At 44.4% G+C, this 142,729-nt stretch overlaps 7 protein-coding genes and 1 long non-coding RNA gene across 10 annotated transcripts in view; 1 reads left to right on the forward strand and 7 right to left on the reverse strand.

Annotated features, from left to right (window-relative positions):
• Positions 1-5,554, reverse strand: part of myorg (myogenesis regulating glycosidase) — a 12,142-nt gene extending 6,588 nt beyond the window's left edge. Inside the window, exons 1-2 of the mRNA XM_079582538.1 lie at positions 5,277-5,554; positions 4,053-4,366 (exon numbers count right to left, since the gene is read on the reverse strand). Of these exons, the coding sequence (XP_079438664.1) occupies positions 4,053-4,366; positions 5,277-5,539 (577 nt within the window). The 5' untranslated portion in view covers positions 5,540-5,554. The remainder of the gene's footprint in view (positions 1-4,052; positions 4,367-5,276) is intronic.
• Positions 5,555-36,863: 31,309 nt separating this feature from the next.
• Positions 36,864-63,741, reverse strand: LOC306982483 (BOS complex subunit ncln; the record flags this gene model as incomplete). Its single annotated transcript, XM_079582419.1, has 20 exons — positions 36,864-36,928; positions 37,013-37,091; positions 37,880-37,933; positions 39,647-39,819; positions 39,903-39,941; positions 41,772-41,859; positions 42,836-43,014; positions 43,273-43,412; positions 47,329-47,417; positions 47,960-48,063; positions 48,920-48,997; positions 49,598-49,695; positions 49,923-50,067; positions 50,428-50,682; positions 51,443-51,518; positions 51,622-51,655; positions 51,843-51,981; positions 62,242-62,429; positions 63,499-63,600; positions 63,717-63,741. The coding sequence occupies 20 exons, from the start codon at positions 63,739-63,741 to the stop codon at positions 36,872-36,874; spliced, it is 2,142 nt and encodes a 713-aa protein (XP_079438545.1). The 3' UTR covers positions 36,864-36,871.
• A 1,190-nt stretch (positions 63,742-64,931) lies between these two features.
• LOC306982257 (protein FAM219A-like) lies at positions 64,932-83,833 on the reverse strand. Of its 3 annotated transcripts, none has more exons than XM_079582119.1 (6): positions 83,593-83,833; positions 76,404-76,500; positions 68,915-69,008; positions 66,761-66,841; positions 66,633-66,687; positions 64,932-65,398 (listed from the first exon to the last, which is right to left on the reverse strand). In XM_079582119.1, the coding sequence occupies exons 1-6, from the start codon at positions 83,644-83,646 to the stop codon at positions 65,243-65,245; spliced, it is 537 nt and encodes a 178-aa protein (XP_079438245.1). In that variant the 5' UTR covers positions 83,647-83,833; the 3' UTR covers positions 64,932-65,242. The 3 variants fall into 3 exon arrangements, with proteins under 3 accessions (XP_079438245.1, XP_079438244.1, XP_079438243.1); XM_079582118.1 differs by having other exon boundaries at positions 64,932-65,401; XM_079582117.1 differs by having other exon boundaries at positions 64,932-65,401; positions 66,612-66,687.
• LOC306982365 (uncharacterized protein) lies at positions 72,119-73,291 on the reverse strand. The gene is made up of 5 exons (XM_079582280.1): positions 73,208-73,291; positions 72,887-73,135; positions 72,578-72,749; positions 72,365-72,513; positions 72,119-72,296 (listed from the first exon to the last, which is right to left on the reverse strand). The coding sequence occupies exons 1-5, from the start codon at positions 73,215-73,217 to the stop codon at positions 72,166-72,168; spliced, it is 711 nt and encodes a 236-aa protein (XP_079438406.1). The 5' UTR covers positions 73,218-73,291; the 3' UTR covers positions 72,119-72,165.
• On the reverse strand, positions 73,228-73,986 carry LOC306982439 (uncharacterized protein; the record flags this gene model as incomplete). The annotated part of the gene is made up of 5 exons (XM_079582374.1): positions 73,877-73,986; positions 73,624-73,801; positions 73,480-73,556; positions 73,299-73,394; positions 73,228-73,239 (listed from the first exon to the last, which is right to left on the reverse strand). Exons 1-5 carry the CDS (start codon positions 73,958-73,960, stop codon positions 73,228-73,230), a joined length of 447 nt encoding a protein of 148 aa, XP_079438500.1. The 5' UTR covers positions 73,961-73,986.
• On the reverse strand, positions 74,333-75,507 carry LOC306982368. Its single transcript, XR_013794193.1, has 3 exons — positions 75,432-75,507; positions 74,541-74,634; positions 74,333-74,421 (listed from the first exon to the last, which is right to left on the reverse strand). It is a non-coding gene; the product is annotated as an uncharacterized lncRNA (long non-coding RNA).
• A 1,550-nt stretch (positions 83,834-85,383) lies between the features above and the next one.
• On the forward strand, positions 85,384-106,622 carry dnai1.2 (dynein, axonemal, intermediate chain 1, paralog 2). Its single transcript, XM_079582488.1, has 20 exons — positions 85,384-85,546; positions 85,686-85,727; positions 86,141-86,227; positions 88,945-89,025; positions 89,728-89,848; positions 95,782-95,828; positions 95,900-96,046; positions 96,122-96,181; positions 97,953-98,072; positions 98,582-98,666; positions 98,808-98,922; positions 100,288-100,331; positions 100,869-101,119; positions 101,946-102,035; positions 102,101-102,167; positions 102,682-102,761; positions 102,890-103,038; positions 103,758-103,857; positions 106,038-106,217; positions 106,447-106,622. The coding sequence occupies exons 1-20, from the start codon at positions 85,505-85,507 to the stop codon at positions 106,549-106,551; spliced, it is 2,013 nt and encodes a 670-aa protein (XP_079438614.1). The 5' UTR covers positions 85,384-85,504; the 3' UTR covers positions 106,552-106,622.
• A 26,120-nt stretch (positions 106,623-132,742) lies between these two features.
• aggf1 (angiogenic factor with G patch and FHA domains 1) overlaps positions 132,743-142,729 on the reverse strand; it is a gene marked incomplete at its 3' end in the record, with an annotated part of 13,618 nt that continues 3,631 nt past the window's right edge. The window contains exons 4-15 of the mRNA XM_079582420.1: positions 142,634-142,729; positions 140,700-140,947; positions 140,211-140,339; positions 138,901-139,107; positions 136,597-136,966; positions 135,468-135,567; positions 135,206-135,257; positions 134,653-134,754; positions 134,038-134,292; positions 133,842-133,963; positions 133,661-133,760; positions 132,743-132,973 (exon numbers count right to left, since the gene is read on the reverse strand). The exon at positions 142,634-142,729 is cut by the window's right edge and continues 4 nt beyond it. Of these exons, the coding sequence (XP_079438546.1) occupies positions 132,743-132,973; positions 133,661-133,760; positions 133,842-133,963; positions 134,038-134,292; positions 134,653-134,754; positions 135,206-135,257; positions 135,468-135,567; positions 136,597-136,966; positions 138,901-139,107; positions 140,211-140,339; positions 140,700-140,947; positions 142,634-142,729 (2,012 nt within the window). The remainder of the gene's footprint in view (positions 132,974-133,660; positions 133,761-133,841; positions 133,964-134,037; positions 134,293-134,652; positions 134,755-135,205; positions 135,258-135,467; positions 135,568-136,596; positions 136,967-138,900; positions 139,108-140,210; positions 140,340-140,699; positions 140,948-142,633) is intronic.

Below are 142,729 nucleotides of genomic sequence, written 5' to 3' on the forward strand. Positions count from 1 at the left end.
TGTTTTCCAGAGGAGTAGATTAGAAAGACGTACCTCCAAAGTTCTCTCGGTTTTAGTAGGTTAGAAATAAGTACTTTAAAAATGTTAAATGTAAGTATTTTCCTTCCCCTACATGTTCCAGCCATGTCCTAATGTGTAGAATCAGCCCAGACCTGTTCACCACAACTGCCTCTAAAATCCTGAACTGTCACTCAAATGAATAGAGAACCTGCAGTTACGCGTAAGACCTGAAGTGGCAGTAGTGAGTTTAAAAATGACCAACTTGCATCTAGCACCTTTAAGGCCCGGTGGCAGACCAAGAAAACTCTCAGATAAGCCGAGGCGCAGGTTGGTGAGAACAGTCACAGTCAGACCAGCTCCAAAGACCTACAACATCATCTCACAGTCAACCCACAGACCAGCTCCAAAGACCTACAACATCATCTCACTGTCAGCCACAGACCAGCTCCAAAGACCTACAACATCATCTCACAGTCAACCCACAGACCAGCTCCAAAGACCTACAACATCATCTCACTGTCAGCCACAGACCAGCTCCAAAGACCTACAACATCATCTCACAGTCAACCCACAGACCAGCTCCAAAGACCTACAACATCATCTCACAGTCAACCCACAGACCAGCTCCAAAGACCTACAACATCATCTCACAGTCAACCCACAGACCAGCTCCAAAGACCTACAACATCATCTCACAGTCAACCCACAGACCAGCTCCAAAGACCTACAACATCATCTCACTGTCAACCCACAGACCAGCTCCAAAGACCTACAACATCATCTCACAGTCAACCACAGACCAGCTCCAAAGACCTACAACATCATCTCACAGTCAACCACAGACCAGCTCCAAAGACCTACAACATCATCTCACAGTCAACCCACAGACCAGCTCCAAAGACTTACAACATCATCTTACTGTCGACCACAGACCAGCTCCAAAGACCTACAACATCATCTCACTGTCAACCCACAGACCAGCTCCAAAGACCTACAACATCATCTCACAGTCAACCCACAGACCAGCTCCAAAGACCTACATCATCATCTCACAGTCAACCACAGACCAGCTCCAAAGACCTACAACATCATCTCACAGTCAACCCACAGACCAGCTCCAAAGACCTACAACATCATCTCACTGTCAACCCACAGACCAGCTCCAAAGACCTACAACATCATCTCACTGTCAACCCACAGACCAGCTCCAAAGACCTACAACATCATCTCACAGTCAACCACAGACCAGCTCCAAAGACCTACAACATCATCTCAGAGTCAACCACAGACCAGCTCCAAAGACCTACAACATCATCTCACAGTCAACCCACAGACCAGCTCCAAAGACCTACAACATCATCTCAGAGTCAACCACAGACCAGCTCCAAAGACCTACAACATCATCTCAGAGTCAACCACAGACCAGCTCCAAAGACCTACAACACCATCTCACAGTCAACCCACAGACCAGCTCCAAAGACCTACATCATCATCTCACAGTCAACCCACAGACCAGCTCCAAAGACCTACAACATCATCTCAGAGTCAACCACAGACCAGCTCCAAAGACCTACAACACCATCTCACAGTCAACCCACAGACCAGCTCCAAAGACCTACAACATCATCTCAGAGTCAACCACAGACCAGCTCCAAAGACTTACAACATCATCTCACTGTCAACCCACAGACCAGCTCCAAAGACCTACAACATCATCTCACAGTCAACCACAGACCAGCTCCAAAGACTTACAACATCATCTCACAGACCAGCTCCAAAGACCTACAACATCATCTCACAGTCGACCACAGACCAGCTCCAAAGACCTACAACATCATCTCACAGTCAGCCACAGACCAGCTCCAAAGACCTACAACATCATCTCACAGTCGACCACAGACCAGCTCCAAAGACCTACAACATCATCTCACAGTCAACCACAGACCAGCTCCAAAGACCTACAACATCATCTCACAGTCAACCACAGACCAGCTCCAAAGACTTACAACATCATCTCACTGTCAACCACAGACCAGCTCCAAAGACCTACAACATCATCTCACAGTCGACCACAGACCAGCTCCAAAGACCTACAACATCATCTCACAGTCAACCACAGACCAGCTCCAAAGACCTACAACATCATCTCACAGTCGGCCACAGACCAGCTCCAAAGATCTACATCATCTCACAGTCAACCACAGACCAGCTCCAAAGACCTACAACATCATCTCACAGTCAACCACAGACCAGCTCCAAAGACTTACAACATCATCTCACAGTCAACCACAGACCAGCTCCAAAGACTTACAACATCATCTCACAGTCAACCCACAGACCAGCTCCAAAGACCTACAACATCATCTCACAGTCAACCCACAGACCAGCCCCAAAGACCTACAACATCATCTCACAGTCGACCACAGACCAGCTCCAAAGACCTACAACATCATCTCACAGACCAGCTCCAAAGACCTACAACATCATCTCACAGTCAGCCACAGACCAGCTCCAAAGACCTACAACATCATCTCACAGTCAACCACAGACCACAGTTTGTCTCCTATATGATATATTTAACTGAAATTTTTTATCCAGACAACCAAACGTTGTCTGCCCAAATGTTTGCATCCCTCTGTATTGATCCAGGGGGTGTACTTACTTATTCCACGCTCTCCTGTGAATGTTTACATGTTATGGCCAATAAAAACATGATAAATGTAAATGTTTGGGTGGTATTAGTTTAAGCAGACACTTTTAATCATTCCTGTGATTTTAATGAAGATCAGACCACATTTAGTGACTAATTTAGGCAGAAATGTGAGAAATTCCAGACGGTGTACTTACTTTTTCTCGCCACTGTATGTCTCTTAAGTTCCTTCTTTAAGGGGGCTAGATGCAAGTTGGCCATTTTATACTCACTACTGCTACCTCAGGTCATACGTGTAACTGCAGCTTCTATATTAAAGAGGGGGGGTATTATGCAAAATTGACTTTTTCAAGCTTTCCATCATGTTATTATGTCATTCCCTCATTAAAACATGGCTGAAGTGTTGCCTTGGCACATTCACGTATTTTTGAGTAATCTGTAAAAACTCTGATGGCGGCCATTTTAGGGATAGGTTTGCCTGAGTCCTCCTAGGAACGCCCCCACCTCCTGGAGACTAGGGCTGCAACTAACAATTATTTTGTAATCGATTAATCTATCGATATTTTTTACGATTAATCGATTAATCGCTTGGCTGTGAATGGTGTAGTAAAATTTTATTTTTTCAATTTTTTTATCACTTTATAGCTTAAGTCGCGCTGTTTAAGGAAGTGCTGATGGAGTAAACTAAAGGGAAATGTTTTTTGAAGGCTCTATTCATGAAATTTACATTGTACAAAACACTACAGACCCTAAATATAAAATCAAAGTAGGCTTTCATCAAAAATACTACATTTTTTTTTGTCATTTTTGCTCCATTTTAGTCTGTGTGAGCCAGAAAACGATTAATCGATTACTAAAATAGTTGTCGACTTTCAATAATCGATTAGTCGTCGATTAATCGTTTCAGCCCTCCTGGAGACGCCTCCGAGCTTTGGTCACCAGCCGAGTAACCAACCACTGCTCCTCAGCAGAACCCCCTCCCCACTGATGCCACAGACAGCGTGTGGAGGGGGCGTGTCTAAAGGCTCAGAGGTTCTTAAAGAGACAGAGGCCTATTTCAAGACATTCACTACAGCCATTTTGAGAGAGACGTTTTACTGCATGTACAGACAAACAGAAGGTTTGGTTATCATTGTAGTGTGATATAGACTGGTGCTTTAAGCTCGTGCATGACGGCACTTCAGAACTGAAGTAACACCTTTCTGAGTGACAGTGCAGGATTTTAGAGGCAGTTGTGGTGAACAGGTCTGAGCTCATTCTACACATTAGGACATGGCTGGAACATGTAGGGGGAGGAAAATACATCATTTAAACATTTTTAAACTCTGTACTGTCCCTTTAAGCTGCCTCCATTGTTTGCCATGTAAATATCAAGCTAGCGTAGTAGATTTTAAAGACGTACCTCCGAAGTTCTCGCGGTTGGAGTACACGTCGCTGGTGACAAAGGGCTTGGGCGGCTGTTGCCCGGAGATGGAGATGGGCCAGTGCTGGGTAGCGGACAGCGCTCCTCCGTACCAGTGGGCGAACTTGTAGGTCATGGCATGCTCCACGGACACGTGTGCCTCCAGCTCCTCCCAGCGCACGCGGTAACACTGCACCGTGTCTTTGGGCCGCACCGTCTCGATGAAGAAGAACAGCGGCCTGTGGTCAGTGGTGCGGCTGCAGCTGAGGATCTCGCCTTCCTTTGTGCAGGAGTCCAGGTCGAGGGTCCCGGATCTGAGGAGAAACACATTAACATCTAGTATCTTGTATTGATGATGGGAGAGTGTGACCACTGTGCAAAGGCATCTCCAGCACATCGCAAAGATTCTCAATGGATCTGGACTCTGTGGTGGCCAAACCATCTCATGCTTCTTGAACAACGTTTTCACAATGTGAGCCTCATGAGCCTCTGGTGTCATCCTCCCATGCCATCAGGGAAGAAGAAACCCACTGATGGAATAACCTGGTCATTCAGGTTGCTCAGGTCATCGGCTGATCTCATTCTTTGGGCACATAGTGTTGCTGAACCTTGACCTGACCAACTGCAGCAGATCTGAACAGTTGTCCACACAAGTCTAGAGTCCCAGATCAGTTTATACAACAATCTATCGAGTAAGTACACAAAACTAATGATTCTAGAGTGAAGACGTGAAAAAGTCAAATGCCAGATTTTGACTTGCAGATCGGTTTTGAATTCATCACAGCTGCACATTTTCATTGTTTTTAACGGTTTCAATATTCCACATCAACTGGTTTAATTTATTGTGCATTTCTAATCAAACTTGCAGCCTGGAGTTGTTGTAAATGACCACCTGTCAGACTGTCAGACAGACCGTATCCACTGGTTCTCTCGCTCTCCGCCTTTGTTTACTTTGCACATGGATGAATGCGGAAGCACCATGAGCTGCGCTGTCGTCTCTTCTCAGTGCTCGATCAGTTAATGGAGACGTGCTCATGGATCTGATACGTTTTGGGCTTAGATGTCGCTGTACAAAAGAAAAAGGAAACAGTCCCTAATATCCTGCCACTCTCTTGATTGATCGTTGAATCAAGATTGTCTAAAATGTTTGTGTTAAGAGCAAAGACAGCAAAGAATTTACGTAATAAGTCAATTAAACCAAAGTTCCATAACTGGTGTCTCTACCTGAACTCCATGCGGAACACGATGGCGCCCCCCTGGTTGCGGATGATGTAGCCGTCCTTGTTGAGGTCGAGGAGCTGTGTTTTCAGGAGCTCCGCTTTTCGCAGAGACGTGATGTAGTAGCACCAGGCCGTTACCGCGGCGATGACCAGGAACAGCCCGATGACCCCGGCGCCCACCAGGGGCCGCGTGTCCCGGTGGTGCTTCTGCTTCGGGAGGGCATCCAGGTCAGTGCCCCCCGCCCCGCCCGGCACCACCTGGTACATGGCTGGTCTCTGGACTCAGTGTTCACTTCCCAAACCAAACCTGAAGGACGGATAAACGGACGGATTTATTTTGTGACGCATTAGTGACAAACATTTGCTCATCTGGATTGTGCTTGGTCATTGAATAAACTAGGACAAAATCAGTACAAAAATGTACATTTCTCCAGGCAGGAATAAGATACTGAATAATCCGTGTGAAATAATCATCTAAACGATTGGTGCATTATGTAACTTTGTGCTTAGTTGAGCTTTGCAGCTGCAGTTCCACATAACACGCTTGTGCCCGCACACCTCGGTCTAAATACTCGCCTCGTCACGCAGCTCCTCTACCCAGTACACGCCAAGGTTTCCACTACACACAAGGACTATGGTCCCACAGGACAGCGCATGATGTTGTGAAATACAGTGGGAACCAGATGTTTACATACACTTTACAAAAAGACACATTTGCATTTTTTTCTTGCCGTCTGACATGAAACCAGAATTAACCTTTACTTTTTTCGGTCAATTAGAATTTTCTAAATTATTTATATTTGTTAAATGCCAGAAGAATGAGAGATAGAACACGTTTGACGTTTTGGATATTCCACAAGTCAACACCGGCCGCCACATATTGCGTTTCGTTATGATTATTATTATATTTTTTAACGCTATTTAAAACATGGTCTGGAAGCGCCTTGTGTTAAGCTGCCGGCCGACCCCCACACGTCGCCTTCTAACCTGTGGGAAACCATTCCTCCAAACAGAACTGGTGTAACTGAGCCACATTTGCAGCCACCTTGCGTGCCTATGCCTTTTCAGCTCTGCCCAAACATTTTCAACTGGACTGAGATCAGGCCTGATGTGATGACCACTTCAAAACATTGACTTTGTGATCCTTAAGCCACTTTATATCCAGCACTTTGGCCACAGCCAAGTCGGTCCATGTATGCCCTGGCCCGGCCTGGCCTGGCCTGGCCCGGCCTGCCAGTGGAAACACCCCATTTGTGACCCAATGGCTTTGTGTTTGGTTCTTTTGATCACTGAGGCCTCTATGACGCTCCTGGATAAACCAGGGAACAGAAGAACCTAAAATCCATTGATCCTGGTCGTCATGGAGGCTGTTGTGATGGAAAGTAAAGTCATGCACTAATACTTTATATATTTGTATTTTGACTTTTCCACATATTATAAGTTCAATATCAACTCCAGAAACAAAGATATTTGTGTGTATTTTTCAGTGATCCAGCGGCTGCATGGGTGGTGAGCAGGGTGCCGTTCTCTTTTCAGGTTTTCTGGTAGGTTTTCCATGACAAGGCAAGTTTATTTGTGGAGCACAATTCACACACAAGGCAATTCAAAGTGCTTCACAGTTGCATAAATACAAGGAAACAGATCAAATCAATAAAAACATCAACATAAAATGATCAACTACAGTAAAAGGCAGGAGTGCAGATAAAATACTTTCAGTCATATGCTCGGGCAAAAAGAACTGTTTTCAGCCTGGATTTGAACATTGTCAGAGTTGAGGCCTGTCTCACATCGTCATGAAGACTGTTCCAGATTTTAGCTTCAGCCTCACCGTGTTTATTATTGACTCTGGAACCACCAGGAGGCCCCTCCCTGAAGTTCTCAGGGCCCGAGATGGTTCATACGGCTCTAACATGACAGAGATGGACTTTGGCGCTAAACCATGAAAAGACTTGACTTAAATTCTATTCTCTGAGTGACTGGAAGCCAGTGCAGAGACCGGAGCACTGGACTAATATGGTCGTATTTCCTGGTTCTGGATGTACTGCAGCTCTGACAGTGAGCAGCCGTTACAGTCGTCTAACCTGCTGGAGACAAACACATGGATCAGTCTCTCTAAGTCTGGTTTTTCCTCTGATCTTAGTGATGTTTTTCAGATGTTCTTGCTTTGATGTGACTGTTTAAGTTCAGGTCTGAGTCCATGATTACTCCTAGATTTCTAACCTGATTTTTTGGGGTTTCAGAGAGAGAGACTCAAATTGACACTTTGTCTTTGTGCCTGTGGGCCTAAAACAATGATCTCAGTTTAGTCTGAGTTTAGTCAGGGAAAGTTTTGCTTCCACAAACTGATCTGTTGGATGCAGTGACAGTGACACCATGGTTACGCACACATTCCATCCAGAAAACCTATCAGAAACCATAAAAACAATAGATCGTAGAGCGTCCTACATAGGTCATTGTAATGCACAACTAGAAACGTTGCTATAATCGATGGCATTGTGCTTAAATGACTGAAAAAACATAAATTGACAATGTGTCCTTGAACATGTCCTTGCCGGGATTTGGACTCAGGCCCTCATGAAACGGAGCCCACACAACCTGGACACGGCACCAGATAAGCAGCAACACAAGATAAATGAAGAACGGAGGAATCAGTCGATGCTGAACTGACTTAAAACCATTGAAATCGCAGAAATTGTTGAAAACCATATTTTTGCGGAAGCCCCGTTATATTTATAATTAGTTATTAATTAATGTTGTGACATATTACTTGAGTAAACGCTGCACCTTTGGAGGCTGTGAAACGTGCAGAAAAATGTGCCATGATAAAAATATGAACCCGGCACATGGCCACCGTGTTTACATACTGAGATATGTTCTTACCTGAGCTTTGACGAGTTCTTTAGGACCTGTCTGATCTGCCTTCAGTCACGTAAACACAGCGCAGACGGTGTTAGCATTTAGCGTTTTCCCTATTTAAATATGGTTACGTGAAGTCTTCCACTACAAAGTATAATTACACAATAATAATACCAGGAGTAGTTTGAAATCCTCGCAGTAATCTTCACTTTACTGTGCGGATGCCAAATTACTCCTGATATTATTACGCCTTACAATATAGTTCCCCCTTTTATCCGCTTAGAAAATCCACATTGTTTAATTTTGTGTAATTATACTTTGTAGTGGAACACTTCACGTAACCATATTTAAATAGGGAAAACGTGGAAGAGCTTGGTAGCTTCTATCTTGACCTGTTTTGGAGCTATAGAGGAGAGAGGGAGAGGATAAATGCTAACGCCGTCTGCGCTGTGTTTACGTGACTGAAGATCAGACAGGTCCTAAAGAACTCGTCACAGCTCAGGTAAGAACATATCTCAGTATGTAAAAACGGTGGCCTATTCCTTTAAAGCCTCTGGACTCAAAGGCAACAGTATTTTTGCTCTCGTCTTTAAGTCGTCTTGTGTCGTTGTGTCTTGATCATGTTTGTCGTACTTTTCTGTCGCGTTTTCCCCCATTGTGTTATTTTTCAGTCACGTTTTTGTCACGTCGTCGTCGCTTTTTTGTCGGGTTTTAGCCCCATGTCGTTTTTACGTGTGACATAACTGTGATCGAGCCACAAAAATGTGACCAAAACATGGCACAAAAAGCAACACAACCAAAAAGGACGAAAACCGCGACGATCACGACGAGGGAGAAGCTTCGATTAGATTTGAAGTTCTTGGCTTTCAAATGAGGTCTTACTCTGTAATGCTCAACTGGAGGAAATGCACTGGGTTAAGAGGTTAAAGAACAACCAAGTATTGACAACACAATCAATAAACGCACCAAGCTAACCCTCCATACAGCCACCGGGTCACTGAGAGGTCAAACACGCACCAATATCAACTTTGTACAGCAGAAAATGTGACATGATGCACCTTTAAGTGGGAGATGTGTGAATATGCCACTAATATATTACTTTATAGAACTGTAGTGGAGTCATTTATCTTTTAGACCTAGTGGAGTAAAAGTAATAAGTTGAAAGAAAATCCTACTCCTAAAGCACAGATCCTCAAAGCCTCTACTGAAGTACTTTTACTTTGCTGACCTCTGATGACGTCAGAGTAAAAGTGCATAACACAGTCATGGGGGCAGGTTAGTGCTCCTTCAGCTGATCCTCATCTAGTGTGTGGGACACTGATAAACGCTGCTGACGCCAGGGAAAAATCCATACGTTTGACCCAATCTGGGGCTGGCTCGTGTGCGCATGCGTCCGGAGGGGCACGCGCCTTGTTTACTGTTAGAACTTTCACTGAACAAACTTCCCGGTGCCTTTTAGCGCAAACTTGAGAGGAAACATGTGCAGAAGCGGCGCAGAAGCCCCCGCGTGTGCACGTTTCGGACTCACCGTTCTCTCCGCCGCCGCGCGCGCAGCTCCTCTGAGGCTGACGGGCCACGGACACAGACCAGCCTCACCGTGAGGGGGTGAAGTTTCCAAACCGCAGCCCGCACGAGGCTCAGGCAGGTCGCTGCAGTTGTTGGGCAGCTGTTGTTTACGAGGACGAGCAGACTTGGAGCGGCGCGTCGCGGGTCCGTTTTCACACAGAGGGAGAGAGAGAGGAGTCACCGCCCAGGAGCATCATGGGAAGTGGAGTTCAGGGGTCCAGGGGAGGGGGCGTGAACAGCACTGTCCCGAGCAGAAGGAGGAGGCGTGTGTGAGTAATGTTGGGACATATGTGGGAAAAGTGACAGGAACAAAGTGCAGCCGTGCAGCAGTGTGGCCTCGGAAGAGACTTTGTTGTAAGACTTTTTTAATCTAACAGTGGAGAAAGTCACTTGTTGCATCTGGATCATGTGCAAACAAGTAAAAGGAGGTGAACCTATCCTATACCCAATGAATAAAAAAACTTTAACAAGGCAAATACACACCCACTCGTGCCATAGGGGCCACCGCCAAGTAGCCTATTCTGCTGCAAAGGGTTCTTTCTGGCAGTGCACGGGTCACATGTACATGTAGTGCACGTGTTGCCTGCAGCCAGGCCAGTAGAAACGTCCCCGAAGGCGATGGAGAGTCTTGGAGATCCCAAAGTGTCCTGATCATAGACTGATCCAGTCAGGGCAGTTCCCAAACTCCAGCTACTTCTTGATAAGGGCCAGTTGCATCAGACTCCTGCAGATGTTGCAATTGCTGTTTTGAACGGAGAAAACATTGAATTGGAAGACGATTTGGCTGGATAGTAAGGTTTTTTTCTAACAGACTGACAAATGCTTGGCAATTTATACAGCAGGAACCATATTATGTTTGCATACACGTCAATAAAAGTCTCAGTGTCTTACATGAAACCAGGTCAATTAGAATTTAAAAAAATATATTTCTATTTGTCAAATTCCAGAAGAAAGTAGGGTTGTGCCGATGGTGATGGATCAGACGATGGAGAGCCACCATCGTGATGCCACGCCCCCTCCTGTCTCTCTCTCTCTCTCTCTCTCTCTCTCTCTCTCTCTCTCTCTCTCTCTCTCTCTCTGCAGCTCAGAGTTTAACAGCGCGTGGTTTTGCTTTGCTTCGTACGGAAACTTAAACCGTTTTAAAATGACGAGTTGGCTCTCACATCAGAGCTAGCTGAGCGCGCATGGGTTTGGATTATTCTCACGAAGGACCGAGAGAGGAGGTTACGAGCTCACGGACCGGGCGGCGCGTGGAGCGGCTTCAAAAACGTGGCTATGACGCAAACTTCTAAATATTGTCCCGTTCACCCACTGTTTCTTAAACATTACATTAAAGTTGAGCAAATGCAAATAATAAGCTCCGATTTACATCTGTATTAGTGTGATAAGAGTCTTGATATTGAGGAGGAGCTGACGCTCTGAATAAGTCGTTCTCCTCTCAGACTTTACACACAAGTTTTAACACATTTCTGTTGCAAAATTCGTCTTCCATGACTCTGGTCTGTCTTTAAAAAAATGCTTATAATGAGAAATGGACGATATCATCGTCCATCACGATGGTTCACTGTAAACGTCGTCAACGGCCAATTAGAGGGAGGGGGATTTTGGCCTTGTCATGCTAGCTCCATTGGAAATGAATTGAAGAGGAGCAACATCGCCTCCCATGTGTCGAGCCCATCAGCCGTTAAAGCGAACGCACCGACGCTTTGAAACTAATTTTCACCACATACCTGAAATGTGCGCTGCGGAGGAAAACACAGGCTCTTTACCCTTCTGCAGTGACACAGACGACTCTGTGGCCTGTGGCAGACAGATGTAAACTCTGTTGGGAGGGACGAGAGCTGCAGCGGAAAAAGAGAAACCATTATCAGAACTTGACTCTGGGAAGGTAAACTCCTGTCAAGCACCAACTCGCTATTAACCTGCTAAAAAGAAACCATTGTTTGCTCTCTCTTTTACAACATGGACTTACATGTTTTATTTCATTTTTGATAAATGGATAAATCATGTGTTTTAAGCGATGTACGGTTTGAGAACAGCCTTTGAATGGCCGTTCTGCACCGTCACAGAGTGGCAGTGCCGGACTGTCTCGTTCACTTCGCGTCTGAGTTCAGCGAGGTCCACGGAGCGCTCCCTCTCTAAAGTCGGACAGAGGCTGCTCACTTCCCCAGAGCAGGGCCTGAGCTCAGGGTCTTGCTGAGCTTGGTTCCTCTGGCCACGTGTGGGCCGGCCAACTTCGTGCACTGCAGGTCCAGTTTTTTTTAAGTTTCATCAAGTGAAACAGGCCCATTATAATTTTACATCAGTTTCAGTTGTCTTATCGTGCTGATGTGTCCGAGTCCAACCCCAGCCCCAACATAAGTTCTGAATAATTGGCCAAGTCTGGGGTTCAGGTCGCTTCAGTGCAGATGTTGCTCTGAGCAGGTGAGCCGGCCTGCCCCCAAACAGGGACAGTGCGTCCTGTTGCTGTGAATCCCCCTTAAATGATCAGCTGAAATCTCCTTGTTTTCTCTGTTGTCTCTGTTTAGGGCTGAAGCGGTCGCAGAGTGGGAGGAGGAACTGTGTCGCTCCGAAGAGGAGAACAAGAGGACACAGCAATACTGAGCCCAAGAGTCGTACTGGTCAGAGCGGGGGTCCAGACGCCCCCAACGAGGATTAAAAAGGGGCCAGAGGAGGAAGAGCAGCTGCCAGTGTAGGCTCCAACACTTTCAAAATACAACTTACACTGAACACACACTACACCAGGTTTTTTTTGCACAATTTTGCTGTAATTGTCAGTCGCTGTGAGTCTTCCCAAGTCTGGACTAGTTGAAGTCGCAGAGAGTCATATCTCGCTGTGTGGACAGTAAATGACTGGACACAGGAAATCAAACATGTTTGAATTTTAAGGCTGATTTTGGATGCACAGGACTCGCGAGGGGGACTTAACCGTCCTTAAAGTGAACACAGGGAAAGCAGTGGTCAATAACAGAGTGGAATACACTCAGAAAAATACCATAGCTTCCTCCCTTTTCTTTTAAATGAAAAAAAAAATGTCACATTTATAAGTGCCTTTCTGCCTGCTTTAGGCACTCAAAGCACTTTACATCATGGAACCAGTCACCCATTCACACTCTCATTCATACACCAATGTACGCAGACATTCTCCGATCACAAGTCGACCCGCTCTACTCTCGCATTGAGTTTCCTTGTGTACGAAATGCGCGGTATAAATAAAGTTGCCTTGAATTGCCTTGCCTACTCTCTGCACCGCTGTTATATATAATATATATTTTAAAGTAGTTGTTTTTTCTCAGGGTGATAATATACAGTATTAACAGAAAACAAGTCAAAGTTTGAATGTTTGTTTTCTCATTAATTTATTGATCTATTTGTTTGTTTATTTTGGCCAGGACAGTGCACGTTTATGGGACTCATGCATGTAAACACGCCACGCCGGATAACTTCCACCCATTGTTCCACATTTGCACTAAACCTACTATGACATAGGGAGAACATGCAAACTCTACACAGAAAGGTCCCACCCGAGATCAAACCCAAGACTTTCTTACTGTGAAGCACCATCAAAAATCCCCTTTTTGTAACATATAGCAACTCAATAAGACTATTCATTTAAACATGTGACAATTTGAGCTTTTCATAAAAGGCTTTATTTTTATTTCTGAAAAGGTGTTGACTGACTGGGTGCTTGCATGGAAAAATGCTAACTTTAAGTGTCTGTAATCAGGTAAAAGTTTTACAACTCAAAATCTTGCATCGTGTGCTTATCTCCCCTTCCCAACGTCATACATTTAATTCAGACCTTACTCCGCAGTGCCTAAAATGTAAAACCGAAGTGGCTAGTCTTACTCATTACCACCGGTCCTGCTGAACAGTACAGTATGTTTGGCATATTGTAAAATGTGAATTCAGTCAAATATTCTCAATTTCTACTACTAGAGAGCGCAATCCATAGATCATGTTGCTCGGAGTAACAGATGTCACTTATCACGGGGAAGTATGAGAGGCAACTTCACAGGATGCTTACATTCTGCACAAGGATTATCTAACCAGCAAAGTGCACTGTCGAGACAAAATAGAATAGATTAGAATAGAATGGAGAAATTCATCTTTAGCTCACAGATGCACACACACACACACACACACACACAAAAAACACAAGACTAGGGACAATACAAACATTCCCAGTAGAAAAAAAAATACATAGAAAAATTAAACAGAAAAAGCATTACAGAACAGCTCAGTCCAATTCTGTGGCAATTATTATTTCAGATTTTTAGCCAGTGGAACTATATCTGTATATTGTATAGAGTTCAGTCAGAGGCAATAGCTCGAGCTTTGGTCAGTGTCTTGTCCTATGTGAGACCCTTTAATTGGTATGGGCACATCATCTATACTTCACAGAGGCATAATCTGAACTCTATATGTTTGATATAGAGATCCATTGAATCCACTTTTTATTAAATGTAATTTTCTAAAATTTGAGGATATAGTCGACTATAATATCCTCCAGGTTTTGTATAAAGCAAATAGAAAAATATTGCCAGTGAACATCCAAGAAATGTTTGAGAAAAGAGAAAGTCAGTATAACCTGAAAGGAACATCTTTAACAAGCCCAGGTTCAATTCTAAAGCGATGGAACGAACTGTTACAGTGACAGGAATCAGTTTATGGAATAAACTCCAGAAAGAAGTGAAAAAGTCAGAAACTCTCCTGGAGTTTAAAATACACATAAAAGCCACAATGTTAAAAAAGTATGAAGTACTTGGACATGAATAATGTGGGATATTTGATTTGAACAAACATGAATACGACGGTTTGTTTCTTTTTGACCATTTGTAAACATTCAACAATACGAAGGTTCTGTATTTTATATATTGAAAAACTGAATATAGAATATAAAAACATCTGTTAATACTGTAAATATACATATGTATATACATAAGACTGTAAATATATGTATGTAGACATACCACAACAATGTGAAGTGTAAAGTGTGAAGTAACAAAAGGGGCAGATATTATAAGACTTGTTCTTCTCCTCTGCTCCGTTTCATTCATACTGTGTTGGCTTGGCGGTTTTATTGTGATTGTGAACATCACTTTTGAATGAAATAAATAAATAAAATGAAAAATGAAATCAAATGAAAAATGAACTCGTATGGCATTGTGATTGCGTGATTCTGACTGACTCTGAGCTTTCCACTTGTCTTTGAATTGAGCCAGAATGTTCTGTTCTACCATACCATACCATACCAACTTTATTTATAAAGCAAAGAACTGTACAGTTGGCCAAAGTGCCGCACACAGAAACAGATACAAATATTTACAGTAAAAAAATATGAGGTAAATAGTACAACAACAGCAGCAATCTCAATTTGTGTTAAACGCCAGAGAAAAAAGGTGCGTTTTTAGGAGAGATTTAAAAACAGGGACTGGGCCGGTCTAATCTCTAATGGAGCTGGTTCCACAGCCGCGGGCCGGCAACAGAGAAGGCCCGATCTCCCCGAAGTTTGCGCTTGGTTTTTGGGACAACCAGTTGCAGCTGATCCGCTGACCTGAGAGCACGAGAGGGGGCGTAAGGCTGAATCCGGTCAGACAGATAAGAGGGGGCGAGGCCATTCAGACTTTTAAAAGTAAAGAGAAGAATTTTGAAATCGACTCTAAATCTGACTGGGAGCCAATGGAGAGAAGCTAAAACCGGTGAGATCTGGTCATGTTTCCGTGTCCCTGTTAAAAGCAGAGCTGCAGCGTTCTGAACGAGAGCGCCCCCTGGCTCACACCGGCATAAAGGCCGTTACAGTAATCCAACCTGGTCGTTACAAAGGCATGTATTACAGTTTCAAAATGCTGCCTTGATAAAATGGACTTCAATTTCGCCAGTTTTCTCAAGTGGAAAAAACTGGACTTAACGACTGCGTTGATTTGTTTCTCAAATTTGAGTTCGGGATCCACTCTTACGCCCAAATTGGAAACAACCGGCTTGACGAAATCAGACAAAAAGCCAAGGTCAGGAGGGGTGAAATTAGGGGTGAAACAGAATTAGCTGTTCTGTTTTGATTTTGATTTTGTTATGCCTTACATTAACGAAAATCCAATAAATATATATGAAAAAAAGAAAGAAAGAAAAGAAAAGGTGTTGGCTGGAGTTGGTTTAGCGTCGGGGCCATCTGTTGAGTGGCTTCGACTTTGGCACCTCAACTTTTCTGTTCGAGTTTTTGTTCGAGTTCACAGGTGTGTCCAGAGCAGTCTTTGCGAAGACTTTCTCACTGTCAGTTTCATGGATTTTACAGGCGGTTTCTTCTGCTTGAACTCCCCCCACGCTCTTTCTGGTGGTGGTGGTGTTGTCTGGTGGATTGGAGCGACAGGTCTCTTGGTTGACAGTCTTTGAGCCCTGTCCGTTGAGTTGGGGTGTCGGTCTTTTGTCGCCTGAAATTTGGTTCTTAATCCATGCCCTCAATTTAGCGATTAGAGCGTTTGCGTCGTCGAGCTGCTTTTGTTTGGCCTTTTGTTCCTTCTCTTGGTTTTTAACCTCTGCTCTCAGCTCCTCATTTTCCCGAACTTTCTTCTCAATGTACTTTTCTTTTGTCTGGAGCGATTCTTTTGCCTGCTTCAGCTGGGCGGACTGGTCTTTGGAACGTTTTTCCTGAGCTTTCAGACTTTTGTCGAGAGTCTCGTTCTTTTTGATCTGCATTTCTAGTTTGTCTGCTAGCTCCTTGCTAGACATTACCTGCTTGTATATATAGTTCTCTTTCTTTTGGAGAAGGGTCGTAGCCTGTTCCAGCTGGATGGATTTGTTCTCGGTCATTCTTTTCTGGTTGTTTAGAGCTTGTTCAAGTGCTTTATTTTTGAGAACTTCTTTGTCTAGATCTGACCTCACCCGCTTAAGCTCCTCCTGAAGCTCTTGTATCTGTCGCACAGACGATGGTGTCGTCTGGTTTGAGGCAGGATTTGGAGACGCCAGCCGGGTCTCCTCCTCCTCCTCAGCGCCCCCTGGTGTAATGGGGGCCTCAGACGATGGTGTAGTCTGGTTTGAGGCAGGATTTGGAGACGCCAGCCGGGTCTCCTCCTCCTCCTCAGCGCCCCCTGGTGTAATGGGGGCCTCAGACGATGGTGTAGTCTGGTTTGAGGCCGGATTTGGAGACGCCAGCCGGGTCTCCTCCTCCTCCTCAGCGCCCCCTGGTGTAATGGGGGCCTCAGACGATGGTGTAGTCTGGTTTGAGGCCGGATTTGGAGACGCCAGCCGGGTCTCCTCCTCCTCCTCAGCCTCAGACGATGGTGTCGTCTGGTTTGAGGCAGGATTTGGAGACGCCAGCCGGGTCTCCTCCTCCTCCTCAGCGCCCCCTGGTGTAGTGGGGTCCTCAGACGATGGTGTAGTCTGGTTTGAGGCAGGATTTGGAGACGCCAGCCGGGTCTCCTCCTCCTCCTCAGCGCCCTCTGGTATAGTGGGGGCCTCAGACGATGGTATAGTCTGGACCGGGGCATGATTCGGAGACGCCAGCCGGGTCTCCTCCTCATCTACACTCCCTGTTGGTGTTGGGGGGTAGAGTATTGCCTCCAGGTCAAATGCCGGGTCATAGACACGGACATTGTCCTCCTCCGTATACTCATCCCAGGGTTTCATTTTGAAAGATTTGCTCAGTACCATTTTGTGTGCGATCAGCTCGACGGAAGATGCAGAATGACAAAGTTTCTGGAAGCGCTAACACAAAACTCTGACATATGCGTCTACGATGTCATCTATGGAATGTCGGACGGCAAAGTTACCGATTCTGACAGTGTAACCATCGGTTACGTTCACGTTCTAGAATGTGATGTCATTATCTGAGCTAAAGCAGGGGCTAATAGTTCAGGATCGTGATGTCATACCGCTATGCATTTTGGGATTTGCAGCAATAATAAACCAATGGAGATTTAACCTTTATCTATATTATCTATTATGTATATTAATGGATTTATTCCATGGCTACCTTTTTTTGTCTTGATGGATTTATTATTAGTGACAAGTGACAGAGTAAAGGACAGTATATTTTTCAAAAATGCAACCACTTTGATCTTAAAGTGTACAAATGTTTATGCTTTTTTGGGCACCGGTGTCGCCCCTGTCATAACTGAATGAAGTTCAAATCCCCTATAACTGTGTGATTTTTAATAAGTTAAATAAGCTTCCATTCCATAACAGCGGCACAAACAACTAATGAATGGTCACAGCAAGCCCCACAAACAGCTTCAGTTGTCGTTTCACAGACTCTAAATGGTCCAAAATGTGGCTGCATGCCTGCTCACATCACTCCTGCTCTGCTCTGATATCAATTTCAAAATGTTATTGCTTGTTTTTGAATCCATCCATGGACTGGCGCCCCCTTATTTGTGTTTCTTTTTTTCTTTATTTGAATTGGGACAGTGCACATTAATCAACATGTGTTTTTTTTCAACATGTAAATGTACCGGAGGCTAATTTTCATTCGTAGTCCCATGGCAGGTTGTCAAGACAGATAGAATAGGAATGCACAACATGAATATCAACATATAGTTAAATATGTAGCTGGTTTTGTTTAATGAAAACCATTGTGTATTGTACTGTCTGCCCTGTACCTGTACAGCACTTTGGGGCACTGATGACTGTTTTGTAAATGTGCTTTATAAACAAACCTGTGAGAAACATTTGCCCGTAAGTTTGTTCTAGATTTACATCTCTCTACAATCAAGAAGAATAGAAGAACACACAGAGGGGAGAGACCTTACAGCTGTCAGGTCTGTAAGATGACATTTACACATCTCTCTACCCTCAAGAGGAATAGAAGAACACACAGAGGGGAGAGAAGATGAGATCTACACATCTGTCTACCCTTAGAGGAATAGAAGAACACACAGAGGGGAGAGAAGATGAGATCTACACATCTGTCTACCCTCAAGAGGAATAGAAGAACACACAGAGGGGAGAGAAGATGAGATGTACACATCTGTCTACCCTTAAGAGGAATAGAAGAACACACAGAGGAGAGAGACCTTACAGCTGTCAGGTATGTAAGATGCGATTTACACATCTGTCTACCCTCAAGAGGAATAGAAGAACACACAGAGGGGAGAGAAGATGAGATCTACACATCTGTCTACCCTTAGAGGAATAAAGAACACACAGAGGGGAGAGAAGATGAGATCTACACATCTGTCTACCCTTAAGAGGAATAGAAGAACACACAGAGGGGAGAGAAGATGAGATCTACACATCTGTCTACCCTCAAGAGGAATAGAAGAACACACAGAGGGGAGAGAAGATGAGATCTACACACCTGTCTATCCTTAGAGGAATAGAAGAACACACAGAGGGGAGAGAAGATGAGATCTACACATCTGTCTACCCTCAAGAGGAATAGAAGAACACACAGAGGGGAGAGAAGATGAGATCTACACATCTGTCTACCCTTAAGAGGAATAGAAGAACACACAGAGGAAAGAGACCTTGCAGCTGTCAAGTCTGTAAGTTGTGATTTACACATCTGTCTACCCTCAAGAAGCACGGAAAAGTGCAGTCTAGAGTCACACAGAAGAACACGCACACAGTCATTCTGTTTGTGAGAAAAAATTGCCAGAAAATACTGCCTCACCAAACACATAAGCACTCACAGAATTTGAAGTACAACATCCACAAATGTAAACAACATGACTGTTTGTATAAATATTGAATCCTCATTTGATCAGCTTTTACTGTTTAATGTTATTCAGTTCTGACTTTCAAGGTTGTAATTCATTTTTGTCCAAATTCATATGAGCAAGGTCCTTTTTTATTGCCGTGTGAAGCAGTGATTTGTATTGTTTAAATCGACTTAATGCTGAAAATCGTTTTTAAATCCTGCTTTTACACACTTTCAAATAAAATGTTTTTCCTCTTAAAAACATGTTTGTTGCTTTAAAAAAGAATGTGAATTTGTTTAACACATTATGCTGTGCATGTTTTCGAGCTAATCCAAAATGTTGTTGATGTTGAATAAATGTATTGTAGTGTCTCGTTCCATGTTGTTTCGTTTTTTTTTTCCTTTTGTGAATAAAACAATGTAATAAAAACTCATCTTTTAAGTCTGTCTTGTTTCACATCAAAACTACATCACAAGAGTCAGATCTTTCCATTGTCGAGCCAAATAAACCAAGATGGTGACTTAACCCTCGCTCAACAAAGTAGTAGTTGGAGTAGGAGGGAGTATCTCAGACAAAGCAGTATTTATGTCATATTTTATTGATATTGGCAGAAGCAGAACACACAGTGACATCGTCGTCTGACCCTGAGGGAGATCTGTCATCATCACATTTTAGATCAGTGTCACAAAATCAGCATTTTTAGACAAACAGCGCTCTCTACTGTGTTTCGCACAGAACTACATGTGCCAGTGTCTACAGCAGCAGCAACACAAATATGTCATTTTAATGCACTATATTGTTGATCACACAAACAAAACAAATCTGTACACCGTTTATTTGTTAACGTTTCATCAAACAGAGGAATTTCAATATTCAGAGGAAAATCAGACACAAGGGGAAACCTTTGAGCAGCTGAAAGAGAGATGATTCTGTAAATGGCGTTTAAGGCTGTTGAACAGAGTCTTTTAAAGATATCAATTTGAAACTTTTTATAGATAACTGGCATAAATATGAGGGGGAAAATAGCATTGCATGTGTTCTGTCATTTTGTTTTCATATAAAAATCAAGCCTTTTATGCCTAAAAATGCCCCAAATTTTAAGCAATGAAATCTATATAATGGACAGAGCCAGGCTTGAATTGAAGGTTTTATTTTGCGTTATGTTAGATACAAAGACTTTTTCAGAGGCGAATCTGTTTAGTTTTAAATTAGGCTGTTTATTAGTCTAAAAATCGGTCCAGATTGAAGGTTCAGGGTCTTTATTTGTCATTATATAACAACTGTATGTGTGCATTTGACCCATCCCTCGATGCCATGATCTCTGATGAGAAAAGAGGCTGCGGAGCGTCAGGGCCACATGTTTCTGGTCAAACAGAAGTCAGTTCCAATCATCTGTCAGTCCACCCGTCATTTCCCATCATCCCTTTGGCCTCTGTGGTTCAGACGGCCAAGCCAGGCAGTGAAAAGAAAGTTGACCCACCTGGCCCAGGCACTGCAGCCGCCTCGCTCTCAGAGACCGGCACACTAACTAACTACATAACTACATTGCGAAACATTCAATCAGTGAATAATAAAAGATTAGGCTTTTTTTTTTGTTCCCAGGTGAAAGTTCATATGTTAGAGACCAATTTGGCCCAAAACCTGAAAATGAAAATGATAATAATATTAATTTACCTGTAGTGTCTCCTCTTAAACATAAAAAATGCCTTTGCAGTTTGAACATTTCAGGAAAGTCCCATTTTGATTCTTCTTCCATCCAGGCCGTGAGTGTGGGCGTGACCCCTGACGGCTGGATCTGGTTGTTAATAGATCATTTCGGACACAAACTCCGGGTGGATGGTGTAGTGTCCGCTTTGGAACGGTTTGACTCGATGGAAGCAGCTGCAGCAGCCACTGGACACAGAGGGAAAGATGTAAATGATTCAACACCTCTTCATGACGGTCAGCAGGGAAACACATCAGGGATATTAATAATATGAACGTGAAAAAGAAAACTCCTACAGTCTTTTGTTTTAAAGTGGGCTTGCCAGATGAACCAGTGTTTCATGAAACAGTAGATCATGTGACTGAAGCCTCAGTTTATGGAAATAATGTATCAGTGGGTTTTGGGGGTTTTTCAAGCCTAAAACCTTGCTCTTATACCTCAAAACATGTACACATATTATATTTCAAGTTAGGCACCGGAATAAAGGAAAATAAACATACTTTATTCATTGTAATACATTAAAATCAGCAGCAGCACCATTGGTTGACAGAGGAGGCCGAAAAGCCTCATTGGGAGAGAGGGATGAAGAGATGAAGAAATGAAGAAGGGAGGGAGGGAGGGAGGGACAAAAGAAAGAAAGAAAGAAAGAAAAAAGTGGCTTAATAACGGACTGTGACAGTTGCACTGTTCCAGGCCTAAAGGGTTTAACTGTAAATAACTTTTTCTATGTTTTGTGTTTTATATATACCGTGCTCACAGCTCCGCACAAATACAGGTGGACATTAAATGGTCTGCAACATAATATTGAAATTGTTCTTTGGAAGATCTACAAACTCAAAATATATTGAGTTTATCTTTAATGTCAATAAACCAAGAAAAAAGTTGGTTTCTGTGGTGCTTTTCACTTTTTGATTCCAGCGTGCAGAACATTCCAGTGCGAGGCTCTGAACCCGTGACTGTTTTTGATGGCTATAATGGAGCCAGTACCTGGAGTCCAGAGATCCCAGGGAGAGCGTCCTCTGTCGGGGGAGTGTGGTGTGAGGTCTGGCCTGGAGAACCGCGTCCGACAAACTCCTGCAGCAACGACACGTGAAGGTCATGTTAGTCTGATCATACAGCCAGATCCTCAAATACAGAGAGATCCATGTGAGACTCTGCTGTGGACGAACATGAGGGGAATGTATTGTACGCTCTCTGTCTTAATGTTTTCATAGGGGGAAAAAGGCCCTTTAGGAGAAAAAAAGGATAGAATTGCTGATATTTTCAGTGACAAAATCCAAATAATGGACAGAGCCAGGTTTACATTATTGGTTTGATTTTGTGACATATTAGTTCCACAGATTTGCTCAGAGGGATTATGGATCTTGTTTTTGAGTAAACTAAATATTAGGGGAAAATGTTCCTGTTGTTTGGGTCAAAGCTCAGACAGGAATTAGAAATGCAAAAATCCCTGTGAATAAACCTTCCAAAAGTGGTTCAGTCCAAGACAGCAAAGTTTGGAGTCTGACCTTATTTGGATTCTAGCGTCCTCCCGGTCCTTTTGTTCTACACATGGATATCAAACATGTCAGTATTTGTGCGAGTGAACTCATGCTTCTCTGATCACACGTATTGGCATCTTTCTATATATTCCATCAATAAAACTTTTCAAACATATGTTTAGAACGTAAAGAAGAGCCTTCAGTGTCGGCGAGATTTGTCAAAAGTGAGGTTTGGGTTTGTCTATAACCACACGAGAGGTCAGTGTCTGTAGTAGTAGTAGTGTACCTTGCAGCAGTAGCAGCAGCAGTAGTAGCAGTAGTAGTAGTAGTAGTAGTAGTGTACCTTGCAGCAGTAGCAGCAGCAGCAGTAGCAGTAGTAGTAGTAGTAGTAGTAGTAGTGTACCTTGCAGCAGTAGCAGCAGCAGCAGCGGCAGTAGTAGTAGTAGTAGTAGTAGTGTACCTTGCAGCAGTAGCAGCAGCAGTAGTAGTAGTAGTAGTAGTAGTGTACCTTGCAGCAGTAGCAGCAGCAGTAGTAGTAGTAGTAGTAGTAGTGTACCTTGCAGCAGTAGCAGCAGCAGTAGTAGTAGTAGTAGTAGTGTGCAGTACTCCGGGGCCGGGGGGCGGTGCTCTGATTGGGGGCATGTTGAGCTGTGTGGCCTTCTCCTCCGTGGGCTGGACTCCAGGGCCGTTGTTGAGCCCAGGACTGTGAGGGGGCCCGAGGGGGGGCCCGATTGGAGGGAGGGACGTCCGGCTGCGCTCCAACTGCAGGGGGCGCTGCTTCGGTCTGGACCTCAGGCTCAGAGGGAACAGGAAGTCCTGAAGGAGGGACAGGCCACACATTTGACTGTGGATCACATGACTTAAAGGGGGGGTATTATGCCAAATCGACTTTTTCAAGCTTTACATCATGTTATTAAGTCATTCCCTCATTAAAACCATGCCTGAAGTGTTGCCTTGGCACATTCACGTATTTTCGAGTAATCTGTAGAAACTCTGATGGCGGCCATTTTAGGGATAAAACGCCTGATTCCTTCAGGGAACGCCTCGAACCTCCAGGATACGCCTCCGACCTTTCGTCACCAGCCGAGTAACCAACCACTGCCCCTCAGCAGAACCCCCTCCCCGCAGTGTCTAGCCCTAAGATGTAAACAGAGTCATCATGGAGGATTAGCTTCATGTGTTGTGAACCGGAGCCACAGCAGACTTTTACAAAGACACACATCAGTGTTTCTGTTACCGAAACACCCAGGATTAAAACCGGTGACAAGAACACTTATTTCAGTGTCTGGTTCTGAGCTGGGAATGTCTTAGGGCCTTGATGATGCACAGAGCCTCCGGAGAAAGCTAATGCTAAGCTAAACCTCGAGTCATCACGTGAAAACGAGAAATATGCACAAATAAAGTCAATAAAACCACCACACACATAAAGAACCGTTTAACAATGATCACACGCGGAGCCTGACGTGTTCATTTGGAAGTTTATTGCTCACATTTCATCTACAATGGGTCATAGCCGAGTGGTTTTCTCCCGGAGCTAACAAGCTAGCCGCGACAAGCTAACGGGAAAATTCACTGAATACAAGCAGCATATTATGCATTGAAAACGTCACTAAAACAGGCAACTACTTGAAGCAGCCTTTACGATGATCACACAATGAGCCTGGCTTTACACATTTGTGGTTTATTGCAGACTTTTCATCAACAATGAGCTGTAGTCGATTATAACAAGCTAACGGGTAACCTCGAAAAACCATTGTCCACCTGCGGAGATAATGTCCGTCTTTGAATCGTATGGGCTCCTGCAGATCCTGGTGTCGTCCATGGGGGTATAGTTAGAGATCCATAGGGCATGGCAGATGCAAAGAGATAGCCTCCAAACAGCAGTTATTTTTCAGGCAAGAGCCCCTTCCAAGCGTCCGGTGTGGAAGGTTCGTTTCCAAATAATATCCTGTATGGCCATTGTTCACAAAGTGATAAACAGTAGCTCCTTTCCAACAATAACAATTAAAATGCACCGATCGTAGTTTCAATACTGTGGAGACAACGAGCGCAGTGTTGTTGTGATGCCACAGACAGCGTGTGGAGGGGGCGTGTCGGAAAGGGTCAGAGGTTCTTAAAGAGACAGAGGCCTATTTCAAGCCATTTGCTACGGCCATTTTGAAAGAGTAATTTTATACAAGGCAGTTATTCTAATTTACTGCATTGACAGACCAACAGAAGGTTTCGTCATCATTGTAGTGTGCTATAGACTGGTGCTATGTGGCTGAAAAAAGCATAATACCCCCTCTTTAAACATGAGGACAGCGCAGTACAGATGACTGTCCACCGTCAATCTTCCCATTCACTGCAATGATCCCGAGTGGTCTGTGAAACGAGTCTCCTCTTACCAAGCCTGTTGGGGCGGGTGGAGCCCCATGGAGCGCTTTGAGTCCAAGGCCAAATACAGACGTGCTAACACTGGCTACGTTTACGTGGAGACCAGATCTGATCATAATCTGGTTTCTGGAGTGCTCAGATTATTGATGTGGCATGTAAACTGCATAATCTGATATTCATGTAATCTGACTCCTGTCTGATCTTTCACACTTGTGCATCAGATAACCAGTAAATACAGCAAAGAGGCCAAACTAACATCACAAACGATTAAAGATTCTGAAAAGACAAAGCAGACGTTACGTTTTCATCCCACTCTTCAACAACGTCTCCACTTTAGTCGCTCCACATGACTCCACACCGTACAGGCTCCACGCAAATACATTTGAAGGTTTTTTCTACATCTTTCTTCAGACCGATTTATTGAGCTTTGAACCAAGATGAAATTTGAATTTTTGGACATATTTTCACTAATAACTGATTTACTTAAAAACAAGATCCATAATCCCTCTGAGCAAATTTTTCTCACTAATATGCCCCAAAATAAAAACACATTTAAACCTGGCTCTGAGCATTACTTAGATTCAATCACAGGAAAACAAAGCTGTTTTGGGCCATTTTTTGCACATAAAATAAAACGCCCTGTGACAGAAAGCTTTCAGTACATTTTTCCCTCATATACTTCCATCATTAGAGAGAGCAAGAGTTTCAAATGTCCATCTCTTTTCCTATTCACTGTGCACTTATTCATTTTGGCCCTCAGAGACAAAAGGTTTGGGCACCCCTGATCTAGGTCTTTTAGGTCTTTTCTTCAGTAGAGACACTCGGAGTCTGTGGGAGGGCATGAAGACCAACACAGACTACAGGGCCCCCCCACAAACCTGTGTCAGTAACACTGCTCTGCTGAACGCTCTAAATGAATTCTTTGCTCGCTTGGAGGCACTCAACAGAACCCCGGCACAAGAGTCAACACCCCCTCCAGAAGACCAGGTGCTGAAGCTGTGTCCAGAGAGTGTGAGAAGATCTCTGAGCAGGATCGACGCACACAAAGCACCGGGTCCAGACAACATACTATGCTGTGGTCCCAACATGCCTCAAAGCAATGACCTTCATTCTGGTGCCAAAGAAGTCCCCACCCTCCTGCTTTAAGACTACCGCCCAGTAGCACTCACTCCAATTATGAAGTGCTTCGAGCGGCTCGTCGTGGACCACATCAAGTCTGTTCTCCCTCCCACCCTGGACCCATACGTTTGCTCCCCTGAAGATGCCATCTCCACTGGGCTTCATACAGCCCTCACTCACCTGGAAACAAAGGACTCCTACGTTAGAATGTGTTTTTAGACTTTAGCTCAGCATTCAGCACTATAATCCCACAGCAGTGAATACACAAACTGCTCCACCTGGGGGTCAACACATCACTGTGAAACTGGCAAGTCCTCCAGAACCATCACACTGAACACGGGGGCTCCCCAAGGCTGTGTGCTGAGCCCCCTCCTGTTCACGCTGCTGACCCATGACTGAGCTCCAAAGTACGACTCAAACCTCTTCATCAAGTTTGCAGACGACACAACAGTGGTGGGCTTCATCAGCAACAGAGACGAGTCAGACTACAGGAGTGAGTGAGCAGTCTGGCCATGTGGTGCACACAGAACAATCTCTCTCTAAATGTGGAGAAGACACAAGAGATTGTTGTGGTCTTTCGAAGAGCGACGGTCCAACTCCTCTAACAATCAACAGTGCTGCAGTGGAGAGGGTGACCAGCACTAAGTTCCTGGGGGTGCACATCACAGAGAAGCTCCCCTGGACCATGCACACTACATCACTGGTCAAGAAAAGTAATCAGCGTCTCTACTTTGTTGAGAAGAGCCAGAGTCCCAGTCTCTGTTATGTGCAACTTCTACAGAGGGACTATAGAGAGCATCCTGACCAGCTCCATCACTGTGTGGTTCTTCTACAGAGGGACTATAGAGAGCATCCTGACCAGCTCCATCACTGTGAGGTTCTTCTACAGAGGGACTATAGAGAGCATCCTGACCAGCTCCATCACTGTGTGGTTCTTCTACAGAGGGACTATAGAGAGCATCCTGACCAGCTCCATCACTGTGTGGTTCTTCTACAGAGGGACTATAGAGAGCACCCTGACCAGCTCCATCACTGTGTGGTTCTTCTACAGAGGGACTATAGAGAGCATCCTGACCAGCTCCATCACTGTGTGGTTCTTCTACAGAGGGACTATAGAGAGCATCCTGACCAGCTCCATCACTGTGTGGTTCTTCTACAGAGGGACTATAGAGAGCATCCTGACCAGCTCCATCACTGTGTGGTTCTTCTACAGAGGGACTATAGAGAGCATCCTGACCAGCTCCATCACTGTGTGGTTCTTCTACAGAGGGACTATAGAGAGCATCCTGACCAGCTCCATCACTGTGTGGTTCTTCTACAGAGGGACTATAGAGAGCATCCTGACCAGCTCCATCACTGTGTGGTTCTTCTACAGAGGGACTATAGAGAGCATCCTGACCAGCTCCATCACTGTGGTTCTTCTACAGAGGGGACTATAGAGAGCATCCTGACCAGCTCCATCACTGTGTGGTTCTTCTACAGAGGGACTATAGAGAGCATCCTGACCAGCTCCATCACTGTGTGGCACGGGGCGCCAGCACTGCCTCCTGCTGAAGGAGCCTCCAGCGCATCATGAGCAGTGGAGAACATCTGTGGAGCCCCTCTCCCCTCTAGTAAGGAGATGTACTCCACCCGTCTCACCTGCAAAACCGTCAAAATCACCAGGGACCCTTCGCACCATCACAGTCTCTTCAAGGTTATGCCTTCAGGGAGGAGACTGCGGCATCTACGGGTCAGGTCCAGTCGACTGAAGAACAGTTTCATACACAGAGCCATCGGGAAGCTGAACTCCCTCCCACCCCTCTTCCCTCTCCCCCCGCTCCACAATCAAGGATGAGTGTCATGGTCTGCTTTCTGTTGCCCTGTTTCAGGTTGTTTTCTTGTGTTTATGTCCTTGGTGTTTTATTTTGACATGTCTTTTTGGTCTGTTGTGAGTTTGACTTCCCTCTCGTTATTGCCCTCATGTGTCTCACCTGTGCCCCGTTTCCTCAGGTATTTCTACCCCTGTAGTTCACTTGTTCTTTGTCAGTTCATTGTCTTCATGTCCGAGTCTGTGAGATGCACATACACACGTATGTGCATGAAGCACACATATATGTGTATGAAGCACACATATATGTGTATGAAGCACACATATATGTGTATGAAGCACACATATATGTGTATGAAGCACACACGTATGTGCATGAAGCACACACGTATGTGCATGAAGCACACACGTATGTGCATGAAGCACACACGTATGTGTATGAAGCACACATATATGTGTATGAAGCACACACGTATGTGCATGAAGCGTCTCCCTCAGTGTCACACACAGAAGTGAATGGGATTAAAAATACATGTGGAGCTTTCACTGCAGCTCCGTAAACACAGACGTCAGCGTGGGCTAAACCCACCCACGGCCGGGTGTCCAGTTCTCTCCTTTGTTAACTCTGACCTCATTAGCTGCAGTACACAGTAGTACAGTATACAGTACATGATACTTATCTGCGAGCAGGTCCTCTTTCAACGCAGGTTTATGGCTCTGACCTGCTTCCAACACATTACTGAACATGTCAGTCAGCACTGGGACATAACAGAGTCTGTATGTTCTCACCGTGTCCAGAAGTATTCAGAAGTAAAAGTATGCAATGCAGGCACAGAAGAAAATATTCAATCGTTAGATCCAAGTTTTGATGCTGCTGGTCACTAACCTGGCTAACACCAGACTGCTGTGTGCGCTCCAATCATCTGGAACTGCACAGCCTGGGGACCATGGCCCACATTTTCACATGGATTTGGGACCAATCACAGAACGAGGAGGGACGGCAAGACGATGACGAGCTATTCGATATACGGAAGCTTGTAGTTTATTTACGGATTAAAAAGAAAAACTTTATTTACGGATCCAACATGACAGCAGCAGATGCAATGGTATTTTTCCATCAAGCTTTAGGCCGTGTTTTAAATAGTTTAGCTCGAAAGTTTACAGCGGGTACGTCAGACGTCATCGGATACGATGATACGATTGGCTGTGGCCTCGTGCAGATGCAGGATAAACCACACCTCTCCTACCAGAAAATGAATTGGTGTCCCCAGACTAAATATCACTTGTGATTTTAGTCTGGCGTTAGCCAGGCTAGCTGGTCACCAAAACTGAGGGAAAAATGGGGGTGGGAGGATGACAACATTCAAAAGAAAAAAAAGTGAAACATAAGGTGAAAAAATACAGAAAAGCGAGAATATTTTTGGGAAAAAAGTGAAAATTGGGAGGAAGAGTGGAAAAAATTGGGGAAATTTGGGGAGATTTGAGAGGGAAAAAAATGCTATTGTAGTTAAAGGAAGTTTCTTGGAAACTCAATGCAAGGAAAAGGAATACATTAACATTATTAAGCTGTTTTATGGTTCTAGAGGACAAATGTTTTTGCTTGGGAATACAAAAAAGGATTGTTGAAGAATCTATATCGAAGGCCCAGTTTCGTCAAAGTTCTGAATCTGAAAATGTAATAATACCCAGCCCTAGTGTCTGTGAAAGCCACTTTACAAATAAAGTCCTTTCCTTTTCCTTTGATTCCACCTGTACAGATATCCTCTGTTTACGCACAGCCTTCCATTCACTCCTCAACTGTTTGTGCTGCGTTAGATCCCAGTATGGCATAGGATGTTTGAAATGTTTTGGACTCAGTTGGTCCCTGTGTTTTAGAACTGCTTAATCGGTCACTCCTAGAGGGGCGTGTCCCAAACTCTATCAAACAGACCATAGTACAGCCTCTCCTAAAGAAGCCTCATTTGGATCCATCTGTCTTGTCCAATTACAGATGACCTTCTTATCAAATGAATAAGTGGTCTATGAGAGATAGATTGCACCTGAATTCAAATTAAGTCTGGCTTTAAGTCCTTGCACAGCACAGAAAGATAAGATAAGATAAGATAAGATAAGATAAGATAAGCTTTATTGATCTCACAATGGAGAAATTCACTTGCTACGTCAGCTCTTAACACTCAGGGTGTGCAAAATAAACAGGAAATGTGCAAATGAAATACTAAATAGATATGTACAATGAGTAAGCTTTAAGGGCCAAAAGTATGAATAATAAAAAATGTACATTTAAATCTCTCCGTGATCGCGCTCCTTCTTATGTAAATCATCGAGAAGCTAAATTGACACGGTGGTGCAGCAGTTTGTGCTTGTGCTTCACAGCTAGAAGGTCCCGGGTTCGATTCCCACCTGGATGGGGCCTTTCTGTGTGGAGTTTGCACGTTCCCCCCGTGTCTGCGTAGGTTTCCCCTACCACTAAAAACATGTACAATAGATTCCTTTCTGGCGCCAGGACTCCCCTGAAAAAGAGATTCTTGACCTCAGTGGGACTATCCTGGTTAAATAAAGGTCAATAAATAAATACAATCATCGACTTTAACTGTTCTAAACTTCTTCTTCTTCTTTGGGACTAGAAGCGAAACCAGTCGATGATTTAGCTTTTCTTCGATGGATACTCCCAGGACGAATGAGAGCCATCACAAACATTGTTATTGAAGTGAACTGTTGAATTTGCACACTCCGGTCAGAACATTGAGGTCTTCTGATACAGCGCTCACTCACTCTACGCTTACTTTGCCACATAGAACACCAAAACGGGACAGTCTGCTGAAGTGGATGAGCAGTGTGGGTGATAGTTTAGAGCTGTGGTGTGTGTGGGTGATAGTTTAGAGCTGTGGTGTGTGTGGGTGATGGTTTACAGCTGTGGTGTGTGTGGGTGATTGTTTAGAGCTGTGGTGTGTGTGGGTGATAGTTTAGAGCTGTGGTGTGTGTGGGTGATAGTTTACAGCTGTGGTGTGTGTGGGTGATGGTTTAGAGCTGTGGTGTGTGTGGGTGATGGTTTACAGCTGTGGTGTGTGTGGGTGATAGTTTACAGCTGTGGTGTGTGTGGGTGATGGTTTAGAGCTGTGGTGTGTGTGGGTGATAGTTTACAGCTGTGGTGTGTGTGGGTGATAGTTTAGAGCTGTGGTGTGTGTGGGTGAGAGTTTACAGCTGTGGTGTGTGTGGGTGATAGTTTAGAGCTGTGGTGTGTGTGGGTGATGGTTTAGAGCTGTGGTGTGTGTGGGTGAGAGTTTACAGCTGTGGTGTGTGTGGGTGATGGTTTAGAGCTGTGGTGTGTGTGGGTGATGGTTTAGAGCTGTGGTGTGTGTGGGTGATAGTTTAGAGCTGTGGTGTGTGTGGGTGATGGTTTAGAGCTGTGGTGTGTGTGGGTGATGGTTTAGAGCTGTGGTGTGTGTGGGTGATAGTTTAGAGCTGTGGTGTGTGTGGGTGATAGTTTAGAGCTGTGGTGTGTGTGGGTGATGGTTTAGAGCTGTGGTGTGTGTGGGTGATGGTTTAGAGCTGTGGTGTGTGTGGGTGATAGTTTACAGCTGTGGTGTGTGTGGGTGATGGTTTAGAGCTGTGGTGTGTGTGGGTGATAGTTTAGAGCTGTGGTGTGTGTGGGTGATAGTTTAGAGCTGTGGTGTGTGTGGGTGATAGTTTAGAGCTGTGGTGTGTGTGGGTGATAGTTTAGAGCTGTGGTGTGTGTGGGTGATAGTTTACAGCTGTGGTGTGTGTGGGCGATGGTTTAGAGCTGTGGTGTGTGTGGGTGATAGTTTAGAGCTGTGGTGTGTGTGGGTGATAGTTTAGAGCTGTGGTGTGTGTGGGTGATAGTTTAGAGCTGTGGTGTGTGTGGGTGATAGTTTAGAGCTGTGGTGTGTGTGGGTGATAGTTTACAGCTGTGGTGTGTGTGGGTGATGGTTTAGAGCTGTGGTGTGTGTGGGTGATAGTTTAGAGCTGTGGTGTGTGTGGGTGATAGTTTAGAGCTGTGGTGTGTGTGGGTGATAGTTTAGAGCTGTGGTGTGTGTGGGTGATAGTTTAGAGCTGTGGTGTGTGTGGGTGATGGTTTAGAGCTGTGGTGTGTGTGGGTGATAGTTTACAGCTGTGGTGTGTGTGGGTGATGGTTTAGAGCTGTGGTGTGTGTGGGTGATGGTTTAGAGCTGTGGTGTGTGTGGGCGATGGTTTAGAGCTGTGGTGTGTGTGGGTGATGGTTTAGAGCTGTGGTGTGTGTGGGTGATGGTTTAGAGCTGTGGTGGTGTGTGGGTGATAGTTTAGAGCTGTGGTGTGTGTGGGTGATGGTTTAGAGCTGTGGTGGTGTGTGTGGGCGATGGTTTAGAGCTGTGGTGTGTGTGGGTGATGGTTTAGAGCTGTGGTGTGTGTGGGTGAGAGTTTACAGCTGTGGTGTGTGTGGGTGATAGTTTACAGCTGTGGTGTGTGTGGGTGATGGTTTAGAGCTGTGGTGTGTGTGGGTGATGGTTTACAGCTGTGGTGTGTGTGGGTGATAGTTTACAGCTGTGGTGTGTGGGATAGTTTAGAGCTGTGGTGTGTGTGGGTGATAGTTTAGAGCTGTGGTGTGTGTGGGTGATAGTTTACAGCTGTGGTGTGTGTGGGTGATGGTTTACAGCTGTGGTGTGTGTGGGTGATGGTTTACAGCTGTGGTGTGTGTGGGTGATGGTTTACAGCTGTGGTGTGTGTGGGTGATGGTTTACAGCTGTGGTGTGTGTGGGTGATGGTTTACAGCTGTGGTGTGTGTGGGTGATGGTTTACAGCTGTGGTGTGTGTGGGTGATAGTTTACAGCTGTGGTGTGTGTGGGTGATGGTTTACAGCTGTGGTGTGTGTGGGTGATGGTTTAGAGCTGTGGTGTGTGTGGGTGATGGTTTAGAGCTGTGGTGTGTGTGGGTGATGGTTTAGAGCTGTGGTGTGTGTGGGTGATAGTTTACAGCTGTGGTGTGTGTGGGTGATAGTTTACAGCTGTGGTGTGTGTGGGTGATAGTTTACAGCTGTGGTGTGTGTGGGTGATGGTTTACAGCTGTGGTGTGTGTGGGTGAGAGTTTACAGCTGTGGTGTGTGTGGGTGATAGTTTAGAGCTGTGGTGTGTGTGGGTGATGGTTTACAGCTGTGGTGTGTGTGGGTGATAGTTTAGAGCTGTGGTGTGTGTGGGTGATGGTTTACAGCTGTGGTGTGTGTGGGTGATGGTTTACAGCTGTGGTGTGTGTGGGTGATAGTTTAGAGCTGTGGTGTGTGTGGGTGATGGTTTAGAGCTGTGGTGTGTGTGGGTGATGGTTTACAGCTGTGGTGTGTGTGGGTGATAGTTTAGAGCTGTGGTGTGTGTGGGTGATGGTTTACAGCTGTGGTGTGTGTGGGTGAGAGTTTAGAGCTGTGGTGTGTGTGGGTGATGGTTTACAGCTGTGGTGGTGTGTGTGGGTGATAGTTTACAGCTGTGGTGTGTGTGGGTGATGGTTTAGAGCTGTGGTGGGTGTGGGCGATGGTTTAGAGCTGTGGTGTGTGTGGGTGATAGTTTACAGCTGTGGTGTGTGTGGGTGATAGTTTACAGCTGTGGTGTGTGTGGGTGATAGTTTACAGCTGTGGTGTGTGTGGGTGATAGTTTACAGCTGTGGTGTGTGTGGGTGATAGTTTAAAGCTGTGGTGTGTGTGGGGGATGGTTTAGAGCTGTGGTGGTGGGTGTGGGTGATGGTTTACAGCTGTGGTGTGTGTGGGTGATAGTTTACAGCTGTGGTGTGTGTGGGTGATAGTTTAAAGCTGTGGTGTGTGTGGGGGATGGTTTAGAGCTGTGGTGGTGTGTGTGGGTGATGGTTTACAGCTGTGGTGTGTGTGGGTGATGGTTTAGAGCTGTGGTGTGTGTGGGTGATGGTTTAGAGCTGTGGTGTGTGTGGGTGATGGTTTACAGCTGTGGTGTGTGTGGGTGATGGTTTAGAGCTGTGGTGTGTGTGGGTGATGGTTTACAGCTGTGGTGTGTGTGGGTGATGGTTTACAGCTGTGGTGGTGTGTGTGGGTGATGGTTTACAGCTGTGGTGTGTGTGGGTGATGGTTTAGAGCTGTGGTGTGTGTGGGTGATGGTTTACAGCTGTGGTGTGTGTGGGTGATGGTTTACAGCTGTGGTGGTGTGTGTGGGTGATGGTTTACAGCTGTGGTGTGTGTGGGTGATGGTTTACAGCTGTGGTGGTGTGTGTGGGTGATGGTTTACAGCTGTGGTGTGTGTGGGTGATGGTTTAGAGCTGTGGTGTGTGTGGGTGATGGTTTAGAGCTGTGGTGTGTGTGGGTACAGCTGTGGTGGTGGGTGTGGGTGTTACTCACGGACTTGGGCTGGGGGTTGTTCCTGCGATGCGCCGAGGTGGGTCTGAGCTCTGCCCTCTTGGCTCGCCCCGGAGGTGAGAACTGCTCCTGGTACACGGAGCAGTACACCAGCTGCCCCTGCCGCTGTGAGTGGGGCATCCTGACTGTGAGGCTCCGCACACACTCTCTGACTCCTGCAGTCTGAGCTGGAGCGGAGTGTGAGCCGCTGTGAACGGGGTCATCCCACAACTGCACTCTCGCTCATCTCCCCCTCTGGCTCCTCCCCCTCATCTCTGGCTGCGCCCCCTGTCCTGGAGCAGGATGTGATCTGCCACAGTGGGGGACAGACCAGTGGCAGGTTGTCACACTTTCTTTTCTTTTCTTTTCCCACAGGACTGAAAAGCTTTACACCCACGACTTGAAGTACTGGGCACTTCCTATTTTAAAGGTGCATTATTCAACTGTGTATGCAGCTGAATATCAGAGTGTGTTTGACTGTCAGTGTCCCAGCAGCTGCATGGGTCATTTTCATCCCGGATGTTGTATCTTCTGCAGTACTCTATAGTATTTTTATTGTCATTTTGTCTAATGTGAACTGTTGTCAGGATGATGTGTGGTGGAAACGAGTCCAAGACAAATTTCTCTCAGGGGACAATAAAGTTGATTCTTATCTTATCTCTCCACTGAGTGTCCTTGAATGTCATCAGCCCGGTGTAAACCCTGTGTAAACCCGGTGTAAACCCGGTGTAAACCCGGTGTAAACCCAGTGTAAACCCGCACACATGCACTTGCTGATAAATGTTGTGTCCAGTTGCCGAGCGCCTGAGCCTCCGTGTGCTGTGACCCACATGACACACAGAGCGAGCAGTGAACTAGAACCCCTGCTACCTGAGCCGCACGCACTAACGCTCATAATCCCCCGTCCTGACCCCCTGCTGAGAGGCCCCCACCACGTCCACGTGACCCCCACGGGCCACGGCACCCAACACCAAACAGGAAGCAGTGAAGCACTAAACTGAAGAAATGTCATCATCAGTTATCATCTGGACCGAGCCACATTTTCATCGAAATGCTACAACTTAAACTATATTTCCCTGTTTTTTGTGTTTTGTATTGTTTGTTTTGTAATGATTATTATTATTAAGGGTTTTATGTAGCTGTAAAGTGCGTATTTGACCTTTCCCTGGTGGGTTAGCATATTCGTTTTTATTAGGGTTTCTGGTAGGTTTTTCCTCTGCCGATGGAACCATCGTGGTTACACATACAGTCCATTCAGAAAACCTACCACAAACCCCCAAAATAACAAATCCTGTAGGCCACTATAATGGAAAATAAAGGCAGTATGCAAACCACCCATACAACCACTGGGTCAATGAGGGCTCACATACACACTCTAATGTCAACTTTATTTTGCATAAAAAGTAACTTCCTATGGGGAAAAAAGTTGATATTCGTGTGTATGTGACCTTTAGTGACCCAGAGCTGTGTGAGTGCCCAGCATGCCCCTGGACTTTCCATCCCGAGAGTCTGACCTTCAAATAAAAGAAAAGCAGAGACGCTTGTACCAGACTGTGGGCTCGTTTCTTTACTTCAGTCACAGGTCCTCTGTAAGCCGTTATGGAGTTATAGCTTCCTGGACTTACAAGCACATGTTTGTGTCGAAGGACCCACCACATTACGTATTGTGTTTGAAATGTTGAGTCTGAACTCAAATTCATTTATTTCATCAAAACATTTAGCTAAATTAATGTCCAATTAACCATTGGCTGAGACATAAACAGTGCCCACATGACCTCGGGCTGGACACCGTTAAATGCAAAAAGTTTAGGTATTTATTTATTTGGTCGGGACAGTGCATTTTAATGAACACACATGGGATACATGCATGTAAACGTGCCACGCTGGACTGTAAGGCTACTTTGCATCTGTTGCCCCACACTCTCAAACACACTTTCATTCATCCTGGCATATTGTACATGTTTTTAGTGGTGTGGAAACCGCAGTACCCGGAGGAAACCTACACAGACACAGGGAGAACATGCAAACTCCACACAGATGGCCCCATCCAGGTGGGAATCGAACAGTGCTAACCACTGCTGTGGCGCCCAGAGCCTACGGATATCGAAAGATGACAGGAAAAACAGAAAAGAAAAAAATCTATCTTTAGATGTTTTGATGCTGTTGGTCCAGAGACAGCATTAAAGGAAGTGACTTTCAGCTAAACTCGGAAAAAAAAGAAGGGTTGGCCCCATTTCCTCTAGTTTGTTTTGCATATTTTTCCCCATTTTTCTCATTTTTATAAAAAAAAAAAAGTCCCATTTCCCCCATATTATTCCCCATTTTTCACACATTCCTCTTGACACTGGAGATGAACCCCATATTGTAAATGTACAGATCTTCAAACATTATTGTTGATTTTTGCAGTGGATGACAAATATTTGAGTATAGGTATCGTAAAAAATATCATTAAAGCACTGGTATCTGGAAAAAAAACGTGACAACCAACACTATGGAGACCATAAACAAACCCCACCGTCTCCCAGACACAGCCGACCTCCTGCAGAGAGAGGCCGGGGGGGACACCAGGACTGTTGTCATGTTTGTGTATGGGACGGGCGCCCATGAGGGACAAAAGAATAAGATCAATGAAAAGTCTTTAATTCAGTTTGATGAATAATAAGTTACAGCTCTGTGTTTGTTTTATCTCAAAATCACGATCACGAGCCTCGTCACTGGGATTTAGTCTTCACCGCTGCCTTCAGCCTGCAGTACAGCCAGCCCGCGTTCTGCACACAACATGTACAACGGGGGCATTAGAGGAGGACACATAGTAATAATAGTAGTAGTAGTAGTAGTAGTAGTACACTGACCTGTACAGCAGAGTAGACCAGTCCCAAATACACAGCGATGCATCCTCCCAGGAACAGATCAAAGGCGGCCGGCTTCACTCTGACACACAGTACTTCAAATTACTGCACTGATAAATAATGAAATACCTCAAATCACTTCATCACAAAACAACAAAGTCCTTTGAATTACTTAAATGAATAATGAAATATGTCAAGTTACCACATTGTCAATAAACAGAATACTTGAAATAATGTGATCAACAATAAACAGCTCAGTACTTTTAAGGATCAAAGTGATGTCTGTAATTAAGTCCCTGTCCCTGTTTCAGAGCGTGGTGTCCTGCACTGGTCAGCTCCTCCTCTTTCCTCTTTCTCTTACAGCTCCGGCCACTCCACAACAGTCTTTCACCATCTTCTGAGGAGAGTTTAGCAGTTCCTCTGTTTCATTCTCCAGTGAATGTCCAGCAACCAGAACAATTACCTCTTCGTTGGTCCCTTTTTCGTTTCCTGTAGCGCCTCTTGTGACACCTCCACTGTGCTGCTGCTGTGGGGGGTCTCGGTGCCTCTCGGTGTTTCAGAAGAAGACATTTGTAGGTCTTGAATGTCTTGAGCTGTTTGTTTACTTTTAAATAGCTGCTTTAAGGACTCCTTAAGTTGAAATGTTTCACAAATGTAATAGATTAGGTGTAGTTGATACCTGGGTCTGCAATTTGATCGAACTGTGAGCCTGACTCAGTTGTTTACTTTTGAAATATATCTCTCTCCTCATTTTAAAGACTATTGACCACTGCGTAAAGAACCCATGTTTTCACCTCCGTGTATATTACATAATTAACATTTACTTACTTAATGTACTTACTTAATCCACAAAAACGTAAGAGTACTGACCTGTACATGACGACCTGCTGCTTCATCTGATCAAAGAAGGTGATCTCCGGCTCTCTGAAAAACAAATACATAAATACTATAACTCGCCACAGTTCCTCCTCTGTCGCAGCTTCAATCTCTGTCAGAGGAAATAAGGAACATCTTTTCCCCAATATTTCATTATTTGGACATGTGTGTCGTATAAAGCGTGGCCTTTCTTCAGGGTCAAATCTAATACTTTTTAATTCCATTCTAACACCCAAATGCTGTACTGCATTTCTAATTGTCAAAGGTTCAGGTGACTTTATCAGTCGCCTGAGGTAGATTTGTTGTGAAGCATTAGACGAGTTTACAAATTAAGTCAAATTCAACGTTTGTGCGCCTTTGGGCCTTGGTTTTAATTATTTTATTTTATTTGACCTTTATTCAATCAGGAAGATTTAGAATGTATTTTTCAAGGGAGTCCTGGCCCAAGAGGGGAACCTATTGTACATGTTTTAGTGGTAGGGGAAACTAGGGTACCCTGAGGAACCCTACTCAGACACGGGGAGAACATGCAAGCTCCAGACAGAAAGGCCCCGTCCAGGTGGGAATTGAACCCGGGACTTTCTTGCTGTAAAGCACAAGCACTAAACATTGCATCACCGTGCTGCACGGTTCCAAGGGCGAAGGTTTTGGCACAGCTCTAAGGCCTTTGCTTTGGTACAGTTCTGAGGCCTTAGTTTTGGTACAGTTCTGAGGCCTTGGTTTTGGTACAGTTCTGAGGCCTTGGTTTTGGTATAGTTCTGAGGCCTTGGTTTTGGTATAGTTCTAAGGCCTTGGTTTTGGTACAGTTCTGAGGCCTTGGTTTTGGTACAGTTCTGAGGCCTTGGTTTTGGCACAGTTCTGAGGCCTTGGTTTTGGCACAGTTCTGAGGCCTTGGTTTTGGCACAGTTATGAGGCCTTGGTTTTGGAACAGTTCTGAGGCCTTGGTTTTGGCACAGCTCTAAGGCCTTTGTTTTGGTACAGTTCTGAGGCCTTGGTTTTGGAACAGTTCTGAGGCCTTGGTTTTGGTACAGTTCTGAGGCCTTGGTTTTGGTATAGTTCTGAGGCCTTGGTTTTGGTACAGTTATGAGGCCTTGGTTTTGGAACAGTTCTGAGGCCTTGGTTTTGGCACAGCTCTAAGGCCTTTGTTTTGGTACAGTTCTGAGGCCTTGGTTTTGGAACAGTTCTGAGGCCTTGGTTTTGGTACAGTTCTGAGGCCTTGGTTTTGGTACAGTTCTGAGGCCTTGGTTTTGGTATAGTTCTGAGGCCTTGGTTTTGGCACAGTTATGAGGCCATGGTTTTGGTACAGTTCTGAGGCCTTGGTTTTGGCACAGCTCTAAGGCCTTTGTTTTGGTACAGTTCTGAGGCCTTGGTTTTGGAACAGTTCTGAGGCCTTGGTTTTGGCACAGCTCTAAGGCCTTTGTTTTGGTACAGTTCTGAGGCCTTGGTTTTGGTACAGTGCTGAGGCCTTGGTTTTGGTACAGTTCTGAGGCCTTGGTTTTGTTAAAGTTCTGAGGCCTTGGTTTTGGCACAGCTCTAAAGCCTTTGTTTTGGTACAGTTCTGAGGCCTTGGTTTTGGAACAGTTCTGAGGCCTTGGTTTTGGCACAGCTCTAAAGCCTTTGTTTTGGTATAGTTCTGAGGCCTTGGTTTTGGCACAGCTCTAAGGTCTTTGTGTTGGTGCAGCTCTAAGGCCTTGGTTTTGGTACATTTCTAAGGCCTTGGTTTTGGTACATTGATTTGGCATGGTTCTGTTACTGACTCACCTGCGGTCCATCCTGAAGCTGTATCGCTGCACGTGTTGGAGGAAGTGTCTGAACTCCTGCTCTAGAGAGTCCAGGAGCAGGGCCTGGGCCGGGTCCTGCTCCAGGAGCTGAGCGGCTCTGGGTACCGAGCTGAGAGCAGTCATAAGGCTGGACAATCGAGACTCCTGCAGGTCCTGAACACCCCACACATAAGAGACGATTGAAAACCTGGTTATGGCACTGCAGCAAAGACCCAGGAGAGGGCAGTGTTTCTCACCATGTGGCCCGTGAACAGCTGCACGTCTTTGGGAGAACCCTGCGAGCAAAAACAAACTTTTACCAACATGATTATATTTCAGACGTGAAGGCATAAAACTGTCTTCTTTTTTAGTAAATTCTCATTCATACTTCATTAGAGCTGCAAGAACAAAAAGTCATTAAAAGTGATTTCATTTTTGTCCTTGCAGTTCTCGGTGTAAGAACAAAGTAGTAGTAAGTTAAGAACTTAAAAGTATGAATGAGCCTTAAAGGAATAGGCCACCGTTTTTACATACTGAGATATGTTCTTACCTAACCTTAGTCGAGTTAATATATCCCCGTCTGGTCTTTGTCCGTGCGCTCACACATACGCAGCCTCTCCCACATGTCACATAGCTCCAAAAAAGCTCACGATAGAAGCTACCAAGCTCTTCCACGTGTTCCCTATTTAAATAAAGTTACGTGAAGTGTTTTCATGCGAAGTATATTTACACAGAAATGTAGCATGTGGATTTTATAAGCAAATAAAAAGGGGGACTATATTGTGAGGCGTAATGATACGAGGAGTAAAACGTCCGCGCAGTAACTCCTAAAGGTTATTGACGGAAGTGAGCGGGGAAGTCTTAAGGAGTTATTGCGCGGACGTTTTACTCCTCGTATCATTACGCCTCACAATATAGTCCCCCTTTTTATCTGCTTATAAAATCGACATGTTACATTTCTGTGTAAATATACTTCGCATGAAAACACTTCACGTAACTTTATTTAAATAGGGAACAAGTGGAAGAGCTTGGTAGTTTCTATCGTGAGCTTTTTCGGAGCTATGTGACATGTGGGAGAGGCTGCGTATGTGCTCTGTTTGCCTGGCAGAGCGCACGGACAAAGACCAGACGGGGATATATTAACTCGGCTAAAGTGAGGTAAGAACATATCTCAGTATGTAAAAACGGTGGCCTATTCCTTTAAGACCGAAGGTTTCTTTACCCACAATTCCTTCCTGTAATCTTCCTCAGAAGTGTATCCCATGAACCGGGACGATGGAGCATGCACCTTATCCCTCGCCTGGGACGCCGCCCTGGTGCAAGCTCTCCCTACAGACCATTGACAGTGGATTGCTTTCTAAATATACTGTCAATGCTACAGACTGGCAAAGCCATGTAAGCTGCCTCACTTCACCACCACGTGACCCTTCTAAGGAAGTTTACAGGAAGTAATCGAAACTAGTAAAGCAGGAAAACAAACTTGCTTTCTGACAGATAGAACAATCTTTAATAGATTATAGGTGCATTATGCAACTTTTAATGTGAAAAACTACGCACAAATAATATTTATTTTTTCCAAATAAAAAGTTGCATAATGCACCTTTAAACTACCTTACTCCATAAACTTATTTGGTCAAGTCTGAGTTATTTTGTTACATGAATTTCATAAATCAGGCTCACTCTGACTCTGGAAATTCAGCGAGAAAGTTTATTCTTTATGTTAAGCACAAAATCATGTATTTATATGTAACATGAAGAGGACTTGGTCATAGTGGGTAAAGTTTGCATGTTTATTTCATTAGTCTCCTTGCATCTAAAACACAGCACATATGCCGCTCTTGTCTTAAAGGGATTTTGCGGAGGTGAGCGCTTCCTCTCCGTAGTCCATAGTCTCCATAGTCACCTCGCCAGTGTAGGTGAAACAAATTGAACCTGAACTCATGTGTTTAAATCGGGCCGAAAGAGACTTTTATGAAACTGCCCTGTAGAAAGTTTGAAGCATAAATACAAAGTCGTGGTTCATATTTCATATTTCATTTTTGTTTGCTATACTATACATCCTTCTTTCTCTTGGCCTTAGAAATGTGTCTCTAAAGTGATGGATGTGTAAAAGCTTGGGTGTGTACCGTATGTGAGAGGTTGAACATAAATCGTCCCAGCGCCTCAGCGATGATCACTCCGTTTCTCTTCAATTTCCGCAGATCCATGTGAGCCCTAAGAGTTACACACAATGAATTTAGGTCATTAAGTATTGTGAATGTGACGTTTATGATCGATATTTGGACCTTCCTCATCTGACCTCAGAAGAATAATCTGCTCCCCACATCACCGATGGAGTGGTCAACTCAGAGACGAAGACCCCAGAGTTCACTTTTCGGATCTAATACTCTATCTCTTTAAATGTCTATGCTACGCTGACCCCCTGTTGTGCCAGCAGGAACCACCTTTAATTATAATGGCACAAACCAGACATATCAAATCCGGCCCCAGACTGGTAGAGCACAAATTCCTGTGTATGAAAAGTACGTCTCTAGCCCATTCCTGTGCGGAGTTATGATTTTTTTAAGGAAATAAACAGTGTGCTCATTCCAGCCACTAGGGGGCAACTTAAATTTTAAAAAAAAGGAAAGAATTCCACATGTGTCCAGCAGAGGGCACTGACATATTAAGAGATAGGATATAAAAAACACATTATAGCCACATGGTAAATGGTCAGTTATAATTGTCACCTCTGTTTGATGGTACTCACAGTGTGTTTAATGGTACTCGCAGTGTGTTTAATGGTACTCACAGTGTGTTTAATGGTACTCACAGTGTGTTTGATGGTACTCACAGTGTGTTTAATGGTACTCGCAGTGTGTTTGATGGTACTCACAGTGTGTTTGATGGTACTCGCAGTGTGTTTAATGGTACTCGCAGTGTGTTTGATGGTACTCACAGTGTGTTTGATGGTACTCACAGTGTGTTTGATGGTACTCACAGTGTGTTTGATGGTACTCACAGTGTGTTTAATGGTACTCGCAGTGTGTTTGATGGTACTCACAGTGTGTTTAATGGTACTCGCAGTGTGTTTGATGGTACTCACAGTGTGTTTGATGGTACTCGCAGTGTGTTTGATGGTACTCACAGTGTGTTTGATGGTACTCGCAGTGTGTTGGATGGTACTCACAGTGTGTTTGATGGTACTCACAGGGTGTCCAGGATGCTCCCGCGGCTCTGGGACTTGGGGTCATCGAGGCGGGACAGGGTGAAGGCAGGGACTCTCCTCAGACTGAGCCGCTCGTGCTCCCAGGACACAGACGACTCCACCAGGTTTATCTTCTTATGGACCAGAGACAACGTCAGTGACGGGAACCTGGAGCTGATCACCTGCAGGAGAGAGAAGCATCAGGGACACGGGTAACAGTGTCAGTTTAGAGTAATGTCATTGGGGAAGATTTTGGGGGATATTTGGAGAAAAAATAGGGGAATACTTGGATTAAATGGGGGAAAATTTGTGAAACAACAAGGGAAAAAAATGGAAAGTGTTTTTATCGCCTAATCCTAGTATCCATTCAGGCATGTTTGGTGTCCACACGCCACACGGGATCCCCCCAACAACAATCTGTAATGTGGGCGGGGCAGTACCTCATTCAGGACATCGAGGAAGGAGCCCATGGGTGTGTCGGGTCGGGGGGGTTTGGACACGTGGGCAAACAGCTGGTCCCCGGTCCCCAGCGTGTCCAGGCAGAGCACGAACGCCGCCGAGTCGTGAAGAAGACTGGACTCTGAGGGGAGTGAGGGGAGTGAGGAGAGTGAGGAGAGTGAGGAGAGTGAGGGGAGTGAGGAGAGTGAGGGGAGTGAGGAGAGTGAGGAGAGTGAGGGGAGTGAGGGGAGTGAGGAGAGTGAGGGGAGTGAGGGGAGTGAGGGGAGTGAGGAGAGTGAGGGGAGTGAGGGGAGTGAGGAGAGTGAGGAGAGTGAGGAGAGTGAGGAGAGTGAGGAGAGTGAGGAGAGTGAGGGGAGTGAGGAGAGTGAGGAGAGTGAGGAGAGTGAGGAGAGTGAGGAGAGTGAGGAGAGTGAGGGGAGTGAGGAGAGTGAGGGGAGTGAGGAGAGTGAGGAGAGTGAGGGGAGTGAGGGGAGTGAGGGGAGTGAGGGGAGTGAGGAGAGTGAGGGGAGTGAGGGGAGTGAGGAGAGTGAGGGGAGTGAGGGGAGTGAGGGGAGTGACGGGAGTGAGGGGAGTGAGGAGAGTGAGGAGAGTGAGGGGAGTGAGGGGAGTGAGGGGAGTGAGGGGAGTGAGGAGAGTGATGGGAGTGAGGAGAGTGAGGGGAGTGAGGGGAGTGAGGAGAGTGAGGGGAGTGAGGAGAGTGAGGGGAGTGAGGAGAGTGAGGAGAGTGATGGGAGTGAGGAGAGTGAGGGGAGTGAGGGGAGTGAGGAGAGTGAGGGGAGTGAGGGGAGTGAGGAGAGTGAGGGGAGTGAGGAGAGTGAGGGGAGTGAGGAGAGTTCATTTTCATTTTCATTTTTTTATTTATTTCATTCATTTAAAAATGCAACAGCAGCATTTAGCATGAATGAAAAGGAGCAGAAAGAAGTAAAAAACTTATAATGTCTGCCCCTAGAGTGAGGGGAGTGAGGGGAGTGAGGAGAGTGAGGAGAGTGATGGGAGTGAGGGGAGTGAGGGGAGTGAGGGGAGTGAGGAGAGTGAAGGGAGTGAGGAGAGTGAGGAGAGTGAGGGGAGTGAGGAGAGTGAGGAGAGTGAGGAGAGTGAGGAGAGTGAGGGGAGTGAGGGGAGTGAGGAGAGTGAGGGGAGTGAGGGGAGTGAGGGGAGTGAGGAGAGTGAGGGGAGTGAGGGGAGTGAGGAGAGTGAGGGGAGTGAGGGGAGTGAGGGGAGTGACGGGAGTGAGGGGAGTGAGGAGAGTGAGGGGAGTGAGGGGAGTGAGGAGAGTGAGGGGAGTGAGGAGAGTGAGGGGAGTGAGGAGAGTGAGGGGAGTGAGGAGAGTGAGGGGAGTGAGGGGAGTGAGGAGAGTGAGGAGAGTGAGGGGAGTGAGGGGAGTGAGCCTCAAGCGACAGAAGACACTGGACTCTGAGGAGAGAGAGAGTCGTCTACGGGTCAGAAGAGACTGGACTCTGAGGAGAGAGAGAGGCGTCTACGGGTCAGAAGAGACTGGACTCTGAGGAGAGAGAGAGTCGTCTACGGGTCAGAAGACACTGGACTGAGGAGAGAGAGGCGTCTATGGGTCAGAAGACACTGGTCTCTGAGGAGAGAGAGAGTCGTCTACGGGTCAGAAGACACTGGTCTCTGAGGAGAGAGAGAGTCGTCTACGGGTCAGAAGACACTGGACTCTGAGGAAAGAGAGTCGTCTACGGGTCAGAAGAGACTGGACTCTGAGGAGAGAGAGAGTCGTCTACGGGTCAGAAGACACTGGTCTCTGAGGAGAGAGAGAGTCGTCTACGGGTCAGAAGACACTGGACTCTGAGGAGAGAGAGAGGCGTCTACAGGTCAGAAGACACTGGTCTCTGAGGAGAGAGAGAGTCGTCTACGGGTCAGAAGAGACTGGACTCTGAGGAGAGAGAGAGTCGTCTACAGGTCAGAAGACACTGGACTCTGAGGAGAGAGAGAGGAGTCTACGGGTCAGAAGAGACTGGACTCTGAGGAGAGAGAGAGGCGTCTACGGGGTCAGAAGACACTGGACACTGAGGAGAGAGAGAGGAGTCTACGGGTCAGAAGACACTGGACACTGAGGAGAGAGAGAGTCGTCTACGGGTCAGAAGACACTTGACTTTGAGGAGAGAGAGAGGCGTCTACGGGTCAGAAGACACTGGTCTCTGAGGAGAGAGAGAGTCGTCTACGGGTCAGAAGACACTGGACTCTGAGGAGAGAGAGAGGAGTCTACGGGTCAGAAGACACTGGACTCTGAGGAGAGAGAGAGTCGTCTACGGGTCAGAAGACACTGGACTCTGAGGAGAGAGAGAGTCGTCTACGGGTCAGAAGACACTGGACTCTGAGGAGAGAGAGAGTCGTCTACGGGTCAGAAGACACTGGACTCTGAGGAGAGAGAGAGTCGTCTACAGGTCAGAAGACACTGGACTCTGAGGAGAGAGAGAGTCGTCTACGGGTCAGAAGAGACTGGACTCTGAGGAGAGAGAGAGGCGTCTACGGGGTCAGAAGACACTGGACTCTGAGGAGAGAGAGAGGCGTCTACGGGGTCAGAAGACACTGCACTCTGAGGAGAGAGAGAGGCGTCTACGGGGTCAGAAGACACTGGACTCTGAGGAGAGAGAGAGAGTCGTCTACGGGTCAGAAGACACTTGACTTTGAGGAGAGAGAGAGTCGTCTACAGGTCAGAAGACACTGGACTCTGAGGAGAGAGAGAGGCGTCTACGGGTCAGAAGACACTGGTCTCTGAGGAGAGAGAGAGTCGTCTACGGGTCAGAAGACACTGGACTCTGAGGAAAGAGAGTCGTCTACGGGTCAGAAGAGACTGGACTCTGAGGAGAGAGAGAGTCGTCTACGGGTCAGAAGACACTGGACTCTGAGGAGAGAGAGAGGCGTCTACAGGTCAGAAGACACTGGTCTCTGAGGAGAGAGAGAGTCGTCTACGGGTCAGAAGACACTGGTCTCTGAGGAGAGAGAGAGTCGTCTACGGGTCAGAAGAGACTGGACTCTGAGGAGAGAGAGAGTCGTCTACAGGTCAGAAGACACTGGACTCTGAGGAGAGAGAGAGTCGTCTACGGGTCAGAAGAGACTGGACTCTGAGGAGAGAGAGAGGCGTCTACGGGGTCAGAAGACACTGGACTCTGAGGAGAGAGAGAGTCGTCTACGGGTCAGAAGAGACTGGACTCTGAGGAGAGAGAGAGGCGTCTACGGGGTCAGAAGACACTGGACTCTGAGGAGAGAGAGAGGCGTCTACGGGGTCAGAAGACACTGGACTCTGAGGAGAGAGAGAGGCGTCTACGGGGTCAGAAGACACTGGACTCTGAGGAGAGAGAGAGAGTCGTCTACGGGTCAGAAGACACTTGACTTTGAGGAGAGAGAGAGTCGTCTACAGGTCAGAAGACACTGGACTCTGAGGAGAGAGAGAGGCGTCTACGGGTCAGAAGACACTGGTCTCTGAGGAGAGAGAGAGTCGTCTACGGGTCAGAAGACACTGGACTCTGAGGAGAGAGAGAGTCGTCTACGGGTCAGAAGACACTGGACTCTGAGGAGAGAGAGAGGCGTCTACAGGTCAGAAGACACTGGTCTCTGAGGAGAGAGAGAGTCGTCTACGGGTCAGAAGAGACTGGACTCTGAGGAGAGAGAGAGTCGTCTACAGGTCAGAAGACACTGGACTCTGAGGAGAGAGAGAGTCGTCTACGGGTCAGAAGAGACTGGACTCTGAGGAGAGAGAGAGGCGTCTACGGGGTCAGAAGACACTGGACTCTGAGGAGAGAGAGAGTCGTCTACAGGTCAGAAGACACTGGACTCTGAGGAGAGAGAGAGTCGTCTACGGGTCAGAAGAGACTGGACTCTGAGGAGAGAGAGAGGCGTCTACGGGGTCAGAAGACACTGGACTCTGAGGAGAGAGAGAGTCGTCTACAGGTCAGAAGACACCGGACTCTGAGGAAAGAGAGTCGTTTACGGGTCAGAAGACACTGGACTCTGAGGAGAGAGAGAGGCGTCTACGGGGTCAGAAGACACTGGACTCTGAGGAGAGAGAGGCGTCAGACCTGCGTGGTCCAAGTTCTCCTCGATCCAGCGCTTGGTGCCCAGGAAGTTGTACTTTCCTCCTCCGGTCAGAGCGAACATTAGGTTGAATCTGAAATCAGATGTTTTTCGGAATTACATATCCAAACAGGAACAGGAGAACAGGAGAATGACCCGGTTATTCATCTAAGCTCTTCCTGACGTTTGTTTCTGCATTCAAAGGAAATTTGTGCTCTGGGATCTGAGCCAGGACTTTTTACACCTATTACCACCAAAAAAAAACTTTTCAGAGAAATGAGAAACACGCTGATGTTTTCCCTGATCATTATTCACAAATCTGCTACATTTGTCTTATTGCTGCAAGCAACTAATCAACAAATCAATGCTATGCTGTTGCTAGCCGCTGCATTTTGCAATCAAAAATACACTTCCGGAGATTCAAACTAACTCAGCGATTGAATTCTTCAGGTTCTGGTCTTTAAAATGACTTACAGCATACACGCCGCCCATATTCACTGAGATTTAGTCGGTGAAATGTGTGTTTTTAAAGCAGTGAGAGCCAAAACTGGTATTGGTTCACCGATGCTCAATATTATATTTTTTTCACCACGTTGGGACGTCATGTGGACGCAGTCTGTTAGTACTAGTACTCACTGCGGTGTAGTCCTGGGGGATGAGTAGAGTTTGTGGAACAGTCGGATCAGTTCCAGGAGCAGAGCGACGCCGCTGCCGTTCGAGTCGGCTCCAAATGACCTCCACTGGACACAGACATGAATATGGTGTCACCGCAACAAAACTACCATACAGTACACCATGAGAACACCACTGCAGGTACTATATCACGAGAAAACCACTACACACCACGACTAGTTTTGAATGGACCTGCGCCTGGAGATTACAGTGGGTGTGGCTGTCGTTCAGCTGTAAGTCTGGCTGGTCAGTGCGAGGCCAAAGCAGCCAGTGAAGTTGCAGGGTGTGGGGATGGAGTCTGCATCGGTGTAAAAGGCTGTGCTCGAGTCCACGTCTGTCTAACACCCTGTTCTAATGTTTTCTCTATTTGGGACATGTCGGGACAATCGGGACCTGACGTGTTTTGGTCTGACCACCCGCTCCCGCCTGGGGCAGTTTGAATCCCACCTGCTCCCGCGAGATTTGTGCCGGGTCCTGCAAGTCCTGTGGGAATTCTGCATTGACGGCAGGGTTACCAGACGTACGATGGCTATCGTATTTGTATGATCATTTTAACCCCTGTACGATGTACGATTAGTAATTCAAAAAAGCCCTAAATGTAGGATAATGTCAGAGCGCCAGATAAAGATTAAATGCACTGTTCTCTCACAGCAGAGCAGAGTAAATGGGACAGTGCGTGAGTCTGTGTGGTAGTTAGGGGTGGTGATGATGTGAGCCATGTTTTGCACAGGTGCTGTAGCGCCTATATTGATAGTGCTGTATATAATGTACCATAGTTTGTGCTGAAATACGATCGTTTTGGAAGCTTGGTACAATATATTGGTTTAGAAAATCTGGCAACCCTGATTGATGGTATATTGTCAATAGTATCTACTACAGCCTACAACACGAGAAAACCAGCACCAGTGTGTCAGTGTGACTGACCGGAGCCAGGCCGTATGAGTCGAAGTGTGCCGTGACCACGATGGTGGGCGGATCCTCTCCAGATCCACGCAGTACTCCCTGAAACATATGCCAGATTTACAGAACTAGAGTAGTAGTAGTAGTAGTAGTAGTAGTAGTAGTAGTAGTAGTAGTAGTAGTAGTAGTAGTAGTAGTAGCAGCAGCAGTATTTGAGACGTTTTACAAATATCGTTGATATACATATTAAACAATTTTGGACCCAAAATGGAACCTTGAGGTAAACCACACACAATTTCATGACAACTTGACTGATAATCACCTATTTTCACACATTGTTTTCTATTTTTTATTTAACTGGTAACCCACTGAGAGCTAACCCCCTAATCCCAAAATGTTCTAGCTTATTAATGAATATATCATAGTTCATTGCATCAAATGCTTTACTCAGGTCATTAAATAACCCGATTGCATATTTCTTGTTGTCCACAGCATTAGTTATTTCTTCAATTATATCAAAGAGCGCGTGCGAGGTTGAGTGATTATTCCAAAAACCAAACTGACTCTCAGAGTAAATTATTTCTTTCAATAAAGCTGTCAAGTCTAGAAATCACTTTTGTTACTTTCATACCTAGTAGTAGTAGTAGTAGTAGTAGTAGTAGTAGTAGTAGTAGTAGTAGTAGTAGTAGTAGTATTCCTGACCTCCAGAGCGACCACGGTGGTGTCGGTCAGGGCCTTTATGGGCGTGGTGTTGCTGACCAGGATCTGGAAGGCGGTGGCCGTCACAAAGCTCCGGAAAACTGTGGAGACACACTCTTTTAGTGGTTCTCAACCTGAGGAGCGGCCCCCCAGAGGGACAGATGTTACCTGAACACATCAGCTTCACAATGTGCTGTTTAAACATCACTGAGTCACCGTTTCTCCACAGATTTATCTGGGCAAGAACCTTCAAAGGCGTCGTGTGATGACGTCTGCTCTGAGAGTTGCTCACTAAGTCTGTGGGGAATCAGACCTGTGAGAATGGTACCTCTGAAGAAGATGGAGGAGGTCCTGGAGGCCGCTGTTCTCTGGATCTCGCTGACCATGAAGAGGAGCTGCTCGTCTTCCTGTGTGACGTAAACCGGGGTCAGCGTCTCCTTCTGCAGAAGCTCCGCCTCCGTCTGAGAGAACGTCTGTGGAACAGAACGGGTTGACTTCTGCAGCTCGGGCAGAGACGTACAGAGGATGTGATCTTTCTAAAGTTCCTCTGGAGTTCCTGACTCTACTTAAAGGAACAGGCACCGTTTCTCCACACTGAGATCTTCCAGAGCTTAGATGAGTTGATGTGTACCTGTCTGGTCGTTGTGCGTGCGCTCAGTCTCGCAAGTGAAGTTCTAGGACGCTCCAGGATTGTTTTCAGGGTTTCTGGTAGGTTTTCACTGTCTCCATGGTAACGTATACGTCCCATTCAGAAAACTGAGCGGAAACCCTGAACTCAAACTGATCCTGGAGCAGCACAGGGGCCACGCTAAGATGAGCTCACACAGCCGTACCTGTATGTCCTCGGGGGTGACGTTGTACATGTTTTGGGGCAGCAGGACCAAGATGGCGGCGGCGTTTTGCCTCCGCGCCTCCCGGACGTTTCCCGCCGTGAAGTCGCTCGCTCGCATCACCACGCACTTCCGGGTCAGGGCGGGGTCATCGGGCGAGCGCGCCTCCGCCACCACCGCCGCTCCTCTGCACCCTGAACACAGAGAGACGGTCATCCTCTGCACCCTGAACACAGAGAGGCGGTCATCCTCTGCACCCTGAAGACAGAGACACGGTCATCCTCTGCACCCTGAACACAGAGACACGGTCATCCTCTGCACCCTGAACACAGAGAGACAGTCATCCTCTGCACCCTGAACACAGAGAGGCGGTCATCCTCTGCACCCTGAACACAGAGAGTCATCCTCTGCACCCTGAACACAGAGAGACAGTCATCCTCTGCACCCTGAACACAGAGAGTCATCCTCTGCACCCTGAACACAGAGAGACAGTCATCCTCTGCACCCTGAACACAGAGACACAGTCATCCTCTGCACCCTGAACACAGAGAGACAGTCATCCTCTGCACCCTGAACACAGAGACACAGTCATCCTCTGCACCCTGAACACAGAGAGACAGTCATCCTCTGCACCCTGAACACAGAGACACAGTCATCCTCTGCACCCTGAACACAGAGAGACAGTCATCCTCTGCACCCTGAACACAGAGAGACAGTCATCCTCTGCACCCTGAACACAGAGACACAGTCATCCTCTGCACCCTGAACACAGAGACACAGTCATCCTCTGCACCCTGAACACAGAGAGACAGTCATCCTCTGCACCCTGAACACAGAGACACAGTCATCCTCTGCACCCTGAACACAGAGACACAGTCATCCTCTGCACCCTGAACACAGAGAGACAGTCATCCTCTGCACCCTGAACACAGACGGTCATCCTCTGCACCCTGAACACAGAGAGTCATCCTCTGCACCCTGAACACAGAGAGTCATCCTCTGCACCCTGAACACAGACGGTCATCCTCTGCACCCTGAACACAGAGAGACAGTCATCCTCTGCACCCTGAACACAGACGGTCATCCTCTGCACCCTGAACACAGAGAGACGGTCACAGAGACATCCTCTGCACCATGAACACAGAGAGACAGACATCCTCTGCACCCTGAACACAGAGAAATGGTCATCCTCTGCACCCTGAACACAGAGAGGCGGTCACAGAGTCATCCTCTGCACCCTGAACACAGAGAGACGGTCACAGAGTCATCCTCTGCACCCTGAACACAGAGAGGCGGTCACAGAGTCATCCTCTGCACCCTGAACACAGAGAGACGGTCATCCTCTGCACCCGTCGAACAGCCCTTCTTCACTCTGTAGATGTGGTGCCTTCACACTGCAGTCACAGCTCAGTACTGACCGTGCTTGTGTTGGCCCATGTTGAACTGCTGCATCCTGAAGGCCGTGAACTCGTACGATGATGACGCGGGAAGAGCCGAGCCGTCGAGCAACGCGCCACAGAGGAGGAGCAGCAGAACCGGCAACCTCTGGGACCACATCTGGGAGGACATCAGAGCAAACAGACTTATATACGAGTGCAGTCACTTCTAAAGCGCAGATGTAACGAGGTTAGGGTTAAGTCAGTAGAAAAAACATGAATGAAATCAATGATTGTGGTTGTGGGTAGAATGTTCCCCAGGTCAGCTGTTCCATCAAGAGAGAAGAGAAAAGAAAATAGGATAGTTGGCATTTTTTTCTAAATTAACTGAATTGACCCGGAGAACATAGGACCCGGGGAACATTGGACCTGGGGAACATAGGACCCGGAGAACATAGAACCCGGGGAACATAGGACCCGGAGAACATAGGACCCGGAGAACATAGGACCCGGGGAACACAGGACCCGGGGAACATTGGACCCGGAGAACATAGGACCTGGAGAACATAGGACCCAGGGGAACATAGGACCCGGAGAACATAGGACCCGGGGAACATAGGACCCGGAGAACATAGGACCCGGGGAACATTGGACCCGGAGAACATAGGACCTGGAGAACATAGGACCCAGGGGAACATAGGACCCGGAGAACATAGGACCCGGGGAACATAGGTACAGACACAGTAGAACGCTGCACAGTCAGTGTGGCTGTAAATGAATATGTAGAGCTGAAGCATAAAGACTGTGCTCCAGGAAACTGTAACTGGGATTTTTCCCACTTGAAAATGACGTTCCTTCCTTCCATAACTCAAATCATGCTAAATAACATTATATTTCACTGATACAGTGGTTTAGTTAAAAGCTTTATCATTAGCTGCACTTCTCCACTAGGGGGCACTACGGCTGTTTTCATCTGTATCTGAACTCAGAGCACTCTGATCATCTCCCAGTTTACATTACATGTTGGAATTTCCACTTCTAAGTTACCAGTTACAGATATTGATCATTTTGATGATACTGGTCATTTCGTTTGGGTGAATGCATTTCATCAAAATACATTTCTAAAACGGATTATTATATATTATTAATATGTACATTTAAATGATGTTATTTTAACTGGTTAACTAAACAATGTGAATGTGAAATTGAATAAATGGTCTCAGCTTATGTAGTGCTTTTCCAACGACATCAGGAAACCACTGTCATTCACACACTGGTGTCCACACAGGGGAGGCAGGGTGGCTGAAGTGTCCTGCCCAACGACACAACCACAGCTTGCATATTCAGGACACGGGATTCGAACCCCCGACCAGTGGTGAAAGTAACAAAGTAAAAAGTACAAGTAAAAGGTACAAATTATAGGTACTTTTACTTTACTTAAGTACATTTTATGGTATACTTGATAAATATTTTTAACTTTTACTTCATTACATTTTAGAGCCTGTATCTGTACTTTCTACTCCACTACATTTGAAACTGGGTTTTATTTTCAAAGTGACCTCTTTAGGACAAACTGGTTTAGTCCCAGTTTAGACTTGGTTTAGACCTGGTTTAGACCTGGTTTAAAACTGATTTAGACCTTGTTTAAACCTTGTTTAGACCTTGTTTAGACCTGGTTTAGACCTGGTTTAGACCTGATTTAGACCTTGTTTAGACCTGATTTAGACCTGGTTTAGACCTTGTTTAGACCTGATTTAGACCTGGTTTAGACCTTGTTTAGACCTGGTTTAGACCTGGTTTAGACCTGGTTTAGACCTGGTTTAGACCTGGTTTAGACCTGATTTAGACCTTGTTTAGACCTGGTTTAGACCTTGTTTACACCTGGTTTAGACCTGGTTTAGACCTGGTTTAGACCTGATTTAGACCTTGTTTAGACCTGATTTAGACCTGGTTTAGACCTTGTTTAGACCTGATTTAGACCTGGTTTAGACCTTGTTTAGACCTGGTTTAGACCTGGTTTAGACCTGGTTTAGACCTGATTTAGACCTGATTTAGACCTGGTTTAGACCTTGTTTAGACCTGATTTAGACCTGATTTAGACCTTGTTTAGACCTGGTTTAGACCTGGTTTAGACCTGGTTTAGACCTGATTTAGACCTGGTTTAGACCTGGTTTAGACCTGATTTAGATCTGGTTTAGACCTGGTATAGACCTGGTTTAGACCTGGTTTAGACCTGATTTAGATCTGGTTTAGACCTGGTTTAGACCTGATTTAGATCTGGTTTAGACCTGGTTTAGACCTGGTTTAGACCTGGTATAGACCTGGTTTAGACCTGGTTTAGTCCTGGTTTAGACCTGGTTTAGACCTGGTTTAGACCTGATTTAGACCTTGTTTAGACCTGGTTTAGACCTTGTTTAGACCTGGTTTAGTCCTGGTTTAGACCTGGTTTAGACCTGGTTTAGACCTGGTTTAGTCCTGGTTTAGACCTGGTTTAGACCTGGTTTAGACCTGGTTTAGACCTGGTATAGACCTGGTTTAGTCCTGGTTTAGACCTGGTTTAGACCTGGTTTAGACCTGGTTTAGACCTGGTATAGACCTTGTTTAGACCTGGTTTAGACCTGGTTTAGACCTGATTTAGACCTGGTTTAGACCTTGTTTAGACCTGGTTTAGACCTGGTTTAGACCTGGTATAGACCTGGTTTAGACCTGGTTTAGTCCTGGTTTAGACCTGGTTTAGACCTGGTTTAGACCTGGTTTAGACCTTGTTTAGACCTGATTTAGACCTGATTTAGACCTGGTATAGACCTGGTTTAGACCTGGTTTAGACCTGATTTAGATCTGGTTTAGACCCAGTTTAGACCTGGTTTAGACCTGGTTTAGACCTGATTTAGACCTGGTTTAGACCTGATTTAGACCTGGTTTAGACCTGATTTAGACCTGGTTTAGACCTGGTTTAGACCTGGTTGAGACCTGGTTTAGACCTGGTTTAGACCTGGTTTAGACCTGATTTAGACCTGATTTAGACCTGGTATAGACCTGGTTTAGACCTGATTTAGACCTGTTTTAGACCTGATTTAGACCTGGTTTAGACCCAGTTTAGACCTGGTTTAGACCTGATTTAGACCTGCTTTAGACCTGGTATAGACCTGGTTTAGACCTGATTTAGACCTGGTTTAGACCCAGTTTAGACCTGGTTTAGACCTGATTTAGACCTGATTTAGACCTGGTATAGACCTGGTTTAGACCTGATTTAGACCTGTTTTAGACCTGATTTAGACCTGGTTTAGACCTGGTTTAGACCTGATTTAGACCTGATTTAGACCTGGTATAGACCTGGTTTAGACCTGATTTAGACCTGTTTTAGACCTGGTTTAGACCTGATTTAGACCTGGTTTAGACCTGATTTAGACCTGGTTTAGACCTGGTTTAGACCTGGTTTAGACCTGGTTGAGACCTGGTATAGACCTGGTTTAGTCCTGGTTTAGTCCTGGTTTAGTCCTGATTTAGACCTGGTTTAGACCTGGTTTAGTCCTGGTTTAGTCCTGGTTTAGTCCTGATTTAGACCTGATTTAGACCTGGTTTAGACCTTGTTTAGACCTGATTTAGACCTGATTTAGACCTGGTATAGACCTTGTTTAGACCTGGTTTAGACCTTGTTTAGACCTGATTTAGACCTTGTTTAGACCTGGTATAGACCTGGTTTAGACCTGATTTAGACCTGATTTAGACCTTGTTTAGACCTGGTTTAGACCTTGTTTAGACCTGATTTAGACCTTGTTTAGACCTGGTATAGACCTGGTTTAGACCTGGTTTAGACCTGGTTTAGACCTGATTTAGACCTGGTTTAGTCCTGGTTTAGACCTGGTTTAGACCTGGTTTAGACCTGGTTTAGACCTGATTTAGACCTTGTTTAGACCTGGTATAGACCTGATTTAGACCTGGTTTAGTCCTGGTTTAGACCTGGTTTAGACCTGGTTTAGACCTGGTTTAGACCTGATTTAGACCTTGTTTAGACCTGGTATAGACCTGGTTTAGACCTGGTTTAGACCTTGTTTAGACCTGGTTTAGACCTGATTTAGACCTTGTTTAGACCTGGTTTAGACCTTGTTTAGACCTGATTTAGACCTTGTTTAGACCTGGTATAGACCTGGTTTAGACCTGGTTTAGACCTGGTTTAGACCTGATTTAGACCTGGTTTAGTCCTGGTTTAGACCTGGTTTAGACCTGGTTTAGACCTGGTTTAGACCTGATTTAGACCTTGTTTAGACCTGGTATAGACCTGATTTAGACCTGGTTTAGTCCTGGTTTAGACCTGGTTTAGACCTGATTTAGACCTGATTTAGACCTGATTTAGACCTTGTTTAGACCTGGTATAGACCTGGTTTAGACCTGGTTTAGACCTTGTTTAGACCTGGTTTAGACCTTGTTTAGACCTGATTTAGACCTGGTTTAGTCCTGGTTTAGACCTGGTTTAGACCTGGTTTAGACCTGGTTTAGACCTGATTTAGACCTTGTTTAGACCTGGTATAGACCTGGTTTAGACCTGGTTTAGACCTGGTTTAGACCTGGTTGAGACCTGGTATAGGCCTGGTTTAGACCCGGTTTAGTCCTGGTTTAGTCCTGGTTTAGTCCTGATTTAGACCTGGTTTAGACCTGGTTTAGACCTTGTTTAGACCTGATTTAGACCTGATTTAGACCTGGTATAGACCTGGTTTAGACCTGGTTTAGACCTGATTTAGACCTTGTTTAGACCTGATTTAGACCTGATTTAGACCTGGTTTAGACCTTGTTTAGACCTGGTTTAGACCTGGTTTAGACCTTGTTTAGACCTGGTTTAGACCTGATTTAGACCTGGTTTAGTCCTGGTTTAGACCTGGTTTAGACCTGGTTTAGACCTGGTTTAGACCTGATTTAGACCTTGTTTAGACCTGGTATAGACCTGATTTAGACCTGGTTTAGTCCTGATTTAGACCTGGTTTAGACCTGGTTTAGACCTGATTTAGACCTGTTTTAGACCTGATTTAGACCTGGTTTAGTTCCTGTTTTTGACCTGAGTTAGTGGTTTACTCGTTTAGCCCTGGTTTGATTCTCAAACCTACTCAAATCTACTCAAGTACATTTTTGGTCCTGTATGTGCACTTTTACTTAAGTAAGAATATGGAGTACTTCTTCCACTGCTCCTGACCCTCATGAGACGACCGCTCTAACCTCTGTGCCACCGCCGCCATACGTAAACAAAGTCTGAAGCACAAGTGTTCAAACAATGACGGTCATTTGTGATTTATCTTCAGGTCCAGTTTGACATTACTAGTAGTAGTAGTAGTAGTAGTAGTAGTAGTAGTAGTAGTAGTAGTAGTAGCAGTCATTTGTGATTTATATTCAGGTCCAGTTTGGCATGAGGTGAATGAATCAGAAATATGGCGGCGTCACAGAAACTGATGCCAAATGATTATGAATATATGATATATGAACACAAGAACATGTCAAGTTGAAATGATTTGCTCTCAGTGTTCCGGACCTGCATCTGCATGTGACATGTCCTCAACTAAAATGCACCAATGCAGGAAATGTGAATGAAGAGAATGAGCCTGGGGAGGACCCCAACCCCTCCCCCAGGGAACAGCCGGGGGAGGGCCTAGCTCTGTCCTCCTGTGGGCATTTGTAACTGATTATTATCCACAACGTAATGTGGTAACCATAGTAACATGAAACAAAAACGGGCACAAAGTTCAACGTCCTCTCTGTCCGCACATGTGAAAGAAGGAGCAGTAGTTGTAGTAGTAGTAGTAGTAGTACTTCAAGTAGTAGCAGTAGTAGCAACAGTAACAGTTATAAGAGAGTAGCAGCAGTTCTAGGAGTAGTAGTCATAGTAGTAGCAGTTATAACATCAGTAGCAGAAGTAGTAGTAGTAGTAGTAGCAGTAGTAGTAGTAGCAGTAGTAGTAGTAGTAGTAGTAGTAGTAGTAGCAGTAGTAGTAGTGTCAGTTATAACATAGTAGTAGTAGTAGTAGTAGTAGTAGCAGTAGTAGTAGTAGTAGCAGTAGTAGTAGTAGTAGCAGTAGTAGTAGTGGCAGTTATAACATAGTAGCAGTAGTAGTAGTAGTAGTAGTAGTAGTAGTAGCAGTAGTAGTAGTGTCAGTTATAACATAGTAGTAGTAGTAGTAGCAGTAGTAGTAGTAGTAGTAGTAGCAGCAGTTAAAACATAGTAGCAGTAGTAGTAGTAGTAGTAGTTATAACATAGTAGCAGTGGAAGTAGCAGCAGTAGTAGTCGTAGTAGTAGTAGAAGTAGTAGTAGTAGCAGTAGTAGTAGTAGTAGTAGTAGCAGCAGTTAAAACATAGTAGCAGTAGTAGTAGTAGTAGTAGTTATAACATAGTAGCAGTAGAAGTAGCAGCAGTAGTAGTCGTAGTAGTAGTAGAAGTAGTAGTAGTAGCAGTATAGTAGTAGTAGTAGTTATAACATAGTAGCAGTAGAAGTAGCAGCAGTAGTAGTAGTAGTAGTAGTAGTAGTAGCAGCAGTAGTAGTAGTAGTAGGAGTAGTAGTAGTAGTAGTAGTAGTAGTAGAAGTAGTATCTTTAAAGTAGTCTAACCTTTTTGCTGAAGATAAACAGTTGCACAGGAGCAGGTCTCTCCTCCGGGTCTGACTCTGCTCCTCGTGGGCCTGGTCTGGATCTGGATCTGGATCTGAGGTTTAATCCAGGACCATCTGCTCCAGGGATCAGCTCAGCTAATCATCTGCAGCAGATCCCGTCTGTAACGCTCACAAACACACCAAACCAAAACATCCACAACGTGTGAACATCTACAGACCCTCTGAGCTCAAACGGTGACATAGAAAACCCTCTAACCCAGCACATTTCTCCAGTTCGGCTTTACCCAAATCTAAAGGTTTCTGGACTGGAGCTTGAGCCAGTGGTCAGTGAAGATTGACATCACTTTTTAATATGTTTTTGATGTTTTTTTGTCCCTTTTTTGTTCTGTTATTGTAACTTTTTCGTGGACTTTATGCAACTTTTTCATCGTCCTTCTTTGCTGCATTCTTGTATCTTTTTGGCCGCTTGTGTGTGGCATTTATCCTGGTTTACGTCTCATTTCTGTCTATTTTGACGCCTTTTTCAAGAAGCTTTTAGATTTGTGTAAGGTGTTTTTAAGGCAGTGAGGGTCGTTCTACATTTAAAACTGCGTACACTAGATTGAGGTTGAATAAGTAAACTGAGGAGAGAAGGAGCGGAGAGGGCCGGACTCTGCACCTGCAGGAGCAGTGAGGGCAGCTCATGTTTAACTGTCATTTATCACAGAAAGTTACATCTCAGACCCGCTGTTATGCTGTCAAATAAGAGCCAAGAGCGACCATTTCTCTCTCCTGTCACTGTGTCACTGCATGATGAGTTCACCTCCCTCAAACACGCGCGGTGCTGAAAGCCAGAGTGTGGGCTAAACCATTAGGCACATTTTAGAGGGGTGTCCGGCCCTGAGATATTATCCATTATGTCGGTTGTGCAAAATTCTGAATAGAAACCATTGTGTTTCAGCCTGGTTGTGTTCAGTTAGAACATGTAGACTACACCACTGGGTAGGGGGGTCAAATGGGGGGTCAAGGCGTTCTTTGGGAGGGTCTTGAGACCCCCCAAGACCCCCCTGGCGCTGCCGGTGGTCGTATCACTGATACTTCTCTCATCAATCATTCATTTGTTTCTATTCTCATTATCCAGAGCAGTTTTCCTCTTTCTAAATGATAAATATTTCTGAGTGAGCAGCTCAGTCAGTGTTGAGTTCACTTTATTCAGGCTCATTGCTGCAATGCTCTTTCACCACTAGGTGGCGCCTATAAGCCTACCAACACTGCGTGATACAGTGTGACACAAATTGTAAAAGTGTGACACACACTTTGAGGTATCATCTACCCATCATTACTAAGCCCTCATATTTCATTTCAGATTTGCAAAAGTCTCATCAAGCAGAGGAATGAGGGAGATGTGTTTCTGTTTCTTCTCTTTGTCTCATGTAAAGTGCTTTGTGACGACGTCTGTGAAAGGCGCTTCATAAATAAAGATCTTGCTCTTTTGTATAAACACAGTGGAGCAGAGAAAGTAAAGTGAACACACTCCAGGTGCTGCATGTATCATTTATTCTCGTTGCAGTTTACACAGAACATCGGCAATATCTAAATGGACTTTCACATCGTCATAATAATCATAATTACAAACAATAAAAAGCAGTTTCTTCAAATAAAACCTGTTTTAGTGACAATAAATTAATGAGAAACACAAAAAGAGTTAGTGTTGAATGTAAACTATGGCCCCGGGGCTAACACCGCGCTGCAGAAACGCCCCGCCTCAGGCCCAAAGCTGCCGCAGAGGCAGGAAATACAAGGGCTGGAACATGTCTGGCCACGTTCACGTTCAGGCGACTTGGAAGAGAATCCTGGAGCAGCTGCAAAGTCCAAAGAGGGAGAGGAAGGAGAGAATGAAGGAAAACACCAGTGGATGAAGGGCATTCAGTTCAATAAGGAGAAGAAGAAAAGGAACAAGGTTCCAGATCCTGGACGGTGCTTCTGACCTGGAGGCAGCCGTTAACGAAATAACAGGAGTTTCTTTTACCTAAAGGTTCACCGTCTGTGTTTAATAAGTTCAGGGTCAAAGGAAAACTGACCAGGCCAATGCAGGAATGGAGAAAGCCTTGTTATTCTAGCACAAAGCCTCACACAGGAGCAGGGCAGGTTTTACATGCTGCAAGTCCAGTTTAAGAACTTGTAATGCCACTTCAATGTCCAAAAACAACATTTGGTCAACCTTGGATATTTCAAAGTAAAGTTGACCAGAAAAACATGCAGCTGAATGCGCTTTGGTCTGGATCTTCCCATTTGTTTGATTTATAAAAAATGATAGCGTAATGCCATTATTCTCAAAGAAATTCAGATTCAATGCCCCCTGGAAACATGATGCTTTTAAATAACATTTATGGCTGTAACTTTGGCACAACATTCTGACTTTACAGTGTACCATTCATTTGGCAAAGATACAATGATGTAATATTCCAGGAGGGTGACTGCCCTCTGCTGGGCAGGGCGGTAACTGCTGCGACTGATGCAGATAAAACAAGTGTCAGACCCGTGTGAACGTGGCCTTAAGTTAGTTCCAAACCCAAACAATGCAACGTTTCAGGTCAATAATGCAGAAACGTCACAGTCCGGCATCAGCTGCGCTTCCATCACGCATATCTGAACACGCGCTGAAGAAGAACGACGGACACAAAGACCAAATGCTGCATTTAGAACCTCATTTTCCTTTTTTTTACTGGATGTTCTTCACTGAGTGCAACTACAAACCAAGTTCACAGACTAAGACCTGATGTGCCAGACTCCACAGTCATTACATTACAGGGGAACAACAGCTCATTTATTCACACAGGGGTTAGCACTCGGGCCTCACAGCTGGAAGGCCCGAGTGCTAACCCCTGTGCGTGTGTAGGCTTCCTCAGAACATGTACTTTAGTGGGGCCGGGGAACAGTCTGGAATAAGGAAAAAGAGGTTTAGATACGACTGGTATCGGGAAAAATGTCAGAATCGGAAAATATGAAATCTTTGGATCCAAGTTTGATGCTGTTGGTCATCAAACAATTGGGGGAAATGGGAGAAAAAGTGACAAAATTGAAAAGGAAATAAAAATGTGTGTTACAGGAGCTGTTGAAAAGATGTCCTAAAGTCCTGTAAAGAGAAAGTTCTATGGCCAGTGACAAAACATCAAGCATCAAGCGCCACTGCCCCGTAACCCAGGCAACCAACAGCCATTATTCACACACACACACACTTGGATGGAAGTGCTATTAATTGGCAAACATTTTTTTTTTTGTGATGGAAACGCAGCTGATGTCGACGTCCCTTTAGGTCAAAGTCTGTCCGAACAAACTTTTCAGCTTATTGTTGCGTTTGTGCAATGTAAACAAAACCCAAGAAGAGAAACCCAGACCCTTGTTCGCTCCGGAAAACAGGTGCTACATACAGCTCCAGCCAAACCTGTGAGAGAGGACTTCAGTTTGTGGAGCAAGTCGTTATTTTGGCCACTGACTTCGGCACAATTGTTACCTGTGGGACATTCCGCTAGCCCCGCCCCGTAAAAAAAAAAAAAAAAAAAACATAATGGTGCGAAACTCTCTCCTGTCCGAGTCTGGGAGGAGTTTGACCTTTGCAAAACAACTAGCGTTTCAGTTAAAAAGGTTTGGCCAAGTCCCACGAAATCAAACGTGCAGCAGCTCCAAGTTTCCATCTCCTGGGTGCTGTCGGGACGTTCTCCAGCGCAGTGTGTGGCCCCAAAGGGAAGTGTTAAAATAAGACGCTAACAGCCTTAGTTCCCGGCGATGTCCCGCGGGTCAGACTCCGGCCGTTACAACATGCACGCACAGGCCCCGCTTTAGGCCCAAAGGGTTTGTTTTTTTCCCCCTGCACAGGTCCAGCCATAGGAGGAGCGTGCACTGAACTCGTGATCACAGGATTCTCCAGTCTGTCCGTTGAATCTCTGGCGTCGGAAAACTCCTCCTTCGCACTGAAAAACCCACGCAGAGGTTTTCCCTGATCACCCTTTTTTGCTCCATGGGGGACGTTGGTCTGCGATGTGACTCTGAAGTGGACATGTCCTGCACAGATGAGGCCGAGAAACATGATTCTAGGCAGTTCAATGTTGAGCTTTTATACTTTACGGTGCGAAGAACACAGCGTGAGCAGAACAGGCCTGGTTTAAGGACGTCGCGATTCTATCATTTGGAATCGCGATTATTGTGGGGAAAAATATCGATTTCCAAGATTGCTCACGATTATTGAAATGAAGGAAGAAAGTATAGAACATTTCTCAAACCTCCAAGTTCACAAAAACAGAAACAAGACGATATCGTATCAGTCCCTCCAGGATTTCACCACCTCTATTAACTCAAAACCAAGCACTTTTCTACAACTATTCCAGTAATCCACAATTTCTGTGCAGCTAAAGTGATCAGTTCAATCCATTTTGCTGGTTGTATATGTGCGTAGGAAGTGCCTCCGGGTGTATGTCACTCGCCTGGTGTCTGACTGTGTGTCCTACTGCCCTCTGTCTGAGGCTCCTGGATCTGGATTTGGCGATAGGCTTTAATCTGACCCCGTGATGTGGTGGTGGGGTTTGTGTGAGGGGCCGGTGCTCTTCCTTTAGGAGTCACAGTTCTGTTGAATCGGAGCCAAAGCTCAATCTCGATGTGGGACAGACAGGTGCCTGCTAGCTCCGCCCACTGTCCACAGCTGAGCGGAGGGAGGAGCTGTTTTTTAGATTATTTTTTAAAAAATCTAAAAAAGAAATTGTAAGTATTTTCCATTACCCAGAGTCTCTTGGATTAACTCTGATGTAAAAATAAAAAAAAAAGGTTTGATTTTGGGGTAATAATATTTTTATCTGAGGGTTGTTTTAATTGAAAAGCTACTGAACATTCTGCCTGAGTTATCTTTTATCTTCATGCTTTTACCCACGTGTACATCTTAAAAAAAATTATACTAACAAAAGTGTTCCTAAACAAATTAACAAACCAATCAGCTGATTTCCACGCGCTCACAGTTTCACTTCCGTTTTTAAGCAACTTAGCAAATGAAGTGCTGCACGTGGTTCTTTTGGGACTCTTCCTGGGACAACATTATGCAGTTATAATGTGAACATGCATCAAACGTCCTCGATTATTGAACCTGCCGCAGTCTGGATGCGTTTGGGGCTGAGTCTGGCACACAGATACAGCTCAGGAGACTTGCTGGGTACCGGTGCGATACCTGTACTCAAATATTTGTCATCTAGAACCAGAAAACGGATTAAAAATGTTATTCCTTTTCCTTCCATTGAATTAATTTTACATTTATACCAACTATATGAGGCAAACAACCTAGAAACTTCGGAATAAACACCGTACCTCCATTTTTGATGACCAACAGCATCATTACTTGAATATATATATTTTTTGGTACCTGTTTTATACCAATATTTTATTCTTTCTATACCAGACAGATCATTTATGTGTACCCAGCCCTAACCGTGGTAATTGTAAAACCACCTGCTGAGGATTTGTCCAACCCCAGCCCTTCAGCATGTGGTGGAGAAGCAGAAACACTGAGGGGCACAAAGGTGAGTTTACACAAAGCGATGCTTCTGGGTGACAGCTGCTCAGTCTCTGCCATTTTGGAGAGAGATATTGCGATACGATTTTAATATTCCATATAGCCTACGTTTTATTTTTCATGCACTTAAGCACTGAGCTACAAATATACTTCTATATCACGCTGCTCATTTATCACATTTCAGCTTCATGTAGCGACAAGATGCAACTCTGCAAGCATTTGAAGGAAAAACCTCAGTTTGAATCATTCTCAAAGGGCCCGGGTTTTGCTTGGGAGCAGATGGAACACGAACTCATGCACGGATGAAGCTTCATAACAGCGTTCTCTGAGTCGCAAGCTGCAAAACGCTGCTGGTTTGAGGAAAATCCGACGCATATTTACGTCACAAACCTGCTCTAAAGACACTGTCGGAAAACTTTAAAACCAACGCAATATCATTATTATTATGGAGTTTGGGCCAGAACAACAAGGAGAGAATTGTCCTGCAACCAAACTGATTCATCTTCTTTAAAAATGCGGAGGTTCAATCTATTACACCATAACGTGTAATAGATTGAACCTGTATAAAGACTAGAGCTTGGTACACTTTGGTATCGGGAAAATAGTTGCGATTCTACTGGTATCGAGATAACTGAACTGAAAAAACATCTTTATTTCCAAGATTTGATGCTGCTGGTCCAGGGACAGGATTGAAGAACGTGACTAGGTTGTTTCAGCTCAAATAAATGACTTCTTGAAAAAAAATATGTTTGACCCAACTTTTTCTTATTTTCCCCCGTCAATTTTGCTCATTTCCCTCTTTTTTTTTTTACACAAGTTTTTCCCCACATTTCCTGACATTGGAGAAGAACCCAATATTGTAAATCTTCTGATCTTCCACACATTACTGTTCTGTTTCCTGGTTCTAGACGAGTATTGAAGTATAGGTACAGGAAAAAGCATTGTTCAGGTATCAAGTATCGTTTACGTACTGGTAGTAGAAAAAATGGAGCGATACCCAGCCTGGTCTGGTTCTGACGACGGAACAAGGCACGCACATTGTTCCACATTTAATTATGAGCCGCCTTTCCCAGGTACAAAGAGCCACAGTCAGTGTGGATGAAGGACATGTCCACTTCACGTCACAGATTCAGACGTTCCAATGAGCCATGGTGCCGTCGATGCTTTAGCACGGACTTTTACTTGTGAGTTTTCCCGGTTTAGACACAGTTTAGTCACGTTTAGGTCTAGGTTTTAGCGTTGATTTGACGTTGATGATGTGTTAAACAAGGATCAGGGAAAACGTCTGTGTGAGCGCCCCCTGCCTGTCGCCTGTGGCCTGTCACTGGATGTGGCAGGCGGCAGATGGCGCCGACTGGCAGCACATGCAGGTGGGGTTGACGGACTTGGGCGGGATGAGGTCCAGGTCCTCGTCGTCGGGGATCTCGTCCAGGCGGTACCCGTCTTTCAGCAGCTGGATGTTCAGGTCCTGGTTGATCTGCTGCGGGGGAAGAAGCGGCACAGGCATTTGAAACGGGACGGACAGAATGCAGAGACGAGAGAGAAAAAGCTTTGGTGTTGAAAGGAAAATAAGTGATGGAAAGATGACTGTGACGGTGATGTAGTGACGGGAACATGAGGCGGCACAGTCTGAGCAGTTTCAGAGACTCATCTACTTCACTGACTCTCAGCTTTGGTTAAACGCTGAGCTGGAGCCTGAAGAACACTCACAAAGAGGAGAAGAAGAAGCTAAGTTTGTTGTAAGCTTATTGGTTAGCAGTAAGTCACTGACTGTCAGTGTCACTCATTTAAATCACCACTTATCACACTGGCTCATGCTGTACAGCCAAACCATCTCTGTAGCACAGCCATAACCTCTCTGTTCATCATAAATAAATGGGCTAATGCTAACGCAGCTAGTGCTAACGTCCACAGCAGCCTGTACACTCAGTGAGGAGACTCTGCACTTCTAAAACATCATTACTGCAGAGAAACTTTAGAGCAGAGTCAGAGCTAAATTGGAGCTTAAGTATGTCCTTTTGTTTCTCCAGATTAAGAAGCCATGTGCTCCGGGTGAGTCAGGCCTTTTAAGAAATACAATAGAACTGGGAAGGCCTTCCTGATGGGAAGTGACATAGATGGAGGTAAAGTTCCAGAGCAGTTACACTCATTTACAGAACAGTTTAAAACTGTCTCTATCTATGTCACTTCCTGTCAATGTCCAATAAGGAAGTGAAACAGTTAAACTAAAGAAAACTGGGTATAAAATGTTTCTAAATCTTAATAAAAAGTGAGGAATTTGTTGTTTTTAGGACCACTGATTTAAGAAAAAAAAAAAAATTAATTGCTGATCTATAGAAGTTTAATCACAGTTAAGTATTGCCAATTTTACTTGTGGAATTACATTTCTAAACATCTCAGGCCTTTTCTCCAAGTGCAGCCAGAGAACATGGTCAACAACACAGAAACTGCTCCGACAGTCGTGACACAGCAGTGATATGGCAGAATGCAGTAGTGCAGTACCTGGGATGGCAGTACACAGTGGTGCAGTACCTGGGATGGCAGTAGTGGTGCAGTACACAGTGGTGCAGTACACAGTGGTGCAGTACACAGTGGTGCAGTACACAGTGGTGCAGTACCTGTGATGGTGATGGCGGTGGTTGGAAGGCGTGGAGGATGATTTAAACGTAAAATAAAGTTTGTGTAAGTACCTGCTCCCTCAGACATCTCACCTCGGCCGACGAGTATCCGGACGAGGAGTATCTGGACATGTCGAAGTCGTCGTCACTGAAAATAAAAGACAGAGATTAATATAAGGGCTAAAGCTAACTCGGAGCTGCAGGGCCATCGAGTTCCTCACCTGTCTGTGTCCAGAGCCACCAGCGGCTTCTCGTCAGGACTCTGGTCTAAAGAAGAGTAGCCTTTGTTCGGCACCACCAGCCTGAGAGAGAGAGAGTGGGGAGGGAGGGAGTAGGGGAGACAGAGGGGGGAGGGGAGAGAGGGGGTAGAGAGGGAGAGGGAAGGGGGAGAGCAGAGAGTGGGGAAAAGAGGGGAGAGAAGGAGGAGAAGGAGAAAGAGGAAAAGAGGAGCAAAGGGAAAAGAGGAGAGTTGGAAAGAGAGAGGGGAAGAGAGGAGAGATGGGAAAAAGGGGAAAGAGAAGAGAGGGAGAAAAGAGGAGAGGGGAAAGAGAGGAGAGGGGGAAAGAGGAGTGAGGGGGAAAAGAGGAGGGGGGAAAGAAAGGAGAGGGAGAAAAGAGGAGAGGGGAAAGAGAGGAGAGGGAGAAAAGAGGAGAGGGGAAAGAGAGGAGAGGGGGGGAAGAGGAGAGGGGAAAGAGGAGAGGGGGAAAGAGGAGTGAGGGGGAAAAGAGGAGAGAGGAAAGAAAGGAGAGGGAGAAAAGAGGAGAGGGGGAAGAGAGGAGAGGGGGAAAGAGGAGAGGGGAAAGAGAGGAGAGGGGGGAAAGAGGAGCGAGGGGGAAAAGGAGAGGGGAAAGAGAGGAGAGGGAGAAAAGAGGAGAGGGGAAAGAGAGGAGAGGGGGGGAAAGAGGAGCGAGGGGGAAAAGGAGAGGGGAAAGAGAGGAGAGGGAGAAAAGAGGAGAGGGGAAAGAGGAGCGAGGGGGAAAAGGAGAGGGGAAAGAGAGGAGAGGGAGAAAAGAGGAGAGGGGAAAGAGGAGCGAGGGGGAAAAGGAGAGGGGAAAGAGAGGAGAGGGAGAAAAGAGGAGAGGGGAAAGAGGAGAGGGAGAAAAGAGTAGAGGGGAAAGAGAGGAGAGGGAGAAAAGAGGAGAGGGGAAAGAGGAGAGGGAGAAAAGAGTAGAGGGGAAAGAGAGGAGAGGGAGAAAAGAGAGGGGAAAGAGGAGAGGGAGAAAAGAGGAGAGGGGAAAGAGGAGAGGGAGAAAAGAGGAGAGGGAGAAAAGAGGAGAGGGGAAAGAGAGGAGAGGGGAAAGAGAGGAGAGGGAGAAAAGAGGAGAGGGGAAAGAGGAGAGGGAGAAAAGAGGAGAGGGGAAAGAGAGGAGAGGGAGAAAAGAGGAGACGGGAAAGAGGAGGGAGAAAAGAGGAGAGGGGAAAGAGGAGAGGGAGAAAAGAGGAGGAGGAAAGAGTGGAGAGAGGGGAAAAGAGGAGAGAAGGGAAAAGAGGAGAGAAGGGAAAAGAGGAGGAGGAAAGAGAGGAGAGAGGGGAAAAGAGGAGAGAGGGGAAAAGAGGAGAGAGGGGAAAAGAGGAGCGATGGGGAAAGAGGAGCGAGGGGGAAAAGAGGAGAGAAGGGCAAAGAGGAGGGGGAAAGAAAGGAGAGAGGGGGAAAGAGGAGAGGGTGGAAAGAGAGGAGAGAAGGGAGAAAGAGGAGAGGAGAAAGAGAGGAGACAGGGGGAAAGGGAGGAGAGGGGAAAAGAGGAGAGGAGGAAAGAGACGAGAGAGGGGGAAAGAGAGGAGAGAGGGGGAAAGAGAGGAGAGAGGGGGAAAGAGAGGAGAGAGGGGAAAAGAGGAGAGGAGGAAAGAGAGGAGAGAGGGGAAAAGAGGAGAGGAGGAAAGAGACGAGAGAGGGAAAGAGGAGAGAGGGGAAAAGAGGAGAGGGGGAAAGAGACGAGAGAGGGAAAGAGGAGAGAGGGGAAAAGAGGAGAGGAGGAAAGAGACGAGAGAGGGAAAGAGAGGAGGGGGAAAGAGAGGAAAGAGGGGTAAAGAGGAGAGTGGGGAAAAGAGGAGAGAGGGGAAAAGAGGGGAAGGGGAAAGAGAGAAGGGGAAAGAGAAGAGAGAGGGAAAGAGGTGAGGGGGGAAAGAGAGGAGATAGCGGAAAAGAGGAGAAAGGGGAAAGAGGAGAAAGAGGAGAGAGGGGAAAAGCGGAGAGAAGGGAAAAGAGAGGAGAGAGCAGAAAAGAGAGGAGAAAGGGGAAAGAGGAGAAAGAGGAGAGAAGGGAAAAGAGAGGAGAGAGCAGAAAAGAGAGAAGAGAGCATTCACTTTACTGATTCCCAGCACTACGTAAGCAGATAAACGAGGCACTCTCCAACAGTGAAGGAGCCGAGTGTTACCGTGTGCGAGCGTTCTTCTTTGGCTGCTGGTTCACTGGACTCCCCACAGAGCCGTTCTTTACCGAGCCTTTACGGGCCAGGTCCCTCTGTTTCTCTGCACACACACAAACACGTGAGCTCCTCTGCACAAACACACAGGCCTTAAAGGGTATCTAACCCCCCCTTCCAGAGGCTCAGCCTGAGAGTGTCAGATTTGAAAATCTCAACAGAAAAGGGGCGTTGCCTGGAGGACTAAGGGGCACGCGGGAGGGGTGAGGGGTGGGAGGGGTTTCGGGGTCTGATTGACAGGCCTGAGTCATTTGACCAATGATGCACTCGGAACGCTCCTCGTAAACAAAGTTCGAGCACAGCGAGCTAACTTATTTAGCAACATGGTGAGACAGCTCTACAGCTCTCTTTACACAGGACAGGCATCGTGGCAGACAGTGGCCTTGTACCCGAGACTGCTCTGAGGCGCGGGGTTATTTTATTAGTGATTCCGCTGTCATTTACAAAGCTAACGGCTTAGCATTGAGCTAGATCGATGTTAGCATCGCAGCTAAGGGACCAAACGTAACTGTCCTGGCTGCTTTCAGAATATACCAATCTATTTTAGATGTAGACTTTTCACTGTGGTCTACATAAGCATGGCAGATGTATCTCAGTGTCCCAAGCAGAGAATGTGTGAGGTATAGAGACTTGATTATATGTATTACAAAGCTTTATTTTATTTCTCTCACAGCAAAGTGCACAAAACATGTCACATAAAAAAAAAAATATTGTGCAAGAACACTGTCCTAGAAATAGTTTTCGGTTGGTCATTGAAGATAAAGCAGATAAATCATCCATGTTTATCTAAAGGCTTAACAAAGGGTCTGTAACATTAGGCTCTTGGGTCCACAAAGTCATTTCTATTATTACTACATTTAGTGAATTACAGGTTTAACCAATGTAACACACGCACTGAACTACCACTAAATGATGAGTAAAGGCTATAATAAAGTCTTTACACGTATGCTTATTTAGTTGAAATAGTGAAAATGATAGATCTTATTTTTTTGGTAAGTTTTCTTACTTAATTTTGTACTTCCTGGCTTTTACAACATTGCAATTACCCAATGCAATTTTTCTTTTGTTAATCTTACTACGACAATATCAATCAATCAATAATGACAGTTTATATTTCATTTGAGGATCAAGCTGCATGTGGTACTCTATTCACTTAGTCTACCTAGATGTGTGCAATAAACAAATTGAACAAATACAATTTAAATTAATACTTGCCATACAATATCGAACTTGACTGTTTAATACTTAATTTATGGAATCAGAACTAGAACACACTGAACTGAATTTTTAAATGTGGCTCGATCATCCATCAAACTTTGATACGCCTTTTAGATTGATATAATTACAGTTTTGAGGGGACAAGGCATTAAAAACATAGCAGTAAAGCTGAATTCTTGCATCCACAGTTGAGCTACAGGAAGTAGCAGTAGCTCATGTACAGTATGCTGCATGCATGCATACATGCAGGTCTTCTCAATGCACAGGAGACAAAGTTGATTCTTATGGCTATACAGTTGTTGGGTTGCAGGTTAGTGTTCTAAAGGCCTATAATGTTATATAGAGGTACAATTATTTCATTTTTGAGGAAATGTTTGGTCTTGTATAAGAAAGATAATGGACCCAGTGACTGAAATTAGTGATCATTTTTGTAATTCATACATTTATTTTTTTGGCTGCAACTTGTGAAAGTGTAATGCAGTTAATATGAAAAACTGGCTCCTGCCTCCCCACTGGGGAGTGTGACATCACATTATAGAACCTGCAACCCAGCAATACCAACTAAAATAATTACACATGCACCATTAAGTTTTCAGCTTCTAGAGACAAAGTGGTGCTGGTTCTACCTCACCAAACCATCCTGTGAAATATCTGACAGAAACAGCTAAAGGCTTCATTTTGTTCTTGGATTGCTGATCAGTGTCTACAATTAAATCTTGCATGGAACATTGATTTCATCTACTATGTTGTCCAGTGGCATGTCAGCTTATAGAATTCTTCATATTGCAATGTTTACTCCCATCGTTCTATATGTGGTTGGCGACTGTCCTTGTCCAATGTGCCTCCATTTCCAGAAACATTCTTTCTTTGCCCGATAGAGAGGTCGTCTGAAAATGTGAATTGAAATGTTATTTAAAAAAAAAAACACACACTAAGACATGAATTACTTTAAAAGGGAAGTCTGTCATCAATATACTGATCAAATGCATCACCGTGTGATCCGATACATACAGTGGACATGAAGAATGGTTTGCATGCATTTTCTCCACCTCTTTCTCCACCTCTGACTCTGCATGGACAAGAAAAGTCTGTTACAACTCAGCATACATTTTTGCGTGCAAGATGTGTTAGCATCATTCTAATTTACATTTAAAATATAGTCCTCAATAAGGCAAAAAACTGTTTTCAATGAGAAGAAATATAAACCACTTGGGGAAATAGTTATATAAACAAAATGATAGGTGTCAACAAATGCATTTACTGGTCAACACTAAAAACGATTCTCCCACTTACTGGTGTAAAATACAATACTCCTATGCTACATTTGTTCGAATTTTAATGCGAGTTGAGCAATATTGTGATGTGCTCACCTACAGGTACTTATGACAGTTCAAATGAGTGGCCAGTCCTGTCTTGCACACACCTCAAGCTGGAAAATCCAGAAAACCACTCATACACGGGCTTTTTTCATCCACTGGACTTTGGTTCATGGTTAGCCACTTCTCTCAGGCAACACAGTCTGCATTCTGAAAAGATTTTGTTCCATACTGCCAGGCCAGTCTGAAAATATAATAATGCATATTCCACAGTCAATCCATAATCATCTGAGAATTCTAATGATAACTGGTGCATTATTTCCCTGTAATCGCACAGTTCGTCTGAAAATCATCTTCTATATCACTCCACTGCAGCAATTTCCACAGTAATGATTAAAAATTAAGCTACTATTGTTGTGGAAGTCGCTTTAGATAAATCATCTGAAAAAACTGACTCTGCGTTGTGCAGTAAACCTGTGTAATACACAGCTTCTTGTTGTTTAATCCTTACTTATTCTACATTTGCTAAACTAGCACTATAGTCTAGCATTATAAACTAGCTATGTAATCTACGTATTATATTTGCCACACAAAATAATCAAGCCAAAACTTAACATGCTCACCTTATGTCCTCTTGAAAAATCTGGACCTGTGCCTGCTCACAGCCTCCTACTTGTCTGGCCTCTCATACTGGGCACAGAGTGGTTCAGGCACAGGTACTTTGTCTGTGTGCTCCTGGTATGGGAGAGGATCCTCCACCACACTTTCAAACAGCAGGGCCATTAGTTGGTCAATGTAGACTGTAAACAAAGCACAAAACATTTGTCTTTGTAAAAGCATTGGTTGTGTTGTTTTTAATGTGACATACCTGAGGTAGCTCTGGTCTTCAGGGCTCGCACGGTGTAGTCGCCACGTTTGTACTTTGGGTACACTATCGCATACCGCAGTACACCTTCAAGTGTTGTAGCATGTGACCTTGTAGCATTTTCATTGTAGTGCAGGGCAGCAATTTGCAACCTACAACATTTTTAGGTACAGATTCACACAACTTTTTTTTTTTTTTAATGTATGTATGTATTACCTTGCTAACATTCCTCTGAAGGAGAAGCCTGCACTTTTGGGGGAGAACCTAATTATCAGGCTGTGGAAGGCCTCAAGGGTTGACGTGTGGTACACCGGGCTGATTTTCTCCACATCCTTCACAAAGCGTGGAGCCAACACAATGTCACTGAGCCTCTCACATGCTGCTGTGCCTACAGAGTAAATTACCATGACATAATTGTAAAGCAATTTTTGTTTCGAATGACAATGCCAACCTTACATTTTTGAAATGTACATAAAATACAATGAGTAGAGGGCCAGTATTACTGATAACAAATGCAAAACTTACTTGGTTTGAGCCACACTCTTGACCCTTCCCCAACCAGAGGCCCGTGTAGGCACCGAGGGAACAGGGCATTGTCGTGCGTGTGCACATTCTGCATGTGGTTGGCCACAGACGTCCACTTAGCGACAGCCTCTTGTCCCGAGGAGGAAGTCGAAGCTGCCCAATAGAGGTGATTTACCACGCTTTTTCTCCACTGGCCAGCGTCCTGGGTGCTCTTTCTCTTTGCGAGCTCATCAATTTTTTTCCCAATTCCTAGAGTTTAAAATACATATTTACTAAATGCAGAATAACCATAATATTACACAGCATTCCCCAAATGCATACCCTTTCCCATGTGCCATGGGTCAAAGTAGTGCCTGATTTCCTTCTTTTCCTCCCTTAAAAACTTCTGAACGCCGGTGTGTCGGTCCGTCACAATTGCCTCCACATTGACACCCCTCTCTTCCAGCATAGTCAGACTCCGCACAAAGCCCTCCTTCTCCATGCGCACGCTGTTTCCAACCTCATTGCTCTAATAAGACAAAAAATAAATTAGGTGCTGAAATGCACAGAGTGATCCCAAATTACATATTGAAACATTCCTTGAATTCCATTACCTGGACTAGTTGGATGTCAATGACTTTGTTATTACGGAGATTCATCATCGTGTAACTGCCATATTTGGCCGAATGTCCTACACGAATGCAAGTTATACATTAGCTGACTTTTACTTCTGATAAATGTTAATGAAATGTATTTACCAGGTGAATCTGCCCGCATGTCCCCGCCCAGTGACACAGAGCCGCTTTCAAGAGCCTCCCTGATGAGGTCATCCTGCTCCAGCTTCCACTGCCAGTTGACCGTAGGGATGAGGAGCTTTGCCTGATGCCTGTAGAAGCACTGCTCTGACAGTCCCTGAATACTGAAGGCCCCCAAGAACTATAAAAGGAAAAAATAGGTTATCAACTGATAATAGATGGAAACAAAATCCAAACAAAATAATTTTTGCTGTACCTTTGAAATCTGGCTAAATGATGAGCCGGTGAACAGCACAGCAGCACAGAGCTGTAGGTTTCCAGCTGGGATGTTGTTCACCATGGGCTGACTGGACCACTGACTGGAGAACTCACAGCGAGGACACTGTTGAGTGACCCGCAGCAGTGTGCCGACTGTGATGGTGTCCACAGCACAGCGACCAGTGCAGACAGGACATCGCCTGAACAGCTCCAGCAGTTGGTCCTCGTGAACAATATATTTTTTGTCCTTGTGTGGAGGGACTTCAGTGGGAATGCTATATAAAATAAAGGATATTTCATCCCTCAAAAAACCAGGACGCTGTATATTTTTTTTCTATTAAAAAGCTAGATTTCCTTTTTACCTTGAACAGTTCACAGTGCTGGCGCTGTCATCAATGTGGAAGCTGGGGTCAGACGCTGACACCTCACACCTTCTCCTTTTTAAAGGTGTAGAGGCTGCTCTGGGACTGTCAGGAAGAGGGATTTCCATCAGGTCCTCAGTACCACAACCGACGCTTGTGTAAGCGGTCCGGGCTTGAGTAGCTGTACAAAACACAAACAAAATAAACAAACATGTTAAAAATGGCCGTAATTATCATTTACACAAAACAGAGTGTTTTTAGAAATAAAATGACTGTATAAACAATAAAAAGAGATATCACCTTTGCTTCGCCTGCTCGGCTTCACATTGGCCTGGACACTTGCATGCCTTACAATGACTGGATCAGTCTGGCAGCCAAATTCTCTGGTCACTGGCTGAAAACGTAAATATACATATTATTTTTAAAATGTACACTACAGAAGAAGGGTAATGTGTCACATTTCCTTAGTGCATTTCATTGTTGTCTAATGCAGATTAGTGAACGTAAGCCAACATATGGATCCCAGCACCTGAGCACCCAATAACCATACGGTCCACCTGGAGTGGTCAGCCCTCTCGCCCCTCACTGACCACGATCACATATCACACGAGCGCGCGCGGAGCCACGGGCACCTGCCCGGTCAGTTTAGCCACACATTAGATGTTAGCTATCCGTTAGCTTTATAGGTTAGCTTGTAGATGCACTCACGTTTTGCGCAGCTGCTGTCAAATATGAAAGCTACTGTCATCGCGAAAATGTAGACTAGTTTGGTGCTCAGTCTCAAGCACAATTACGCGCGGTCTCAGCGTAACTTTGTTGTGCAGACTGATGCATTAGCCACTCCCGCTAGCTACAAAAGGCTATAAAAGTTCACATGTCATAATATACAGCGGTGTAACTGTCAGCTCACCGTCTCATGCGGTTCATAGCTCTCTGTTTGAGCGGGGTTAGAGGAGTTGCCAGGCAGCTGATGGATGCAGACTGCTGTTTCTCTGCCCAAGTCAAGTGAACGAGTGCGGGGCGCACCGCTTGGAGCACACGCAGCAACAAGCCTCACCCAGTGCATAGTTTATTTACACGCCAGATCCCGCATTGTTTGAGACACTACTACAATCTATTTCAACGTGCACTATCGAAATTCTACTTACATGACATTAGTAGCAGTTTTAGGTTGTTGTTATTCTCACTCACCTCAGATTGGCGCCTGAAATCGTCCTGCTGGCGGGGCAGCAGTGTCGGTGGGCTCAGTCGTGGAAGAGCAAGGGTGGGGACTGCCTCATTCTTCAAACGAAGAACCTTACTGTAGCCCAGCTCAAACTCCAAGGAGTTGGCGAAGGAATCGCAAGTAAAATGTTGGTTGCAAACTCCAGCACGAGGCGGGAGTTCGCAGTTTTCCCCCAGGCCAATTGCGCGCAGCCACTGGCGCCTAATTTCTAAGTCCTGAGGAAAGTAATGTAAACCTACAGAACTATGACAACCTACAACACTACACTTTCTCCCCATCCTAACAAACAAGACTACAACACTACACCTAATATTACACAATACAGAACACTAAATACAGCTAACCTAGCTAATTCTTATGCTAAATGCTACTAATCTCTCACTAAGACTAAACTACAACTAAATCTAATAACTATCTAAACTACGACAAGCTAATAAATCTAACTAAAAGCTACGCTAATAAATCTAACTAAAAGCTATGCTAATAAATCTAACTAAAAGCTATGTAATAAATCTAACTAAAAGCTACGCTAATAAATCGCAAACCTGAAAATCGATATAAAGACACTCGCTATTCCAAACTCCAACTCGCTACGGGGGCGTGTGCGGAGTGGGCTGCTTTTATACTCCACAGAAGAGAGGCCGCTGACGTCGGCGCCCTCCTGCTGACGTAAGCGCCCCGCTCAGAGCTAATCACGAAGGAAACCAACAGTAAAGCATGTAATGCACTCGATAAGGTGCAGATGGCGCCACACAGACGGTTTTGGACACAAAGACAGGATTTCAACAAATATGCACTAAATTGTTAAAATAGTGACAGATACATGTAGACAACACTATAAGATACCCATTTATACAACTTAGCTAGACAAAAAAGTTGATTTTGGGGTTAGTTGTTCTTTAAAGACTGAGTGCAGATCTGTAAATGAGCCGCAGTACCTATCTGCACCTGCAGGGGGGAGGGCTTGTAGTTGAGGGCCACAGTTTCTCCTTTAGCATCTGGAGCGACCTCAGAAGAAGAGGCGGCGGCCGGATCCTAAAAACAAGAGACAAGCAGATACTTACACACGCACTTTTACGCCACTCCATTTCTATAAAGGCTATAATGCACACTCTATGAACAGTAGGTGGCGCTGTGCAGGTGTGTTGTCACTGCCACTGACTCACTACAAGTAGCCGCTGTGTTCCCGTAGAAAGGGGATTTCAGGCCACGTTTTCATTACAGTTCACTTTCAGAACACATACTCGAACAACTACTTCAGTACTTTGACTCGACTTACTTTCATTGGAGTCATATTTGACCAGTAGTATCTGTACTATGAGTACTTTGAGGCTAAAGGAGCTGCTCTGATGTCACTGGAGTGTGGTCTGTTGGACACAGAGCAGCATTGAGTCCAGCCCCGGCCCCTCCTTGACCCGGAGCGTTATGTCACAGGGCTGCGCTTGTTGCTCTACACAGGCACATACACAGGGCGTCATACGAGGCCCCCATTCATGCTTCTCCCAGTGGGTGCTCAGTCAAATGTAAACACAGATGAGTGTCAGGGTGCTATCAACCTCACATTGCTCACATTGACTACGCTCAACGGCTTCTGCACGTTTTCTGTCCGGCTTCACGTCGAGTACAGTTTTTTATACGGCTTGTTCACGGTGCCGAGCCCTCACAGGTAAACAAAAGCTAGCTTACCAGCTAAACCAACTGAGACCTACACATTTCTTCTTCTGAGACACTGAAGAGGCACCAAGAGCCCCCCCTGCAGCACAGTGGAGGCGTCACAAGAAGCGTTACAGGAAACAAAAAAGGGATAAGCGAGGGGATGGTGAAAAACTGTTGTGGAGCGGAAGGAGTTGCAGGAGGAAGAGGAAGGAGGAGGAGCTGACCAGTGCAGGACACCACGCTCTGAAACAGGGACAAAACCCAGGAGGCGGAGCACCGTTTCAGAGGACTACATTAAATGAAACAAATGAGAAGGATGTGGGAGACAGGGCTGTTAAGACGACGGTCTTCTTTGTATTATTGTATTACGCGCACTGTAGAGGAGCGGCTCACTGCTAAACGCTCGCATTAGCGTCAGACTACATCAGTTTAATAGTTGCTTTCAATAAAACGCTTTTTTTTTGTCTCACTCCCATTTCTTCGTGTTGCAGATTGAAGTTCTACCATGAACCTTGATAAGATCCAACCATGCAAAATGTTGCCTTTTTTCAAGTGTTAAACTTTTGATCGGGACTCGATTTACATCTCAATTATTGTGAGAGAAAACATTGCAACTTTACGATTACAACTGATATTTTTAGTTTTGTCTTTAAAATGCTTTTTAATACTTGAACTGGTAAACATTCACGGCTTATTAGGCCACAATCTAAGCAAGGTTTTATGTTCTCTCTTAGCTCTTTGTTTACATCCTGAGGCAGTTGTGGCGGCTGTTTCAGAGCATTTGAACACACTTTATTGGGAATCACGCAGCTCGTTACCCTGATTTGGACATTTATAGCGAGGGATTATCTTCAAGAGGTTGTTCCATATTTGACGTGTCAGCGCCTTTTGCTGCAACTTTGCGACGGCAGGATTTGCATGATGGATGTCCACCAGCGACGACCACGTGGCCATCTTGTGGATACATAAAGAGGTCCCACACTGCGGACTTCAATCGTTTTTTTGGGTGCTTCGACACCTGCAGTGACGCTTATGGCCTCTAGGGGCATGAATTACTTAGTTCTGCTTTAACCTACCGCCTCCTGTCATAATCGTGGTAATCGTAAAATGGGTTCATCTTGACAACCCACATCGGGACTGTATTTGCGTCCTGGACATAACAGGGCGTATCGACAGACTCAGTATAATAATAATACTTATGTCATTGCTGGGACACGGTTCTCTGTCAGCATGTATAAACTACATCATGATGAGCGTGACGTTGGCCAATAGGAAGGACTTTGAGCCATAAGATGAATGAGGCAGGTTTGAGATTCTAATCACTTCCAAACAATGATCAGGTACAACATTTGGCACATTCCTTTTAGGAGATTTCCTTCTCCCTGCTCCAACTGAGCTATTGACGTGATCAAAGTCTGGATCGTGAACACAGCCGAGAGTCTTCTCATCCACTAAAACATTGATAACCGTTTGTCCTGGATTCATGGGCGTCACATGAGCCTGCCTGTCAGTAATCTCACATCAGATGAGGATTGTCTGCCGCGCTGAGTCAGCTGAGGATTACACGCCGCGTCTTCAGCCAATCACAGCGCGGCCTCGGGTCACGTGACCACACCGGCCCACAGTCACGAACCCACCGACACCAGACTCAAACACGCCAGGAGCAACAGTGTTTTGATGACAGATTCTACGCTTTATAATGCCAGATTTTTAACGTCATGAAAGCAAAACCTCATTAGGATCTGCAAACATGCCACAATTTCCCATTTTCTCAATTCCACTAGTACCTGAACCTTTGTTTGGCTCCAGACTGGGATGGTTTAACCCAGCCCTAATCCAGTAGTACCTGAACCTTTGTTTGGCTCCAGACTGGGATGGTTTAACCCAGCCCTAATCTAGTAGTACCTGAACCTTTGTTTGGCTCCAGACTGGGATGGTTAAACCCAGCCCTAATCCAGTAGTACCTGGACCTTTGTTTGGCTCCAGACTGGGATGGTTAAACCCAGCCCTAATCCACTAGTACCTGAACCTTTGTTTGGCTCCAGACTGGGATGGTTAAACCCAGCCCTAATCCACTAGTACCTGAACCTTTGTTTGGCTCCAGACTGGGATGGTTTAACCCAGCCCTAATCCACTAGTACCTGAACCTTTGTTTGGCTCCAGACTGGGATGGTTTAACCCAGCCCTAATCCAGTAGTACCTGAACCTTTGTTTGGCTCCAGACTGGGATGGTTAAACCCAGCCCTAATCCACTAGTACCTGAACCTTTGTTTGGCTCCAGACTGGGATGGTTTAACCCAGCCCTAATCTAGTAGTACCTGAACCTTTGTTTGGCTCCAGACTGGGATGGTTAAACCCAGCCCTAATCCAGTAGTACCTGGACCTTTGTTTGGCTCCAGACTGGGATGGTTAAACCCAGCCCTAATCCACTAGTACCTGAACCTTTGTTTGGCTCCAGACTGGGATGGTTTAACCCAGCCCTAATCCACTAGTACCTGAACCTTTGTTTGGCTCCAGACTGGGATGGTTTAACCCAGCCCTAATCCAGTAGTACCTGAACCTTTGTTTGGCTCCAGACTGGGATGGTTAAACCCAGCCCTAATCCACTAGTACCTGAACCTTTGTTTGGCTCCAGACTGGGATGGTTTAACCCAGCCCTAATCCAGCAGTACCTGAACCTTTGTATGGCTCCAGACTGGGATGGTTTAACCCAGCCCTAATCCACTAGTACCTGAACCTTTGTTTGGCTCCAGACTGGGATGGTTTAACCCAGCCCTAATCCACTAGTACCTGAACCTTTGTTTGGCTCCAGACTGGGATGGTTTAACCCATCCCTAATCCACTAGTACCTGAACCTTTGTTTGGCTCCAGACTGGGATGGTTAAACCCAGCCCTAATCCAGTAGTACCTGAACCTTTGTTTGGCTCCAGACTAGGATGGTTTAACCCATCCCTAATCCACTAGTACCTGAACCTTTGTTTGGCTCCAGACTGAGATGGTTAAACCCAGCCCTAATCCAGTAGTACCTGAACCTTTGTTTGGCTCCAGACTGAGATGGTTTAACCCAGCCCTAATCCACTAGTACCTGAACCTTTGTTTGGCTCCAGACTGAGATGGTTAAACCCAGCCCTAATCCAGTAGTACCTGAACCTTTGTTTGGCTCCAGACTGAGATGGTTAAACCCAGCCCTAATCCACTAGTACCTGAACCTTTGTTTGGCTCCAGACTGGGATGGTTAAACCCAGCCCTAATCCAGTAGTACCTGAACCTTTGTTTGGCTCCAGACTGGGATGGTTAAACCCAGCCCTAATCCAGTAGTACCTGAACCTTTGTTTGGCTCCAGACTGGGATGGTTAAACCCAGCCCTAATCCAGTAGTACCTGAACCTTTGTTTGGCTCCAGACTGGGATGGTTAAACCCAGCCCTAATCCAGTAGTACCTGAACCTTTGTTTGGCTCCAGACTGGGATGGTTAAACCCAGCCCTAATCCAGTAGTACCTGAACCTTTGTTTGGCTCCAGACTGGGATGGTTTAACCCAGCCCTAATCCAGTAGTACCTGAACCTTTGTTTGGCTCCCGACTGGGATGGTTTAACCCAGCCCTAATCCACTAGTACCTGAACCTTTGTTTGGCTCCAGACTGGGATGGTTTAACCCAGCCCTAATCCACTAGTACCTGAACCTTTGTTTGGCTCCAGACTGGGATGGTTTAACCCAGCCCTAATCCAGTAGTACCTGAACCTTTATTTGGCTCCAGACTGGGATGGTTTAACCCAGCCCTAATCCAGCAGTACCTGAACCTTTATTTGGCTCCAGACTGGGATGGTTAAACCCAGCCCTAATCCAGTAGTACCTGAACCTTTGTTTGGCTCCAGACTGGGATGGTTAAACCCAGCCCTAATCCACTAGTACCTGAACCTTTGTTTGGCTCCAGACTGGGATGGTTTAACCCAGCCCTAATCCAGTAGTACCTGAACCTTTATTTGGCTCCAGACTGGGATGGTTTAACCCAGCCCTAATCCAGCAGTACCTGAACCTTTATTTGGCTCCAGACTGGGATGGTTAAACCCAGCCCTAATCCAGCAGTACCTGAACCTTTATTTGGCTCCAGACTGGGATGGTTAAACCCAGCCCTAATCCAGTAGTACCTGAACCTTTGTTTGGCTCCAGACTGGTATGGTTAAACCCAGCCCTAATGACACTGGAGAGCTTGTACTAGTTGTGAGTAGATGAGACTTTACGGAGATAGTTGATGAAATGCTGCCTCAGTCCAGGCCCGGGGTGACCACAGGCCGTACCATGTCGACCGCGTCTCTGTCGCTCTGCAGCGCCCCCTGTCGTCCGCCCGCCCCCGCCCCCCCTCTACCCCCGAGCTCCGTCACAAAGCCCTGATTCACCGGGATCCCCCTCGGAAGGAAGTGCGTCACCGTGAAAACAGGCCACGTCCACCGCTCCCGAGCTGCTGCTTCACTGCAACAACGTCACCCCGGCAGGAGACTCCCAGTGACACAATGTACAACAAAAAAACACCATTCATCATTTGCTGTGAGCACTAGCGAGAGTCCATTAGTGCGGGGCTCATCCGGGTTAGTAGAAAAGCGCTAAACAAGCCGAGTCTATTTACCATTCACATAGATAAATATCATTCGGAAAATCGAGAGGATTATTTATAATACTACTTTCACGGCTACACATTTACAGGGAGTAAAAAAGCGTGCAGATGACTCGGCTGCTGAACCGTTTATAGCACGTACTTGTTTTGCACATGAGCAGGGCCGGACTGGGACTGAAAAACAGCCCTGGACTCTGACCAGCCTGGCCCAAATGAGCGTAATTGTGACTCTTCCACAAACACATATTTTAACCTCTTACCGCCCGCCTAAACCAAATGCATTCTGTCCTCTTTTGGCTGTGTAACACCTCATTTGAAAGCTAAGACCCACAAAACTGACCTTTTTCCTCGCGTTGTTGCTGTGTTGTGTCACCTTTTGTATGTTTTTTTTTTCTTTTAGTTGAATTTTTGTCACTTTTTGTTGAATTTTTGTATTTTTTTGCATTTTTTTGTTGAATTTTTGTCACTTTTTGTTGAATTTTTGTAATTTTTTGTTGAATTTTTTGTCACATTTTTGTTGAATTTTTGTCACTCTTTGGTTGAGTTTTAGTTGAATTTTTGTTGAATCTTAGTTGAATTTTAGTTGAATTTTTGTCACTTTTTGGTTGAGCTTTTTGTCACTTTTTGTTGCATTTTTGTATTTTTTTGTTGAATTTTTGTCACTTTTTGTTGATTTTTTGTCACTCTTTGGTTGAGTTTTAGTTGAATTTTTGTTGAATCTTAGTTGAATTTTAGTTGAATTTTTGTCACTTTTTGGTTGAGCTTTTTGTCACTTTTTGTTGCATTTTTGTATTTTTTTGTTGAATTTTTGTCACTTTTTGTTGATTTTTTGTAATTTTTTGTTGAATTTTTTGTCACATTTTTGTTGAATTTTTGTCACTCTTTGGTTGAGTTTTAGTTGAATTTTTGTTGAATCTTACTTGAATTTTAGTTGAATTTTTGTCACTTTTTGGTTGAGCTTTTTGTCACTTTTTGTTGAATTTTTGTATTTTTTTTGTTGAATTTTTGTCACATTTGTCACTATTTTGTTGAGATTTTGTCACTTTTTGTTGAATTTTTTGTTGAATTTTTGTCACATTTTTCTTGAGTTTTTGTCACATCTTTGTTGAATTTTTAATAATTTTTTCTATCATTTTTTGTTGTGTTTTTTTGTCCGTGTTTTTCTCATGTTTTCGTCCTCTTTTTCTCGCTATTTTGATGCTTTTCTTTTTAGCTTTTAAACTTGGGTAAAGCTCGGTTGAGGCGGGACTGGTGGCCCTAGAGCCAGTGGCCCCTCTGTGCTCTTCCAGAATGGACGTATGGCCAGTCCGCCCCTGCACATGAGCAAAGCGACTTCCATACAGTAGAATAACGTTCCAAACCAAACAGAGCACAGAAGCAGTATTTCTCTCCTCGAAATATCACAAAAGGCGGTGCCGTATGTTATTGTGAACACGATTAAGTGACTTTTAATTCCACAATAAATGATAAGAATCTATAAATTATAACTTATCTCTGTCAAATCGGAAGAAAATCAAGATTTGCCATTCGAAAATCAAGACTAAACGGGAACAAAACGAGGAAGGTTTGTGAGAAAGGATTAAATAGAGCAAAATTCCCCGTGTTGTTGTTCTAGCCCCGTCAGTGATGCTGCAGTCTGTATCCACGGATCATCCCTCAGCTGCTGCACCCATCCCCAACAACACCACCACGACCCCTCCCGGGCCACAACAAGCACCAAAACCCCGGCTCCCCCCCTTCCCAAACCCGCTCACACCCCCACACACACACACAGCCACGGACATCCCAGACAATCCTCCCTTTTTTTGCATTCAGCGGTGACATTTGCATCAAAACAGCGGCTAATGTTGCTCGTCTCACCAGCGTCTCCCCGTTCACCGGAGGCACCTGGAAACGGTCGATTTCTTCCATCATTCTGGCGGAAAAATGAGCCCGAAAACGCCTCTCAGTTTGAAGGAATACAGCGATGTCGCCCAGTCGTTCGCGTGTCGCGGGTTTGAGGTGGAAATAGTCGTGTTTTAGCGCGATATTAGCTCGCTTTGCTCCATCCTGACAGAGGTGACTCGACAGCGGCGGCGGCTAACGGAGAGCTACACGCCCCACTTCCGGGTTCATTTTCATATGCATGAGGAGGCGGGCCAATCAGGAAACGGGACCGAACCAGAACGTCGCGTTTCTTGTCATGCCTCTGTCATTTTTGTGTCTTTTTTTTATTTTTTTATTATTATTATTATTATTATTATTATTATTATTATTATTATTATTATTGTTTAACCCCTGGCATAAATGTTTATAAAAAATAATATAACTGTTCAATAAAAAAAAAAAAAAAATTAAAAAAACCTTGTCCTGGGTGTCGAAACAAGTAGTATTAGTGACTGTTGAATTCCATTATTAAATTAATTTGTACAAACAGAAAACGATTCGGCAAAATTATAACAAGCAAGTAGCGTGAAATTAAAAAATAAATAAACTGTAAATAAATAATAATGAATTAAAATAAAAATCCCATAGAAATACAACAAATTAAAAGAAACAGGAACAATATAGGCACACACACAAAAAAACACGTCTGTCGTTATTATTATTTATTTTCACATTTCGTGTTTTCCGAAAGGACAAGATCGCGAATACAAGCGGCCGAAATGAGTTTCCTTCGCAGGGTGTCTGGGCGCACCCTTCGAGATCGGGTGAGGAGCTCAGTTATCCGGGAGGAGCTCGGAGTAGAGTCGCTGCTCCTTCACGTCGAAAGGAGCAGCTGAGGTGGCTCGGGCATCTGTTTCGGATGCCTCCTGGTCGCCTCCCGCGGGAGGTGTTCCAGGCATGTCCTAGTGGGACAAGGCCCCGTGGAAAGCCCAGGACACGGTGGTGGGACTATGTCTCCGAGCTGGCCTGGTGTCGCCTCGGGGTCCCCCCAGAACAGCTGGAGGAGGTGTGTGTGGATCGGGAAGTTTGGGCATCTCTGCTGAGGCTGCTGCCCCCGCGACCCGGCCCCGGATAAAGCAGAAGAAAATGGATGGATAGATGGATTTCGTGTTTTCATTACATTCAAAAGTGACATGAAAATACATAACAAAACTGTTCAGTGTTCATAAACGTGGTTCATTTTACAATTAATTTACATTACGTTTTACTATGGTTTCATGATGTGAGTGAAATAATGATGCTTCTATTACTATTCTGCATTCTTTTCTAAACCTTTCTAAATATAACATCCCCCTGTCTAGGGACTGTGGGTGGAAATAAAATTAGGTAGGGTCGTAGGGTCTTTTTTAATTTTTTTTATTGAAAAGTATATGAATATGAATATGCCAGGGGGTAACAGAATTGTACAATACAATTATTCAGTTACAAATATATTGTATTTTGAGCAAATACTGATAGTTTTTAGAGCCTTTTTGTTATCAGAACCTTCCAAAATCTTGATATATGAGAGAGTATCACTAAAAAAATGTGCAAAGTTGGGTTTCTGCTTAGAATATTTACATTTGTGAATATAAAATTTGGACAAAAGGATATAAAATTCGTAGGGTCTCATTAGTTGTTGAGTGGAGTGGACCATCACAACATGGCCGCCAGAGTTGGACATTTCCAATGGGTTACTATGACAGCGTTCTAGCGTATCAGGGGTTCTCCGCCGTCGCCATGGAGACGGACACACAGCCGCGGCCGCAGCTTCATACAATCAACTTATTCGCACCTTTTTTTCTTAGTTTAAATAATTATATTCACAAAGAAAGAGCGCTGTGTGCAGGACATTAAAGACGAGGAAATGCCTCTGTCGAACGCAGCCTTCGCGGCTCCCACCCGGAAGGTAAAAAAGTGATTAAAGTTAGCTGGTTCATAATTTAAATTGTTGGCTAGCTCCTCGTGCGAGCGGTGTCGGGTTTGTTGTTCGGAGAGTTAAAAACTAGCTACATTTGCCGTGTTTATTGAATGTCTTTTTTCTTCAGGGGAATCCAAAGGGAACTGTGGCGAAGGGGGGCAAGAAAAGGGTGAGTGACATTAACAAATCGTTAAATTATGAAAAGAATAAACTAACTTGTTTTTCTCTATGGAGATCGCATTCACAGTGTTTCTTTTAGTATGATATTCTGCAGAAGCATTTTACTTTGTGTTTTTAGCTGTTTCCCTAGAGAATCCAAAGTAAGAGTAATGTAATTATTGTAATGATTATGTACAAGTGCAAGTTAAAAGTAATGTCACACATTTATTTGTAAAAGTAATGTTTTTGTAACTGAGATGAGACTAAAACTAAAGTAAAAGTAATTAATGAGATTCAAACTAAAAAACAGCTAAAATCTGCAGATATTTTTGGTCAATTTCTAAAACCTAAATAAAAGGAGGAACTAAAAACATTTGACGTTTGTGAAGTAAAGTAAAGTGTGCTATTGGCCCTCATGTACAGGATGGGTTGGAGGGTGCAGACCCGGCGGAGGACCTGGCCCACACCGCTGCAGTGAAGCCGACTGACCAGCACGAGCTAACGGAGGCTGTGAGTATTGTACTGGAGTATGTGAGTACTGTACTTGAGTATGTGAGTATTGTACTGGAGTATGTCAGTATTGTACTGGAGTATGTGAGTATTGTACTGGAGTATGTCAGTATTGTACTGGAGAATGTGAGTATTGTACTGGAGTATGTCAGTATCGCACTGGAGAATGCGAGTATCTTACTTAAGTATGTGAATATTGTACTTGAGTATATGAGTATCGTACTTGAGTATGTGAGTATCGTAATGGAGTATGTGAGTATCGTAATGGAGTATGTGAGTATCGTAATGGAGTATGTGAGTATTGTAATGGATTATGTGAGTATTGTAGTTGAGTATGTGAGTGTCATACTTGAGTATGTGAATATTGTACTAGAGTATGTGAGTATTGTACTTGAGTATGTGAATATTGTACTAGAGTATGTGAGTATTGTACTTGAGTATGTGAATATTGTACTAGAGTATGTGAGTATTGTACTTGAGTATGTGAATATTGTACTAGAGTATGTGAGTATTGTACTAGAGTATGTGAGTATTGTACTTGAGTATGTGAGTATCGTAGTGGAGTATGTGAGTATTGTAATTGAGTATGTGAATATTGTACTAGAGTATGTGAGTATTGTACTTGAGTATGTGAGTATCGTAGTGGAGTATGTGAGTATTGTAATTGAGTATGTGAATATTGTACTAGAGTATGTGAGTATTGTACTTGAGTATGTGAGTATCGTAGTGGAGTATGTGAGCATTGTACTGGAGTATGTGAGTATCGTAATGGATTATGTGAGTATCGTAATGGAGTATGTGAGTATCGTAATGGAGTATGTGAGTATTGTAATGGATTATGTGAGTATTGTAGTTGAGTATGTGAGTGTCATACTTGAGTATGTGAATATTGTACTAGAGTATGTGAGTATTGTACTTGAGTATGTGAGTATCGTAGTGGAGTATGTGAGCATTGTACTGGAGTATGTGAGTATTGTAATGGATTATGTGAGTATTGTAGTTGAGTATGTGAGTGTCATACTTGAGTATGTGAATATTGTACTTGAGTATGTGAGTATCATACTGGAGTATGTGAGTATTGTAATGGATTATGTGAGTATTGTAGTTGAGTATGTGAGTGTCATACTTGAGTATGTGAGTATCATACTGGAGTATGTGAGTATTGTAATGGATTATGTGAGTATTGTAGTTGAGTATGTGAGTGTCATACTTGAGTATGTGAGTATCATACTGGAGTATGTGAGTATTGTACTTGAGTATGTGAGTATTGTACTTGAGTATGTGAGTATTGTACTTGAGTATGTGAGTATTGTCCTTGAGTATGTGAGTATTGTACTTGAGTATGTGAGTATTGTACTTGAGTATGTGAGTATTGTACTTGAGTATGTGAGTATTGTACTTGAGTATGTGAGTATTGTAGTTGCCCCTCAGTGGCTGCTGGCTGAAGGTTTAGCACTTCTGCCTCACAGGAAGAAAGTCTCGGGTTCAATGAAAAAATGCTTTGAATGAATGAAGTGTGTGTTGATTTTAATGCTGTTTTTGGGGAAATGTATTATTTCTGTATTAGTATTTTTATGACTTTGTTGACATCAGTCTGCCCAGGGACTACAGGTGGAAATTAGCACAAGTGCTATAACCTGGTACAATGCATCTCTCCCTTTGAGGTTAATGTATATTGTACACTGTCCCTGCTCAAATAAATAAAGAAAGAAAAAAAAAAAATGAAAAAAAGTTATCAATTTTTTACACTTATTTTCCTTTTTCCAAGGATGATCTCCCCTCCCCCCAAAATAACAATGACAGAGCCAACAATGTCGCTTATTCCTCCAACTAGATATACATTACGTTACATTTTTTCTTAAAGGAACAGGCCACCGTTTCACATACTGAGATATGTTCCTACCTGAGCTTAGACGAGTTAGACGGCGCAGCAGCTTAGCTTAACCTGGAAGTAGTGACTCGACTCTTCCACGTTTTCCCTATTTCAATACAGTTACGTGAAAAGGAACACGATCAAAGTCTAGTTACACAAAATTAAACATGTCAATTTGCTGAGCAGATAAAAAGGGTTACTATATTGTAAGGTGTAATAACTAACTAATAACTTCTAACTGCACCCCCGTTTGGAGCTATGAACATGCTGGGAGAGGCTAAATGCTACAACGTCTATTTGCGTGACTGCGCACACGCACACAGGCCAGACAGGTACGCATCAACTCGTCTAAGCTCAGGTATGAACATATCTCAGTTTGTAAAAATGATGGCTTGTTCCTTTAAGGATAATGTCCTCCGTCAAAAAACATTCACAGGAATAGCAACATGTACATATCATTATGTATCAAGATAGATGTCAAAATAAGAATATGTTTGGCTTTGTGTTATTTCAAATGCAATTGGTAAATAAATGAATTAATAGATAACAAAAAAGGGAATATTTAACATCTTTTCAGAGGTTGTTTTGTTATATTACACGTTATATTTCCAGCTTTTGCTCGATGAATATGAGCTGCAGAAAGCTCTATCTGCCCAATTTCTCTGGACTGAGCAAGCCACTCCCTCACACCCAGAGCTTTGTTGATTTCTAGCGACATGGTATTATTTTAGATATTATTATTTAGACATGGCATTTAGTCAAAACAACCACGGAATGTGGCGTGTAGCTTGGAGTTTGTATCTTGTCCTGGTGTCTGTCCTCTGACACTCTCTCTCATTTGCAGGAACTGAAGGAGGAGATCACCCGAGTGCTGACGGCGAATAACCCACACGCTCCAGACAACATCGTGCGCTACAGCTACAAGGTGCAGCCTCCACACATGCATTCTTTATTTATGTCAGGAGACATGGTTCTATAGATAGGAGCAGCATCTGGGCACTTTTGCTGTGGCCCCGCCCCTTCTGGGTAAACACAGATCCTTTTCTTCTCTGGTGGTTCATACAAAATCTCAGGTCAAATCTAGAGGTCGACCTATATGTGTTTTTATAAGGCCGATGCCAAGATATTTGGCAGAATTTGATTTGACTCTGCATCAACCACACACACCTCCCTTCACTGATAAGTTTACTTCCTGTTTGCTCATGTTCAGCTCTGGAAATGTAGTTGATGCCGACTCTAACCAGACTCCATCGCCGGTGCAGTGGTCAGTCTGGATTTTCACAGGCGACAGGAACATGTCTCGTTGCTGCTTGGCATTGGACGATCGGGAGCTATTTTACAGCGCCACCTGGTGGCCCTTTGTAACGTGTGTCAATAAATGTTTAGCCTGATTAAACATGCTGGTTCAGCGAGTCTCAAATACACATTAACGTTAGCAATGGCAGTAGTACATTAGCTGTTGAATGAACCATGTATTTGGCTCTTGCAATCGATCTCTGCCCATTCATTTCAATGGACCTGAGTGTCTGTTTCACCCACAGGGGGCGCTGACCTTCTCAGTGGTGTACATGTTGCTGCCATTCAAATAGCCCATGTCTGTGTATAATATATATATGTGTTTGTCCAGGAGAGGGGGTACAAGCCCATCACTGTGGACCAGCTCACAGTTCACTTTGTTCTGGACGGGAGTCTGCTGCACCAGGACTCAGAGGAGGCTCGCCGACTCAGGGCCAAAGAGGGGCTCACGGGTCAGTACTACAGCTACTACTAATCATGGAGATATTTTGGTCGGCTTCTAAAACTGGAACAGGCCACCGTGTTTGCATACTGAGACATGTTCTTACCTGAGCTTAGACGAGTTGATGAGTACCTGTCTGGTCTTTACGCGTGCACTCAGTCATGCAAAAAGTTGCTAGAATTTAGCCTCTCCTCTATGGACCCAAACGGGGGTGAAGCTTCCCCTATTTAAATACGGCTATGTGAGTCCAAGTATAGTTACACAAAATTAAAATAACACCTTAGGAGCACTTCGACGTCTGTGTAGTATTACTGCGTTGGCGTACTCCTAAGGTGTTATTACGCCTTACATTATAGTACCCCTTTTTATTTTTAGATGGTAACAACATCTTTGGTCTTTGAATGCATGCGTAAAGACAGACAGGTACACATCAACTCGTCTAAGCTCAGGTAAGAACATATCTCAGTTTGTAAAAACGGTGGCCTGTTCCTTTAAGGCAAGCGTAAAAGAAGGGACTAAAAATGTGTCTGTGCTTTGTCCATGTGGGAGAACAAAGGAGAGAAGTAGCTGAATTGTCCAATATGCCACTAAACTCTGTGGTTGAAATGTAGCTGGAAAAAGTGGTTCTCATGAACTTTTGTTGATATTGTGCTGTTTGACGTGGTCTGTGTGGGGCTGTGGCCAGTGATTAGTTGTTTGTGCCGCTGTTAGGATAGAGAAGTGAAAAGGGAGGAGCTACAGTGTATTCCACTGTTTCCTGTGGGTCACTTTTACATGGGTAAAATCACCCATGCTTCTCCTGTGCGTCCAAAATCGGGCTTAAAATGAAGCTCTCTCAGACGTCCTGCCGTCTATAGGTCCAGAGACAACAGAGTTTATCCCTGTCACTGCAGACAATTCATAACTGCACAGGTTCTGTTTATTTCCATCCTGACAGCCAAAGCTTCACGTTTGATTACGTGACTTAGCTTAAGCGTCTTATGTGTGACACAAATGACGTGTGTGGCATCATGTCTTACTTTTATCAGAATGGTTTAGGATCATGTGGTTCATACGAGTGAGATTATATTATGGAAAAATGTCCTGATGTTGGTCTGTGTGTCCATACAAGCAGAGCAAGCAGTGATTGCCCAATCAAATCTTAAAACAAACCAAAAAAGCTGGGGTGTCTTAGTATTTGGAAAGTAAACAAACAGGCCTAATTCACGTCATTGTGTATATTGTACTATCGGTTTGTGTCTGAGTAATCGATGCAGTAGCCAATACACATCAGTGAGTATTTTGGTCATAGCACCCATAAGTATGGAGGACCGTGGCTGCCAAAACAATAAATATATCTATAAATCTATTATAGAAAACGCAATCTCAATGGCCGCCGCCTGGTCGCCGCCATGTTTATTTCCCATACCGACTTTGAAGCTAAGCAGGGAAGTGCCTGGTTAGAACTGGGATGGGAGACCGTTCCTCGGAAGCTAAGCAGGGAAGGGCCTGGTTAGGACTGGGATGGGAGACCGTTTGGGAACACCAGGAAGCCTGGCGACAGTACTGAGTGTGTGCGTGGTTGGAGTTGGGGGCTGATGTGCGCAGACTGGTTGCCTGTCCATGAATAATGCACCAAATTGTTAGGCGACTTTGAGCGTCTGGAAAAGCGCTATAATGCATTATTACTCTTATTATTATTATTACATCCGCGGCCGGCCCCCACGTGACGGTCCCACCGGCCACAGGTCCATATGGTCCGTGGTGCTGCTGTACGAGGACAACCCGCCGTCACAAAAACGCGAGTGCACGAGATCTGACTGCCGTGCGTGTGCGCGCATCCAAACAGGGCGATGTGTGTGTGCGCGCGTGTGTGTGTGTGTTCGTGCGTGTGTGTATGTATGTGTGCGCGCGCATCCAAACAGGGCGATGTGTGCGTGTGTGTGCGTACGTGTGTATGTGTGCGCGTGCGCATCCAAACAGGGCGATGTGTGCGTGTGTGTGCGTACGTGTGTATGTGTGCGCGTGCGCATCCAAACAGGACGATGTGTGCGTGTGTGTGCGTACGTGTGTATGTGTGTGCGTGCGCATCCAAACATGGCGATGTGTGCGTGTGTGTATGTGTGTGCGTGCGCATCCAAACATGGCGATGTGTGCGTGTGTGTATGTGTGTGCGTGTGTGCCCAAAACCTGCTCAAACACGAGCCTCTAATCAAACGCGCTGCTCCGACTGATTTATCCTCCGTGTGAGTAAAAGCCAAAATGAAACTACAACTTAACGAGCGCATGGCCTGCACTGCGTAGTTTCTTTTCTTTTTTTTTTACTTTTGCTGCTGGACCATTTGTTTTCTATTTTGCTTTCACGTATTGTGAGCCCAGAGGTACATTTTATTCTAAAGCAGCTTTGAACGCATTGCCAATTTTATTGTAAGGTTATAAATACTGTCTAACAACAATCATTAGGCTATTTCAGTTCAAAACCAACTTATTATTTTTTTGATTGTACACTACCGGGATGCACCAAACCACGGGTCCTGCACCGTGAACCGAACCGTTAGAGCTGAACCCCGAATATTTATCCATAATTATTCCACTGTCTCTTGAATTCTATTCCCTGAGTTTAGCGAAAATATTGTCGTTGTAGTTTATAAGAAAGGAGCACGGGTGCATCAAACACTCCAATTGCAGTTTGTTTGAATTTTTTTTTAGCATTCATTATTTTAAACATTTGTAATGGCCATAGTTTTTGGAATGGGTTGGGAACCACTGGTCTACAGCTGAACTGTGTGACGGGTTGGACATTTCTTTGTAATCACTCATAATCTCGGAATATCAAATGTGGAGACTAGCGAGGCCCGGCCGAAGGCCGGGTCTCAGCTAGTAAATATATAAATAAAATAAAGATCAAGAAATGCATGCATTTATTATAATAAGTGCATTTATTTATTTATATATTTATTTATTTATATATTTATATATTTATTTACCAGGACACCCTAGGCAGGAGGTCGATGATCGACTTTGTAGTCGTGTCATCTGACCTCCGGCCGCGTGTCTCGGACACTCGGGTGAAGAGAGGGGCGGAGCTGTCAACCGATCACCACCTGGTGGTGAGCTGGATCCGCTGGCAGGGGAGGAAGCCGGTCAGACCTGGCAGGCCCAAGCGTGTTGTGAGGGTCTGCTGGGAACGACTGGCGGATCCCTCTGTCAGTGGGGTCTTCAACTCCCACCTCCGGAAGAGCTTCACCCAGATTCCGGGGGAGGCGGGGGACATGGAGTCCGAGTGGACTCTGTTCTCCTCCTCCATTGTCGATGCGGCTGCTCGTAGTTGTGGCCGTAAGGTCTCTGGTGCCTGTCGCGGCGGCAATCCCCGAACCCGGTGGTGGCGCCCGGAAGTAAGGGATGCCGTCAAGCTGAAGAAGGAGTCCTACCTGGCCTTGTTGTCTTGTGGGACTCCTGAGGCAGCTGAGAGGTACCGGCAGGCCAAGCGTGCTGCAGCTCGTGCGGTCGCAGAGGCAAAAACTCGTGTCTGGGAGGAGTTCGGGGAGGCCATGGAGGAAGACTATCGGTCGGCCTCGAAGAAATTCTGGCAAACCATCCGGCGCCTCAGGAGGGGGAAGCAGTGCTTCACCAGCACTGTGTACAGTGCGGGTGGGGGGCTGCTGACCTCGACTGGGGATGTCGTCGGACGGTGGAAGGAGTACTTCGAGGACCTCCTCAATCCCGCCGTCACGTCTTCCGATGAGGAAGCAGAGGCTGGGGACTTGGAGGTGGGCTCGTCCATCACCCGGGCTGAAGTCACCGAGGTGGTGAGAAAGCTCCTCGGTGGCTCCGGGGGTGGATGAGATTCGCCCTGAGTACCTTAAGTCTCTGGATGTTGTAGGACTGTCTTGGCTGACACGTCTCTGCAACATCGCGTGGCGGTCGGGGACAGTGCCCCTGGATTGGCAGACCGGGGTGGTGGTCCCTCTCTTTAAGAAGGGGGATCGGAGGGTGTGTTCCAATTACAGAGGAATCACCCTCCTTAGCCTCCCCGGTAAGGTCTACTCCAGGGTGCTGGAGAGGAGGATCCGGCCGATAGTTGAACCTCGGATTCAGGAGGAACAATGCGGTTTTCGTCCTGGTCGTGGCACACTGGACCAGCTCTATACCCTCCGTCGGGTGCTCGAGGGTTCGTGGGAGTTCGCCCAACCAGTCCACATGTGTTTTGTGGACTTGGAGAAAGCGTTCGACCGCGTCCCTCGTGGTGCCCTGTGGGGGGTGCTCCGGGAGTATGGGGTCCGGGGCCCTCTGCTAAGGGCTGTCCGTTCCCTGTATGACCGCAGCAGGAGCTTGGTTCGCATTGCCGGCAGTAAGTCAGACCTGTTCCCGGTGCGTGTTGGTCTCCGCCAGGGCTGCCCTTTGTCACCGGTTCTGTTCATTACTTTTATGGACAGAATTTCTCGGCGCAGCCAGGGGCCAGAGGGTGTCCGGTTTGGGAGCCTCAGAGTCTCATCTCTGCTGTTTGCAGATGATGTTGTTCTGATGGCTTCAACAAACCAAGACCTTCAGCACGCACTGGGGCGGTTTGCAGCCGAGTGTGTAGCGGCCGGGATGAGGATCAGCACCTCCAAATCTGAGGCCATGGTTCTCCACCGGAAAAAGGTGGTTTCCCCTCTCCAGGTCGGTGGGGAGTCCTTACCTCAAGTGGAGGAGTTCAAGTATCTCGGGGTCTTGTTCACGAGTGAGGGACGGATGGAGCGTGAGATCGATAGACGGATCGGTGCGGCGTCAGCAGTGATGCGGTCGCTGTATCGGTCTGTCGTGGTGAAGAGGGAGCTGAGTCGGAGGGCAAAGCTCTCCATTTACCGATCGATCTACGTTCCCACCCTCACCTATGGTCATGAGATTTGGGTAATGACCGAAAGGACAAGATCGCGAATACAAGCGGCCGAAATGAGTTTCCTTCGCAGGGTGGCTGGGCGCACCCTTCGAGATCGGGTGAGGAGCTCAGTTACCCGGGAGGAGCTCGGAGTAGAGTCGCTGCTCCTCCACGTCGAAAGGAGCCAGCTGAGGTGGCTCGGGCATCTGTTTCGGATGCCTCCTGGTCGCCTCCCGCGGGAGGTGTTCCAGGCATGTCCTAGTGGGACAAGGCCTCGTGGAAGACCCAGGACACGGTGGTGGGACTATGTCTCCGAGCTGGCCTGGTGTCGCCTCGGGGTCCCCCCAGAACAGCTGGAGGAGGTGTGTGTGGATCGGGAAGTTTGGGCATCTCTGCTGAGACTGCTGCCCCCGCGACCCGGCCCCGGATAAAGCGGAAGAAAATGGATGGATGGATGGATATATATATATATATATATTTTTGTATTTATTTATTTATTTCTGTATTTATTTATTTTGTATTCATTTATTTAATTCTGTATCTATTTATTTATTTCTGTATTTATTTCTGTATTTTTTTCTGCATTTCTCTTAATGTATGCAAATCAGGGGGTGGGTCTTGAGGCCGCTGCTGTAAGCTCATTGGTTAATCTTTCTTCATGCACACAGACTGATTTCAGACGCCGTATCCAGCAAAGACACTGCCAAACATGAGCTCTATTCACAGTGGCACAGATAGTAGAGCGGGTCATCTTGTGACCAGCGGTTCAAATCCTGCAGGGGCACGCTGTCGTTGTGTCCTTGGGCAAGACACTTCACCTGCCTTGTCCCCAGTGTCTGCGTATATTGGTGTATGAATGAGTGTGTGAATGTGTGAGCGGATCCTTGCTGGAAAGCTCTTTGAGTGTACAATATATATAAATACAGAAATGCAGAATTAAAGCCAAAAGTGGCAAAAGTGGGCGGGGCGAAATAAGGTGAATAGTACATGTGTTGATCTGCCAGGGATCACTGCAGCCTAAAGATTGTGAGTGACCAAAGGAGCTCATTTGTAGTGTTTAGTAAAATGCAGAGGATAGTGATTCTGAGTGTGATGTTGAGCAGCTGTTGAAGCCGGAGCACAGCCCGAGGAGGAGGAGCCCGAGACTTCGGTGAGAGCTTCACATTATATTAAAGTTCTACACACGGAGAAGTAAACGCCACTAACATATCTGCGCTCAAGGCGACTCCGGTGGATGACAGCGAGGACGCGACTGATGAGGAGCGGCCGGACAGTGCGGCCTCCAAGCTGGACAAGAAAGAGCCCAAACTGACCAACCAGTTCAACTTCAGCGAGAGGGCATCACAGAGCCTCAACAACCCGCTCAGGGCGAGTACTACACGTCTACTCACTCTCTGCTGCCCCCTCAGGTGTTGACTGGGAGTGATCGTGTTTCTCTTTCAGGAGCGGAGCTGTCAGACCGAGCCTCCACCTCGCAGCAACTTCTCCGACACAGCCAACCAGGTCCGTACGCTCTCCTTTAGGTTTGGTCAGAGCCACAGACAGATGAGGGTTTAGCTCATCAGGACAGGTCACTGCAATATGTGTCCACCAGGGGGCGCTATGGCCTCTCTGTTTCTGAGCCTGTTGTCTAGCTGCCTTCAGAACAAGACAAAAAGCAGGTGCCAGGGATTAAGGAATTGTAAGGTGTTAGTTGTGTTGATATCAAACTGTTGTACTCATGGCATCTCAGTCAGGATTCATGGGATCTGGAAGACGTATTAACTGCTTTTAGTTGTGAAGCATGTCTATGACCATTTCCAAGCAGTCCCCCGAAATGCCCTGTACGGTTCTGATATGAAATATGATTGAAGAAAATGGCTTCCCTGACCATGGAAACCTAGGGATTGACCCAGAAATGACTGGCATAGCCCTATCAGAACATGAGTCTTGAAGGACAGGGAAGCGTCCCAAGCAGCAGGACAAAAATGTGTGATTATGATTTCTAAGCAATGGAATCATGTTCCTTAACCAATTACCAAATTAAAAAACCCTACCTTTATCGAAATGCACGGCAAAAGAGAGAGTGCCTGAATGCAGCTGATGGAGGAGCATGTGATCAGTGGAGCTCCACTTCTCCACAGGAAATGGCGTCACCTCCATTTTTTTTTCTGCAACATTTATCTCAGTGAATCTCAATAAGATGCCTTTAGTAAACTCCACTATCCTTAAGATTAGGTTTAGGTTTAGGGTTAGTTTGGATTCGTTTTAAACTATTGTTGTCCTGTCTATGTAGACGGTGAGCAATGAAAAGAATATCTTGACTTACAATTGTTTTTGATTCACTGGAGATGTTGAAGGTATTTTGTAAACCCACATTTCCACCACGTTTTCCAAAGTAACAGAACACAATCAAAAACTGATGGCAACTTCCACTGCTCCACTGCATTAGAGCGCCCCCATCTGTCTGATATAAAGTACCTGGCTCCACGCTGCATACCGCCCAAAATAATATTTTTCACCAATGTATATAAAACATAAAAATGCCCTATACTCATGGAGATTAACAGTTAAATGCGTTGCCCTCAGTAGAGACCTCTGACGTTGATTCACACAGGACTAGAATCACCTGTGGACCTTGGAGTTTGCAGAATTCCCAAAAGGCAAAGATCAGGGGAGGTCTTACAGGGACAGAAAGGTCCGGAGGTAGCTAGCCATGGTTGTGTTCGGCTGGATAGCAAAAGGAGCAACAACTTGTACATTTCCACAACAGACTTATGTATTTGTGGGTAAAATAAGTCTGAATCACCACTCGTCACAGTAGAGAGCACAGCAGTCCTCGTACACACGGCCCAGTCACCTTGTGGCGTAACACCATAATGACATAGTAATAATAGTGAAAAGTTTAGTTTAGTTTATTATTTGGTGTCTTGCACCCAAAACACATCACTTAGATAAATAATAAACTATAAAAACTTAAAACCGTAAGGGCATGTGTAAGAAGATTAAATTTAATTATGACAAAGACAACATCATAGAGCTGATATAGTTCTTGTGCCTGCAGTTGTTCCAAAAGTAAATGTCCCTTTTCCCACAGCGAATAGTGCAGATATTTACCAAGTACTTCAAATACTTTCATCACTTATCCTATTATAAAGTATCAGATACATCTTGTGTTTTAAAATTGTGTGTGTGGGTCTAATCCACACTGGACTAAAGTACCGAGTGTGTAACAGCTGCAGTAGTTTGCAGTAGCAGTGCTTCAGTCTTTAACTATTCAATGTGTTTTCCCCAGTGGGTGATTTATGATGCGTACATGAAGGAACTGGATAAACTGGAGCGGAGCAAGGAGAAGAAGACTTCACAGAACAAGAGACAAACAGAGACCAAGAAACTGACCGCCTCAGATTCACAGGTAACCAGACTCACCCAGTTTTTTGCTTAAAAATTTCACATTTTGTCCATTTCTCTTTCCTCTGTTTGATGAAATGTTTGCAAACCCTAAGAAATGAAATATGTGCTGTTTTTTTCTGCATTTCTGCATTAGAATATCGTATTTGGGCATTAGAAATGGCATTAAAAAGCATTACATTTGACTTGCTTCTGCCAGTGTATAAACCCTGTTATAATATAACATGTTGACATGTTTGTAAGAGTGGACCAAAAGTCTGAATCAGTTTATTGACAATGGAGGACGCCATTTAAAAGATATTCTTTTCAAAACTGTATTAAACTAAATATCCAAAGTTGTGTGACAGGCGGAACAATAAGAATAAAAGAGTTTTTATTTCATTTTCAAAAAAGTAAGTTCCCGTGCCGAACTGTGTATTAGTTGATCACGCTCGGCTCTAAAGGCAGGGTCTAAGGAGGAAGGATCCTGGACTTTGGGAACCACCGTGGTCACTGTAGCTCCTTGTGTCTCAGGTGGACAGTCTGAACAAAGTGTCCAAAGCGGCGCAGATTCTGGAGCGGATGGTGAACCAGAACATCTTCGACCCCATCCTCCAGGGTACGACTCCTCCACGCAGTGTGTGTGTGTGTGTGTGTGTGTGTGTGTGTGTGTGTGTGTGTGCGTGTGTGTGTGCGTGTGTGTGTGCGTGCGCGTGTGTGTGTGTGTGTGTGGGCAGCTTGACCTCTTTCTGTTCTGTAGATTTTAAATACTTCGAGGACCCGGCGGACGAGGGCCGTCAGGAGGGAACGCTGCTGCCTCTGTGGAAGTTTCAGTTCGACAAAGCCAAGAAACTGTCCGTCACCGCCCTCTGCTGGTCAGTCTGCGCTGTAACTCTTGAACTTCCCCTCTATCTTTGCCACAAACATTAACATATTTATAAATAAAAAATCCCCCAACTTTTATTCATTAAGGCAAGATGCTACAGGTGAAAACACGGATTTTTCACAGATTTTTAGCTATTTTTTTCCATAACATCTTCTTTTTAACTCTGGCAGAGTAAAAGCAGCCCAAGCTCTGACATTTTGTGACTTTGAGCCGGAGATTTATCCAGGAAGTAACTCCAGCATGGCTGTGTCACTCCCTGGTCTTTCCCATGTTTATTCATTCACAAATACTGACATGTTTGGTATCCACGTGTAGCACAAAAGGCTGTGACTACATTTGGAAGATTTTTCACAGAAGGATCTATCTAATGCCTGCCTGATTTATTGAGCTTTGATCTCAAGAAACAAGGAGGAATTACATTTGTTACTGATTTTTTTTCACTAATCCCTCGTTTATTCAGAACCTAAGATCCAAAATCACAGCAGCATCTCACCTTAACCCTAACCTGCGGCGATGTCTGTGTGTGTCACTCTCACGATGCCCGACGCCCCGCAGTTAGCAGAAGAACTGGGTGCCGCGAAACGATACCAGTCTGGTATCAGAGCAAAAGTTTAGGTTCTACTTGTCTTAAAAAAATGAAAGTGTTGAAAGAAGGTTCCCCCAATTTTTGTCCCAATCTTTGCCAATTTCTTTCTTTTTTTTAACATATTTTTTTCCTTTTTTTGCTACAATTTCTCCCAATTTTATCCCATTTTCCCCCAAAGTCATTCCCCATTCTTGACACGTTGCCTGACATGGGAGATGAACCTGATATTGTAAATTTGCAGATCTTCCACACATTATTGTTCTGTTCTGAGGAGGTGAATTGAATGTGTGATAAAACCATCGATATAATATAATACATATGAGTTTAGCCCCATTCACGGTAATGGTTCTGAATCCTCTGTGAAACTTACATGGCCGCCTGTTCCTTAAAGGGCTCTCCTCCACAGAGCTCCAGAGCTTGATTGACAGGCTCTGGAGCCAGTCAATGCACTGAAAATGATTCCACTATTTCGGGCTGATATACAAAAACCAGCGTGGTTACAAATATTTCACCGACCCCAGCGGTGTCACATGGGTCATATCGACATTTAGAAAAAAAACCTCTTTGGAGCCAGGCTTTTGAGCCGCTCTTGGAAGGTTTCAAGTCCCATTGGAATCCTGTCTACCAAGTGTCTCTGGGAGTCGCCTCTGGCCACAAGGGGGGGGTGTTGCAGCAATGTCAGCTCCCCGCCCTGAGGATCATAGAGAAGCACCTTCCTCACCCATTGGATAAAGCGTAAACCTAATGTAACTGTTTTGTTTTCCTCAGGAATAAGAAATACCCGGATCTGTTCGCCGTCGGCATGGGCTCATGTGAGTGTCACTACTGCAGTTACAGACACCACAGAAACATTGTAAAGGCAGAGTTTGATTGTAAAGGCGCATTGAGTTGCCTTGTGTACGAAATGCGCGGTATAAATAAAGTTGCCTTGCCTTGCCTCGCCTTTTACTCTGACATTAAAACTAAGACACAAATCTTGACCACCGCGTCTTTTCAGTGTCTCCGCCTTCACCAAGCACATTTGCTCCAGTTCCGCTTTACCCAAATCTAAAAGTTAGGCCAGTGTAGCACCTCATTTGAAAGCTAAGACCTACAAAACATTGTGTCATTTTTGTTGCGTTATCGCCGTGTTTTTATCACATTTTTGTCGGTTTTTAGTTGCGTTTTTTCCACTTTTTTATTGTGTTGCTGTTTTTTTCCAGCACGTTTTTGTTGCTCTTTTGTAGCTTCTTTGTTGCTTTACTTTTTTTGTTGTATTTTCATCCTCGTTTTAAATTTGTGTAAGGCCAGACTGGAGAACATGTGCTCAGTTCAGAGGTTAAGAATCCTGTCTCCCTCATGTGTGACAGATGAGTTCAGCCGTCAGTCGCGGGGGATGCTCCTCTTCTACTCCCTGAAGAACCCCTCGCACCCGGAGTACTTCTTCCCCACCTGGTCAGGCGTGCTGTGCCTGGACGTGCACGAGCAGCGCCCCCACCTGGCCGCAGCGGGGCTGTACGATGGCAGCGTGGCCGTGTTTAACCTGCGGGACAGCGGCGGGCAGCAGGCGGCGTACAGGAGCACGGCCAAGACGGGCAAACACACTGACCCCGTGTGGCAGGTCAGACTTAGGTTTAACAGATGATGACCTTCATACAATCTGTGCTGTTAGAATCTCCTTAGTTCCAGCGCTGTGTCCTCAAAGTCAAGTCCTCGTTATTCCAGAGGGCGATATGAGGATATTAGACCGTCTCACGATCTGTCACTTTTGAGGGATCGTTATATCACGATCCAAAGCACCTCTGCACGTTCAGCCATTGCCCTGCTATGGTCTGTGAAGGAAACCCAACCTCCCAATGTTCTGCTAGTGCGAGTTACTCATTTAAACTTGCGCTTGTTCTGTTCTGTAGTTTGGACTTGGATCACAATCGGTGTGAACTGTATCTGTGTAATATGGAAGCCCGATTCCACCATGTTTAAAAAAGAAAACCCAACAGGAAGTCGAAATTCCGAGATTTAAAGTCAGAATTCTTTGTTTAAAACACAAAATCGAGTTTATATCTCGAAATTACGACTTTTAAAACTCATAATTACGAGATTTAAACTCGAAATTACAAGTTGATCATAGACGTCGGAACAAGGGGACGGCAGCGGAACCTAAAGTTGTCTATTGATGTCGTTGTCGCCCCCTCACCACAGTCACCCAAAAGTGTCCCTTATTTTTCTGTTCTGAAGTTGACAACCCTAGACGTCTATGATCAGGGATCTTACAAACTTGTAATTCAGATTTTTAATCTCAAAATTCCGAGTTTTAAACTAAGAATTATGACTTTAAATCTCGTAATTTCGACTTCCTGTTGGGTTTTTATTTTTTAAACATGTAGATTTAAAAAAAAAAAAAAGGCTGTTTTTCCTGACTCGGCCTCACGGCGGCGTCTGTCCCTCAGGTGCGATGGCAAAACGACGACATGGACAACAACCACAACTTCTACTCCGTGTCCTCTGACGGACGGGTGGCCTGCTGGACACTGGTCAAGGTGAGGGCAGCAGGTGGGCACGGGTGGGCACAGGACAGATGTTTTAACGCGTTTTTGTGTTGTAGAACGAGTTGGTGTGCACAGACATCATCCGCCTGACGGTCAGCGTGTCCGAGGAGGAGAGTGTCAACGGTAAAGCCCTCAGTCCTTATAGGGGACGAATATTATACAGGAATAGACACAAGGATGCTAGGCTTTTTTTAATAGTTTGTTTTATATCATAACTAATGCCTGATGTTATCTATGTGTATAATTATCGTTGTTTTATGCGTCTGATCATAATTTTTGCCACTAAGAACAGAAAAGGACTGTTTTTAGTGCTCCTCATTTGTCACGTTCACTCGCATGCGGCTTCTGAAAACACTCTACAAACTAGCTAAAGACTTGTGTAATATATGGATTTTCTTTGGGATTTTTGACTTTTCCCTGGCGACAGAAGATGAAGTGTGGAAGCTGCCGTTGGAGTTTGTGAAGTTTCAGTGAGGCTAGACAGACCTAAGGACGCGAGAGATTCCATTGGTTTACCGTTAGCGCTGCCATTCATGTTTTATGTTCCACGTCTGCACCGAGAAAAACGTGTAGTTTGTGAACCCGTTCTCAAACAATGGCAATAAAAACTATTCTGATTCTGATTCTGATTCTGCAGCGTGTCTCACCTCCTTCGATTTCCACAAACAAATCGACTTCCTGTTCCTGGTCGGCAGCGAGAAAGGAACCATTTACAAGGTACTGGCCGTCCTCTGCTCCTCCTCCTCTGCTCCTCCTCCTCTGCTCCTTCTCCTCTGCACCTCCTCTGCACCTCCTCCTCTGCTCCTCCTCCTCCTCACACCTCCTCACGCCTCCTCTCTCCGCAGTGCTCTAAGAGTTACTCCGGTCAGTACTTGGACATTTATGAAGCCCACGTCATGGCGGTTGACTCGGTGAAGTGGAACCAGTTTCATCCCAAAGTCTTTATGTCCTGCAGCTCCGACTGGACTGTGAAGATCTGGGACCACACTATCAGGTACTACTACTACTACTACTACTACTACTACTACTACTACACCATCAGGCACTACTACTACACAATGTAAAAAGGAGACCAAACTCTCCATTTACTATGTTAATCATGACGTTTTGTTTACTTGGGATTTTGTCTGAAATCACTCCAACATGGCCGTGTGACACACAGAATCCCCCCGACAACACTCTGTAATCCAAATATAGTCATTTTCTTTGTGGAAGAAGCCAGCCGCTAAAGTGTGTGGGGATATATGCGTGCATGTGCAGATGCTACTAAACTTTCTTAAAATGAGGTTTCCATTCCACTTTAGTCGCTCCTACAGACTCTTTACAGGCTTGGAGTCAACTACATTTGGATTTGGAAGCTTTTTTCACTGGGATTATTACAGATCTAATTTCTGACGACTTTATTGAGCTTTGAGCCCACAATACACAAGGAGATGTTAGAATTTTTTCAGATTTTTTCCATTAATAACTAGTCTATTAAAACGCTGAACAAGATCCAAAATCCCTCTGAGCAAATCTTTGGATCTGATGTGTCACAGAATAAAACCACACATGTCCATTATTTAGATTTCATCCCAGGCAAATGTAGGCTATTACTGTATGGCCATTGTTTTCACATTTTCTCCATTCACCTGCAGCGTCTCGCCTTAGATTATTTGTAAATTTGTGGCAGATATTGCTGTTTTGGTTTAATGATTCTGTGAAATTTCCCAGCTCGGCGATGTTCACCTTCGACCTGCGCTCGGCCGTGGGAGACGTGTCCTGGGCGCCGTACTCCTCCACCGCGTTCTCCGCCATCACTACGGACGGGAAGGTGAGTACTAATCCAGGAATACACGTCTCCGCAAGGCACTCGAAAGCTTTGGATAGATGAGCCTTTATTGCCCGTCAGACCTCAAGGGCACAATTAAAGCAGGCGTTTCTCACATTCTCATCATTTAACAAGGAAAAGGTCAGAGACATCATTTACACCACAAAGGACTAACGCGTCATCTCCGAATGGCCTTAAGTAGACTATATGGAGTTTGAACATTTAAAAATGATTTATTTTCCTCCCCCTACATGTTCCAGCAATGTCCTGTTCACCACAACTGCCTCTAAAATCCTGCACTGTCACTCAGAAAGTTGTTTTTTCGGGTCTGAAGTGCCGTCAAGCACGAGCTTAATATAGAATCTGCAGTTACACATACGACCTGAGGTGGCAGTAGTGAGTATAAAAATGACCAAATTGCATCTAGTCCCTTTAAAGATCCTATACATGCGTTTCCAATGACATCACGCATAGTTCCGGTGGCCATTTTGAATACCGAAGTAGCATTATGCAGGCTAAACTAACTCATCGAAGAGGAAACAGACAACCTTTCTACAGTTTGTCATGTCAACAGAGTCTTAGTCTGAGTCAGTGTTTAAGCTGTTCCAGACTTTAGCATGCTAATAGTAAGTAAACCACAGTTTATTCAATCAACTGTCAATGGCTTCAACATGATAAACATGTGTGGCTCACATCTATGAACACTGAGGAAATACTACAGTAACAGCTCAGCTCTGACCTCTGTCACATGTTGTAGCAAATGTTTGGAGTGTGGTTCAGGGCTTTCTCTTGGAGAGGTCGGAACTGAGCTGTTGAAGCTAAATGCAAACCTGTAGAATGCTATCATCTTAAACACTGACTCACTGGTTTCTTCACATAAACGTGCATCTCTGGGGCCATATTTTTACTATTGTCTTCTTGAGCAATGATTATGAGTACATAAAAATGCCACTGTCAATCAGTTGTCTTTCATTTTCATTCTGAGTTGAGATATTGTTACATGTGGTAGTACTAGATAATGCTACTTTGGTATTCAAAATGGCCACCATAACAACAAAGGTCACATGACTGAAGGCATGCATATCATGCAAAATCCTTTTGGAGCTTTTAGCCATGTTGTTATTTCCTTATCAAAAATACCCTCAGAGTGTTTTTTGACAGATTCATGTTTGCGCTGAAAGCTGTGAAGAAGGAGCTCTTTCTAACCTACTCTGGACACGCCTGGAAAAAGGATTTTATTCAACCTTCCTAAAGAAGTGGCCACTCGCCTCCGGGATTCACCAAAATAGTGACTATCACCAAAATGGTGTTTTTTCTGTGACTGTCTCTGATGGATGTTTGGTGAATCTTCACCAGAATCAAAGTGGATTAACTTTTATAACCGCGAGTCCCATAGCGTAAACAGAGTGGAGTGGCTTGGACAGAGCGGTGAGTCAACCAAAACGCGTGTTAGCTGTGTTGTGTTGCAGATGTCAACTGCTTATAACTGCTTTGTAAAGTAATTTATTGGTGTGATATTTGTATTTCGTTTACTGCTAATTTTGCATGGGCGGATTATCTAAGAGATAGGGGGCGGAGTTAACTGGATTGAAGCATTGTGTCTTCCGGGTTTGCAAAATACATCCAGAAAATACTTCATTTCTCACAAAAAATAGCGGTAGAGGTACAGCATATCATATAAATGCCTATCGTTTACATTGGAATGGCTAAAATAGCAGGATACAGATCCTTTAAGGTGCAGTGGCGAGCTCACCTTTGGCCCTAAAGTGATAAAAACAGTATAACCGGCATTAAGAGTCATTAAAATGTCCTTAAAGTGACACATTAGACACATTTTTTTGCTAAAACATAGTTAAAGGGGACAGATGCTAGTTGGTCATTTTATACTCACTACTGCCACCTCAGGTCTTATGTGTAACTGCAGTCTCTATATTAAGCTCGTGCAACACTTTTCTGAGTGACAGTGCAGGATTTTAGAGGCAGTTGTGGTGAACAGGTCTGAGCTCATATCAGGACATTGCTATAACATGCAGTTATAGCAGTTTTCTTTAGTTTGACCATTTGTGTGACGTTTATAGGTTCACTTCCAGCTGCAGTTTGGGCCCATTCCTCTGTTTGATGGAACATTTGCAAAGATTAAGAAATGAAATGAGCACTGATTTGACGAGCCGTCTGTGTTTCAGATCCACGTGTTTGACCTGAGCATCAACAAGCACCAGGCTCTGTGTCAGCAGCAGGTCACGGCCAAGAAACACCTCACACACGTGCAGTTCAACCCTCTGCACCCCATAATCATCACCGGAGACGACCGCGGACACGTCTGCTGCTTCAAACTGTCTCCTAACCTCAGGAAACAGCCCAAGGTACATCCTCTGTGAAAGGTCATTCAAAAGTGATCTTCAGAAGTGATGGACTTTGTTTACTCCAGAGGTCCAGCCAAATCTTTGTCCAAAAGTTCTGTCAATTTTTCACAATAAACTGATTAGGAACCTGATTAGGAAAAAAGCATTTATTTTGTTTGCGTTTGTGTCATTAAAAATCCTTGTAAATCCCGCCTGCTCCTGACAGAAGCGTCTCACGTTTGTGTTTCAGGTGAAGAAGCACCAGGAGCTCCCCAAAGGCCCCGAGGCCGAAGTGGCCAAGATGGAGCGCCTTCTGTCCCTGCTGAGGGAACCGCCGCCTCAGGCCACAAGCTAAACGCAAATAATATACTTCAAAAGAGAAATAAAAGCCATCATCATCTGTGGAGCTGGCTCCTCACTCACTTTCTCCTGTAATGTGTGACAGCCAACACTAGAGGGCAGTATTTAAAGCGGTCACTGAGGCAGCAGGTTACAAGTACTTCTTAGAGCAGTTTTATTATTCCGTACTTTTTACTTTTAGTCCAGTCAAATTATATTGACGTATTTGTTTCTTAATGAGTTACTTTTTCCATTCATTGTGAGTAAATAAGCAGTTAGTGCTTAGTTTTGCTTCATTTTTAATCCATAACATAGATATCGTTGGCCTCGTGCTCCTTTTTCTTTACTATTATTTAGTTTTTCTGTATTTTTCACCAGGAATTTTCTTTTTGGAAATATCACAAGTTACTCAGTATCATTATTATTATTATTATTATTATTGTTTCACACAATTTATGGCGTCATTGACAATAAATCTGACTTTTTCGCAGTTACTCACAGTTACTCATTTACAGTACTTTTTTGCGTCTACTTGAGTAAAATTATTTGAACGCAACATTACTCTTACTTGAGTAAATCTTTTAGCTACTCCGCCCACCTCTTATTTGTCATCTGGAACCAGAAAACAGATTCACCTGTGGAAAATTCGCCTCCAATGTCAAGAAATGGGGAATAATTTGGGGGAAAAATGTCGCCAAAACTAACTAAAAGTTAGGGGGAAATGGGTGAAAACATGTAAAAAATTGGGGCCAAAAAATGGGGGGGGGGGTCACTTCCTTTAATGCTGTCCCTGCATCAAAGCTGTATTTGTTTTTCCCAGCGCCTTTTTTTGATACCGGTAGAACCTAAACTTTTTTTTCTATCCTAAACCACCCGCCTTAACCAAGCGCATTTTCTCCAGTTTGGCTTTACCCAAATCTAAAGGCTTCTCAACTGGAGCTCACAGCCTATAGGCCAGAGTAACGCCTCATTTGAAAGCTAAAACAGATCTTTTTCCTCGCACTGTTTTTCGTGTTTGACTTTTTCGTCGCACTTTTATGCTCGTTTTCTTCTCGTTCTTGTCGCTATTTTGAGGCTTTTTTTTTCAAGGCGGTTTTAGATTTGGGTAAAGCCAAAGTGGAGAAAATGTGCTGGGTTCAGGTGGGAGTTTGGAGGTCAATGGTGCCAGCCCTGATCACTGACATCATTGTATGTGCTGTTTACATCCATGATCATCTGTGGGAAATACAGTCTTTCATATCATTCTAACAGGTTTGTGATCCTCATGTGTCTCGTGGGCTGATGCCGATGGAAAGTCTTTAAATACTCCCTGTACCACAGACTGGGCCGTGAATGCACCACTGTAGAGCTGCCCCATTCATGAAAGAGCACCACCCTCAGTCCCACACAGACCCACGTTTCCTGGTCCCTGCACGAGCCCCTCACAGCCCCTCAGAGCCCCTCGGAGCTCCTCAGAGCCCGGGGCGGCTGCAGGCGCGGAGTTCGACCTGGGACACGCGTGAGCAAACATATTTCCACACATTTCAGAGCGGTTTGGGCTCAATCCTGAGTGAAAGCAGAGATTAAAGCCTTTTGTTTGTGCAGAATGTGCTGAAGCGGCTGAAGCGGCTGAAGCGGCTGAAGCGGCTGAAGCGGCGGCTCGTCCAGGCGCTCCAGGCTCAGGTCTGTCCTTCTCTTTACGTTTATTTACCTTTGTTTGTTTCATTTTGAGTTTGGTTCAGCTGGACAGTCACAGTATTCTGGGATTTTCTGTCAAGTCTTCACACACTACTTTAACCTCTGAACCCCAGCCTTTAACCAAGCACATTTTCTCCAGTTCAGCTTTACCCAAATCTAAAAGCTTCTCGACTGGAGCTCGCAGCCTATAGGCCAGAGTAACGCCTCATTTGAAAGCTAAGGCCTGCAAAACTGATGCTAACTTTTGCATTTTTGTTGTGTTTTAGTCACTCATTCGTGTTGCTCTTTTGTTGCTTTTTAATCCCTCTTCAGTCGTGTTTTTGTCACGTTTTTTTTGTGCTATTGTTGCTTTTCCAGCAGAGTTGTGTCGCTCTTTTGCCACTGCTTTGCCTTCAGATTTGGGTAATGCCAGACTCGGTTCAGTTAAATGAGTCCGTTTAAAGGCACACAGTGTAACATTGTGGAGTGTTTTTGCAGTGTCACAGAACCAAAACAGCCTCATCTTCACAATAACATTATTATTATTATACTGTTTCTCCATACATTTGTTTGGGAAATCCTCATTTCAATGCCATTTTCTCCAAATGCATTTTACTCACATTAGTGCGACGATAACTCTTAACTACTCACTTATTCACTGAACAATATTTTTTTTAATATCTAATTTCAATATTTTACCGACTTTTCAAATAAAAACAGCTTTTTCTTTGAGAGGATAACCAACATTTAAACCTGGCTCCATCCATTATTCAGATTATGTCGGCAAAAATATGGGACATTTTGAGGTGTTTTTAGGCATACATTTATTTTCATCAGTGTTCATTTCGTCGACTAAAATATTTAGTCTTAATTTTAGTCAAAGTGATCTTTTTGACGACTAAAATTGGACTTAAACTAAATTAAAAGTTTTTCATGAGACTAAAACTATGACTAAAATGTCCAGATATTTTAGTCGACTAAAATGAGACTAAATAAAAATGAAAAGGAGAGACTAAAATCATCCAAACTTCGTCTGAAAGAGCCTCAGATCATGTAAATTCTCTGCCAAAGGATCAGCTCTGAGCTTTGTTCATGTGGAGCAGCTCCATGAAGCAGAGGAACAACATTAAATATGATTATCATGAATATTATCAATGCAAAGTCGACTAAATTTTTTTCTGCAATTTTAGTCGACTAAAACTAGACTAAAATTGAAGATATTTTTTTGACTAAAACTAGACTAAAATCGAATTACATTTTCGTCAAAAGACTAAGACTAAATTAAAATTAAAATATGTTGTCAAAATTAATACTGATTTTCATCTGAAAACATGAATTGACAAAAAACTTGCAATACATTTTTTCCCAAAACAGATTTGGATCGCAATACTTTGTGCTGCAATACCAAATATAGGCCAAGTGTGTGTGTTTAGTCTTACAGGACGTTACATAACGGTTTATTCTCACAGACTTTGGACCTGAGTTCCTCCAGTGTTTCCCTAAAGCTCACACAGATGAATGTGAAACCTGAATGTGATTTAGATGATGGACATTTCCCTGTTCCTCTGTTTGGCAGAATGAAATGTGCATTTGTAGCATTACAAATATAGTCTTCCACTTGCTGCTGCTGTTGTCCGGAGCCTGAAATATCCATATACTTTTACTCAGCTCTATTGCAGCACTGGTGAATACTTCCTTTCAGAGGAATGAGAAGTATTTCCCGGTGACGTGAACTTTTCCGCTTCCGTTTCCGGCAGCTCCGACAGACTCCAAAGGGAGTTTTCCTGACAGGTCATTGACCTTTGAAATAAAACAACAAGGACTTTTTTTTTAACTAATAACAAGTATATATCAAACGCTTTATTTTTACATAAAATTCAAAAAATACATTTTTTGCAATACATTTTTCCTCATACAGTACATGTTGAAAGTCTGGAAGCACTTTTTTTTCTTTTTTTATATATATATTTCAAAACTGTTGTCTGTATAGGTGCTCTTGGCTAAATTATATGATATAATATAAAGGATATAATCTTAATAACCTCTTACCACCCGCCTCAACCAAGTTGCATCTCCACTTTACCCAAATCTAAAAGCTCTAGACTGTTGTAGCCACAGCTGCCCTGGGGTAGACTGACAGAAGCGAGGCGACCACTCTGTGCCATTGGCCCCTCCCGCCCCCAACCACTCACTCACTCACTGCATTCACTCTGGCCTATTGTACATGTTTTTAGTGGTGGAGAAACCAGAGTACCCAGAGGAAACCTACACTGACATGGGGAGAATCAAACCTGGGACCTTCCTGCTGTGAAGCACGAGCGCTAACCGCTGTGCCACCGTGCAGTCCTACTGTTTTGTATTTTGGAGCTTTTCTCCCTGAGCTTCACGCTGTGGTCAGAGAAATGGTTCTGACTTCACAGACTGTGTCAGGGACAAGGACCTGATGAAGCTCCTGGAGAAAAGGCCATTTTAAAACCCATTTGGAGTTATGAATGTCCTCAGTGAGAATCACACAGTGGAAGTAGTGCTGAAAATAAAGAAAAGGTTTGTGTTTCCAAACTTTTAACTGGTGCTGTATTTATCTCAGTATTGATACAGCATTGTATGGAAGCCCGTTTCCGCCATGTTTAGAAAATAAAAACCCAACAGCAAGTCGAAATTACGAGATTTAAAGTCATAATTCTTTGTTTAAAACACAAAATTTCGAGTTTAAATCTAGAAATTCTGACTTTCAAAACATGGAATTTCGAGATTTAAAGATTTACGAGTTTCTATGATTCGTGAACATAGACGTCAGCCCTATTTTACTTTGAAAATCCCGATGTTGTTGCCGTTCTCTTTCCTGTCTGGTCTGAACGGTGGAGCTGGATCCGACCAGCGCTGACAGAGCTGAAAACGTGTAACCACATCTTGGAAGGAGCTCTTGCCTGAAAAACAACTGCTGTTTTGGCGATAACTAGTCCCTCTTTACCTCTGCCCTGTGCTATGGATCTTTAGCTATACCCCCATGGTCTACTCCAGGGTCTCACCACTATTTAAGCCCATATCCAGCCCATACGCTTGAAAAAAGGGCGATACCGGTGGACAATGCTAGTGTAGTTTAGCCCGTTAGCTTGTTTCAATCGCCTACAGCTCATTGTTGATGAAACGTCTGCCATAAACCACAAATGCGTCAGTCCCTGCTCAGTGTGTGATCATCTCAAAGGCTGCTTTATATAGTTACCGGCTTTACTGACGTTATCATAGTGTGTAATACTTGTTTCCACAAGATCCATTATTGGAGCTAGCTGCTAAGAAGCTAGTTAGCTCCGGGTGCTAAACAATCGGCTACGGCCAATTGAACATGAAACGTGAGCAATAAACTGCAAAATCAACAAGTGTGATCATTGTAAACAGTTCTTTATGTAGATGTGGTTTTATTGACTTTATTCGTGCTCATTTCTCGTTTTCACATCAATCGGAACTTTAGCTTGTAGCATTAGCTTCGGGAATGCACGAGCATCATCAGGCCCAAACACATTCCTATCGCAGATTCAGCCACTGGATACATTTTCTTTAATCCTGGGTGTTTAGGTAAAATAAACAGTGATGTGTGTCTTTGTAAAGTCTCTGAGCTGCTGTAGCTCCGCTTCACAACACCGTGACTCTGACTTTTACATCTGTGCCAGTGGTTCCTCTGCACCTTTGTTCTGACGTCTATGATCACAGATCTTAAATCTTGAAATTCCAAGTTTTAAAAGTCGTAATTTCGAAATTTAAACTCAAAGTGTTTAACATGGTAGAAAGGGGCTTCCATAGCATTGATATCTTTACATGTATTATTTCCCTGTTCACCTGCAGTGTCTGGCCTTAGGTTAAAAAACTGACTTCATGGACAGATTTCTTGAAATGAATACTTCAAATTCCTCAAGGGCAAAATGTACGTATTTCCACAAAATGTATTTATTTCTCGGTTGCAGTGCTTCGCTCGTTTTTTGTTTTTTTCCATAAAAGCTTTGGCAGAAACAGCACCCTTTAAAAAAAAAAAAAGAAAACAGTGAACAGATACAAGATGAGAACATAAGAATGTCAGGGGATGTACATAGAGCACAGATAACAGTGATGAAAATAATTTAAAAAAAATGAAATATTAAAAATATCTATAGATAAACAATTTTCATGTGTGCTAATTGCTTTTTTGTGAAAGCTCTTTGAAATGTAGAATTTGCAAAATATAATGTTGGGTTCCTTTGCTCTGACGACGTGTTGAAGTGGCTGAAACAATATTTTTTTCCTATTTTCTCTTCAGATTTTCCTGAAGGAGCTGCAGCGTCAGACAGATCCATCACAGACATGAGGTATGTGAGGCCCGGGGACCAAATGCGGCCCTCAGACTTATCTTAGGTGTCCCTCTAGAGTGAATTTACACACATCACCAGAGATGGTACTTATTCTACACAATTATACTTTTTTGTCAACAAAGACTATAACGACATCATGACACGCACCTCCCCTTTAATGACCACAACATAACAGTGACGAGACGTTTAAAGTGGTTCATCAGACGTTTGCTGTTGGAAAAGTGCCTTTTGTGGTGGAATGTCTGTCCAAAGCTTCGTACAGCCTGTCAGCCTCCAGCTACATTTACAAAACTTCATTTCAACTCTTATCCACCGGAAATCAATTGTTTAAATAATGAACAATAATTTGATTCTTTACTGTCCCTTGCCGGAAGTTTGTTTCCACAGCCTGTCAAGTTAACCCCGTCCCATTCAACAGTTAACTCAGACGGGGGCGCACGGACAAAGATAAATAAATTTATAACAATCACACAAATGAATACACAGTGACTGCTTAAACTAATACCACCCAAACATTTACATGTGATCATATCTTTGCTGGCCATAACATCCCCAGAGGGATTCCAAAGGGTTCACATACTTTTTCCTCCCAATGTATTTCGTCTTTTTTTTAATGAAAGTAACTAAAACATGACTAAAACATTTTGAGTTTTCGTCCACTTAAACTCAATTTAAACCTTCCCACTTAGAGATGACTAAAATGTGACTAAAACTTAAAGCTCAGAGCGGTTTTCTTTGGCAGTGGATTTAAATGATCTGAGGCCAGTGAAGCTTAGATGATTTTAGTCTCTTCTCTTCATTTCTATTTAGATTTAAGGCGAGACACTGCAGGTGAATAGGGAAAAAATATCAATTTGAAACTTGCTGTCGATCACTGGCATAAATGTGAGAAAAAAATACACTGCAAGTTTTCTGTCATTTTATCTTTTCATATAAGAACAAGGTGTTTTATGCCTAAAAATGCCCCAAATTTCCCATCTTTTCGGCGACGAAATCTGAATAATGGACAGAGCTCAAATGTATGGTTTCATTTTATTGATAAATGAGTTGCCAAGACTTTTTCAGAGGAGATTTTGGAATTCTTGTTTAGTTTTAAAATAAGCTGTTTTTTAGTGGAAAAATTTGTAAAAATGTAATTTTCGCCTTATTTTTTGACATTCAAAACTCAATAAATGGGGCTTAAGGGATTAAATAATAAAAAATCAATCTGAAAAAATCTTCCAAATATTGTTCAGTCCAAGGCTGGAAAATGTGAAGTCTTTAGGTCCGACTGACGTGGACATAGTGTCGCCACAATGACAGAAACATGTGTTTTGAGAAAAAGGCCCTTGAAATTGTGTTCTCCCATATAAGTCTATGGGAGAACATTGAATCAGCGCAATATTTAAACATGTTATTGTGAAGATTAGGCATATTTTCTGTTTCCGGGTGAAAGCTTATATGTTCAGAGACCAATTTGGCCCAAAACCTGAAAACTGAAAAAATTGAGTTTTGCCTGTAGTGTCTCCCCTTAAGACGACTGAAATATCTGGTTATTTTAGTCATAGTTTTAGTCTCACAAAAAAAAAACGGGTAATTTAGTTCTAGTCCAATTTTAGTTGGCAAAATGAACTCTGGATCCGATATGCCATCTTTTCTCCGCTAAAATGAGGAAATGAGCTGGAATGAAGATGATTTCTGCAAATGTGGATCAGATCTGAAGTGTTCTAAAGACAAAGATGGACCAAGCAAAGTCCAATAACACTCACACATAAAACCTGGCTCAAGTTATGTATTGTCATTCAGATATTCTGTCAGTCTGTTTTAGTCATTTTTCCATAAATACACAAGTTGATAAATAACTTGGATCAAATGGATTTCCCCTGTTCAGCCGCAGCGTCTCTGGCCTTAAATCATGACATGGCTGTGTGCAGTGTCCTCCAGCAGGTGGCGCTCCTCTTCCAGAGTAGTGAAAGCTGAGGATTAGTTTCTTTCAATGGATCAGCTCTGACTGTCCCTGTGTGTAAAGGCCTTGTAGGTGATATTGTCCTACTGTTTATTCCTCTTCAGTCAATGGAAGAGAAGACATTTGTGGCCACTATTGATTAGAGACTATAGATTTTTCAATATTGAGATTTTTATCTAGTTTTCTCCTTAACATCTTAGTTTTAACTCTGACAGAGTAGAAAACAGCTGAAACTCTCTTTACGATGTTTATTCTCTGACGTTTTGTCACTTTGAGTCAGAGATTTATCCAGGAAGTCACTCCAACATGGCCTTTCCCACGCTTATGCATTCACAAATACTGACGTGTTTGGTATCCACGTGTAGCTAAAGACGGGAGAAATATACACAGGGCATGTGCAGACAAAGTGACTAAGCTTTATGGCCGTTTTTATTCCACTCTTTAACAACATCTGCACTTTAGTCGCTCCATAAGCACTTCACAGGCTCCACTCAGATGCATTTGCAAGGCTTTTTCACACAGAGATTTTTTCACTAATATTAGACAAGATCTCAAACCCCTCTGAGAAAGTCTTTGGGACTAATATGAAAACCAGGCTGATGCCGTCGCCCTGACACCGACACAATGCTCCAAACAGGATAAAGAACCGTAGCTGTTACATCTAAGAGCAAAAGTACAGCTGCGTTTCCAGTCAGTAAACACAAACACATCATTAGAAATCCTTAAAAGATCTGTCAAAAGGATCCTCATGAACTGTGGAGCTAAAGCACAGTAGCTACACCAACATGGCTGTCTGTGAAAAGCCTAGTTTAAAGGGAGACACTACAGGCAAAACTCAATTTTTTCAGGTTTTGGGCCAAATTGGTCTCTGAACATACAAGCTTTCACCCGGAAACAGAAAACATGCCTAATCTTCACAATAACATGTTTAAATATTGCGCTGATTCAATGTTCCCCCATAGACTTATATGGGAGAATGCAATTTCAAGGCCCTTTTTCTCAAAACACATTTTTCTGTCATTGTGGCGACACTATGTCCACGTCAGACTTCACATTTTCCATTTTCCAAATAAGGTGAAAATTACATTTTTACAATTTATTCCACTAAAAAACAGCTTATTTTAAAACTAAACAAGAAATCCAAAATCTCCTCCGAAAAAGTCTTGGTAACTCATTTATCAATAAAATGAAACCATAAATTTGATTGTAGCTCTGTCCATTATTCAGATTTCGTCGCAGAAAAGATGGGAAATTTTGGGCATTTTTAGGCATAAAACACCTTGTTCTTATATGAAAAGATAAAATAACAGAAAACTTGCCATGTATTTTTTTCTCACATTTATGCCAGTGATCGACAGCAACAGTTTCATATTGATATCTGTAAATATACATTTTTTCCCTATTCACCTGCAGTGTCTCGCCTTAATGCGTAAAGGCCGTAATTGTATTGTGTTTAGTCATGGTTACATGGGTAATTATTCTGCATAGACACACTATATACTATACCTTTGAGAGCCTCTCCTCTCCACTGTTGGATTGTTCTAACCCAGAGTAAATGTAGCTAGCTCTGCAAAGGAAACTAGATCTTTGTGGATGTTTTTAGCGGCTGCAGAGCGTCCTCAGTGTCAGGACAGTAAAAAGGACAAGAGGACTGTTAGCCAGTAGACTAGCGCGGGCAAGAACCACATTTAGTCAAACCTTTTAGTTGATGTGGCAAACGTGGCGGCCTGTGACTGGCTGGTGAGGCTAACCGTTATAGCCGCCAATGCAAAACCAGTTTGAACATTTTCATTGATCCAAGGGCAGAATGTGAGACACGCTCATTGTTTGTGATTGGTTTATTCCTTCTTAGTATCTCAGTCTGGACCAGGTCATTTCTTTCAAACATTCTGTTGTTTAGCCGTATTAGCTTTTGTTTCTCCATTCATTCCCAGCATTCACTGCATCACACTGTATCATAGAAGTGAATGATATGAAGTGTTTGACAGAGGAAAATCCATGAACAAATGCAGCTAAAGTCTGTACCTCCTATAAAACTGAAATAACATTTGGAAAAACTGCAAAAACATTATTGTCTTTCCAGATCTGACATAAGGTCATTATCAAAAGGTCATGAAATAACTCAAAATAGATCAACCAGTATGAAGGAAATAAGTGGTGTTTCCATTTGATGACATTGCACTAAATTAGTAGGGCCAGTCACAAGATGGCCGCCAGAACAGAATATCCATTCAGTTTTATTAAATCTCTTTGGCGTCAAATTTTCCGGGTCCGTTGCTGCTCAATGTATTTTTCCTATAGCCGTTAGCATTAGCCATCACAAACTGTGAAACTGCTGTTGTCAACCACTGACAGAGATTTGTCTTTAGATACAAATGAGTCTCTTAAAGTGTTCCTGGGCTCAATCCTAACTCAAATTCAGTTTAGTTTCTGCTTTTTGTGGATGGAATACACATCCAGTGACCTCTAAACATCATGTTCAAAGATTTGAACGATAAAGAAACCACAGATCGATGCAGTCATTAAACCTGATCTAAATATAACTGACGCTCACAATATTTCTGCTGCAAAATGAAACAAATCTGGTTCATTCTGCTCATTTCAACTCTTGAAAACACCTTCCTCTGTTTGATGAGGCTTTGTAGAACATGAACTCTGCCGACCTGTTTGTCTATGTTGTGAGATTGCCTGATTACTGCAGTATCTGGTGCATACCCTTGTTATCGCAGTACTGTTGTGTATTTGTCTCAGATCTCAGTCTGAAATGTGTGAAATGATCGGTGTTTCCTCTGACCTTTGCCACTGAAGAAGGTTTGACCCCGTCTTGTTGCCGTACAGAGGGCAGTTCAGGCCCCGTTTCCATCACAGTGCTTTTTACAAACACTTCTTTAAACGGTTAGCACTTTACCCTCAGTGTGAGTTTGTGTCTCTGGAGAGTTGCTTAATCCTGAACCTGTTTCCTCTTGTTCCAAACTCCGTCCAAAAAATCTCCGCCCTGAGAACCTGCTCCACAGAGACACAGTGGAGTATTCTGAAAACAAAATCTGTTCCAAAGTCTGGCATCTTTTCCTCGTCGTCCCCAGTTGGTTTGTGTCAGGTGCTTTTTATTGAGCTGAGTTCCCAGTTGTTTTACCCAGTCAAGCATCTACGTGCATTTCCCAACTGGGGAAAATGTTGGGGGAATTCTTACCTGCGAACGCAACCTATTTTCCTTAAAAATCATCATTTGGAACGGCAAAAACGAAGGCTCTCGGAACTGTTTCATTGGGAAAGGCCGGTCTAGAATCCGGTAAAATGCTTAGGAAATGACCGTCGTCCCGTTACAGTTTTGGCGAGTGATGATTAGTGACCAACAGTTCTGATGGAATATGATTGTGGACAGTGTTAAGTCTGCACCCAGTCCGCTTGGTCACGTCATGTTTTTATGGCGTATTCCACAAAGGAAATCAGACAGTTGCCAATGGTGGTTTACATTTCTGTTCTCGAGCTTTCTCAGGTTTTTCCTATTATCTTTTCAGCAATAGAAAATAAACATTCTTGTTTTTAATCAAACTGCCTTGTAATAAATGGAAGTGTAAGCTCCAGGCTTTTACAGATTATTTTGAACCCATCTCTGCAGTCAATAATGCATTGATAAGAGTAGAAACCCATGGATTGGTGCAGCAGGAGGAGGTGTCCTGTGGGACTGTTGGACTGTGGGACTGTGGGACTGTTTGACTGTGGGACTGTTGAACTGTGGGACTTGTGAAGACGTTGCAGAGACTGCCTTGAGTGGCAGTCTGGCAGTCTTTCAGCAGAGTCCACATGTGGCAGCTGCCTGGGGTCCCCTAAAGGCAAGGGCCCCCATGTACCAACCCATTATTCAGAAGCCTGCAGTATACGCTGATACGTAGTCTTCCTATTGGTTTTGGTGATGCAGTTACATCATCTCTCCACCAGTGCTCTGTGGCGCTGTTTATCCCCATCCTGCTGCTGCTTTAGTGAGTCATGGTCCCCTAATGTCAACATATACTGAGCAGTGACAGACTTTTTACTCACGGCTCCACCAGATTATATTTCTAAAGTGAAACCAGTTTATTGTAACACTTCATGACCTAAAGAACCTCAGCTTCTGTTCTGAGGAAAACTTATGCAGAGAACTGCATTATGGGAGTGGTCAGGTGACCCGCTCCTGCCCAAATGACGTCCTCTATCTCAGTGCACAGAGCGGCCACCAGAGGGCCCCCTACCCACATTCGTGCTTGGGGCCCCTTGGTACCCTTGCTACGCCACTGTCTCCGAGAGGTCTACATGATTCCAAGCAGTAGTGGCAACATTGTGAACACTATTTGTTGTCCTCAACCTGTGAGACATTTCTGTGACATCCCTGCAATGTCTACAAGACCTGATACCAAGGAGATCTCAAAGAGACTCGTCTCTTGGTCCCCATGAGGTCCCCACTGAAACCAAACATATTTGTTTTCGCTGAGACTACCTAAAGACTCACTTTATCTCCAGGGGACATCTCAGAGACATCTACGTGACCATCGGCAACTCGTGTCTCCAATTAGTCTCCAACGAGCCTCCAGGCCAGTGAGATAAGCCCTTCAAGAGAACAACACTGACAGACTGTTATTTGGGGAATGAGGAATTTCACTGATTACTTTTATGACCAAAACATACATCAAAAGGGGCTTTATGGAAGTATTTGTCTTTATTTTTAATTTGATGAATGCATATTTGTATTGTGAGTGGCCCAGCGGCCCGATGAGCGGTCAGCAGGGGCCATGTTTCTGATATTCCACATAATGGTTGTTAATGCTTCTTAAGTTTTTGTTGTAGAAATGAGTTCTTCATGAATCTGCAGTAGTAGAGCCCCCCGTGTTGGTTTTGTCATCTGGGAAGTTCAGCCCAAATAACCCTGTCAATGACTGCACCTCGGACTGAATAATGCCGTCATTTCTTTGTGATGAAATACTGTGTGGACTGCTTTGTGTCGGGTTTTGTTTCACGTGGAAACCCAGGAATCACAGCGATATTAAACTTAAACCAACTGCAATGGAGACGGCAAATCTAATCTGCGAGGTGAACTTTCAGAAACAAACCATAAGCACTGCCCTAAAAAGCAAGGGGTCAGTCTGTGGAATGAACTGAATGAAACTGTGCTAAAGAAGATGAAGAGCTGTATATTAATACTAACAAATCTGTTCTTTGGCTCTGCGAGATATTTCATTCTTTTTTTTTTTTTTAGCTTTTTTCTCTTTTGTGTAAATTACACATGCAAAGTCCATTCTTTTGTACACGCTAGTTATGTAAACATTGTTGAGATATGTATGTAATATGTGCAGCTAACCAATGTCTAAGAAAAACAATTGTTAAGAAAAGAATAGGTGGTTTTTCTGTGTACCTGTAAAATATCCCTTTATTATTTGGGTCACGGCTTGTCATAGTCACCTTGGATAGTAGTAGTGACAGTAGTAGTAGAGTATGATTGTGTCAGTATCAGCTGATGGAGCAGTGACTCATGGGTAAACAGTGGTGAGGGACGTGCCCGGACAGAGGAGATTGTGCAACAGAAGTACACAGTCGTCGTCGTGGTACTTGTGATACTAGTAGTAGTATCAGAATTATCCTTATTGATCCCTGAGGGGGAAACGGTTTTGTTACAGTTGTCACATAATCCGTTTGATTTCATTTTATGTTTTCATCTAAAAAATAAAACGTCTTAGTGTTTTTGGGTTCAAAGTTCAATAAATCAGGGCTTGGATCTTGAATAATCCCTGTGATAAATGTTTTGGAGTCTGTAGTAGCTGCTAAAGTGAAGATGTCACTTTTGACTGAAATTGTGCACAATATCTTTGCTGAAAAGTGTCTACGTCTGCTTCTGAATGGTTTGAATGTTTGTGAATCTTAAGACATGAAATAAGTGAAAAATTGTTTTAGAAACCTGGAATCGTAGCATTAAACTTGACCTGGAGGTGGGAGTTAGATTTCTACCTGCAAGTGGGAGGTTTGGCAAGAGACAGCAGAGTGTAGAGGAGGAGGAGGAGCAGGAGGCGGGGCGAGGACGGGCGGCGTGTTAAAGGCAGGCTCCGGCCCGCAGCAGGGCTTCAGAGCCGCACAGACGAGCTCCGAGCCTGGATGGATTATTACCACACCAGCCTGGATTATTAAAGCGGGATGGGAGGAGCCCAGAGCCAGAAGAAGAGGAGCAGTTTGAAGGAGAGAGGCGGCTTCAGACGCTCCAAACGCCACAGCGCCACCGTGTGAGTGCACAGAGCAGAACACCTGACTGACCCCTCACCTGGGACTGGGCGGGGCTTTATGGAGGACACAGGTAGAGCATGGGAAACACTGAGATGCCTTTAGCTCTGAGCCTGCTCCAGATGGGCACATTTCGTTAGCCGTCCAATCCTGGACCCGATTTAAATTGAACGTTCCATCCCCATTAGGGGTGGGAACCTCAGGGCCCCTCACGATTCAATACAGCACGTGATACATGGCTCACGATAACGATAACCCTACAATACGCTGCGATATTTGATATATTGCATAAAAAAAAACTACGATATTACGATTTTTAAAGATATATCGCCAAATCGATAAATTCCTCCAATCCCAATACAAATGAAGACTGAAGCAACGGAGCAATACTAAACTATGTCGAGGTTCGTTTTGTCCTTTTCATGGTATTTACATCATTTCTGTGGTTTCTTTATCATCAGTATTTCAAGATGGTGTTTAGTGGCCACCGGATGTGTATCTGACACTCAAAAAGCAGAAACTTGACTGAATTTGATTAAGCATTTAGCTCAGAGGACACTTTTAGACGCTTATTTGTATCTGAAGTAAAATCTCCAAAGGGATGTACATTCATTAATGATTTATAACAAGACTTTGACCAAAATGTGGTCGATGATGTACAACAGCTGAATACATCTGGATCGGCTAGCAGGCTAATGCTAATGGCTACGGGGAAAATACATTGAGCAGGCTAATGCTAACGGCTATGGGGAACATACATTGAGCAGGCTAAGGCTAACGGCTATGGGGAAAATACAGTGAGCAGGCTAATGCTAACGGCTATGGGGAAAATACATTGAGCAGGCTAATGCTAACAGCTATGGGGAACATACATTGAGCAGGCTAATGCTAACGGCTAAGGGGAAAATACATTGAGCAGGCTAATGCTAGCGGCTATGGGGAAAATACATTGAGCAGGCTAATGCTAACGGCTATGGGGAAAATACATTGAGCAGACTAATGCTAACGGCTATGGGGAAAATACATTGAGCAGGCTAATGCTAGCAGCTATGGGGAACATACATTGAGCAGGCTAATGCTAGCAGCTATGGGGAACATACATTGAGCAGGCTAATGCTAACGGCTATGGGGAAAATACATTGAGCAGGCTAATGCTAACGGCTATGGGGAAAATACATTGAGCAGGATAATGCTAACGGCTATGGGGAAAATACATTGAGCAGGATAATGCTAACGGCTATGGGGAAAATACATTGAGCAGGATAATGCTAACGGCTATGGGGAAAATACATTGAGCAGGCTAATGCTAACGGCTATGGGGAAAATACATTGAGCAGGCTAATGCTAACGGCTATGGGGAACATACATTGAGCAGGCTAATGCTAACGGCTATGGGGAAAATACATTGAGCAGGATAATGCTAACGGCTATGGGGAAAATACATTGAGCAGGCTAATGCTCACGGCTATGGGGAACATACATTGAGCAGGCTAATGCTAACGGCTATGGGGAACATACATTGAGCAGGCTAATGCTAACGGCTATGGGGAACATACATTGAGCAGGCTAATGCTAACGGCTATGGGGAACATACATTGAGCAGGCTAATGCTAACGGCTATGGGGAAAATACATTGAGCAGGCTAATGCTAACGGCTATGGGGAACATACATTGAGCAGGCTAATGCTAACAGCTATGGGTAACATACATTGAGCAGGCTAATGCTAACGGCTATGGGTAACATACATTGAGCAGGCTAATGCTAACGGCTATGGGGAACATACATTGAGCAGGCTAATGCTAACGGCTATGGGGAACATACATTGAGCAGGCTAATGCTAACGGCTATGGGGAACATACATTGAGCAGGCTAATGCTAACGGCTATGGGGAACATACATTGAGCAGGCTAATGCTAACGGCTATGGGGAAAATACATTGAGCAGGCTAATGCTAACGGCTATGGGGAACATACATTGAGCAGGCTAATGCTAACGGCTATGGGGAAAATACATTGAGCAGGCTAATGCTAACAGCTATGGGGAACATACATTGAGCAGGCTAATGCTAACGGCTATGGGGAACATACATTGAGCAGGCTAATGCTAACGGCTACTGGGAACATACATTGAGCAGGCTAGTGCTAACGGCTACGGGGAAAATACATTGAGCAGGCTAAGGCTAACGGCTACGGGGAAAATACATTGAGCAGGCTAAGGCTAACGGCTATGGGGAAAATACATTGAGCAGGCTAATGCTAACAGCTATGGGGAACATACATTGACCAGGCTAATGCTAACGGCTATGGGGAAAATACAATGAGCAGGCTAATGCTAACGGCTATGGGGAACATACATTGAGCAGGCTAAGGCTAACGGCTATGGGGAAAATACATTGAGCAGGCTAAGGCTAACGGCTACGGGGAAAATACATTGAGCAGGCTAAGGCTAACGGCTATGGGGAAAATACATTGAGCAGGCTAATGCTAACAGCTATGGGGAACATACATTGACCAGGCTAATGCTAACGGCTATGGGGAAAATACAATGAGCAGGCTAATGCTAACGGCTATGGGGAAAATACATTGAGCAGGCTAATGCTAACGGCTATGGGGAACATACAATGAGCAGGCTAATGCTAACGGCTATGGGGAACATACATTGAGCAGGCTAATGCTAACGGCTATGGGGAACATACAATGAGCAGGCTAATGCTAACGGCTATAGGGAAAATACATTGAGCAGGCTAATGCTAACGCTATGGGGAAAATACATTGAGCAGGCTAATGCTATCGGCTATAGAGTTCAGGACTGTGTGTTCTGGAGTTATTACTGGAGTTATTAGACCGTGTTCTAAATAGTTTAGCTGGAAGGTTTACCGTGTGTACTTCATACGTCATTGGAAACAATTGATACGATTGGCTATGACTACGTGCAGACTAATTATCACCTGTGATTTTAGTCTGGCGTTAGCTAGGCTAAAGAGGTCTAAGGCCAGACGTAACATCAGTGTAACATAGCCATGAAGGACATTTCTCCTTTTTATTTTTATGATGCTAACGGCATCATAGGAAAATACATTGAACAAGCTAATGCTAACGGCTATGGGGAAATACATTGAGCAGGCTAATGCTAACGGCTATGGGGAAATACATTGAGCAGGCTATTGGACTCTGAAACGTCTCCAGGGCGCACTTTTTTTTTCCTAGGATGGGAAAGGCCAATCACTACCTGATTGGCGAGTCGCAGACATTAGCAGCCAATGATGAGTGGAACTTCAACCATGATGTCACCTCAACAAAACAACGCTATCTTAAACTAATCCAAACTAGCCGTATACCTGACCCTAATGCTAACCATAAGGATAGTGGTGTTTTACAAACCTACCCTAACCTTACCTTTGCCCTAACCAATGGCCGCTGGTTGCGCTGCTTTACCACCACAACGCTAGGAGCCAGAACAAGCTTGTTATCCATAAGCTACCATTGCACTTTAGACACGTTAAAAACAACTTTAAAGCCTGGTGCCTAATTTTCCTAAACTTTCTACGGCTAGATATCCCTCCTGTGATAACGCTAGGTTAGGCACAATTAAAGAAACCAGGCTGGTTTTCGTAACGAACATTTTATAAATCTCGTATACTAATGAGGGCCGGACTTTGATTGACTGGCCGTTAGCGTTCATGTTTTCAATGATATCTGATGATTCATATAACGTTAACGTCTGATTGGCTAACAGCACTAGCATTAGCCGTGTTGTTTACATACGATTTAGGGAATAGGGAATTATAATATTAATTAAAAAATGGACAAAAAATTTGGGTATTTTTCCTTTTTTTATACCAAACCAGTATCATTTAAAGCCACACCGTGTAGAATTTTACCCAATAAATAAAATTGAAATACAAGCATTTATTTTATGACAGATATTTTCATCATTGAAAAATAGCTCATAAATTTACAAACAAACATGTATGAGGCTCACCCCTGCTAAGATATGACTGTAAACTTTTACCGGGAGTGGGTACGTCTCCAGCTCGTTTCCATGGAGATGCGACGAAAGTCCATAGAATTTGAGATATAAACAGGCTAGGTCCTCATCCAAATCCATTCGTTTATTAACCACTGCAGTAACAGCATTTTCTGTGTTGAGCTGGTCATTAGGAGCATGTTTTGTTTTGCTGGAAACAGTGTAGTTCAAAATCTTACGCAGTGTACCTTTAACAGCACCCAGCTCTAGTCAGCGCAGGTTTCCTCCGGGCACTCTCCTACCACTAAAAACATGTACATTACTGACTACCGGCTTGTAAAATGCAATACAAGTGTAAGCCATTTCTACTAAAAATCAGTTTAGTGAGATGTTATGTTTGTTTAGAACCCTGTAAGCGTCACATCGAAAACAACAGGCCCTGATCAGTCCATTTTCAGATACAATCTCTCCATCAGATTTTGGTTTTAGGGTTATTTCAACAACGTTTGTGAACATGCATTCCGGAGCACTCTGCGCCCTCAGCCCTGGGTCACGTCACAGAGAAAGTGGAGGTGTCCTGCCCAAAGGCACAGGGGCAGTGACTCACGAAGCTTTGATCCGCTGTTTGTCGTTGGATTGAAATGGAAGCTTCAGGGCGAGGCTTTTATCCCGCGGGTTGTACTTTAATGTTCTGCCGCTGCGAAACGTTCCCAACAATGAGGCTTGTGTTGTCGTTGGTTCACGTGACCCGCTCTAAATATAGGAGAAGAGAAACACATCTGGAGCTTTCGCTGTAGCAGACGCTTGAGAAGTATAGTAGTAGTAGTAGTAGTAGTAGTAGTAGTAGTGTAGTAGTAGTTGTACTCACTGTGGTAGTAGATACCAGAGAAAGTGGCTGAGACTCCAAAATCTCACAAATCTCACAAAATAAAAACACACAGTTAAAAGTGGCTCTGTCCATTATTTTTGTCGCAGAAAATATCAGTAGCAAATTTGGTTTGGGGAAAATGAGTTGGAAAAGTTTGTAAGAGTTTGGAAAAGCTTTGCTTTCTGAGTGGATTATTGAGACACAGACACACTCCCTCACTTTATCACAAACACGACAAACACGACATCTAAAGGTCATGCTGTTATGTTCTTATAGACAGACCTTTAAGCTGATTTCATACCCGGCAGTTTCGACCTCTGAGGAGCCGAACTGCCCAAAATCAACATAAAGGTCTGGCTATAAGAACATGAACCTATTTAAAGGTCATTCCTGCTCTTTTTGACAAATCCATTCATCGGTTATTTTATTTATTTATTTATTTGAAAAGGGACAGTGCACATTTTACAATGTAAATGTGCCCGAGTTAGCAGAAAAAGCTCACTTTCATTGGTCCTTTGGCAGATGTCAAAGCCAGCCTAAGAAAGACAGGAATAAAACTACATAGCAATTTACAAAGCACAATATAGTTACTCACAGTACATAAAATGAGCCATGTATACATTTTCAATATAACTTGTGCTCACAAGTCTGTGTCTACACGAGCCACTTTTTGGCATTCTTTTTAACTGAACAGAATGAGGGAGACTCACGACCGAAAGTTTGATAAACAGAATTTGATTTTATTGCCAGTATTTTGGATGTGTGCTTTGAAGTTGAGGTTTTGAATCAATGTATAATCCTAGTTTTTTTTTAATTCTGTACCGCCTTGTCTTGTTTGTCCTGCTGTTGAAATATCAGGTGTAATGTTTATGGTGTTTTGGGTGTTTTTTGAAGAGAACGTACAAACGTTTTTTGATATATTAAGTTGAAGGCAGGATTTTTGGAGCCAGGATGTGACCGACGCCATGGCCTCAGCTGTTCTGCCATGTGCAAAAATGACTGTATGGTCTGCATACGTAAGGCTGTTGCAGGTCTTGGATACTGATGGTAAATCATTAATGTACGTGCTAAAAAGGATTGGGCCAATCATTGCACCTTGTGGCACTCCGGTGGATAACTGTAATGGATTGGAGTTATGGTTATTTTAATTACAGTTATTATTTCAAGACCTCAACCGAAACAAGGATATTTTTGTTATGTGTAGCTCATTAAAAAACTAAACAAGATCCAAAATTCCAAATCTTTGTAACGATATGTCACATACTTATATATTATATAATCTGCAGCTGAAGTTTCACATTGATGTTCACCGTCTCACCTTGATGCCTTGTTATTCTTGTATAACCGTTGGTGTAGGACAGTAACATAAACCTGCTCTTCAGTCGTGCTCCTCTTGTTTCTGTCGCTGACATGTAAATTCTCACACTCGGCTCTGAAGTCCATGTGCAGCTGAGACTAGTTTGAATACGTTTGACTGAAGCTGATATGATGGAGGCGTTAAAAAGCCCTTCAGCACCGGCCCTTCTCGCACAGGGCTGCTCTTGTCCTCAGAAAGCATGTGACTTCTGCTACTTTTCTATTCATTATCATTATTATTCATGGACCTGCATGTTGACAGGATTTATTTAGACTCTTGACTCATAGGTAAAATGAACATGTCACAATACAAACAGTGGAATTAGGCCTAATGTTCAGGGGTAGATGTAGACCAAACCAAGTCCAACGTTAGCAAGGTTTAACTCGGAACAAAACAAAATGGGACTAAACAAGAAAACCTGGGACTAAACCAGAACTGAACCAGGTCCAAACTGGGACTAAGCTGTCGTGCTTGTGGCATCATGTAGCTGCATGTGAAAGTTATTGTGAAAACTGCCTCCCGCCCTCATAGTTTTTTAGCTTGTTGAAGCTCCAAAGGTTCTCAATAGGGTTGAGGTCAGGGGAGGAGGGGGTCCACATCATGAGTTTCTCTCCTTTTATGCCCATAGCAGCCAGTGATGCAGAGGTTTTCTTTACAGCAGGACATGGTGCGTTGTCATGATGAAGAGGATTTTGTTCGGGAAAACACGGCTCTTCTTTTTATAGCATAGAAGACAGTGGTCAGTCAGAAACTCCACATATTTTTCAAAGGTCATTTTCACACCTTCATGGAGCCTAAAAGGGCCTAAAGCATTTAAATACAAAGAAAACAACACAGGTGATGTCACACAACCCTGTGGTGCACCCATATTAAAGAAACAGGCCACTGTTTTTACATACTGAGATATGTTCTTACCTGAGCTTAGACAAGTTCATTTGTACCTGTCTGGTCTTCACCCGTGTCCTCAGACACGTGAACACAGCAGAGACAGCGTTAGCATTAGCTCCAATAGCTCCAAACGAGGTGAAGATTGAAGCTACTGAGCTCTTCCACGTTTTCCCTATTTAAATATGGTTACGTGAAGTGTTCCACTACAAAGTATAATTACACAAAATTAAACAATGTGGATTTTCTTAACGGATAAAAAGGGGAAGTATATTGTACGGCGTAATAATACCAGGAGTAGTTCGACATCTGCACAGTAATATCTTCACTTTCCTGTGCAGATGCCAAACTACTCCAGGTATTATTAGAACATTCACATTGTTTAATTTGGTGTAATTATACTTTATAGACAGGGGTTAAAGTGGGCGGGAACAGTCGGAACGGCGTTCCCCCACCTTCGCATGGCCAAAAAAAAAAGGACATGATTGAAACATTTCACGCACATACGATGCAATAAAAATACTAGGGCCTACTCTGTGTCCTGGGGGCCAGAGAATAAAATGTGACCTGCGCCTCATTTTCCATAAAAATATATATTTTGCAGCGTGTGTTCCTGCCTTCACCAGTACAAAGGGCTTTTGACCAGCTACTTTCAGGTAAAGGAACACAGTTCAGTTGTGGATGTTTGTAAAGTGGACGATGAAGCGCGAGTTTTGGAAAAGTGCTCTGCACCGACAGCACTCGCGTTTGACCTGTCAACACGCTAAAGCTCGCTCTCTGGGCTCTAACTTAACTATATAACATCTGAATCATGAATCTGAGGTGCATTTTCTTCATTTCTGCTCTGACTTACGTCTTTGTGGGAAATGTAAAAGAACAGGGATGCTCATTGTGAAGTTAACAAGTTAAAGAGAGAGGCTGGAGGTGAATATGTGGATGAGCGTAATCTCCAAGGAGCGCGTCTCTCACTGAGGTTTGGACAGAACAGCGGCTCAGGGTTTGGTCAACCCTTATTTATTCAGTCTATGGTCAGCCCTCTGTCAGCTGAGGGCTGACCATAGACTGTCAGCTGAGAGGAGCAGTGGCTGAGCAGGAGAGTCGTGTTGTTTGAGATGTGGTCTTGGTTCAGCTGGTCCTCACATGTAGCTCTCTCATTAGGCCTTTGGTCTGGTTTAGATGTGATTTAGTCCTGCCTTAGTCCTGATATTGCATGTTTTTGCCGTGGCTTATAGTTCTGAGTTGTCCTAGTTTATTATTAGGCTCTTATTATTCTGTATTAATCTATTGCTGTGTTTTTTTCTACAAAGCCTTAAAATGCTGGAATATAATTTAACTGTTATGTTTAGACCCAATTCTATTCTATTCAAGCAGTGATGATAATGACATTTTTATTAATTCATCCCAAAAATATGAATATTTGTGGTGGTGGGAGGCTCCTGACCAGCCCAGTGGCCAATGACAAACCACAAATCTTCCCAGTGAAAAAGTTAGTCAAGAGCCCTGCTGTAAGCAATGCTGACTGTGAAAGAGGATTTTCTCAAATGAACAACAACATAACAACAAGCCAAAATGGTTAATAAGTAATGTTTCAGCACATGTTCATTTCTTTGGTTGGGCCTCCTTTGAATTAGTGGATATTGTGCAGTATGAATACTATATACTGCTCAGAACCCATGACTACGCGTCAGTACAAAAGTACATACAAATATAAAAGGTAGCACGTCTGCGCTAACTGCCTGTTAAAGGTTAGAGTTCCCCCAAATCCCACTTTAACCACGGTTTATAGTGGAACACTTCATGTAACCATGTTAAAATAAGCTAAATGCTAACGGCGTCTGCGCTGTGTTTACGTGACTGAGGACACGCGTGAAGACCAAACAGGTACACATGAACTCATCAGCTCAGGTAAGAACATATCTCAGTATTAATTAAAGATTAAAGATTATCTCGTCTGACACCGCTCCATCCATGTGGACCCTCTGAGGTCGGTCTGTTCAAAAGTCTCTTATCCAGTGGATCAACCCCTCATTCACCCCCCAAGAGGAGAGCTGCCCCACAGCTTCAGGACACATCAACCCAAGCCTGCAGGACCAGGGGCATCTCAGACAGCTGAATAGTTTGGTCCCTGGGATCTGACAGAAAGAGCCTGAGAACTGGACAAAAAAGGAACCATTCCAGCAAAATGTGGTTCAATTATATAAATTTACGTTTTTTTCAAAACAGGAAACGTGAGTGCCTCTGAGGGTCCGTGTAGTTGTAGAAGGCTAACAAACAGGTGCTGTTCCAAGACTGGGCCAGCGTTGCCATGATCGGGAATAACTAGACTGAAAAATTAAAAGTCCTGTAAAAGTCCATTAAAGGACTTTTAATTTGCCTCAGACTTCTTTTTTGACTTTTTGATTAGGCTACTTCACCTCCTGCTCTAGGCTCTATACAGCCTTAATCAAGTCTAATCATTGCAAATTAGATTTAATGCATTTAAATGACATTTGCTTTGGGCAAAATTAATTGAATGACTTTTTATGTCCCACAGAAACCCGGTTATTTCATTTGTCAGTCTTCTGAGTGAAACTTTGGGGGAAGTTTCCCTTACAGAGCTTCAGCAACATTCTCCTCGGTTTATGACTTCGTCGAGACTTTGACCCGAGTATTTCACCTGTAAATCTCCTGCTTGTGGTGAACTGGTGGAGCCTGTTGTTTCTGATTGTGCCTGAACACATCTCTGAGGTTCAGTGTCAATATTGTCTCAAGGCCTGAGCAGCTGCAGGGCGGGGCGGGTCGAGCAGTGGTTCTCAAGGTGCGGGCCGCTTCAGGGTCAGTCAGCTCAAGGCACATCGGGTTGAATCTCATTATTTTCTTTGGTTTGACATGTTATTTAGTTGTAAAAGTGCTCTTGGAAGCACCTCATTTAGACCTGGGCCCTGTGCAAAAGGAAGTGTTTTAGTACGTTTGAAAAGTGATCTTCTAACGGCCAAATGAAGACGACAAACACACAAAGTCGACAACATTAAAGATTTTATTAGGAAAGTTCTTCCTCAGCTCTTTGATCGATTGGAACATTTCTCTTTTTATTTTAAACTGGTCCCAAAGTGTAAAGAGTAGCTCAGTCACGTGACCACTGATGCATTCTGGGAAATGTAGGCACTTCTTTCCATGTCAGTTCACAGACGTTCAGCCTCAGACACAAAAGTCTTATTTACAGAAAACACTCTTGGCTCTCTGTCGCCCCCTCTGTCCGTGCAGCTCCTGAAGGAGGCTCAAAATGATTTTCTGAATCCACTTCATTTTAGCCTCGTTTTGTTCTGACACAATTTGATCAATAAAAAACAAATTCAGTGTTTCTACAGCAGCAGAAAGTCAAATGTTTTTCTTTTTAATGCCACTTCAAGGCGAGACACTGCAGGTGGAACATGGATTTTTCACACTGGTCTGCTGTTAAAAAAAAACTACCTACAAGGTTTATATGATGACGTTTTGTTGCTAGTGAGCTTTTATCTTTCACAAATACGGACACGTTTGGTATCCACGTGTAGCATGAAAGGCTGTGACACATGTGCAAACAAAGTAACTAAACTTCAGGGCCGTTTTCATTCTACTCTTTAACAACATCTCCACTTCAGAAGCTCCGATACAGCAAAGTTATTTTGTCTTTGATTTGAGGCTAATTTTAAGAAACCTGTCCACCGGGCAAGATACACTTAAATTAAGATAAAACAACGGTTTTATTTCAGTTAAATACAGATTTTTTTAATCTAGTTTTGAGTGCGGTGATTTATCTCATCACAGTTCACATGCTTGGACTCGACCACATTTGGAAGCTTCTTTCACATGGATTTTTCAATATAGAATTCCTGCCTGATTTATTGGGCTCTGAACTCTAAATGACTGATCAATAGCTTATTCAAAAAGATCCCAAAGCCCTCAGAGCAAATCTTTATAACTAATAAGTCACTAAATAAAACCTTACCTTTAAATCTGACTCTGTCCATTATTTAGATTTAGCCGCTGAAAATATTTGCAATGTCGACCATTTGTAATCACACAACTTATGTCTGTGATCTACAATAGAAGATTCAAATTGATGTCTCAATATTTAGTAGAGTTGTTTCATATTCACCTGCAGTGGCTTGCCTTAAATCAGGGGTGTCAAACATACGGCCCGTGGGCCCAATCATTTACTCCAGCCACTGCCCTGTAGAGCATAAACCACAATATTAAAACAATAAATAAGTCTCTAGAACATTCCTGTGTGGAGTTATGATTTTTTTTAAAGAATAACCAGAATGCTCATTCTAGCCACAAGAGGGAAAAAAATAAAAAAATAAAAAAATGGACAGTCTGCCCCAGGACGGCTGTGGCTTCAATAACAGCTTACCACCACTGAATGTGGAGTGAATGAATAATGACTATGTAGTACTTTGAGGAACTTGTGACACAGGCTTGTAAAGTGCAATACAAGTGTAAGCTGTTGTAATTGATGAAGCTACAGTCAAGTTGGGACCAAATCACAGCTTAATATCATTCATTTATTGGAAACATGTTCTCTAGTATTTACAGCCCGCGTCCCGCTGTGGGAGCTCAGTTTGACACCCCTGCCTTAAATGGAATGTTCAATGTCCAAAATATTTTAAATATTCTTCTGATGGAGCCAGACTCCTGCATCAGCTCTCCGGCGCCCCCTGTGGCTCCTCCGCTCAGCTCTCCGGCGCCCCCTGTGGCTCCTCCGCTCAGCTCTGTGGCTCCTCCGCTCAGCTCTCTGGCGCCCCCTGTGGCTCCTCCGCTCAGCTCTCCGGCGCCCCCTGTGGCTCCTCCGCTCAGCTCTCCGGCGCCCCCTGTGGTTCCTCCTCTCAGCTCTCCGGCGCCCCCTGTGGCTCCTCCGCTCAGCTCTCCGGCGCCCCCTGTGGCTCCTCCTCTCAGCTCTCCGGCGCCCCCTGTGGCTCCTCCTCTCAGCTCTCCGGCGCCCCCTGTGGCTCCTCCGCTCGGACCCAGGCGGCTTCAGTGGCCTCTCCTCCTCCAGCAGGGGGCGGCGCTGTGCGGGGCAGGCAGGTGTCGTTGAAGCGCTCGCGGGCCTTGTCCCAGTTCAGCTGACTCCGCGTTTTATTCAGGGACGGGTCGTCCAGCGCCACCGCGGCGGCGGCGCCCAGACCAGACTGGGCCTTCCGCACCTTCAGCTCGATCTGAGGAAACACAGTTTATTCAGAATTTAAATAAAGACAGCCACAATCAGAGGAATAATGAGACTTAACTTCAACGATAGTTGGTTTTCGATACCGATAACTGAGCGATACTTTTCCAGATATCTATTCACCTTATTATTATGGACATTTCTTTAGTGGCTTCCTCTTTCATGGTTTATAATAAAAATATCAGGTACAGAAACAGACGGCATCTTTGTTTTCCCTCTGGCTGCTTCGAACATTTCCCCACCAATACTTTAAAAGGGACAATCCAGAGTTTAAAAATGTTAAAATGAAGTATTTTCCTCCCCCGACATGTTCCTCCATGTCCTAATGTGTAGAATGAGCTCAGACCTATTAACCACAACTGCCTTTAAATCCTGCACTGTCATTAAAAACGGTGTCACTTCAGGTCTGAAGTGCCGTCATGCACGAGCTTAATATAGAAGGTGCAGTTACACGTATGACCTGAGGTGGCAGTAGTGAGTATAATATGGCTAACTTACGTCTAGCGCTGAATTCTGAATATTGATTTGTACTAAATGAAGCTACAGAAACATGAGGATGTGGCTCAGCGGCCCTGATGACTGAGCTGATGTGCATGTGTGAAGGAGCACTCACCGGGTCCCTGATGTGGCTCAGGGGCCCTGATGACTGACTGATGTGCATGTGTGAAGGAGCACTCACCGGGTCCCTGATGCCGGTGCCTTCTTTTCCGAGGCCACTTCCTTTTTTCCAGCCCATTTTCTCCAACATCTTTCGCCCTTTGTTGCCCTCGCTGATCTCTCTGTGGGGCACACACACATAGATTCAGATGTTGACCAGTGTCTGCCGTGTGTTTCTGAGAAAGAGCAGGTTTCTTTCTCACTGGTGAACTGAGGCCGGAGCGTCGCCCCGCTGAAAGGCGCCCTGACTGCCCACGGTCTGTCGCCGGCTCTCGGCGCGGTCCCTGTACCGCGGGTTCTTCAGCGCCTTCACCTCGTCACCGCTCTGAGCAAACAAACACACCAGACCATCGTGTCACTTTCTTAAACATTACGGAGCTTCATCCTCATGATCCTCACCTGCAGGCCGTACTTGGCCTTCATGTTCTTGAGCTCTTTGACCCTCAGCGCCTCCTTGTCCTCGCGGCTGACGGTGGGGGCGTGGCCCACCTCGGGCGGCTCGCGGGGGTGCTTGGCGAGGTGTGCCAGGATCTGCCCGGGCTCACAGCCGTCACAGGTGTCAGTGCCCGGGTGGATGTGGAAGGACAGCACGGTGTCGCCCATCTTCACCTCATCCCCATGGGTCAGCGCCACCGGCGGCGACGGCGCCTTCGGCTACAACATGCACAACAGGGGCCAGGGAAGACAGTTTCAAGATGGGACACTGTCGGTGAACGTGCTGTAGATGAAATACGAGGAACATTTCCATTTTCATAGTAAAATAAGGCCCTTTATGTGGGAACATCTAAATAATGTTCAGAGCCAGGTTTATTTTGGGACATATTAGTTCCAAAGATTTGCTCAGAGGGATTTTGGAGCTTATTTAGTTTTGGAATAAACTAGTATCGGTCAAAAATCTAATTTCTCTGTTTTTTTTGGTTACAACACTCAAAACATCTGTCAGGAATTAGATATGGGAAAAACCTTCTAAATCCAATAGTATAAAATGTGGGGTCTGCAGATGATGTCACAGACCTGGAGGATGCGGTTCCCGTTGATGACCGTCCCGTTCTGACTGCCCTGGTCCACGAGCATGTAACACTGCTGCTGCGCATCGAAGTGCACCTCAGCGTGGAACTGAGGAGAGACAGGAGAGGACATGAAGAGGCCACCATAACGAGGCCAAGAGGAGATGAAGAGGAGACGATAACCATGAAGAAGAGACGAAAGGGAGGCCAAGAGGAGACGAAGAAGAGACGATAATCATGAAGAAGAGACGAAAGGGAGATTAAGAAGAGACCAAGAGGAGACGAAAAGGAGACGAAAAGGAGACCAAGAAGAGACCAAGAGGAGACGAAAAGGAGACCAAGAAGAGACCAAGAGGAGACGAAAAAGAGACCAAGAAGAGACCAAGAGGAGACGAAAGGGAGACCAAGAAGAGACCTAGAGGAGACGAAAAGGAGACCAAGAGTGTGTTCATTAACATGCACCGTCCCAAACAAACAAATAAACCAAACCGAAAGAGGAGACAAAAAGGAGCCGAAGGAGCTATGGAGCCAGCGTCAGAAGAACTCCTCTGTGGACGTACCTTACTGACTCCCATCTCTGCGATGCGGATGGCGTGGTTCATGTCCTTCTCCCTGAAACACAGACAAACATCAGTCAACCCTCGCTGCAGAGAACGTGAGATGATCAGGGCTGGGTACGATACTTGATTCTGATGGGTCTTATTATTCTAAATGGAGTTGGGGGTTTGTGAATGCGCCCTCCTGCGGTCACATTTGTGGGCATTGGCTTTTTGGTTGGCTGTCTCCCTCCCCATGTATGACCCCGGCAGATGAAGCGCGTACCTGCCGATGGTGGCGGTGCAGTCGGCCGTGAGGATGAACAGAGTCCCCACCTGCAGCACGGGGGAGCGCACCACCGTCACACGAACACAAGGGGGCCACGCTGAGGGGAAAGTACAACAGCTGTTAAAGAGAGTATCTGGAAAATATGGATTCTACGGTTTTTGTCAGCCCAGTGTTTTTATTTCCATCTAAGAGCTTCGACGGCTCACTTTCTGCAGTCTTCCTCAGAGTCAGTGCGTCCCATCAACTGAATTACACCGTTTTCAATAAATGGAGGTACAATGTGCTCCTTTATCCAGTGACCATTGTTCAGACGCTCAGAGATGGCGGATTTGTTCTTGCTCGGCTTCTTGTTGGTTTCTTTTCCACAATGTTTTCCTTTTTTCAAACACTGAAGGCCTTCCCTGTTTCTCCGATGTATTTATTGCATGACCTACACAAGATTTCTATTGTATCTGCCTACATTTCCTCTATTTTTCCATTTATTCATCAATCTCTGCACTTTCTCTGTAATATTTCTGATGTTTTCTTCCATACCAGTACTTTAGAGATGCTTGGAATCCCACTTGCTTTCTGTTGGTTTGGTTTTAAGCTACTTTACCATGCCCGGTCCTACCTCCACTGATAAGATAACGGCGCCAAAAACTGTAAATCAGGTGGCAAGAGACATCGCAGCAACATGATTTGACTCGAGGGATCATTTGGAAAGCAATCATGCAACGTGTGAACGGCAGTTTTATTGGAGGGCGGCTCCACTTCTGTTGTGAATCTACCGACTTCCAGCTTTCTTTTGGTTTACACAGCCCTCTATAGTTCGAATGCTCCAACTCTCTAGTTTCCGCCACAAAAGACTGCTAGTCGTTGCAATGTTTTAGATGACGCGGGCCGGGCGTTGAACTTCGAATAATTCAAGCGTAATTCGGCACCCCCTCCAGCAGATGGCGCCCTGGGTGGCCACCTATGCCCAGTGACTCTGATGTTGAAACTCTCAGGTCTGAGAAACGCCACAAACTGGTCTGACAAAAAGAAATCCTAAACATTACCGCTGGAAAACCAAGTGAACTCTTTTGAGCAATGACTGAAAACATCTTATTCAAAGATTCCTGGTTCCTTCTGCTGTTCGTCTCACCTCCCTGAGCGTCCACTTCCATCTCCACCTCCTCCAGCGCCTCCTCGTCCTCTCCCTTGTCTCCTTTCTCCTCGGACCCCCTGGAGGACGTGGTGGACTCCCTCTCGCTCTCACTGCTGAGCTCTCCCTCCTCTGGCTCGCTGTTGCTCCTCTCGTCTCTCCTGGCTCTGCGCCGCCGTCGCTCCTCTCTCCGGATCCTCCTCCTCCTCCTGCTGCTCTTGGACCTGGACTTGCTCCTGGACCTGCTTCTCCTGCGCCTCCTGCGGCTCGGGCTCCTCGACCTGGAGCAGGATTTGGACCTGGGTTTGCGAGGCTCCTGTTGCTTCCTGCTGGTTGCCTTTTCGTCTTTCGTGGTCTCCTTCTGCTCCTGCTGCAGAGAGGTCAGAATGTTGTGGAGCTGCTGACCTTTGGGCTGTTTTAGGCTCGTGGTTCCATTGGTCTCACTTTTCACAAAGGCTTTCATTTTCCCCCCGAAGGTTTGACGTTGGGAGACGAACGAACGCTTGGGTTTGGATTTGCGAAGGCGTGTGGGAATCACTTACGAGGCTGGACACTGCAGGTCTAGGTCTTTCACCAATAACGATCTTATATCTGCTCATTTTCATAGTTTTAGTCTCATTGTAGTCAGAAAACAAACGACACTAAATGCTGCATTGTGGAGGTGTGGCCAGCGCAGCTCTGTGTTTGAAGTACCTCTGTACGGCGCCGCGTTCCAGTAAGAAGAAATCCTCATTTTAGCCAAAGATTTAGCCACGTCTTCTACCTAAATCAGAACAACTATTTTAGTTTAGACGCAAAACGCAAGCAGAAACTTGTAATATTTTTGGGCTGCACTTTGTTAACAGCGCAGTAATGAGACGGACATGATGACGATAACAGGTCAGGGAGACCATTAAAAGGTTTAAGTAACACACGTCTGGACTAGGCTTGGGACGAGAAAGAATCTTTGACAGAATATTTAATAAACAATTTCTCATGGGGATTTTTTTCCAATGTTTTTGCTTTGCTAGTTAATGTAGAATAATTACAATCCAATCCACTGATAAAAAAATACAACTAAATTTTAGCTTTTGGTCAAATGGCGAAGCCCTACTTCCCCCGAAAGAGTTTGGTAAGACTGCCACAGGTGGGTTTGTAAATATAAATCAGCTTGACAGCGAGGAAAACATTTTGAAAAGTCTGGCTCTTACTTAAACTGCAGCTCCAATAACACTACCAACTTTAACTAAAACATTTCATATGATTTTTTTTTGTATTGTGACACAGGGTTTCCATTACAATAAGAGAATCAAGATGTATTGTGAGTCATAGGGTGTGGAAAATACATAGTATTAACATTAGTAAACTTAAACTTAAATTGTATTCAGTTCAGTGTTAATTTCGTCGACTAAAATATTTAGTCTTAATTTTAGTCAAAGTGATATTTTTGACGACTAAAATTGGACTAAAACTAAATTAAAAGTTTCTCATGAGACTAAAACTATGACTAAAATGTCCAGATATTTTATTAGACTAAAATAAGACTAAATAAAAATGAAAAGGAGAGACTAAAATCATCCAAACTTCTACTGACAGTCTGAAAAAGCCTCAGATCATTTAAATTCACTGTCAGATGAACAGGTTTGTGCTTTATTCATGTGGGAGAAGCTCCATGAAGTCGAGGACCACAATTAACTAGGATTATAATGAATATTATAAATATATGTCGACTAAATTAGTCTTTGTTTTAGTCGACTAAATTGACATGCAATTTTAGTCGACTAAAACTAGACTAAAATTGAGACTAGACTAAAACTAAAATAAAATATGTTGTCAAAATTAACACTGCTTCAGTTTCACTTTCTTTATATATCTGAAATAATTGTAAGTCCCCCTCCTGAGTGCTCCAGTACCCCTGGTTGAAACACTCTCTCGAGTTAGTGGGACTTTCAGTGGCTCGCAGGCCTATTCTAGTGAACTTTTTCTCATTCTTTTCCATTTAAGCTGGCATGGAAACACTGCAGGAGTCTGCTCAAATGAGTGCTTTTCAGTCCTTCTGATCAGAATTTCAGTCTTAATGGCAAATCTACTGCTTGATCAATTAAAATAGAAAATACAATATCTCATACGATGCAGTACAAATAACATTTTTGTTTGTGTCGCAGCCTGTCTTTATAAGGTAGTGGTAATAGCTCGAGACCCACTGCTCTACAGTGAGATTAACTCATGAAGACTGAGACCAATGGAAGCCACAGCCAGGGTCAAACTGATTCCTCATGACCTTGTTTAAGACCACAGTGATCTTTGGTGATCTCAGGGTCATACCTTGTCGTCCGGCGGCTTCTTCTTGAGCTCACTCTTCAAGTCGCTCATGAGCTTCTTGAGTTTCCAGCTCTTCCAGTCGCTGTAGCTGCGCTCGGACGCTGGAGTCTCCGCCTGGACCTCGATCCGCGAGTGGAACTGGTACTTGCCACTCTCCGCGTCGTAGTGATAGTAAATGCCCGTGTTGTTGTCATAGTACAGCTGGTTCACCTGCAGGGGGCGAAAGCACACTTACAACATGATCCCGACTGTAGAGGAAGTATGGTGATGGATAAAGACGCAGCACTTTTTCTCTCAGTGTTTGGTTCAGTGGACGAACAGTGGGATGCAACGCAGCCGTTAGAATTGGCATTTCTGATGGATTTACCAAAACATCTCTACGCACTGAATATTAGTCTTTACGCACATATCAAGACGTTCAAACCAAACAACTTTTTTACAGACCGTTTTGCAAACAGAGCCCAGTACTGAATGTTTCCCAGCACTGTAGGAGGAAATACAGAACTGCCATTGAAAAGACCAATTTCATTTACTGGACAGTGCACGTTAATGAACACACATGGGACTGTCGTCCCACACTCACACACTCTCACTCATACTGGCCTATTGTACATTGTTTATTGTTTATTGTTTATTGTTTATTGAAAGGATCCCCATTAGCGCAGTCATGCTGTCGCTATTCTTCCTGGGGTCCCAGGACATGCTTTTAGTAGTGAGATGAACCGGAGTACCTGGAGGAAACCTGTGCAGAAACGAGGAGAACATGCAAACCTCACACTAAAGGCCCCGTCCGTACTAACGATGATGACAAATATACAAATATTATGGATGCATGCTTTTTGTCATCATCGATAAGCCCATAATTAGGCCTCATAATTCTAAGCTCTAGTTGCATTGAATCTGCGGCTCAGCTCGCTGCCTTTCTCTCTTTTAGCTGAAAATACGAAGAGTATTCCAGTGAAACAACGCTGTGCAGGTGCTCAGGATCTGTTTTTTTTAACTTTTTACATCAAAGTCACTTCAATATTTTCACCGCAACAGTATGTGAAACAGACGTGGAAATGTGAGGATTTCTGAGAAAATAGTGATCTATTCTTATTTTTGGTAGAGTTTATACATTTTGGGCAGAACTGTGTGCTGTTACATTGATTTCTGGTCACAAAATAAGATGCAAATATATGTACATAAGTCCTGGGTATCATTATTAGTATCGGTATGGTGCATCCCTAATGAATATTCTAGTGGATGAAAGCAACACTGCTCAACACAGCAGACTTAATGAAGGCTGAGAAAGCAGTGAGGTAGTGACTCACAGAGTCGTAGTAGAAGCCAGTGCTGTGGTCGTAGTACATCCCCGTGCTCTCGTCAAACACAAAGCCCGTCTGATTGAGCGCCTGCTCCGCTGTGGCCCGCAGCATGTCGGAAATGGAACTCTCGGCCTCCTGAAAACACACACACTTTCTCTGATCATTCAGATCAGTGACAGGATCAACCACACACCACGAAATCAGACATTTGACATGCCCCATATCAGAGAAGGCCGGACGCTGCCGTGAAATATAGAAAATATAGAAAGAGAGCAAACGCTCCTGTACGATGTTTATTTAATGACATTTGGCCTGTTTTCATTCATTCCACTCTAGAAACATCTGCACTTTAGTCTCTCCTACTCCGACTCAACTACGTGTGGGAGCTTTTTTCACACATGCATTATTCAGTATCTAATGATATCTTTTCACTTGCATAGTCTGGTCTTAAACTCTGCCGAGAACAGCAGGGCGGGAGGGCATCTGACACAGTACCTGAGAGCCAGTGGCGGCTGTGGCCACGGTGCTGAGCTCTTCACTGGTGCAGCCCTCTCCTCCTCCTGCTGCTGCTGTAGCATCTTCCGCCTGCAACGTATCGAGTCCCATCTCTGTGTCTCCCTCCACAGCCTCAGGCGCAGCAGCGAGCTCAGCGCCCCCCTCAGGCGCAGCAGTCTCAGCCTCTCCCCCTGCCGCCGCAGCAGCCTGGGCCTGGTAGTGCCCGCCATAGTAGTAGTTGTAATAATCTGAAAAGGAATAAAGTACTTAGTACATAAAGGCTTTATGCTCAGAGCTGCAGCAGCAGGAGAGAGGCAGACAGGGACGAGCACAGGCGCTAACACAGGCGCTGACTCACCACAGAGGAACATACATGAAAACAGGACATTAGGCTCCATCAAAGCGTTCTCTGGATCTCTGTACTAGGAGAATCTGCCACACATCTACGTCAAAAACCGGCTGTAAAGATGGTAGAATTAGGGTGGTCAAAAAAATCTATGCTAAAAGTGGCATTGAAGCTAGTTTTTCATTTGAGGTATCGATACTTTCTGTGTTTCCTCCGGGCTGCGCACAGAGCAGCCCCTTCTCTACGATCCTTAAATTAAAGCTCAAAAGTACTCACTTACAACGTACAACTACATGCATCCATTGTCAAAGTGTAGAATCATTTTCATTTAAACAAAAAAAAAAATCAAATCGAAAATTGAGATTGATCAATATGGGGGGAAAAAATCTTGATTATTTTTTGTCCAAAATCGCCCAGCCCTACTCCTGACGGTGTTTCACATGATGCTAGTAACTGTCCACCTGTAACTCACTGACTGCCCTGTAATCTTGAGCTATTTTTTTTTTTTTGGACAAGACACGGCTTAGCCTGGCTAGCACCAGCCAAAATATCACACGTGATATGGGGACCAATTCATTTTCAAACAAACTACAATCGTCCATCTGTCCAATAGTGACATTGTCTTGCCATCCCTCCCCGTTCTGTGATTGGTCCCCAAATCCATGCAAAGATTTCAGCCTTTGTCTCCATGGTGCTGAACACGATCAATTGAAAATATAGTGACCCCAACCCGATGTGTGGGCGAGCCGTGGGGTCCGCAGAGTAAATGTACATACACATCACTAGAAGACACCACGGATGAAAGAGATACGAGCTTAAGGCACTTTGAAACTGTGCTTGCTTTTCATTCAAAAGTTCATTTAATTCTGTATTCAGCTTAAAATGTGAAACTAATATATGATATGAATATATCAGTGTTTTTCAACCACTGTGCCGTGGCACACTAGTGTGCCGTGAGATATTGTCTGGTGTGCCTTGGAAAATTATCCAATTTCATCAAAAACTTTTTTTTTTTCATTATTATCCGCAAATAATGTACCGTTTTTGAAGAATATTTCATACTAGGTTGCTAATTTCTTTGAGACAAGAGAATTAGTGATGCGGCAGGTGGCGGTGACAGTGACACTGTGGCTAGCGAGACTATACGGTGTTCCTATTCAAGACACTTTGATGTGAACGACTGAATATAGGCTACAGGGCTACATTTTTAAATACTTTCTGCTGGTGGTGTGCCTCGTGATTTTTTCAATGAAAAAAATGTGCCTTGGCTCAAAAAGGTTGAAAAACACTGGAATATATGATATAATATATGATATTACAGTGTCATAGACTCATTACATGTAAAGTTTGATGATTTTGGCTTACAGTCCATTTTCATAATGTTCTATTTTTACGACATTTTTAATTTGGGGTTTTTACAAGATGAGCCATAATAATCAAAAGATAAACAAATATCCTTATACAGATCTCACTTTGCATGTAATGAGTCTATCATACATTAGTTTCAGTTAAAGTTGGATAACAGAAATGAATGATATTCTAATTTTCAGCTGTGAAGCCCAAATGCCTCCGTTCGTATTTGACTCACCAGTGTCTGTCCACTCGTACTCCTCCGTCTGAGTCTCAGCGTCAGACTTCACTTTGTCTTTCCTCTTTCGGTCATGAAGCTCTGCACTCAGCTGCT

This window comes from Gobius niger (genome assembly GCF_951799975.1).
Source record: "Gobius niger genome assembly, chromosome: 24".
NCBI lineage: Eukaryota > Metazoa > Chordata > Actinopteri > Gobiiformes > Gobiidae > Gobius > Gobius niger.

Excerpts from the sequence above, each read along its gene's own strand:
- dnai1.2 (XM_079582488.1), top strand. The coding sequence starts at position 85,505 with ATGCCTCTGTCGAACGCAGCCTTCGCGGCTCCCACCCGGAAG. Across the intron at positions 85,728-86,140 it reads CGAAGGGGGGCAAGAAAAGG|GATGGGTTGGAGGGTGCAGA; the intron begins GTGAGTGACATT and ends CCTCATGTACAG. Across the intron at positions 95,829-95,899 it reads AGGAGGAGCCCGAGACTTCG|GCGACTCCGGTGGATGACAG; the intron begins GTGAGAGCTTCA and ends TCTGCGCTCAAG.
- LOC306982365 (XM_079582280.1), bottom strand. Across the intron at positions 72,514-72,577 it reads TTCAGAGGAATGTTAGCAAG|GTTGCAAATTGCTGCCCTGC; the intron begins GTAATACATACA and ends AAAATGTTGTAG. Across the intron at positions 72,297-72,364 it reads GAAGACCAGAGCTACCTCAG|TCTACATTGACCAACTAATG; the intron begins GTATGTCACATT and ends CTTTGTTTACAG.
- LOC306982257 (XM_079582117.1), bottom strand. The coding sequence starts at position 83,646 with ATGATGGAAGAAATCGACCGTTTCCAGGTGCCTCCGGTGAACGGGGAG. Across the intron at positions 69,009-76,403 it reads CCCCCTGCAGGTGCAGATAG|AGAAACAGAGGGACCTGGCC; the intron begins GTACTGCGGCTC and ends GTGTGTGTGCAG. Across the intron at positions 66,842-68,914 it reads AAGAAGAACGCTCGCACACG|GCTGGTGGTGCCGAACAAAG; the intron begins GTAACACTCGGC and ends TCTCTCTCTCAG.